Source organism: Thamnophis sirtalis, unplaced genomic scaffold, assembly GCF_051295495.1.
Source record: "Thamnophis sirtalis isolate CommonGarterSnake01/CBP01778 unplaced genomic scaffold, rThaSir2_p1.2 scaffold_11, whole genome shotgun sequence".
Lineage (NCBI taxonomy): Eukaryota > Metazoa > Chordata > Lepidosauria > Squamata > Natricidae > Thamnophis > Thamnophis sirtalis.
Window position 1 is genome coordinate 21015512 of NW_028261391.1, and position 144179 is coordinate 21159690.

A 144179-nucleotide genomic window follows, 5' to 3' on the forward strand; every position below is an offset into this window, starting at 1 on the left:
AGTTTCTATTTCTACCCAACAGCATGTTCCCATACGGTAAATTTACTCAGAATTATAATTATAACAGTAAAAACTAATACAAACAGAAAAGTATTTTTTAAAAAGCAGAAAGTGAAAAAAGAAAGAAAAAGGAAAAAGATATAAAGCCCCCCACCTTCATTACAATTATTAACAATTTTAGTCAAATATTTTGCATCATTCTGTAATTGTCGGATTTGAGTACTCTTCCTTAATTGTAATCTTCAATTCACTAGTATTCTCTAATGTCCAATTTTTAAAGTCTCATTATTTTTTTATTTAAAAAAAATCCAAAGAGCATTTTATTATGGGAAAGATTCCTTATCATTAATTCCAAAATCTTATTTCAACTTTATCTAGAGCTTTTATCTCTTTGTAACTTTTGCTATTTATTCCAAACAAACATTTTTTCAAGTTTTTAAGCTTTTACTTAAAACTTCTTTCCCTAAGAATTGAAGGTGAGTTATCTGATGCAATAAAAGTTGTCAATCCAAAGATTCTTAATAGCAGAAAAACAGTTAACAAGCAGTTTCCAAACAGATAAGCAAAGCAAATACCCAACTTTTCAAAAGCACTTAGTGCAGTTTGATCAAGATATTCCCTCATCTCCTAGATCACTAATCTACCAAAGATCACTGTTTTATGGTCTCCTTGCAAGGAGCAACTTTCTGGGGCACTTGTTGGTCATCCCATATTCTGCCCTTGTCTCTTCATTTTGCCATGCTCATCAGTTTTGATTTTCACTGAGCCATCTTCAATCCACACTGGAAAGCTGTCTATTAGGTATGACAAATAGATATAAACTCTCTTATATAACCCTGACTTGAAATTATTATTTCAAAAACTATATTGTGGCAGGAAAAATGGTTATTAAAACAAAGCTCAACACTAATATGTAGCTTTAATTTGATACAGGAGAAAACGTTAATAATCTCACAATTACAAAATTTACTTACTACTTTGAGGAAAAATGAAACATAATGCGAAGATAATTTATTAACATGTTTTTGGAATATTACTATCTCAAAAGTCTCATTTTCTTTCCCTTCAATGGTTTAAGGGTAAAATCCATTTTAGAGCTTGCCCATTGTAAAAAACAATGATTCATTCCATTTAGGCATTCTCTTTTGCATTTTGATAGCTTCAAACAGTAAACTTTTTAAAGTTCAAAGGTGTGTGTGTGTCTGGGTGTGTATGTAGTTTTTCATCACAAGAGTCGCAAAGAATATAAATTAGTAAATACATTTGTCATTTTTCTGCCTAAGTAGCAGAAAATTCATTATACACTTGCAAATATTTTATATTACCTTTCTTCAATATGCCTTATTAAACCAAAGCACAGTGTAACTAATTTCAAAGCATTTCATACAAAGAGAAACTTTGAATCAGAGATGGCCAATATCTGGTTCTCAGATGTTTCTGTATTCCAGCTCCCATCATCCTGCACCATTGGCCATCTGACATGGGATAATAGAAATTAGTTTTTAACATTTTAAAAACTATATATTATTCACTTCTACTGTAGATCATAACACTAAAGCAGTGGTTCTCAAACCTGTGGGTCAGGACCCCTTTGGGGGTCGAACGACCCTTTCACATATTTTCGATGGTCTTAGGAACTGAGATACCAATTTTATGGTTGGGGGTCACCACAACATGAGGAACTGTATTAAAGGGTCATGGCATTGGAAAGGTTGAGAACCACTGCCCTAAAGTATGTCAAGGTAGTTTAGAAGTATTCATTATATTTGCTTATAAATGCCAGGACCCATGAAGTTAAAAGGTTACACATTTTCTAATATTGCAATAGATAGTAAGTCCCCATCACTACCATTATACTATGTCATAGCTTCAAAGTCCTGCACTTTCAAAGTCTGTACAGACAATTTTGTACACACACAGGGAACAAAACCTTGCTATTATTTTCTGATTAATAGGATAAACACCAATACATTCAGGACAACCTGTATCTCACAAAGACTTGACATTACAAAATTAAAATTAAATACTTTTTAACCCACAGTGTGGTGCTGACCTCATCGTGGCAATCTATATAAAATTTAAAGTGAGTTTTCTACAATGTAAGTGTAGCATTCTTCTACTGTTCAGACAGAAATTTATCCAGAGGTTTTTTTTTTATTGTCTTCTGCTATTTGATCTGTTCTTTTCCAATAGAAAGCTTCTGGCTTATTTTGTCTCCCATACTTTTTAACACCTTGATCCAAATTCCTCTAAGTGGGTTTTTATGCATAACTCAAGTTGTGAGCTTCAAATCATTATAGTTCAAGGCATTCATTATTAACTCAGATACTTCGTTGCTTTCTATAATACAGGAGCTATCAGAAAAGTCTAAGATTACAGTTGGAACTGAGAAAAGGATGGGAAAACAAGAAAGATTTCCACTATATATTTTGTAGTTAGGTTCAGCTAACATCCTGAGTATATGCTGTTGCTAGAACACTTTAAACTAAACTTACACGGGATAGATCCATGGAAAGTTTTCACATTTTGTCCTGATTTATTCTACCTGCTGATAAATCACAAAAATTATTCAGGTTAATAATCTGTTTTTAATCATGCATGCTGTCCAGAAATGGTGTGAAATTGAGCAGCCTTCCAAATTTAACAAATAAATAAGTCCCAAAAAATAGATCAGTTATGTTTTCCAAGTTTTTGATTTCATTATAAATATCCTTTCTACACAAGACAGAACATTCTATGCGTAAAACAGAAAGTAGATTGACAAGTATTGGCAATCTGTGGGAGAATTGCACTGGAGTTAAAAGTTTGCAGATTCTTACAATGACAACCCTGACAGAGAGGAAGAAGTTGTAAGTTAACATGAAAAATATGAACCTTGTCCCCCAATAGAGTGTCCCTCATTGTATTATAAAAACAGAGAGTCATAAAGCAACATGTGAAAGAAGGAGCAGAATAAATGAACAACAATTTTGTTGAGTTATGCTGTGATAAAATCTGCCTTGCAGTTTTTCAGAAGTTTTCTTCCCATAGGAAGAAAGTTTTCTGTTTTTATTATAGTCTCAGTGTACTTAAAAATTTCCTTTGAAGTTCTGTTGGTGGTATTGAATTTATCCTATTGTTGGAAGTGGTAGTCAGTGTTACTGCTGGTGATCTTTTTTGTTCCAGATGTTTTCATCCTCTGCAGTCTGCTTAGCTACCCATAATTTTCAGTCTTAAATAAGTTCTCTTATTTTCTTCTTGGTACTTGATGGAAAAGAAGAATTGTGGAAGTTGAAAATATATGCAGCGGTAACTGGACAAAAATGAACAGGATCCCATATACATAATTTGCAAATCTTGCAACTAAACCAATGTAAAGGTATTAAGATTTACTTTGAAACCAACATTAAAAAAAATTCTATGTTGACAAATTGATTGAACACTAATAAAAATAAATAGATTTTTTTTATGCGCAGCATTCCATCAGGAACAGTTTGCACATTAAGATTTCCTATATCCCTTAACAGGAGAATTGATTGGATTGGATTGGATTGGATTGGATGGGATGGGATGGGATGGGATGGGATGGGATGGGATGGGATGGGATGGGATGGGATAGATAGATAGATAGATAGATAGATAGATAGATAGATAGATAGATAGATAGATAGATAGATAGATAGATAGATATCCTTTGCCTCACCCTTCAAATGATGTGAAAATCGGTCTAAAACTGATCTTGGTCACATTTCTCTATCTTCATATTTCATAATTTCTTCCATTCAGATCTTGGAAATCTGAAAACCTGTTGTCTTTTATTTATATGTCTACTTTTCTTATTATATGTTTTTTTTAAGAATGTGTCTTTCCCAGTTGCACAATTTTCAATCAGCACAGAAATTTTGAGCTGGGAATGATGGACACTTAGCAGCTTTTGTTCATTGCTGCCCATCTGTGCTACAATTTTTTTGCCTGCAAACTGATGAACGTAAACCATCAGTGAATCTAGATATCCTCAAAATTGAAACTTGGCAGATGGAAATAAAATATACCTTAGAGAAGTAGAGAATGAGAACTACTAGTTCTTTAGCAAAGATGGTGTAGCAGCTGCATAATTCAAACTACAAACTGAGTCACAAGGGACTGTATTCTCCAAGGCTTAATCAGAAGATTTCACAGGCATGGCAATGGAGCATTACTACATGGGCTACCATTTTGGTCATAGTAAAAAAAAAGTTGACAATTGTGTTCTATTACTTTGAGAGATGTGATTATATATTACGGATACGCTTCAAAGTGCTAGTCGTAACTTATAAAGCCCTTCATGGTATTGGACCTGGGTACTTGAGAGACCGCCTGCTGCCAATTACCTCCCATAGACCCGTTAGATCGCACAGGGTCGGCCTCCTCCGGGTTCCGTCTACCAGCCAATGCCATCTGGCTACCACCCAGGGGAGGGCCTTCTCTGTGGCAGCTCCGGCCCTTTGGAATGAACTCCCTGCGGATATTCGGACCCTCACCTCTCTCCAGGCCTTCCAGAAAGCCGTCAAAACCTGGCTGTGCCGGAAGGCCTGGGGTTGATGAGTTCCCCTCCCCTCTCGACTTGTATGGCTGTATGACTCTTGTGTATTTTAATTACGTGTATTGTGTTTGTATCCCCTTTTCCCCTTTTGAGTTGTTCGCCGCCCTGAGTCCCTCCCAGAGAAGGGCGGCATACAAATAAACTAAATCTTAATCTTAATCTTATATTTGAAGCTAGACTGTGGATTAAGGATAACTAGCTCTCTATGTTGAAACATAAACTGCCAAAGTTGCATATCCCCTTTGCTAGAATATCAACTGATCTTCAGTGAGTATGCCTTCCTCACACACTGTCATTGCCATCATCATCATAACTATAAGAGTTAGACCAGGGCAGAGATGGTATGCTGCCAGTTTGCACCAGTTCGGGTAACCGGTAGTGGCAGCGGTGTGAGGCTCCACCCATCTACACTGACATCATCAAGAACCTCCTGTGCATGCTCCCGCTACCGAACCAGTAGTGAAGAAAATAGAATACCATCTCTGGAACAGGGGTTGCCAACTCTGGGTCCACAGCCCAATGCTGGGCCATGGCCATTGGGAGCCAGGCCGGGCAAGTGACAGGCAAGCGCATGTGTACAAAGTTGCATTTGTGCAAGTTGGCACGTGCCTGCAAAACCCTCCTCTCTCCCACCACTGCCGTTACTGTCACCACTGCCAGTCCTCAGAGCCAGCAAGGTTGTGGACCCCTGGGTTAAGAGCATATATTTCTATATATTGAAGAAGAATGTGCTATTGTTAAGCAGTTGGAAGGTGCATAAATTAATTGCATGAAAAACTGAATAAAAACCACACTGAATTTCAGTTCAAAAGCCAGAAATGACTTTTTTTAACTCACCATTTCAATTTAATTATATCTAAATTGTATTGTCACTAAATTAAAGCTGAAGGAATCAGGTGTTTTTTTTAATTAAAAAATTAAAACTTTGAGAATAAGTACTATTTACCTTTTAGGAGAACTAAAGAATAGAAATGAGCTGGAATTCTCTCTCTCTCTCTCTCTCTTCCTCTCTCCATTTGTTATCTAGTTCTAATTAAAAACATTTGTCAGTCAATATATTTAGTTTGGTTTCTTCCTCCAATAATCATCCTAGAATGATAATATAGTATTATTACTAAAAGTATCTGTCTCCAAGTTTAGCACACTGCAAACAAGCTGCTGTTCTTTAGCTCATGGACACCTTGCCAGAACAGAAAGTACCCAGGACTCTTTTTAATAGATATTTAGAGCAGCAAATCTTCCCTGATTATATGCTACAAGTCACATTACAAGACAATGTGATTGCATAATTATCGTTTGTCTTTCTTTTCTGATGGAAAGGTCTGGTTTTGGCAGAAAGGTTTAGTAATGACAAGCCAAATAGAAGAAATTTATGAATTCCTTATAATTACACTCTGTCACCACTCTAAGCAGTTCAAACTGGCATATTCACGATAGTTCCTTATTTATCCTCACAACCTTTACCTTTTAGGTAGGTTAAGTTGAGAGAAAGCATCCTCCCCCACCCCAGACAAACACATACACACATCCTACCTTTTGAAGAAAGCTTGTTAGCTTAGCCACTGCAAAACAAACTTAGTGTAACATGTAAGTTTCCTGCATTGAGAGTAATGTACTGAAGAAATAATTTGATTCCAGATTTGACTATATCAAGTAGCCAAGCTTGATTAGAACATGATAATATTTAAAGGACTGTTCATAACTAAAGGGAACAGTGTACATACAGGGCAGTGGTGGGTTCCGGATCCCGTTCCAATTGGTATGGTTGGACGCGTAAGTGCCAAACGCTTAACAGACAGGTAAGGAGCTCGGGCGGGTGGGTGGGCCCTCCGGAGCACCGTACCAGAATTGTATCCGGTGCTCCGGGCAGGCTCCGGTACGCATGTACCGGGGCATACCGCCTGCAACCCACCACTGATCCAGGATGTCAAACTCAAGGCCCAGGGGCTCTATCTGGCCCACGGGGTGCTTAGATCTGGCCCATGGGGCTACCCTGGAAACAGCGAAGCACCGTCCTGAAGTGCTTCTGCCAGGAAAAATGGAGTGGCCCTCCTGAGCTCCGTTTTCTCTAGCATAGGGTTGCAGGAAACCATCGCAGCCTAAATTGAAGCTCGGGAGCCTGTTTTTGCTGGCAGAGCGCTTGAGCCACCAAAGGCACCCCCGACATGAGTGATGTTGAGTTGTCCCCACCCAACCCAGCATACCCATCCCAGCCATGCCAATCCCAGTCACGCCCACCCCAGCCTCCAAGATCAAACACAACCCTGATGCGGCACTCAATGAAATCGAGTTTGACTCTACTGGTGTACATGGACTGATGCTATATACATAATGCTTTTTCAAAAGAAGAATTCATTCGCATTTCCGGTGAGTTTTTTAATTCCCAAGTTAAAACTGAAGATATCCATGTAAACTTTGCTAAGGTACAGTAGTAGTTCATCAAAACTGTGCATATGTATGTAGTCCTCTACTTGAGCCCACCATTGAGCCCCACATTTATGTTGCTAAGCAATAGTTAAAAGAATTTTGCCCCATTTTATGACTTTTCTGACCACAGTTGTTAAATGAATCACTGACATACCTAAGTTAGTTAACATGGTTGTTAAGTGAATCTGGCATCCCCGCTGACTTTGTCAGAAGGTCACAAAAGGTGATCACATGACCCTGGGATACTGCAACCATCATGAATATAGGTCACCACCAAGCATCTGAATGTTGATCATGTGACCACGGGAATACTGCAACAGTTGTAAGAGTGAACCAAAAAACAAGACCCTATTCAGGGAAATACAAAGGAAAGACCAACACTGGCAGGGCAAGCTACTATATATAAACAGGTAGCAAACACTACACTCACTAGCACAGATAATGTTACCTAGTTTGGTAATCAAATGTCTGCAAACAAACAACCAAGCTCAGAGGCCCCCCAAGAATTCCCCAGTTTAACCCTGAGTTAGATACATTCTCTTCTATTGGTGCTGTTTGTTACCTCTGACAGACAAAGCCAAAATTGCCAAGGAAGCACAAAGCTTTACAGGTAGATGGAAGGCAGGGGAGGAACCCTACAACACGCTAGGTGGAGACCTGTAGATCAGGGGTCTCCAACCTTGACAACTTTAAAACTTGTGGACTCCCAGAGTACCTCAGCCAGCTGAGAGTATAAATCATTGATATCTTTCAGGTTCCTTCTTCATTCAATGTCTGCACAGGAAGTTGTATTGCGCTCTACAATGCCAAATACCATTTTCCAGCCATATCATTTGAACTGCACTGCGATGAATGTTCTGCTTTAAGGACAAATTCTTCACAAGAGTAAGCAGACCACCTCTTTGCCACAGAAAGCAAGCCATGCAACGTGAGGCCATTGTGTGAGAATTTTCAAAATCATTCCTGTGCACATATAGTAATGAAAACTACTTATTTTCCACCACATTTTGACAACATGATGTTGGCAAGGGGCCACACAATTGATCCTGAGGATGCCTGTAGCCCAAAGATTAGAAGTCTCCATTTGGGCTACATCTTGATCACTAAGAGGTTGTCTCACTCAGACCTGTTTTCTGCCATTTGGGGAACCTTGATTTGTATGTTTCTTCTCATATATTCAAATATTGTAGCTTCAGTGGTTCAGAGGTAGTATTCAGCAGGTTCTGACCAGTTCTGGAGAACCAGTAGTGGAAATTTTGATTAGTTCTGAGAACTGGTAAATACCATCTCTCACTGGCATTGCCCCCATCTCTGCCTCCCAAGTCCCAGCTGTTCAGGAGGAATGTTATGCGTTATGAGTTATGAAAGTTTATTTATATGCCGCCCTTTTCCCTGGGGGGACTCAGGGCGGCTTACAACTCAAGGGGGGGGACAAACATTTAACACATGAGAACAATACATAATTAAAAAAACACAACATTCATACCATTCGGGTGGGTTACAGTCTTTAGCCCCAGGCCTGACGGGATAGCCAGATTCTGAGGGCTGTGCGGAAGGTCTGGAGGGTGGTGAGGGTACGAATCTCCACAGGGAGATCGTTCCATAGAGTCAGAGCTGCCACCGAGAAGGCTCTCCTCCGCATAGTTGCCAGTCGGCATTGACCAGCAGATGGAACTCGGAGGAGGCCTAATCTATGTGATCTAATTGGTCGCGTGGAGGTAATTGGCAGTAGGCGGTCTCTCAAGTACCCAGATCCACTACCATGAAGGGCTTTATGGGTGACAAGTAGCACCTTGAAGCATACCCGGAGATCGACAGGTAGCCAGTGCAGCTCACGGAGGATAGGTGTTATGTGGGTGAACCGAGGTGCACCCACAATCGCTCGCGCGGCCGCATTCTGGACTAGCTGAAGTCGCCGGATACTCTTCAAGGGCAGCCCCATGTAGAGCACATTGCAGTACTCCAGCCTAGAGGTCACAAGGGCACGAGTGACTGTTGTGAGGGCCTCCCGGTTCAGGTAGGGGCGCAACTGGTGCACCAAGTGAACCTGGGCAAATGCCCCCCTGGTCACAGCTGACAAATGGTGGTCAAAAGTCAGCTGTGGGTCCCGGAGGACTCCCAAGTTGCGGACCCTGTCTGAGGGGTGTAGTGTTTGACCCCCCAGCCTGAGAGATGGAACACTTGCCAAATTAGGAAATCGGGATTTTGCAGGAACCTTCTCCTAGAGTGGGCAGGGAATGGAGATTTTACAGTATCCTTCCCCTGCCATTCCCACCAAGCCACGCCCACCAAGCCATGCCACGTCCACCAATCTATGCCCACAGTACCGGTAGTAAAAAAAAATTGAATCCCACCACTGCAGTGGTTGATGCATTAGGTTTTAGACTTTTACCGCTAATATAGAAAAGAATCCATTTTTAGTATCATTTAAGTTCATCTTAATAAAATTGTGTCTTACTAAGGCAAGAAATTCTAAATTTATGTTACAACCCTACAAGCCAACAATTTAAGTAAAGCAGGTTTCCTACTGAATTGCTTAAATCAAATACCTCTTGTAAAGTCTAAATGTAATTGAAGACTTCACTTTTCTCTTTAAACATAATTCTCTCCACCCCCCAAAAAAAATGCTAATAAGGCCTTTAAAAGTGATATGTTTCAAATTACATTGGATCTTATAACCAAAGTTTCTAGAAATGTTAATGCATTTCTCATCAAATTATACTAAATAAAATTCCACCAAGAAAAATAAATGTTTCCTAGAAAATTCCGAATGTGTCTTGATTGATAATACTTCATGCATCCTCAAAATAAATAGGGAACTTTGGATGAGATAGTCTTGGTAACTTTTCTTTAAAAAAATAATAATCTGCAGGCAGATCTTTCACCATAACTTACCTTTTAAAAAGACTGCAGACATATTGATCTTTCAAAAATAATTAAGACACTTCCTGCAAGTTTCTTGAAATTATAGCAAGTTTTAGAAGATGTCACATTAATTACTTTTATGACTTCAGTTTTTTAAAAACAACAGATTGAAAGAACATACAGATCTTGAGTATTAAATAATTCAGAACATTTGCACTGCCTACTATGTTTGACAGGAGGAAAAACTACACTAAATTATTTGAATTCACAAACAAATCATTCATTAACTTCCCATGCGATTAAATATTTATTCCCCTTTCTTGCTACTGTGAAGTCCAAACTCCAAATGAATAATCTCCCTATAGGCTTTTTTTTTTACAAAAAAAGTAAAAGAGTCCCAAGAAGTTGCTAATCTGAGCAAAATAATGACTCTTAATGATTCTACTGTTTGTTAAAATGCATGCATCCCCTTAAGACCCTGCAATAGTTAGACATTTGCTTATATGGCAATTTAAGAAAAAGCATTATTGGCAACTTAGTTAAGGGAATCCCTTATATAGTTGCCAGGATGTCTAATTAGCTACCTATCAGGTTCTTGGTTCATGAATATCCTATGGGCAGAAAGGCAGAAAACAAAAAAAATAAAAATAAAAACTGGCGAGATTAGATTAGAGTAATAGAGAAATAGATGATAAATGATTGATAGATGATATGAGAGAGAGAGAGAGAGAGAGAGAGAGAGAGAGAGAGAGAGAGAGAGAGAGAGAGAGAGAGAGAGAGAGAGAGAGAGAGAGAGAGAGAGAGAGAGAGAGAGAGAGAGAGTGAGTGAGTCATTTAGTGCATTTATGTTATGGTCTTTTTAAAGGTTTTAAAAAAATAAACAAAATTGCTCTTTTTATTGTAATACCATTTTATAATTACTTTCAAAGCACACTATTTTAAAAAATGTTTCTGTTAAAAAAACATAGCAATTATCCAATCCAAATCTCATTTCAATATGGACTTCATATGTGGACAGGATTAAGCAGTGATTCTATTTCAAATGCTCTTTTTTCCATAAGCTTCAGGTTGTATATATAAAGGAGATGGGGTAGTCTGGCAGATGCTTTTGATGTTTGATAACCATGGCCTGATTTATACAAAATATTGTCAATAGAAGAATTGATGCAATCATAAACTGAAGGGATGATAATGAATCTCCTTGAAAGATTTGTCTCTTAACATTAACCTCTCCCAGTCCATCATCATTGACCAGCAACTGTATCTTCCATTGCACTGACTCCTGGTCTTTCTAGACACTTGATTATCCAGTCATGGACACGGAGTCAAATGTCTTCTTGTAATTAATCCAAGCTACATTCAGTAAATTGGACTTCATTCTCTTATATTTTTTGGAAAACAACTTGTCCATTAGGAGATTATTTTCTTTGTTCCTCTGATATTTATGATGGTAAGAGTTTGCTTTTAGCTAGATGCTGGTGGAGTGCTTCAGCTATCACACCAGTGAGCAATTTGAAAATTGTTGGAAAGCAGGCAATTAGCCTATAGTTGCCTGCTACTGCCTCTTTTGTTGAAAGACTTGCTGTAGAACAGTCATAAATTTCAATCAAAACCATGCAGTATCTTCCCCTGGTCATCACCTTCTGAAGGAAGTTAAAACCCACCCATCTCCTAGAAAAATGAAATATCCTGGAAAATATTGAAAAGGCAGAATATTATATTTCCCTGGAGAAGAAATGGAGAAACATGTTTTTAGGCAGGAAACAGACTCACTCTTAATTTCCCCCACCTTTGTCAATGGGCCATTAAAAAGCCTGAGCTAGTCCACTCTACATGACAAAGGTAGGATTAATTTTCCACAGAAACTCACCACAAGGCACCTGGGAAAATTACATCAGCCAGCAGGGCAACCAAACTTGGACTCAAAGCACAGCCTAAAGAGTTGCCCCTGCATGGTCCCTTGGCAGTCTGACAAGCAATCGGAATACAAGATCCAGCTCAAAGCCCAGAGAGAGCATAAAATCAGGGACTTTCAGCATCTCTTTTTCTTCTTCACCCAACATCTTGAAGCATGTGATCACCTTTTTCCCCAGGACTTCAAACCATGTGGTCCTGTCCACCATTAAAACCATCTTTCCAAGCAGCCTCCATGTTTCCAGTGTCTTTTTCCCCACTTGGAACTGAACCCAGAAGGACATTTCTTTCCATACTTCCTTGCCATTTTCTCCTCCACTTTCTGCTATTATTACAGGTTGTACTGTGTCAGCTTCTTCTTTGCTTCTTCACCTCCTAATGATCTGTTGGTTTTTATTTTTATTTTTGGTTATGGCTTCCTTGATCTTCTTTCCATCTTGATGACATTTCTTGATCAAATATTCTTTGGTCTTCATCTTCTTCGGCTTCTTTTGTTTCTTCTCTTCTGACTTGCCTGCATCTGATCTTAGCATATATATTTATTTTATCTTCCATTTGACTGATGCATGACTGGCTTTTTTTTCTTTGTTGATTTCGAATGCAAGATCTTAAGAGTTATAACTGCAGCTATGCTATATAATACTTGGTTTGTTTTTTGCAGGATATTTCATATTATAGTATTTTAATACTTGTGCTAACTTTTTTTTGCAATGAAGTTCCAATGAAGACAACCTAATTCAGTTGTTTCTGTGCTGTTCTAAATGCTCAAATACTCTTTTTTTCAGTTGCTATGTTATCCATATAGAGGATATTCTTTCTGAAGAGAAGTTAAAGAAAAGTGCTGCTGGTTTGAATGAAAATGGTTCAATAGTGATGCTGGACCTGTCTACTACTGACTCCCCCTGGTTTGTCTCTACTGTCTGAGCTAATTATGACAAAGCTTTGATTTCTTTGTCCTTGCAGGTCTTTCAATTCGACTTCTGTGGATATTTTATTTTGTATTGTAAATTAGTGCTGATCTACTAACCTTTGTGATTTCTGATTTGGATGAATGTTGTTCTTTCTAGATCTGATGCATTCTTCTTAGGTACAGGTGAAACTCGAAAAATTAGAATATCGTGCAAAAGTTCATTTATTTCAGTAATGCTACTTAAAAGGTGAAACTAATATATGAGATAGACTCATTACATGCAAAGCAAGAGAGTTCAAGCCATGATTTGTCATAATCGTGATGATTATGGCTTACAGCTCATGAAAACCCCAAATCCAAAATCTCAGAAAATTAGAATATTACATGCAATCAATAAAACAAGGATTGTACATAGAACAATATCGGACCTCTGAAAAGTATAAGCATGCATATGTACTCAGTACTTCGTTTGGGCAATTATTTTTGCAGCAATTACTGCCTCAATGCGGCGTGGCATGGAAGCTATCAGCCTGTGGCACTGCTGAGGCGTTATGGAAGAACAGGATGCTTCAGTAACGGCCTTCAGCTCTTCTGCATTGTTCGGTCTCATGTCTCTCATCTTTCTCTTGGCAATGCCCCATAGATTCTCTATGGGGTTCAGGTCAGGCGAGTTTGCTAGCCAATCAAGCACAGTAATCCCACAGTCATTGAACCAGGTTTTGGTGCTTTTGGCAGTGTGGGCAGGTGCGAACTCCTGCTGGAAAATGAAGTCAGCATCCCCATAAAGCTCATCTGCAGAAGGAAGCCTGAAGTGCTCCAAAATCTCCTGGTAGATGGCTTCATTGACCCTGGACTTAATGAAGCACAGTGGACCAACACCAGCAGATGACATGGCTCCCTAAATCAACACAGACTGTGGAAACTTCGCACTGGACTTCAAGCATCTTGCAATGTGTGTCTCTCCATTCTTCCTCCATACTCTGGGTCCTTGGTTTCCAAATGAGATGCAAAAGTTGCTCTCATCAGAAAAGAGGACTTTGGACCACCGAGCAACAGACCAGGTCTGTTTTTCTTTAGCCCAGGTAAGACGCTTCTGACGTTGTTTGTTGTTCAGGAGCGACTTCACAAGAGGAATATGACATTTGAAGCCCATGTCCAGGATCCGTCTGTGTGTAGTGGCTCTTGAGGCACTGACTCCAGCCTCAGTCCACTCCTTGTCAAAGTCCCCAACACTTTTGAATGGCCTTTTCCTGGCAATCCTCTCCAGGCTGCAGTCATCCCTGCTGCTTGTTCACCTTTTTCTTGTCCACACTTTCCCTTTCCACATAACTTTCTATTAATGCGCTTTGATACAGCACTTTGGGAACATCCAACTTCTTTTGCAATTACCTTTGGAGGCTTTCCCTCCTTATGGAGAGTGTCAATGATGGTTTTCTGCACAACTGTCAGGTCAGAAGTCTTTCCCATGATTGTGATTCCTACTGAACCAGACTGAGAGACCATTTAAGGGCTCAGGAACACTTTGTAGGTGTTATGGCTTAATTAGCTGATTAGAGTGGGACACTTTGAGCCTAGAATATTGCCCCTTTCACAATATTCTAGTTTTCTGAGATTGTGGATTTGGGGTTTTCATGAGCTGTAAGCCTTAATTATCACAATTATGACAAATCACAGCTTGAACTATCTTGCTTTGCATGTAATGAGTCTTTCTCATATATTAGTTTCACCTCTTACGTTGCATTACTGAAATAAATGAACTTTTGCATGATATTATAATTTTTCGAGTTTCACCTGTATTCTCTTCTCCTTGGACTTGATTTCTAATGAAAACAAAATAATAATGATCTGTTATAATGATCTTTGCATATTTGTGATGGGTAAAAACTTTTTCCGCAGTTGCTTACCCTGGTTGCTCAGCCAGTATTCCTGAGTCCTGTACTTGATTTTTCACCAGCTGTCCAGGAACACCAGTGCTTTGTGTGGTCCTTGTATCAGTGGTGCAAATGTTGCCCAAAGGTGTTTGGCCCATCTTTTGAAAGATCTGATTTACAGAAGCATAGCTCCACAAATCCTGCAGTGATTTTTATGAAATTGGCATGCTTCATTTCCCCCCTCAGCTTAATCTAAAAACAAAACAATGAACAGCTATTTGACTTCTGGTCAAAGATGGCACTTTACTCAGACAAGTAACAGCATTCATTAGCATCCCCTATGGTTTTTGTCCTGATAACTGTTTGTTTACTATGCTAATTGCTACTATTGGAGCTAGGAGCAGGTGACTGAGTGTGTGTTGATTATCAGAGAGACCTTGTTCATTATCTGACTGGCTGATGTCCAAAAAAGTTCTGCCATCTTCTCTTCTCATTAAGGTGACAGTTTAAGTAGTTACTGAGAAAGATGTGATGGTTATTCTCCTCGTGATGGGAAAAGATATAAACGCTATCAAACAAACAATTAATACAACAGTTTCCAGATTACCTGTGGCTGAAAATGTATTCTCTAGAATAAGCTGTGAGAAATCAGAAGACACATTTATTGCTGAATTACTAAAAGAATTAAAAGGCTTCCATCATGCTAATTTTTGTGTTATGAATTTCTAGATGAAGCCAAGACCATCCAGATCACCGTATGGAAGCTTTAATTGAGAAAATATTGCCTTTGATTGAGAACTGAACATTGAAAGGGATCATTACAGCTTCTCTTTCATGCAGTTGAAAAATACAATTAATTTGTCATGAAGTTTCCTAGATAAACTGTAAGGAATAAATGATACAAAAAGCCGAAATCATTGATGTAAAGAACTGGGCAGAGAAAAAGCTTTATACTATGGTTTTCCATGCTAAGGAAATTCATCTCAGAAATATGTTTAATAAAGTTAAAAGTGTTGCATATAAGAATATTCAATACTTCAAATTTTTAGCCATATTATACTCAGAAATCATACCATAATCATGCTGAATCTGAAAAAAAAAAATTAAACCTTGTGTCAAAGGAAGAAGATTGTTTTTCTTATCTTTTGGTATGAGTTGCACTCAGTCTGTTTTATTTCTTTATCTCTGGGTCTTAATTACACAATAGCTTGTTTTATCTGTATGTGCTCAGCTATCCGGAAAGATAATCTTTTTTTTCTGGACAACAGCTGCTTGTAGCCCCTGGGAAACCAACTAGAAATGTAGCCGCTTTTTAAAAATACCTTTCCAAATTTCCACATCTTTTTCCAAATTGATCACAGTAATGGCCACTTGTATATGGCTACCAGTTAGGGCAGGGGTGTCAAACACAAGGGCCACAGGCTGTATCCAGCCCGTGATGAGGTAGATCCTGCCCGTGGGGCTGTCCTCAAAAATGCAAGGGGCTAACCCATGTTGTTTTGGCCCAGTCTATCCAATACAAAGAGGAAACATCAGACCAGCGTGGCTTCAGCCCGGTCTACCCAATGTAAAGAGGAAATATGCCAGCAGTTTGGGGAGTGGCGTCAAGCTCGCCATGACCACCCAGTAGGCCACACCCACCCAGTCAGCCACACCCACCCAGTCAGTGACGGCTGGCCAGCTCCCCCCAAAGTCAACCATAGCCCTGATGCGGCTGTCAATGAAATTGAATTTGACATCCTTGAATTAGGGGATTCTCCTATTTTTAAATCCTTCCAGCCCATACCTGAAAAGCTATCACTAATTGCTTATCCATCATAGGGGATCATATAAAGGTTGAATGAATAGTAATATATCCAATGTTTCATGTTGTCAACAGATAGCAGGATCGACATACTGGAAGTTCTAACATGTTTTTTAGCATCTATCCTTGCACTTCACTTGATGGGAAGTTTTGTTCCTATTATTTGTTCCTTTACTGTTCAAGGATTCAATTTAACCCTGAATGCCAGTTATTTATGTTAATTACTCTGTTGACACAAGCACTAGGCATCACTGGATCACCAAAATATATAGGTGATAAACTAGAAAGAGAGAACCTGTGTTTTAAAAAAATAAGTAGATGCCCTATTACAAGAACCAACAATTTCATAACAAGAACCAGATGGTAAACTGATTAAAGACAATCAGCAGATAACTCAAAGAGAAATTGGTATCAACCATGTCATGTCCCAGGAAAGGTTAATTTATGTCACCATTCTTCAACATCAGGAGGCCTTTGCAATATGGGTTTTTCACATGCTGACAACAGAGATGAAAACTTCAGGAGTTGAAAATTGCCAGCAGTTGTTGCCTGGTAAGAAATTTCTACACAGCACTGTGACAGCTGACAAAACATGGACTCATCATTATAACCGAGAAACAAAGCATCAATCCATAGAATATCATTATAAAAGCTTCACCTAAAGGAGAAAAAAACAACCCTCCAGGCTTTGGCAGGGGAGATCACAGCTACCCCAAACCTGGCATTACTATTGTCTCACTACATTGCAATGCTCAAAATTTTGAAACATTAAGCAGAGTTTAAAACATAAGAAGCGGATTTTGCTACTATATGACAATGACAGGCCTCCAAGCCATCCAAGATAAAATTGTAAAGCTGGCTCTCACTTTTTACCCTATCTAAATATAAACCATGCAATTTCTCTAGTACATTTCCCAAACTCATCAAATACCTTAATAGGCATCTGACTCAAATGAAGAAAAGACTTTAGGGAGCCCATTACAAAGATAGAGTGTAAATGTTTTTTGTGACAGCTTTAAGAAACGTCTCCATTACTAGAAGTTACTCCATTAGTAACTTACTCCATTGGTAACAGAAATATACAGGAAGTGGTAGTGTTTATGTGGAAAAATAAATGCAAGTAACAAACCAACAGGGACTATTTTTGTGATTCATTAATTAAAACATCCCTTTTCGAATTAAAGTTAAGGCGGTATTTTCCTTTCAGTTCTCTTATATAGAAATGTCAGCACAAATTTTGTACACGTTTTGCTGGCATGATAATCAGCTTTGAAGTAAAAGCTCTTTGCACTTTGCCAATGTTGGCTCCTTCAACTCTGCTATTGCTATAATAGTGCTTGAATAACAATGATTATTTGGTTTATTTGCTCCAGATGATATTACTAATTGTGAATTTCCACAAAAAATAGAAATCTTGGAAAAATCAGCTGTGTTTTCTTAAGCAGTAACCTCTTTTACAGGTTACAGAAAACTGGACAAAAATGAAATTGATATTAAAATCTCTGAAATAACATTTCTGAACACCTGCCCAAAAAAGCAATAAAGGTTCACTTTAAGCAGTTGAAACTGGTTACCTGTGATATTAAAATTTCATTAAATTTACTTTCATTTGGACTTCTCAGAAACAGTTGGATAAGAGTTGGATACAATCCAAAAGTTGCATATGCAGCTCAACAGTTAAAACATCAATTCATATGGTTTAGTTTTGTTCTCTTAATAACAGCTAGGGATAAAAAAGGCAGGATTATTTAATATTAGGTGAGGATCCTAGCTAGCCAAAACATTGACAGTGTAGTTTTACTGATGATATTAAACCAAAAGCTTCCAACATTTTATCCCTTAAATTTACCAGAAGGAAAAAGGAACATTTTAACAACATTGGTTATTTCTTTTATTTCTTGTTTTCATTCATATTTTTAGACTGCATTATCTCCCAAATTATCATTCTTCTTCTATAAGCTCCCCCAAATTAATCTTAGAAATACATGCTTCCTTTTTTCCTTAATACTTTTTAGGAAAGGATTAATTAATATTGCAAGGCCCTGTTTATTCTTTGCCTAATATACAGTAGATCTCCCCTATATATTGATCATCTCTGTTGTAACGGGCTGCTACCAGCTTTGTATTCAAATCACAGGCAGACACAAAACTTTATACTCTTGGAAGCATCATTGGATCTAAAGCTTACTTTCATATACAAAATTCCATATGCATGCAATAGTAATTTGTATCAGGAGCACTGGAGTAATTCTCCCCCTAAAATAGCATCTGGCCTAAAACAGGGGGCACTGCAGTGATGGGTTTCAAAAATTTTTAGAACCTCTTCTGTAGGTGTGGCCTGCTTTGTGGGAGTGGCTTGCCAGCCATGTGACCAAGTGGGAGTGGTTTGGCAGTCATGTGACTGGGTGGGCGTGGCCAACTTGTAAAATGTGGTGAAACTCACTTAACAACGCACTTGCTTAGCAACCAAAATCTTAGCTCAGAATCTCTGGCATTTGAAGCAGGCAAGTCTTAAAGCTGTCAAGTTACAAGACTCTTGCACCCCTAGCCCTTTAGAAAAAAAACCCAGGGGTGTTCAAACTTGACAGCTTTAAGACTTGTGGACTTCCCAGAATTCCTCCTGTCACTCTTCATCTTGATGATGTGCGGACGGATGGGGGGAGGGAGCTGGAACCAGTTCTAAACAGCACTGTAGATTTGTGGAACCTTTTCTATAGAAGAGGTTAGAACTGGCAGGAACACACCCCTGGGGCACTGCCAATTGCATAAAATGCTACTTCAGTGTTTTGTGCCAGGGATCTCTAGCAAAGGGTAGGAGAATTGAATACAATGCCTCTCACAATGATAGATGTCTTACTTTTTTGGTATTGCATTCTTTGCCAAGTACTGTAATGGCAATGCTGAACTGTGTTCCGCTGTATGTAACCCTTTCCATGATCAATGGAGAGACACTATTGTTGTCACTATTAAGCCTAATAATATAAGGGTGAGTAGGAGGGCTCAAATATATTGTGTGAAGGTCCTGACTATTCAGTCTAAAACAACAGAATAGTTCAATATCTATAATTTGAATTTGAATTTGACATTCAATTCCTGAATTTCTACTTTTAAGAATATCAGGTAACAAATGTGTGAAAGATTCAAGCAGATATTACATGCTATTAAGTAGATTCTGGATATGTCTTAGTGTAAATATGAGCCTACTGTTCAGATTCTCTTTTCTAGAGTTACCAGCCCTCTGTTTTGCTAATTGCCCATGTAGAGAGATTTCAATTTCCTCTGTACTGTCATACCTGACACAAAAAAGTAGCAGAATCACAGCATGTTCCATTCTTAAAAGAGGCATTTGAGCATTGCTAAAATCTATTGCTTAGTATTGATGAGTGTAGAGCAGGGGTGTCAAACTCCTGATGTGATGAGATGACGACACATTGTCAAACTGGCCAAAGAGCTGTTGATTCTGTTCTACAGAGGAATTATTGAGTCTGTCATCAGCACCTCTATAACTGTCTGGTTTGGCTCTGCCAAACAAGGCAGACACGACTTCAATGGATAATTAGAACTGCAAAAAAAAAATGCTTTTTCCATCGAAGACTTGTATACTGCACAAGTCAAAAAGAGGGCTTTGAAAATATCTACAGACCCCTCACGTCCTGGACATAAATTGTTTCAAAACAACCCTATAGGGCACTGCACACCAGAACAACTAGACACAAGGATAGTTTTCTTTCTGAATGCAAATTATTTACTAAGACTGTATTACTATTCTTCTTCTTTTTCTTCCCAGTACCTGTCTCTTTCCTAGTACCTATCTCTTTCCACTTATGACTGTAACCATGTTGCTTTATGTTTACATTTTATATTGTTTTATTTGTTTCCTAGTATAATTTTATTGCTTATTAGTAACCTATGACTATCACTAAGTGTTGTGTCTTATGATTCTTGATAAATGTATTCTATTTTATTTTTCTTTCTGTACACTGAGAGCATATGCACCAAAGACAAATTCCTTGTGTGTCCAATCACACTTAGCCAATAAAGAATTCTATCTATCCACATGATGTATCGCAACTTTTTCCCCCTTCCCTAAACTGGGGGGTGGGGGTGGCCAGTGCATGAGTCAAGCCGAGGTGGCGCAGTGGTTAGAGTGCAGCACTGCAGGCTACTTCAGCTGACTGCAGTTCTGCAGTTCGGCTGTTCAAATCTCACCGGCTCAAGGTTGACTCAGCCTTCCATCCTTCCGAGGTGGGTAAAATGAGGACCCGGATTGTTGTTGGGGGCAATATGCTGACTCTGTAAACCGCTTAGAGAGGGCTGAAAGCCCTATGAAGCGGTATATAAGTCTAACTGCTATTGCTATTGCTATTGCTATGACTCATCTGGCCCATGAGTCATGAGTTTGACACCACTAGTGTAGAGCATCTCTAAAAAAAGGGGGCAATTTTTTTTCTATTGGAAAAGTCCAATCAGGTTGTAGTTTTACTGTAACACAAAACAAACAGCTCAATCAACATGAGCATCTTCTACAAGAAAAACATGTTTAAGAGTTAGATCATTAATCATGGGGGTGGGATGTTTCTGTTCTTTGTTTTGTTTCTGAGTAGCTGAGTAAAGGAACAGATGGTTTGACAAAATAAAAACTACGTGTTTTGGAATTTAGTTCGCCTACTTTACCATAATACTTACTTCTGATAAATGCCTTTTTTCCAGCCTGTATCTGACTACCGGATCACTTAGTTCACTTCTAGTCTGAATATAAAGTTTTAATAGTGCAATGTGATCAATTTGCAGGAACATCTGGTTTTACAGGAAATACCAAAGAGAATTTCATGAAGACAACCATTAGTTAGCCAATTTAGATTATTTTATTTCTTCTCTGAGAAAGGAAACATCAAGAAGTGCTCAGAAGTCATTATTTCCAGATGCAAATTTTAAGCAATGATGGTGTCATTGAGTTGTTAAATTGATTAGATAAGAAACCAGCAACTAATACAACATCATGCACACATTATTTATGAAAAAGGCTGGATCATGCAGCATCCCCAAATTTACAGCTCTGTAGTGAAAGCTTTCAGGAAGTACATATTTCTGTATCCATTTTTTAAGTATTTCACTGCAAAATTTTAAGAACTCCAAGGCATCCAGAATAATTGCTATTGCTTTTTAAAAATACAAAAAAATTGCTATATTTTGCTTTGAAAAATATGAATATTATCTAGTCTTAGGATAATGCAAAGCTAGTAGAATTTCCTCTTCATTTAATTGGGATGAGTAGCATCTACAGTGAGGATTAAAATAGGCTATGCTTCAAACCCCACCTCTTTATATGTTCATGGAACATTGATGCCCATACATAAGGTGAAAGACTTTGGCACTATGACATGTCCACCATTTTGCTTGTTTTTAATCACCTTAACTCAATGGATATCCCTGATCCATGGGTGGGATTCTACCAGTTCAAACCGGTTCAGACAAACCGGTAACTCTGACTATCAGCTGGGAGCGAACCTGTTTGCTCTGATTTTCAGCTGGGCCTGCCTGCTCGCCCACCCCTGCCCTATACTCACCTATATTCCCTTTTTTGAAGCCCAGCTGATAGGCATGGTAGTCTGCTCTGCAACACCTCGGCTGTTTTCCTTCCCAGCAGTAATACAGAAGCTGATTTCTCTGTAAACTGCGCACATGTGCAAACTGAAGCGCATGCTCATCGAACCAGTTGTTAAACCGGTAGGATCCCACTCCTGCCCTCAAACTTTTTTAACTACTTCCTCCATTTTCACATTATCTTCACAGTACAGGAATTGACATCCAACAATTTAGAAAGTTATGTTGTGTCACTCATTGATTACCGGTAATCCTTCACTAGCTTTATTTGTTCTCCATTCCTAAAGCAAAGATAGGATTTATGTTTTATGGCATAATAGGTAGGTTGGAATTATATATGCCCCTTCAAAAGAAGAATCAAAACAATTTTTTTCCTATCATTGTCATCCAATTTCATTAAAGAATTTTGCTTTGAAATTTATTTCAGTTAAATCTTGGGGAAACATCATAAGAAAATGCCTCCCCTTAAGGCATTGTTTTAGATCAGAAAGTGTTGAGAGCCCTACAGGCTCAAAAGCGAGAGATGAGTAGTAAGAGAAAACAGAATCAGCAGTTGACTGACTCCTTCTGCCACTACTAGCAACAAGCCCAGCTCAAAAATAATACAAAGAGATTTTTAAAACCCATAAAAGCTTGAAAAATAAAAGTTTTATTTTGCAGAGGAAGAAATTGTTTCAGAAATTGTGAAGTATATTTCAGCACAACATTAATGCAAAGTATTTGAGAAAATATTAACACAGCAGAACAAAATCTGCAGTATGTCTTATTTTTCAACACTTTTAGTGGAAGATTATCCACATCAATATATGATTGGACTTCTCTGAATATTTAGGAATATATAAAGTTTTAGATTGTAATTACCTGTCGGCAACTATGGTCCCAAAGTTATCCACTGATTCCTGTGGATCCGGAATCTATCACGACAAAAAAAAAAAAAATCACATCTAATAAATTCAAATCTGCTTGTTATATAGAGAGACATTAATCCCTTTTGGCTGAAGATAATAAGCCAAGCTTCAAAGCCTATGAAAAGTGTTGGCAATTCAATAATTGAAAAAGTGAATCACACATTTTGCATTTCCCATCACTCTTTTGTCATTTTAAAAACAAACAGATATAAAGTCTTTTTAAGAGGTCCTTCTTGAAAAGATAAAGCTCCAACTAAGATAATGAATCCCTTCAGTGCAAATGACTTTATCCCTTATGGTGTTGTAGGAAATCCATTAGTGATATTTTATTCCACCATGATCTTTTGAAGAATTTTCCAGGAGGCCTTTATGAGAAAATATAGCTGAATTGCAAAGTGACGTTTCTTCTATAAATATTTGCTTTCTTGTTCTAAAGCTTTTGTATTTAAAGAGTGAATGAAATAGTAGTTAACCCATAACGTCTCAGGTTTGCCACCTGCAATAAAATAAATAAATAAACCACCACCATAATCTTGGCAATAATCTTGTGAAAAGTTATTGTTTTAGCTCTTCTTTCAATTCCTATGAACAAAAGTTATACAAATCACAACTTAATACATATTGAGAGAAAGTGATTTGACCAATTTAATTCCAAAACTAGATCTTCATGTGTAGGTATTTTATGCATCATTCAGAAGCCCTCATGGTTACTGAACTCAAGTAGTAAAATAGCGATTTGCAGAAAAATACATTATTTTAAGGTTAATGCATCTTATTAGGTCAAACAAACTGAATTAAAATAATTCAGAAGTTGAAGTTGAAAATGTCAGTCTACTCTCTTCTAGTGACATTATACTCCTCTAGCCCTCAAGTAGACCCAGTTTTTGGCCAAAAGTTAATCAAGTTTAAACTCTGACACCACCAGTTAAAGAATCTTAAGCTTAATGACTTTTGAGATTTTAATGCAGGTACTGTAATATACATCAGAAGCAGCAACAGAAACCAAATAGATCAGCAATGAGACTCATAATATGAACTACATATTATTACTAGCAGTAAGAGATAGTAATAGTATTTGTATTAAAAATAATGAAACAGAAATTAGAATATGAAACTGCCACTTGTTTTTTTCCCCTAACCCTATTCTCAACTCCTCACAAATCTACCATTTGCCCCCAGAATAAACTTTCCATTACTCCCAAAAGAAACATTTATTCTCTTCCTAAATCCAGGTTAACCACCAATTTGCATCTTGTAGAAAAGCATCAAGCCTTTAAATTAGGAGGAAGTGGGATAAATGCAAACAGACAAATAAAGAAAGTAATGTAAATGCACACAATAAATTATAATGCAATACAGGTTGTAAATACGAACCCAGCAATCTAGGAAAGTCCTATATGATTAGACTAAGGACCCATCTAATTTAGTTTCTGTTGGCATAGAATGATCAGCTAGATGTATTCTGAAAATTCAGAAATGGAGCAAGAGATTGAGATCATTCTCTCACTATTGTTCTATAGGCACTGATATTTAGGACCCCTGATTCTGTAGCTAGCATGCAGAGATGAGATGAAAGCCACATATAGTACTTACCTAGTCTAGTTTGCTTTTAATTTGTGTTATATCCTTTTAAAGCCATTTCATTGCAATGGAATTTAATTCTATCCTGATTAAAACAACAGGACCTCTTTGTACTTGACTTCATTTGAGTTCCTTAGCAAGAAATATAACAGTACTTCTCATAATGGAATTATGTAAAAGCATTGCTTTTGCAATTGTGAAAAAGGTCTGAATATAACCCCTAATCATAACTGAAAGTTTTCTCCAACTTCTTTACACAACAATCCCCTGAGCAAAAATATAGCCTGCTTAGGCTGGTCATACTCAGAATCTCCAGGGAAGAATTATAATCGTTCTAGCCCATTCCATTGCCTTCTCCAGTCATTTGCTGCAGGCTACAATGCAGGGGTGACTTCTTCAAAGATTTTAGTCCGTGCAGGGAAGCAGCCAAACATAAAAATGTAACCAAGGAATCAAGATTCCAGAAAACAATGAAGGACTATTTTTGTACCTTAAAAAAAGAGAAAGAAAATGTTATCATGAACACTATATTGAAATGTACAACACATCTATCCACAGTTTTCCCAAAAGGGCAAGTCTTATGCCTTGCTAGAATTTACCTACCTATAAGGTACCAGAGATGGGTTGTTCTCAGTTTGGCCCGGATCAGGTGAACTGGTAGTAGTGGCAGTGGGAGGTTATACCCACCCGCCCGGATGCTTCTGCTCATGTGCAGAAGTGTCGTGCATGTGCACAAGCACGAGCGAACTGATAGTAAAAAAATTGGAAACCCACCACTGACCTGGACCATAAAGAACATACATCCCATGGTGTTTAATATATAAATGCTAAATATTTTGTTAATATTTGTGCTGACATTCTAGAAATTCTAGAAAATCATTGAGCCCGATGCTCTAGGCCCAAGCTCAAAATACTCCTCTCATGTTTCTCTACATGTTCTGCAAGAAATAAAATAAAACTGAAATGCCATACATATGCACTTTTTATGAATAAAAATGCAAACAAATTAACTTAACTGTATTTAATTTGAATTAAATTATTGCGAATTTTTCTGAAAGAACATTCCTCTGAATTGAGCAAGTAAGATTTTGAGAATCAAAAGCTTTCCTTTTTGGGCCATCTTAATTCATCAATCTTCAGATTGTTCTGCATATACACTCACAAAAATGGCTGCAAAAGATTCCGCCATCTCTACAACATGGAGTCCATTCTCCACTAGCTGTCCTGTCTAAGCTGCAGTTCCTTAACCAAGTTTAATTATGAGGTAAACAGAGATGAAGATTATAGTTTTCAGTTCAGCAATAAAGCCAGATGAAGAAACATCAAAGCCAGACTGATAATCAGTCCTTGTATACTGATAATCAGCCTTTGTAAACAATAAATCAACACATCAGTTTTAAACTGCTCTATAATGTCATCCTGCTCCAACGTACATTGTTTAATTGTTGGATGCCTATACAGATAGTGAGTCATAGGAAAGCCCACAATTGGCCCAAGTTTCTTCTGGACATGACTATGGTTTGCTAAAGTTGCTAAAGATCCTCATTTATTTGCCCTTTTTTTTAATTCAGAGAATGATCCCTAAAGAATTAGACTATTGCAATATTGTGTTAAAATTATATATAAAACAAAGACAGATGGGAGGAGTTTATTATTCTTAATGATGTTATGCATAACATCACTAAACCAGATATTCAGAATTTCCGCTCTTATTAACAAGAAAGTAAGTTTCATTTTTATGTATGCAGCAACATTATATCAGCAGTGATTTAAGTGTACACACTTGTATGGGGAATCAAGCTGTCTGAGCTTTGGAGAAGCTGATTAATTATATTGTTGTTGATTAATTCCATGGCTTTAGAGCACAGCCCCTTGATGTTTCTGGATTGTTTCTGTCTCTACTTATGTAAAGGTTCTTGCATTTCCTTTTGAAATATATGATTCACGTGGTCTTAGCAACTACCCGAATGTGTTTTTTCTCCTTGTGTTAGTAGGAGACTTCTCAAATACTCAGTGATGCAGTTTAGTAAGATATGTGACTTTGGAAGTATACATGGTTTCTACAATAATACAATAGCAGAGTTGGAAGGGACCTTGGAGATCTTCTAGTCCAACCCCCTGCCTAGGCAGGAAACCCTATACCGTTTCAGACAAATGGCTATCTAACATCTTCTTAAAGACTTCCAGTGTTGGGGCATTCATAACTTCTGGAGGCAAGCTGTTACACTGATTAATTGTTCTGTAAGGAAATTTCTCCTCAGTTCTAAGCTGCTTCTCTCCTTGATTAGTTTCCACCCATTGCTTCTTGTTCTACCCTCAGGTGCCTTGGAGAATAGTTTGACTCCCTCTTCTATGTGGCAACCCCTGAGATATTGGAAGACTGCTATCATGTTTCTCCTAGTCCTTCTTTCTCTTAAACTAGACATATCCAGTTCCTGCAACCGTTCTTCATATATTTTAGTCTCCAGTCCCCTAATCATCTTTGTTGCTCTTCTCTGCACTCTTTTCAGAGTCTCCACATCTTTTTTACATCGTAGCGACCAGAACTGAATGCAGTATTCCAAGTGTGGCCTTACCAAGGCATTATAAAGTGGTATTAACACTTCATGTGATCTTAATTCTGTTTATGTAGCCTAGAACTGTGTTGGCTTTTTTGGCAGCTGCTGCATGGTTGTCCACTAGGACTCCAAGATTCCTCTCACAGTTACTACTATTGAGCAAGGTACCACCTATACTGTACCTCTGCATTTCATTTTTCTTGCCTAAATATAGAACCTTACTCTTTTCACCATTGAATTTCATTTTATTAGATAGTGCCCAATGTTCAAGTTTCTCAAGATCCTTCTGTATCTTAAGCCTGTCTTCTGGAGTGTTGGCAATTCCTGCCAGCTTGGTGTCATCTGCAAATTTGATGAGTTCTCCATTTATTCCCTTATTCAAATCATTGATGAAGATGTTGAACAGTACCGGGCCTAAAACAGAGCTTTGGGGTACTCCACTGCATACTTCCCTCCATGTAGATGCAGTTCCATTGAGGACTACATGTTGAATGTGGTTGGTCAGCTAGTTACGAATCCATCTGATGGTGATGCTGTCCAACCCACATTCTTCTATTTTATCTAGTAGTAGGTTATGTACCTTATCAAATGCATTACTGAAGTCCATGTAAACTATATCAACAGCATTCCTCTGGTCCACTAATTTTGTCACTTTGTCAAAGAATGCAATAAGATCAGTCTGCCATAATCTGTTTTTGATAAACTCATGTTGGCTTTTGGCTATTAGTTTGTATACTTCTAGGTGTTCACTAATTCGTTGCTTGATTATCTTTTTCAGAATCTTTCCTGGTATTGAGGTCAGGCTGATAGGTCTATTGTTTCCTGGATCTATTCTTTTTCCTTTTTTGAAGATGGGAACCACATCAGCTCTGGCAGTTCCCGAGTGCTCCAGGATCTCTGAAAGATATAGTTCAGTGATTCTGAGATCTCATCTGCCAGTTCCTTCAGAACCCTGGGGTGTAATCCATTTGGTCCTGGTTAATTGAGGGTAGACAGGTGCTCACTTACCATTTTCTTCCCTATTTCAATTTGTGTTCCTAATCTGATTTTTGTGGTGCTGTTTTTGATAGGTTGAACTGTTTTATCTCTTTGTGTAAAGACAGATGCAAAAAATGAGTTAAATAGTTCTGCTTTCTCCCTGTTTGTCACCTTCTTGCCACTTTCTCCCAGCAATGGACCAATTGTTTCCTTAACCTTTTTCTTATTTTTAACATGTTGGAGGAAGCTTTTTTGTTTTTTTTTTACTTTTGTGGCAAGCCTTTCTTTATTGAGCCTTAGCTTTCCTTACTTCAACTTTACAGGCTCAGGCTATTTGCTGATATTTCGCCTTACCTGAAATGTAAGGTGAGAATTATAGAAGAAAAATGCATGTAGACAAATCTCCAGCAGTTCCAATATTTGGTTCATCTTATTTTATTCAGAGTATGGCTCCTATGGTCTTTTCATATTTTCACAATTAAGTTTAAATCTCAAATATTCAGATCAGGTGTTCTGTGAATGCTTCAATTTTGACCAGAATTATTTTGAATCAGCATCAGCATCATTTTTAGCCACTGTCTGTCCACTACAGGATGAAGGTCTCTTCCTCATATTTCCAATCAATATGGTTAGAAATGTATGTCATATATGAACATACCAAATTACCAATACCAAAACTAATTTTGAGTGTGCTGCATATTTCTCCTGACCTAAGCCAAGTTTAAAGCTAGCTAGGTTGTTCTGGCCTATTCTACCCTATAAAACTTATTCAAACAAGCTACCACTTGGAGAAGTAAACCAGTTCATAATTGGATGGAGAGTTGGATGGAGAATTCATCAGATCCTCAAAAATAAAGGTAAGAAGTTTTAAAAACAAATGCTATGCTTATGGTTGGAAGCAACAAATGATTTGCAAGGACAGAAAAGTATGGACAGATTTTTTAAAAATTATGATGGCATAAATTAATATTAACAATGCTTTTTTCTCTTGTCTTATCCTCTTGCTTTCTTTGGCTTACTATTTATAACTCCTTGCATTACCCAATGTAACACTGCAAACTTTAAAAGAGTATGACATGTATATGTGCACATATGTAGTTTTATTTAGCAGATTTAATCAATTAAAATGGGTGCCTGAGTCCAATAGTAGATAGCAGAAGCATCAAAGCCAAGTAGATTCTGAAAACACACACAGCTTAGCTGAAATAATGGCCCTGATCAGAAACAACACCAAATATTATCCCTGTCTCTGGTGAATAGCTTCAATGCATTGATTAACGGGACAGTATAAAAGTACTATATTGCAGTTAGCGGGAGAATACTAGTTGCCAGCTGAACAAGTAAAATTGGCATACATACATGACTATTATTGTTTTGGCTTTAATGAGCATATTAATTTTTCCCAAGGAAGAGAAGCTCCTCGGATTTAATTGCATTGTTGTGCTACCAACCTTCCTAATATCTTTTCTTATCCAAAAATATTTGCTTGGACATTTAATATCTAAAACTTTGCATACTGGAGATTTAATGAGGTTGTATCACTAACATTCAACACTGAAGACAGTATTTAAAAAGCTGGACAATTATGTTAAAAAATATCTTTTAACTACTCTATAGAGACTGATTGTAACAGCTTTATTTTAATGAGAGCCATCCATCTACCCGATACTATGAGACAATACCATCTAGAGCAAAACAAAGATCTTGTTTAAAAAAACAAGATTGTTTTCTATTTTTATGAAATACACTTTTTTTTACAACCCATAGTCCCTTAATTCGAGGTGGAGTCGGGGCTAGATTGATTGAGTATTTATTGGCCGGCTGCCCTTTCTGATGCCTACATGGAGTTCACAGCATATATTTTTTCTTTCCACCCTAAAAGATAAATATCTGCTGCTACCTGGGGTTGAATTCTCAAGCTTCTGAGTGGGAAGTGAGTGTCTTCACCACTAGGCCACCATGCTATTCCATTTTTGTGAAAATACACTGAATTGTCATAAATCGGAAGGTAAGACAAGATTAAGCAAAGCAAATTAAAATTTACTTACTAGTAATTTTTAACTCTCATGGTCTACAACAAAGGATTGCAGAGAATAAAAGGTGACACTAAATTCCTTTTTGGAATTGACTAGTCCAATAACTTCTCTCTTTGATTTATCTATTTAGGGACATTCTCATTATAAAAATAAGGCTATATTCCTATACCTTCTTGCCTATGTGTATATTATATTTAATGTAAAAAGACTTAAATAATTTGCTTCATTGTTTATTTGTTCCATTTGTATCCTGACCTTCATAAAAAATATTACAAAGTAGATAGCAAGAATATTAAATGAACAGAAACATCATCATCATCATCATCATCATCATCATCATCATCATCATCATCATCATCATCAATACAATCTGTAAAAACAACATATTAAAATAAACCAAGAGATGTAACCACATTTACATTAATAATTATTAGAAAACCAAGGATGGATAAAATCATTATAAGTTTCATGGGCTCCCCCACGGCTGTTAGAATATTGTTTTTAATATCCTAGCAGCTACATTTTTCTCCCAGCTATAGTTTCCAGAATGTTGCCAGGATAAATAAGGCACATTAGGACACAGTGACGTGCGGTAAGCTTCATGGCCGGTGAGGCAAGTGCAAAAGCCCCGCCGAAGCCCCACCACCGCATCCGCCATAGAGCGGGACGCGGCAGCAGTGCTTTAAAGTGGCGGCAGGGCCCTGGCACTGGGACTTTAAAGCCCTGCCACCGGGGCCCTGCCGCCACTTTAAAGCCCTGCTGCCGCATCCACTGTAGAGCGGGATGCAGCGGCAAGGCTTTAAAGTCCCGGTGACGCGCCGGGGCCCTGCCACCACTCTAAAGCCCTGCCGCCGCGTCCCGTTCTATGGCAGATGCAGCGGCAGGGCTTTTGAGTGGCGGCAGGGCCCCGGTGGCAGGGCTTTAAAGTCCCAGTGCCAGGGCCCTGCCGCCACTTTAAAGCACTGCTGCCGCGTCCCGCTCTATGGCGGATGCGGTGGTGGGGCTTCGGCGGGGACTCCTGCCAATTACCTCCCTGCGTCCCATCAGATCGCACAGAGTAGGCCTCCTCCGAATTCCATCCGCCAGCCAGTGCCGACTGGCGACTACGCGGAGGAGAGCCTTCTCAGTTGCAGCTCCGACATTATGGAACAACCTCCCCGTGGAGATCCGTACCCTCACCACAGTCCAGGCCTTCCGCACAGCCCTCAAGAACTGGCTATCCCGTCAGGCCTGGGGATAGGATTACACTAACCCCGCCCGAATGTTGAGTGAATGTTGTGTTTTTACGATTAATTTTCTTTTTATCACGATTCTTTTCTTTTTAAGTCTTGTCTCGCACTCCCTTCCCTTATTGTTGTAAGCCGCCCTGAGTCCCCTCAGGGAAAAGGGCGGCATATAAATTTCCAATAAAATGAAAAAAAAAAAAAAAAAATGAGAGCCCCAGCGCATCACCGGGACTTTAAAGCCCTGCCACCGGGGCATGAGCGGCCATGATTCCCCCCTCCCCAGCCAGCCAGCCCACCCAGCCAATTCCTCCCTGGTGCAGTGAGCTCCAGCGTGCTGGACAAAGATGCGAGAGGCCTGGCAAAAGAAAGCAAGTGCCAGCCTGCCACCGCTGTGTCCAACAGGCCAGGCGTCTCGTGATTATGGTGGAAATAAATGTGAGACGCCTGGCCTGTTGGACACAGCAACGAGAACGTCCCTGCCACTGCCGCGCTCCACCACCTTGCCCCCCGCCTCCTCCGGCCCCACCACTGTGAAGAAAGAAACACACACATGCACACACACACACACAAATTCCTCACAATAAAAAATTACAAATTAAATTACAATAATTTTGACTCTCCCCCCCCCTCTTCATCCGATCCACATACCTTTTCCAGCTGTAGGTTTCAACTCTCCTCTTGTCTGCCTGCCATGATGAAAATGTAAAAAATTAAATAAAAAAGCAACTTACATAGGTGTTCTGACCCCAACTTCTCCGTCCAGGAATGAAAGCCAAAAGCCACGTAACTAAAAAGGTTTCTTTTAATCAGTCCAAGCTCTTGTTGGCTGCAAGCCCCAAAAAACAAAGATAATAGCTCCGGCAGAAAGTCTTATAACTCACACCAAAATGCAAACCCGGCTTCTCTTATCTCAAACCACTTATCCAAGTTGGCTTCTCTCGGTTTGTGAATGCGAACAAGAACAGTCAGTAGAACGGGAATGGAACGTTGACTTCTGCAACCAGGGCGTGGCACCAGCAGTCTCTTTATACTCAGGAGAGGATCCCAATGAGCAACAGCTGCTCGCAATCATCTCCTGTAAGTACTCAGTTGTTCTTTCCGTCGAGTAACCCTTCAACGGGGTGCATCCTACAACCACTCCCAAGTGTTTCCCTGAACACTCCCTCTGATCCAATGCTCTGCCGCCACCTGGTGGTCAATGGCTCCTTCCTGGCCACAACACTTAGGTTAGGCATGATTTGCTGCTCCCAGATCAGGAGGCGGGAGAATCACGTGCCTCCTTTGTATAAGGAATTTTTTTGCCTTTTAACCCTTGCTTAACTCTGAGCAAGGGTTAAAAGGCGAAAAATTCCTAATGTAAAGGAGGCCCATAGTTCTCTCGCCTCCTCCTGCACTTAGCACTAAGCAGACTCAGAGTCACTGTGTCTCTGGAGTCTGGCAGCAACTACCTTAGCCTTTTAAATTATTTTAAATTTTCTTTTCTTTTCCTCTTGACACTGATGAGGCCCCGCCTCCCCTGCCTTTCCTGACTACACGTCCCTGTTAGGACAGCATGTGACAGAGGCCAAGCTAGCTTTATCTTAGGAATGGACACATTTAATAAGCTAGATAAAGCAGTGTAAAATAATTCTGACCACCACTCCATAACTCAGGAGGTCAAAACAGGATCCTTGAGTACATTCACATACATCTGCCTTAAAACACTAGTTCCACATGCCAAAGTACTTTTTTTTAAAAAAATCATAGTTTTGAGGTTTTATCAGAATGATGAAACGTTCATCTCAACATCAACGTTGTCGCTTGTGATTGTATTCATTTACACAGGAAAAAATTGGGAAAAGGTATAGGAGAAGCCAGAGTGGCGCAGTGGTCATAGTGCAGTACTGCAGGCTATTTCTGCCAATCACTGGCTGCCTACAATTTGGCAGTTCAAATCTCACCAGCATCAAGGTTGACTCAGTCTTCCATCCTTCCAAGGTGGGTAAAATGAAGACCCAAATTGTTTGAGGCAATATGCTGACTCTGAGGGCTTAGAGAGGGCTGTAAAAGCATTGTAAAGTGGTATGTAAGTCTGAGTGCTATTGCTATAATGACGATAATAAGATTCAGATAGCATTGTTGCAAATCAGTACTTTGTAATAGAGTATGTCTACCCTCCCAGGGTAGCCATTTTGTGAAGTTATTTGGCAATAGCCCCATACCTTAAGATTCCAAAAGTGCACATCTGGCCCAAACAAGGGGTTTCATTCTAATTGGGCAAAATAACTCTTCCTTTTAATTTAAAATAGCTTCATTTGTCTCAATTTTGTTTCTAGCCTCAACTGAATGTGCTGGTTTTAACTGAGGAAGATCTATAAACGTGCCACAAAAGTGTAATATAAATTTTCTAATATATGAATATCATAATGGATGACTTATTTCTTGGTGCCTAATTAATTTTGGCAACATACAGTTCAACTTTATGTGCCAAATTATTTACCCGGGATTTTAATATGCAGTAATTTGTAGTTTGCTGTTGTTTTTATGACTTTCTGCTGTTCTTTTATTTAGTTCTTCTTTATTGTGGCAAAGTTAATAACATTCATTTTAATATTATGTTTATAGCACTTATTTGTAATATTACCAAGTAATGGAGAGAAAGATGGGTATACATTTCTTTTTAATAAATAAATCAACATTATAATCCAGATGGCTTTTATTATTCAGACATCTGAATGTTTAACTATCACTTTCAAATACTAAACTATTGTAGTTTTCTGCCAATTTTTTTTCAGATTGTGAAAACTTCTGTTGCTATTGGTTTTATTAATCATGGGAGCAGAGTGGAATTCTAATTTCTATGATGGGAAGTGCTCCATTAGGAGTTTCTAGCAATACTTTTTTATATCTACACAGAACATGCAATTTATTATAGCTACCCATTGTTTGCATAATCCAAAAGGATACTATGGTCAATGGTATGAAAAGCTGTTGAGAGATCTAACAAGAAAAGTATGGCATATTTCCTCCATCCAAATCCTAACACAGGTCACAGAACAGCAACCAATGCTGTCTCCATTCTCAAACCAGAAAAGATTTGACAGAAAATGCTTCAGATTATTCTTCTTTAGATTAGAATTTAGAATAACTTTACTGTCACTTTAAATGTACATTAATCAGCATATATTAAAATGAAATTTCATTGCATACATTGTCCACTTAAACAAATAGGAGAGCATCTTCAAATCAATTTAGAAATTACTTCAACTGGTCACTATCTTAAATTGTATCGTTGTTTTTGAACATTGCACAGTAACCAAACAAATAATTGTCCCTCAGCTATAACATGTTCATCTCATCTACTAATGAGTTGATTTTAAATTTCATGCTATAACTGCACGAATAAAGTATTTTGGATGAGTAATGCCTTGTTGCTGAAAAGTATCTGAAGTATGAAATATTTTTCAACGGATTGCTACTAAATGGATTAATGCAAGTGATATTTTAGTACTGAAAGAATGATAATGTATCTGTGACAAATGTGACAAAGTCTTCTGAGGTGAAATGGATTCACAGGTCAGCAGAATTTGCCTGAAAGAAAAAAAAACTGACACAAAGTGCAAAATATATTCATACTTGAAGCTGCTTCTTCTGTACAACTTGCCATTTTAAAAGAAGAAAATCCACCTGGCTGGAGAGGCTCAAGAGTTATTACTACAAATACAATTTCATGCCATAGGGAACTTTATCACGTACTTAATAATATCCTAATGCTCAGCAGTTTCTGGTCACCAGTAACCCTGAGGCATATTGTTCTAGGGCAACGTATGTCCATTGTAAGTCCTGAAGCACCGTGAGGAAAATAAATCACAATTCTCAAGATTTCAGATGTTATTGGCCTAAAAGAGAAATGCTCATTTTTAATGAATTCTACAGAATTCTCCCTCAGGTAAATATACTTATTATCCTATTGGTATTATCCTAATTGATGTGTGGCTAATCAGAAAAATGTACATAACCCTTTCAGGATTTTAATTATACAGTGAGGAAAGTTGATTGATAGAGAGGCTGGAGTTCCAGTCTCTCAGTGGCAATGGGTTTAAGAACAAAGGTTCCCATGAAATCGTTTAGAAAAAAAAGTTTTAAACGTTTGTTTTTATGTGTCCCTTGTTTTATAAGTGGACTTTACGCAAATTCCAAAGATTTAATTGTTCATAAATTCATGAATTTCCTGAACATAGGTTTCCTGACATTGGCAACCGTTTTCCCATTGCTTAGCCTGGACTCTTTGTTCAGAATCCATTAAAAAAACTTGATGTTTTTTAAAACTACTTAATGTAAATAGTCTTAAAATATTTTGATTGCTTCTACAATAGAAAATTAGTCCCAAGGTGCGTAAAAAGAAGAAGATGCTTCCTTTCTCATCCAAGAAGCCTCATCAGTCGTCACTGGATAGTGGGGAGATGGGAGTATATGTCTGATGGGATTGTGAGGGGATGGAAGGATTCTATTTCTTTATAGTCATCTGGTCATTAGCACTCTCTCTGAGAGCCATTGAGGCCATTTGGGCATTTATCTGCACCCTCAGGGCAACCTGAATCAGAGTGCAAATGGTTGTGGGATTTGTTGGAACTGCTGAAAGGGCTGCGTTGTAGACAGGAGATAGGTGGTGCTTCATCCCCCTCTGTTGAGTGAGAGCTGCTCAATGAGAACATAAATGGACTCTTTTACCCCTCTTTCAAACCAATGATCCTCTCTATCTTCTTCCTCAAGTCCGGTTGCCATTTTTTAAAAAAAAAACATCTTCGAGTCAACTATGTCTTGGATGACTGAGAATCTCCATACACAAAAGAAAATTAGTGTTCTGTTTTGCATGATTTTAGATATGTGTGTGTGTATGTGTGTGTGTGTGTGTGTAATCTGGACAAATAACTAGGTAGACAGACAGATAGCTGCATCAAAAAAACTGATATTCCAAAACTTTGCTTTAGATCAGTCCAAAAGTTTATTTATCTCAGTATTCCATGACCAGCTATAAAACACTAAGAACTCAAATTAGGAATGAATACAGCAATTCCCATATATTTTGTCCCTGACAATTATTATTCAGAATCATACTGGCTGTCCTTTTCCAACTTTTTTCCAACATGTAGTATCTTTTAAGATATCAGCAACAGGAATATATAAAGCTAAAAGCAAATACTGCCTTGAGTCAAGTTCAGCATTCATGTAGTTTTCTTAACAACAGCATAGAAGTGGTTTGACATTGTCTTCTAGGCTTCTGGGAGTGTTTCTTTCTAATCATTATTTTCCAACCTAGACTAAAATGCCAGGATCTTAGTGATCTTCTGTGGGAAGTTATCATCCAGCCCTCTCCCAGAAAAATGAAATATTCTAGGAAATATTGAAAAGGCAGAATATTTCTCTGGATGTGAAAAGAAACATGTTTTAAAAGACAGAATAGTTGCCTGTAGCTTTCTGCCCATCCCCAGTTAATGGGCCATTAAGACTAGCCAGGCTAGCCCACTTTACATAATAAAGACTTCACCAGCAGCTACAGAAAGGCATGATAATATACTCAACTGACCACAAGGCATCTGAGAACTCATCACAGCCTAGAGAGTAGCCCCCTGCATGGCATCATGGGAGTCTGACAACCAATCAGAATACATTTCTTACACAGGAACAGGAAACAGAGAGGTGGGACTAAACAGGGTATAAAAAGCCTAGCAAGCCCCTCCCTCAGTCCTTCTCTTCTTCTCCATCAACATTGAAGCATGTGATCACCTTTTCTGTTCAGTGCTCAAGCCATGTAGCCCTGTCCAACAATAAACCATCTTTCCAAGCAGCCTCCATGTCTCCAATGTCTTCTTCCCCACTTGGAGCTGAACCCGAAAGGACATTTCTTTCAACACTTCTATGTAATGATAATCATATCCAATCCAGCTTTTTCAGGATCAGCCAAGATTAATATTTGACGTTGTGATAAATATGCTGGGACTAAAGTATTCTTATTTCTTTTACCAATAAATTAATTAAAAAGAAGAAAGGAACCACATGTATTATCATTAACATGTCCATTACACAGACAAATCATTTGAAATAAATTCAGAGTTTGTGTTCTTATGTTTGAAGCACTCTAAATACAAAAGTAGTGGGAAGCTTCCTGCTTCTACTTAATTGCCTTCAGGATTTTATTTCTGTTTAAAAATGATGTGATAGACAAAGACAGAGCAACCATTCTGAAGACATTAAATAATGAAATGAAGATTTGTTGGCAGGAGGTTTAGAAAACAAATGAATTAGGATGCAGTGAAATCACTACAAATCATTTCAAGATCTGTGACCACTGTGACAAAATACAAAAAAGACTGGTCATAAAGCAGCTCTTTTTGTCAGTGAACATTTCATAATTGACATGTCAAGAAAACTCTCCTTGATTCGAATCAAATTTTAAAGCAAATTAGGATCTTATTTTCACTCTCTTTGTTCCTCTCACACCCAGGTTAAGAAATTGACTTTGAAGAAGTAAAAGATTCCTTATTTTGAGTGTCTTGATAACAGCCCCCTCTTTTTTTTCTGATCTCATAGTTCTGCAGGCAGCAGGACTGAGCCATCCAACATGTCAGTTACCAAGGCCTGATAGGCAGAATGAAGTTTTTTTTTCTTTCAAGATGATCCTTGAAAGTTTATGCAATTTGAGGCTACAGAAGAATAGACTGACTCACTGATAAAGTAGTATAAAACATATCAGCCTACTCTTGATATTAGCCTTGGCTTTTCTCGGCAGTGAGAAATGTTGAGTGCCACTCGAGTTTTCATTTTACAGCCAATGTTCCCTCTAATTTTTTTTCAGTGTGAGCAGAAAAGTATAGTGTTTGAGCGGCACATTTTCATGCCTGAGCACCTGAATTTTTTTCACAGACGTCACCTAATACAACAACGAAATCAGTATTATTTGAAACTCAAAGTTATATTTATTCAGGGTACCCACTTAATTAAAAGTGTTATATAATATCAGTATCACTTAACAACGCTCCTGCTTAGCAACCAAAATGTTGGCTCAGAAAGTCTGGCATTTGAAGCACACAAGTCTTAAAGCTGTTGTTACAAGATCCTTGCACCCCTAACCCTTTAGGACAAAAAAACCAGGGGTCTTCAAACCTGACAGCTTTAAGACTTGTGGACTTCAACTCCCAGAATTCCTCCTCCAGTCATGTTGCGGCGACATCATCTGCGTGGATCTGCTCAATTTTCAGGTTTTTTCACAGGGGGCAAGGCTACTGCTGAAGATGCCGAAGAGCCCCCGCTGCCACTAGAATAACTGCTGCCGCCTCCTCCTCCTCCTCCAACAGCACCACCACATTTGCTGTCCAACGCTACAGCTGAGGTGAAGCTGCCAAAGCTCCTGCTGGCGCCCCCGCCCATGGCAGTGGCGGTGGTGCCTCCCCCTCCACTTGGAGCACCTCAGCTGGGCTCTGGGTTACCCCTGCCACCGCCTCCACCTCCGCCGTGCTTTTGAGAAGCCATGAGGCCTTTTTTTCCTGCTCCCACCCCCTCCACCGCCTTCCTACTAGCTCCCGCGGCCTCATGGCTCCTCAAAAGCATGGCGGAGGAGGAAGGGGGAGGGATAACATGGGGGCCAGCTCAGGTGCTCCGCGTGGAGGGAGAGGCACCACTGCCATGGGCGCGGGTGCCGGCAGGAGCTTTGGCGCCTTCACCTCAGCTGCAGCGTCGGGTGGCAAATCCGGCAGTGCTGTTGGAGGAGGAGGAGGAGGCAGCAGATATTCTGGTGGTGGCAGAGGCTTTGGGGGTTCATTTCAGCCACAGTGCCAGGCACAAGTAGCTAGGATTGGCCACAAAGGACCTCCCTGGGCTTGCTTTGCTGAACACGGGGCGACTGATGATAATTTGAGCAGCCGCGGCCGGTGCAAACTACCGTCAGTCGCTCCGTGCTCATCAAAACAAGTCTGGGGAGGTCCTTTGCAGGCGGCCAGTTCTAGTCGCCTGCAAAGGACTTCCCCGCATTTGCTTTGATGAACACGGGGCGACTGATGGTAATGAGCGGCGCAGCCGGCGCCTAGGAGAACCTAGGAGACCGGCTGTGCCATGTAAGCTCCTGCCGCCATTCCCGCGCCCATCCTAACCCTAGATTTTCTGACGCCCCCTTAGATTCCAGAGCCTGTGACAGAAATCACTGCACGGCAGTTAGAAACTGCTGCGCCGTGTTTTCTTGCCATGTGCGCGGCCACGTAGCCGCGCACCTTAGAGGGAACAGTGTTTACAGCTTCAGAGTTGATGGATTTTTTAAAATATTTTTGTTTGTATAAAAATAAACCAAAATCACTAGGAATACCTAGACATTCCTAACATAGCAACTGCCTTCATCAGTAGCTTGTATGTCTTCACAGTGCATTTCATCCTATATCAGCTAACATTTCTGTTTCTTTCAATTGGAAAATTACATCTCCTTTTTTCCTGTCCAAAACCTTGTTCTTTTCTGGTAGCTCATCCTCTCTATGAGGTGTCCCACAAAGTGGCCAAGAGAGATCAAGAGTGGAGTGGTATATATAACTCTAGTGCTATTGCTATTCCTAAATGTATGAATAAGGAAAATGAATTTCTTAGTGGAAATTTGAATGTTTCAAAAAGAACTTCCAATAGATTTATCTCCCTAAATAAACAGCTTGTACTTAGCCAACTGACAGCCTGACAAAGAAGAATATATGCCTTCCTGCTGTAAGAAATAAACATAAACATAAGGAATAGACTTTAGATGTGACATGCAATGTTTGTGATCAGTTAATAACCTTGCATATATTTTTACCAAGCACAAGCTTGTTACAATCTCTGGTGGAAGTCATAGCACTGCAGCAATAAATGGCTATACTTCAGTTGATATTTTATCTCATCAAGAAAATGAAGCATTATAACAGAATAACGGAACAATCAAGTAAAGGAACAAACTTGGAACATAAAAGTAACAGAATCGTGATATATACAATATGTTCGGTAGCACTTGTACTCAGGGACAATGTTGAAGCCTTCACAAAAGAAGCAGGCTCTGAGTCTTCAGAGAAAGAAGAAGAAATATTGTGAAACTAGAGGAAGAATCCCTGAAGAACAGAGGAGATATAACTGTGACCTGCAAGGAGGCAAAAAAGAAGACACACTATTCAGTTGCTGATTCACTACTATACTGAAGGAACCTATCAACTAGTGAATTGTGCTGGCTGCCAGGATCAAAGAACAACAATGTGACAAAACAACTTTCAGAGCTTATGAAATTCACTGATCATTATCTCTTTCTGCCAATATATCTTTTGGAGTGCAAAGAATTGCTATAAATATCAAAGTTTTATGACAATGTTCAAGTACCGAGGACCTCAGGTGGTGTTTTTATTCATCCTTCCAGTTCAGGAAAAGAAAAGTATAGGATACAGAGAGAGAGACACACACACACACACACACAAACACACACAGAGACATACACACACAAACAGAGAGAGAGAGAGAGATACAGACAGACAGACAGACAGACAGATAGACAGACAGACAGACAAAAGGGGGGAGAGGGATGGATGGGAAAGATGGATGGATGGGAAAGATTTGGTTTCTGGGGCCATAGTTTAAGTTCCCTAGATCAAAGTTTCTTAAATCCTTTTGCTCTCAGATTTTCTTCTCACTTTTAAAAATTATGGATGATCTCTAAAAGAGCTTTTCTTTATATGGGTTATATTTGTCGATATTTACTATATTAAAAAACTAAAGTTGATGTATTCATAGAACATTTATTGAATCATGAAAAAAGAATAATATTAAGCCCACTAGATACTAACTTTAACATAAATAAAATATTTTTTTCATAGAAAACCCCTATAAGATTACTGCAAAATCCCCATTCCCTCCCAATCAGCTGGGACTCGGGAGGCAGAGAATATAAGGGGGTGGGGCCAGTTAGAGGTGGTATTTACCAGTTCTCCAAACTACTCAAAAGGTTCCCCAAAAGGTTCCCCAGAACTGGTCAGTATTTGCTGAATACCACCTCTGGTTTTGAAGGTATTGTCACAATGTCACAGCCTATCAGTTGTTTCAAGTAAAGCTGACGTTTGCAATTGACTTATGGTGACTTTATCGATGCTAATGTTGTTCCAAGGGGCTCCAGTTGTTTTGGATTACACTCAAGGTACTGTTACATCCATCCATCCATCCATCCATCCATTCATTTTGCTGGTTAATATGTTTTGAGAGAACCCTTTGTTAAATTATTGCGCACATTGGAGTAGATAATCCAACACTCTTTTTTTTCCTGTTTCTCCAGGCATAGTCAGGGGAAAAAATCCCAGAGTTAATATCACAGGGATAACATTTCCCTGTACAAAGTGATAGGCCTGACAGAATTGTACTGTCAATTTCCTCAGCTATAAGGCAGAATAGGAAAAATGTCTCTTTTTTTCATTGTTCTAACTATAGTGAAAATACTGGGATTAGACCACCTAATGAAGAATTTAGGTTCCATGGATTTCTTTCAACAGAATTTGATAGGCATATTTAACATTTAAGGCTGAACAATCTTCCCAGTGTTTTGTGTGTTCATATCTGTTTGCTGCAGTTGGACTACAACTGTGTAACTTCAACCCAGTTCTAAGCATAACTGTGGCTAGCAAATTCAATTCTAATGCCACTTAACAGGTAAAGCCTTTAAAATGATTTTAATTATCTGTTATCTTACAAGCAATATTAAAAAGGAACAAGACTTATATACAATTATCTCTAAGCACTCATATTTTTGCTATCCGTGCTCAAGAGGATTATCAAGTTATTTCTTTTTATATTGTCAGTTATCTAAATAAAATAACCAGGACCAAATTCTCTGAACTTTTAGTATCAATAAAGTGTAATGAAATTCTTGGATATTTTTTTCTTTTAGTCTTAAATTCAAAAACCACTGTGTTTATCTCTGATTGTAATTTAACTTTAGTTAAATTGTATTATTTAGAACTGAATTTGTGATATCAAGATAATAAGAAACTTATTCAGTCTGATTTAAAAGCTTAGCTTGATGATGTTGCTTCATGGAGTTGCTTTCACTATTTCCAGTGGTGGGATTCAAAATTTTTTACTACTGGTTCTGTGGGCATGGCTTGGTGGGCGTTGCAGGGGAAAGATACTGTAAAATCTCCATTCCCTCCCCTATCCAGGGGAAAGTTACTGCAAAATTCCCATTTCCTCTTGATTAGCTGGGAATTGGGAGGCAAAGAATAGATGGGGATGGGACCAGTCAGAGGTGGTATTTACTGGTTCTCCAAACTACTCAAAATTTTTGCTACTGGTTCTCCAGAACTGGTCAGAACCTGCTGAAAGCCACCTCTGACTATTTCCAAGAGACATTTCTGAAAGACATTAGTGTCTGTAGTTTGCATGTATTTGTATTTGTATGTCATAAACAAGAAACCTTTATTTCTTTCTAAACTAAAGAAGAAAAGACCTAGAAGATTGTCACTCATTATCTTAATATATGCATACAGGAGAAGCTATTATTTAGAGAGACAATGGGAACCCTTCACTGGATACATTCAAGTGAAAGGAGGGTATTTATCTGATAAGCTGCTTCAATTTAATTTGGATTCCCGCAGTAAGCAGGAATTGGCCTGCGTGACCTAAGTGTCTCCTAAGTCTGCAGACACGCTGATTGGGTGATTTTTTTGATTGAGTAGTGATTTTTCAAATTATAATTGAATCACTGCCTGATATATGTTTTGTGAGCTCCTACTTCTGAAGACCTCCTGCTCAGAGGTGAGATTAACTTACCTTTCCTACCAGTTCGCAAATGTGAGCATTGCGTGAGTGCCAGAGGTGGTATTCAGTAGGTTCTGACCAGTTCTGGAGAACCAGTAGCGGAACTTTTGAGTAGTTCGGAGAACTGTAAATACCACCTCTGACTGTCCCTGCCCCATATATTCTCTGCCTCCTGAGTCCCAGCTCATTAGGAGGGAATGGGGATTTTGCAGTAATCTTCCCCTGGAGTGGGGAGTGGGGAGGGAATGGAGATTTTACAGTATCCTTTCCCTGTCATGCCCACCAAGCCATGCCCACCAACCCTGTCACGCCCACCAAGCCACACCCACAGAACCAGTAGTAAAAAAAATTGAATTCCACCACTGGTGCGTGAGTGCTTTCTTCGCTCGCGTGCACCTCATCTGTGCATGTGCACTACCTTTTGCGCACGCACACGGTTCATGCATTATGTCAAGGTGGATCGGCAGAGCCTCCTGCACCCACCGTTACTGGTTCACCCAAACCGGAGTGAACTGGCTGAATACTACCTCTACTCCTGCTACTTTTAATAAAAATGAGAGACAAATTGTCACATAATGGAAGCCCGAGGAAAACACATTCAAATTTTCCTAGAGAGGTAGATATAGTTAAAGAGCAAAAGATGAAAAAGGGTCACTTTTTTTTCAGTTAAATATATCTAACATACTTAAATCTTTAACATGCTCAGAAAGGTTTACCCTGGGGGCCATTTCAGCAATAGTTCATTGGTGGCATTAAATCTTTCTTCTGATTAATTTCTCAATGCATTCCATTAGGATTTTGAGCGAACTATTAATAATAAAACTAAAAGACTCTTAACCAATTGATAGCTTTATGGTTATAGTTATTATCAATCATTAAGTTTTCTTTTCCTTTATTTTTTGTAGTAAAGCACCTAATTTTTCTTCACAAATGATTCACACCTAGTTCATTATATTTTCTGGTCAATTGCTTCCACATTTGAGGCAAAACTTACAAACAATTTCATGTGCAAATAATTAGGTACTCATTTGTTTTGAATGCTAAAATGTGCTTATGGAAATATTGTGAATCCTGAACAATGCTATTAATTTAACACCAATAGAAGAGAATATTTGTATCAGATTTAAACTGTGGAGACTTTAGTGTTTTCTGATTTCCTTGCAGATTTTCCATGACCAAATTAACTAACCAGGTACTTAATAACCCCACTAGCACTGATAATGTTACCTTGTATGGTAATGAAAAGTCTGCAAGAAAACCATCAAACTCAGAGTACCAAGGATACAACATTAATTTACTCTATCTGTATATATTGTTCATTATAGTAAATGGTCACTTCAAAATTCCATCCTTAACTTAGATAGCTTAGTTATTTTTTTCAACTTATTTTTTCAAGTTATTTTTAGAGAATTTTCAACTTGAGATAAACATTTTAAAAAAATCCCACCCAATGTACTGTACATAACATTCAGCCTGAACCTCACAAAAGGAAGAGACCTTCACTTGATAATTTTTAAAATATAGTACAAATTGCACTAATAAGGTCTTCAGTTGGAAGCCTTATTTTACAGTGGGCCTCAAGCCTGTTACATATTCAAATATATTCGACTGTGGGAAAGTGGGAGGAGGGATGGTATGGAGCATGGAAGATATGTAGCCATAATAATATTCTTTCTCAGAGAATGTCGTTTTGTCCCTGTACCTAGACTGACATGGATGGAAGGAATCTTCCTTCGTGACTGATAGATATTTACTCTACCTACAATGGTTTCCACCAAGGTCCTCTGTTCCGGTGGGAACAGAGGTTTAATCCTATTGGTTGAAGGGTCTGACAGCTCCCTATAAAAGGGCTGCTGTCAGACTCAACCTTCGCTGGATTGTTCTCACTTGTTGTATTCAATAAAGAGCTATTGTTACCGTTAAGCCTGTGTGTGCCTATCTATTACCCAATCTAACACTGCTGATGAGGATGGGATTGGAAGGCAACTAGGCAAACCGAAAAGAGCGTAGCAATCCAGCAAGTACATCCAGCCCGGAGCTCAGCGCAGCTTTGAGCAGCCATTTTTGAGCGGCAAACTCAAATCGCCCTCTGAACACAAAATGGCCATGCATGCCCCACCAACTCCGTATGACCCAGTCACCGAGCACTGGGAGTCATACATGCTACGATTTGACTGCTTCCTCGAGGCAAACAACCTCATGGGCCTTTCTGAAGGCTGCAAGAAGAACATGTTCCTTGGATACTATGGCTGGGAAGTGTTGGAGATGGCGAAAGACCTGTCAGAGCCGACACTGCTTTAATCAGTGGCCTGGTCCATGCTGCAGCAGATGCTTAGGACCCACTATGTGCCCAAGCCGTCCAAGCACCTTTGCCGGCATGAGTGTAACATCAGAAACCAGAGAGAGGGAAGTCAATTAACAAGTACATTGTGGCGCTCCTCAAAGTCGCAGCATACTGCGTATTCCGAGACCTGGACGAGCTGATTCTGAACCACATAATTTGCGGCATAGAGGGCATTAACCTACAGAGGAGGTTACTCACTAAATCTAACCTCACTCTGCAGATCGCCTTGGACGAAGCCAGGGCATCTGAATCATCCGTCAAATCTACTGAGACTCTGCAGCACCAAACTGCTCCACCAGACACACAAAAGAGCACACACGTGCATCGCAAGGCTGCAGATCCTGAGAGTTCTGAAGGCAAGGAAGATGACAGCTGCTGCATGCGCAGTAGCTGCGCCCAGCTGGTGTGCAAATTTAAACCATGTCTCCCACCTTGTGCTAGCTGCGGAGAAGATCATGGTCGATCAGCTTGCCATTTCCGCAATGCAACCTGCCAGCGCTGCGAGCGAAAGGGGCACATCGCCAAGGTGTGCCAGACGGAATTCCCTGCTACCACATGGCAGCCTAGAAGCACACCAACCAGTCATCCCCTATTTCAACGACATCTTGGCATTGGCTGCAAACAAGGCGCAACTTTTAAAAGGAGTACGAACAGTTTTGGCTCGAATTAGAGACAAAGGCCTCCATCTCAAAAAAGAGAAATGCCAAATTAACATGCCAAGGGTTGAATTCCTAGGGTACCTAATCGACGGCTCTGGGATTCACCCGACCTCACAAAAAATCAAAGCAATTCAGGACGCCCCCACACCTCGCAATCAAACTGAGCTGCAGACATTCCTCAGCCTTCTTAATTTCTACAGTGTCTTTCTTAAACAGAAAGCCACCATTGCTGAGCTCTTACACTGTCTCCTGGCTAAGAATGCGAAGTGGCCCTGGGGCAGAACTGAGGCTGCTGCATTTGCTGCGGTAAAACGTCTCCTGTCGGCGGGCTCCTTTCTAATACAATACAGCAAGACCCTGTTGTTGGTGCTGACCTGTGACACTTCCCCGTTCAGCATTGCCGCCATCCTCAGCCACTGCATGTCCAACAGAACCAAAGCCTCTATTGCCGCAGAGCGAAATTACAGCCAGCTGGACCGTGAGGCATGCAGTGGCTGCAGTGGCTGGAGTAAAGAGGTTCCATGGGTATCTATATGGCCGGGACTTTGAACTGGTTACTGACTACAAACCATTGTTGGGCTTACTGGCTGGGGACCGACCTACCCCAGTGTCGTTATCACCTCACATGACCAGATGGACCATCTTCCTAGATGCCTACTCCTACCGCCTCATCCACCGACCTGGCTCCACTTTGGGGCATGCTGATGCTTTAAGCCACTGCCCGTTGCCAGAACTTCTCGCTGACCCTACCCCTGAGACGCCAGTCTTCCTCATTGACTGCCTTGAGACTGTGTCTGTCTCATCCAGTGATGTTGCCTGTCACTCTGCAAAGGACTCCACCATCAAACAAATTTTGAACTGGGTATGGGGGGGGTGGCCCAAGGGGCCTGTTGGGGCTGATTTTAAAAAGTATTTTGCAAAATGCAATGAGTTATCGGTTGTTAACGGTTGTTAACGGTTGTTTACTGTGGGCGGACCAGGTAGTTGTTCCACCCAAACTGCGCACTGCAGTATTAGAAGCTTTACACGTAGGGCATCCTGGAATTGTCAGGATGAAGTCTTTGGCTAGGAGTTACATGTGGTGGCCTAACATGGACAGGGAGATCGAAGAGTGGGTGGCTACCTGTACACTGTGCCAGGAGTCCAGACCCATCCCCTCTTCCAGCTTGCTCATAGGGTCCTTTTTAGTCCTCCGAAGGCTTTAGGGAAGCCTCTTGAAGGTCCCTGAAGGCTCTGGAGGTCTTAAACTGATCCTACAAGCAAACCGGACATCTGTTCCCGAACTTTTGGTTTGCCCATAGGGCTGGGGTTTTTTTGCGCTCCGGAGGCTTCATGGAAGCTCCTAAAGCCTTTGGAGGGCCTCCGGGGGGCGAAATAGGCTCTTTTCACCCTCCACAGGCTCCTATAAAGCCTCTGGAGCCTGGGGAAGGTGAAAAATAGCTTTAAAAAAGGCTGAACTCAGCTGGCCAGCGTGCATGAGTCTCACGTGCCCTGACAAATGGCTGTGTGTGCCACTTGTGGCACTCGTACCATAGGTTCGCCATCCCGGCAATAGGGGGTTACAATTTTTTTATTGGATCAAGTAATCTTATAGGGTCCATTGGAAGGTGTACTCCAAAGGCAGAAGATGACTATGGGAAAAGCTAAATTTAATTTAATTTGAAATACACTTAAACCAAATCTACAAAATTTAGCTAATGTCTTATTTTTCAAGTATTGTTTTTGTCCCTCTGACATATTAAAAAATAAAGTACAAGAGCAACTTTGCAGTGATTTTGGAAGGTGCACACCGAAGGGAGCACATATATTTTCATTATCTGCCATATATATACGTCTTCTTCCTGTCAAGAAAAAATAGGCCAGAAAGCATCATTATTTGCCACAAATTCAAATCTCTCCTTGCTTTGAGGAGAAAATGATATCAGAGCTGGACAAGGCAAACACATCAAGTTTCCTTAAAAGCTTCAACACTGGACTGCAGAAGTGAGTAACAAAGACAGATTTGAAGTCTATAGAACAGGAGTTGCTGTCAACCTAAAAGGCTTTCACTTTAGAATATGAATCCATATTGAAATCTGGCTTGTAGTTTCTGTAAAGTTCAATCTAAACTGAAAGCTTTCAGTTTGCTGTGGTTTAACTTATGTACATACTGAAGTATCCACATATAAATCTGCCACAAAAATAAAAGGGTCCCTTTCTATGGTGAAGATTCTCAGAATGCATCAATAACCAACAAAGTAAGTCAGAGCTAAAATTAAGACTTACTTTTTGACATCTTCATGGAAGCGAGAATTGGAGATTAAAGCTAAAAACCATAGACAAGTTTGTGTTTATTCTTATTCTACTGCAATTATTGTACTTGCGGGTTTGTTTTTCACCAATTATTTATGGCCAAAAACCTGCATAGCACATAAGAATGAAGAGTTCACATCGACCTTCCCCCACCAAGCACATTGCCAATATTTGAAGGAAAAAGGGCAGTTGTGGGATTCAAATAATTTAACAAACAATTGTCTGCCCTAATGATTTCTTCCAACAACAAGTACACCAAACTGCTCAGAAAGTTAACAACCAGTTCTCCCGAAGTGGTGCGAACTGGCTGAATCCCACCACTGGTTAAGGGAAACTTGCAGAATTTGGTTGTGCCAACTATATATTCTGGGAATTGCAATTTCAGCGCATCTGAAGCAGGAAGATTTTTAGACAATTGCCAATTTGCTTATTGTATTATGAAATTTAGCTTGATCTTAATTGTCCTATGCCAAATTTGGGGTTTTACTTAGGGGCTAGATGAATCAAAAGTTGGAGTTCAGATTGCTGGGAGAAATATCAACAACCTCAGATATGCAAATGATACCACTCTAATGGCAGAAAGTGAAGAGGAACTAAAGAACCTTTTGATGCAGGTGAAGAAGGAGAATGCAAAAGTTGGCTTGAAACTCAACATTAAGAAAACTAAGATCATGGCATCTGGCCCTCTCAATTCCTGGCAAATAGATGGGGAAGAAATGGCGGTAGTGACAGATTTTATTTTCCTGGGATCCAAGATCACCGCAGATGGGGACTGCAGCCAGGAAATGCTGGGGAGGAAAGCTATGACAAATCTAGACAGCATACTAAAAAGCAGAGGCATCACCCTGCCAACAAAAGTGCATATAGCCAAGGCTATGTTTTTCCCAGTTGCAATGTATGGTTGTGAAGTTTGGACCATAAGAAAGACTGGTAGCCAAAGAATTGAGCCCTTTGAACTCTGGTACTGGAGAAGACTCCTGTGAGTCCCTTGGACTGCAAGTCGATCAAACTGGTTAGTCCTAGAGGAGATAATCCTGACTGCTCTTTAGAAGGCCAGATCCTGAAAAGGCAACTCAAATACTTTGGCCACCTAATGAGAAGGAAGGACTCACTGGAGAAGAGCCTCATGCTGGGAAAGATTGAGGGCAAAAGAAAAAGGGAACAACAGAGAATGTGGTGGCTGGCTGGAGTCACTGAAGCAGTCAGTGTGAACTTAAATGAACTCATAGGATGGTAGAGGACAGGAAGGCCTGGAGGAACGTTGGGGTCCGATAGGTCGGACACGACTTCGCAACTAACGACAACAACGTAGCAGATAGAAAGGAGAGATAGGTTTGTGTTTGTATATTATTAACTTGCAAAAAAAAACAAAAAACACAAAACCACTGTAGTTCCGGGTCTGCATAAGTCTGTTCATAAGTCAAGTAGATTTTTTTCCCCTGTTATTTGTACAGGACTTTGGTTTACATCAATAAACACTCTTGCACTACACAGCAATGTCCCACTGGGAGGAAAAGCCACTTCCCTAAAGTCTATGATAAAGCCGAAAGAAAGGACAGGCCTACTTCAGAGCTTTTTTCAAAAAGCTTCATCTGATAAGAATTAAGGTAAATATGCCTTTGTGCAGTTGTACAAACATGGTTTAGCATTCAGATCAGCAGTTTTTGCATCAGTTGTTTTTTCAAGTGGGTTGAAGTGGTTTTTTTTATTGTTTTATTTATTTATTTTAAAGAGAGGCACTTCTTCATTGTTTCAGGTTGTTAACCACAATGTCTTCTAAAATGAAGCATGTTTACTATCATTTGGGAATGGAGGAGAGAGAGTCATCTCATCCTTTATGAATTTGGCAATGAAGAATTTAAAAGATACTAGTGTGGGATTGTTATCCTGCACATGCCTAAGCTGTCAGGCCTCATTACTTCCAAGACAAAAATTACAGAAGACTGTATTAAATGCTTGACAGAAGCATACACTGCACCAACCTCTAACTGCAGTTATGGGATGACACCCTCAGCCCATTTACTGCATTGCATAGGACTTCTTCCTCTTCTTGCATATTGCAGTACAAAGGATTTGGTAAAAAGTAAATGTTTTGTTGATATCACGATATCATGCTAGAGAAATACAATATATGCCACATCAATTGTTAGGTAAAGGTAAAGATTTCCCTCACATATGTTTGCTAGTCGTTCCCGATTCTAGGAGCGGTGCTCATCTCCATTTCAAAGCTGAAGAGCTAGCAGTGTCCGAAGATGTCTCCATGGTCATGTGGCTGGCATGACTAAACACTGAAGGCACACGGAACGCTGTTACCTTCCCACCAAAGTGGTTCCTATTTTTCAACTTGCATTTTTACATGCTTTCAAGCTGCTAGGTTGGCAGAAGCTGGGACAAGTAACAAGAGTTCGCTCTGTTACATGGTGCTAGGGATTCGAACCACCGAACTGCCGATCTTTCCGATGGCAAGCTCAGCATCTTAGCCACTGAGCCACTGCATCCCTACATCAATTGTTAATTCCATAAATATATAAGATTTCCTCTTTCTGAAAGAAGGGAAAGCATTTAACATTTTTAGCAATGTATGATGCCTTCATCAACCAATATTTCATAGGTGATAAGCCTGTGGGTATTTAGATGTTGCTGTTGAATGTCCACTTAACACTGGCTGTTTAATTGGATTTACTGGGGGTTGTACTGCACAGGTTCTGTGAAATCACAGGTTTATTATCTTATTTGCTTTCCTGCTAAAGGGCAAAGATATGATATGTATGCTTCATTAGAAACATGATCATGTCCAAAATGTTGCATGGTTCTCCTCTTTGGCAAGAGCACCATCTCCAATGTTACATGGTTCTCCGTAACCATAGAGCTACTTTAGCAATCAAATTTATATATTGAGTTCACACAACAAACCATACTTTAAATGTATATTAATAAAAAATGAAGTGTTCATATAAACAATGAACAATGCCCAAACATATGAACTATGTTATAGCTTAACATGATGGCTTCATCAATGCAATATGCTAAGACAGTGACTGAGTTTCTACTTCATTCTGAGCCACAAAATATCTAATTCCATTTTTATTTGGTCTACAAGTTGTGATTCCTAAGTAATTGGGCAATTTGGGGCTAACCACTCCCTGCTCACTCTCAGTATACAAATATTCTCTTTCATTGGTACTCTCAGCTCACCTAGATTAAAATGCTCTAGAGCTGCAGCATGACTACTTTCTGAAGAACCTTGCCCCCAAAGGAAAGGTTGGACACAGGATGAAAACTTATCACTAAGGTGGAATCTAGCAACAATTTCTTAAGGACAGGGTGAACCATAACCACCTTAAATAGCTGAGGCACTACCGCCTCATTCCAGAACCATTAGCAGGGGGTGGGGGGGGACGCGACATGGATTTAACATACAGGTGGCTAAGCTTACATTCTCTATGATCCTAGAGAATGTAAGCTTGGCTACCTGTATGTTAAATGGAATATGATTGTCTATTTATAAATAGACTGGTTCTTGATTAGATGTGTCAGTTTGCAGTTTTACACAGCAAGGTAGATGAGAGCTTTTTCCATGGTTTAAGCACCTTTTTTTCCACAAGCAATTCTTTAAACAAGCATTTTCTGATGAAGTACCTTGATTTTTCTAATTTCTTTCATTCCTCCCAGTTTTTTTATTATTATTTCCCTTGAAAAACATATATGCGAACGTATTGATCATATTCATTATGATTTTCATTCAAGCATAGTGAAAAACATTGGGGAGTGCTTAATGCTTAATGAAATAATAATTTTTTTCTGACAGAAAGCTGCAGTTCTAATGTCTAATCAGAGACATTATTGGAAGCTAAGATGGAATTTTAAATTATTTACTCTGAATGGTTTTATTGACAGGGAGACTGTGGTTCAGTAGTGAAAAACACATTTTGTATACAAACAGTCATTCAATTTAGTTGCTAGCATTTCCAAGACAAAAGCATCACACAATAAGGATAGGAAAGGCACCCCCTACCCACATCCTAAAGATTCAGGCACAATCAAGGGACACCAAAAATCCCTGGTCTAGATACATTTTAAAAAATGATTTTCTATAAATCATCGCCTTAAGATATTTGTTGGCTAACTCAAAAATTTTGAAGGTAGATAGATACAGATACAGATTAACAGAGTTGGAAGGTACCTTGTAGGTCATCTAGTCAACAGATGGTAGTCCAGTCTCTTTTTGAAAGCCCCCAGTGATGAAGCTCTGAAGGGAAGCTGTTCCATTGCTCTCACTGTCAGAAAATTCCTTCTTATTTCTAGGTTGAATCTCTCCTTGGCCAATTTCCATCCATTATTCCTTGTTTGGCCTTCAGGTGCTTTGGAAAATAGCTTGACCCCTTCCTCTCTGTGTCAGTCCCTCAAGTATTGGCACACTGCTATCATGTCTCCTCTGGTCCTTCTCTTCAGTAGACTAGCCATGTCCAGTTCCTCTTCCCAGTTCCATATGTGATATGGGATATTACAATACAATAATAAATAATTTAATTTTGCAACTGGATCATGTCCATCGACTCGCCTGAATCTACCCAGTCAGAGTCCAAGCCTGTCCGGATCTGAGCAATTTTATCCTGCAGATACTGAACAAATCCTCAGTCCTACCCTGCAAGGGGTCTTTCCCAGTTCCTTGTTTGAGTAAGTAGCAGGTCACCCTAAACAGGGTGGCTGGACAGTTATCTGCGGACACGCTAAGAGCGGGAAAATGTTGCCATTTTGCCGCTTTTATCGCCACTAAGTAGGATTTAATATGAATTCTTACTAGCGTTCAAGCAGATTTGGACCGGCTGGCCCTCCAACCACTCTCTAGGCATCTTTTCCGGTGTTTCATCTCCCGCAGCTCCTCGGTAAACCAGGGAGCTACCCGGGACTGACACCGGGTCAGAGGCGGCAAAGGCACAACATGATGTGGCCGCCCTATCCCAGGCTTCCACTAGGGCTTCAGTCAAGCTATGAGCAAGGGATTCAGAAAAAGTCCCAAGCTTCATCAGGAATCTTTCAGGGTCCATCCCCATTCCAGCATGGGGCGGAACCATCTAGTCAGTTCCGCCTCCCTGCAGCAAGGGGTAACAGTATTGAAGTCAAGCCTGATGAGGAAATGATCAGACCATGACAAGGATTTGATAGAAATATCCCCTAAATCTAGATCATTCATCCACTGCCAGGAGACAAAAATCAGGTTGAGCGTGTGTCCCCTGTTATGGGTGGAGCCTGAATTAACTGAGTTAAGTCCATAGCTGTCATGGAAGCCATGAACTCCTGAGCTGATTCGGATGTCTCGCCAACGTAAGGCAGATTGAAATCCCCCAGGATCGTAAGCCTGGGGAAATCAACCGCCAATCCGGCTAACACATCCAGCAGCTCCATCAGGGCCGATGAAATGTAGCAGGGAGATAGGTATGTAACAAAAAGGCCCACCTGAACTCCAAGGCCCCATTTCACAAAAAGGGATTCAGACCCACCTATCTCAGGCACAGTGACCTCCTGAGGTCCGAGACTTTCCCTAACTGGTGGAATGCCCGGAAGCCTGGTGGGCATAATTCACTAAGGGGGACACCCCCCCTCATGACCCAGCCAGGTCCGCTCTACCCTCTTGTATGAGATCATAAATGAGGGGAGCCTTATGTACCACGGACCTGGCGTTAAGCGACACCAGCCAGAGGCCAGGATCCTGTAATCCCAAGCACCCGGGGTTGCGAGAAGGGCGATGAGGGTCGGAACACGCGATCGCTCTTAAACAGCGAACCCGCATCCCCCGAACATAATTTGGCCCTCGGCCCCCATTATATCTGCCTCTCCCACAAACAGTAATATTGTTTTTATTTATTATTCAACTCCTATAAATGTTTTAAGTGTCTTTAGAATAGCTCAAAATCCCTACATGAGCCATGCAGATGTCACTTGTAAAACAGTTGTGCTATTGTTTACTTATGTATTTGATTTGCAACTTATCGTTCCTAATAAAAAGTTCAAGGAAACATATCTGAATGTCCCAACAGCATTTTATTTTCATGAGATTTCTTTGAATTAAGTTAAATCAAAAGAAGGAAACATAACTTGAAGCCACCTAATTTTTTAAAAACCTTATAACAGTTTTATAGTAATTTGTCTCAAAATTGTTCTTCAACGTGAGACTGAAAGGTATTTTAAACTAAATAAAAATTTTTAAACTGATCTAGGCTCCACCTATCATTTTCACAGTATAAGAGCAGTTCAAGATGTAGTGTGCTTTTCAATACCCACTTTGAACTATTCTACTATGTTCTACATCACGGTGTCTTTAAAAACTCCACAAAAATATTGCTGTAAAACATAGAGCTATATGCTGATGAGAACCCATTTGTCAAGTTAGATAATATCAATGCAACATCAATGTTATTGGCTGTCTGCTTTTTTCCAGACTTAATTTGAAGATCTGTTATTGGAAGTAACTAAGATTAGTTTATAATCTGCAATAATTAAAAATAAGTGGCATAAATATGCACCAAGAGCCAAATGCTGCTATCAAATTTAATGTAATAGAAAAATTATTTTAAAAACATGAAGAGTAAGGATATATAATTAACTTACTTTTAATTCAATATAAATTTAAATAAATCAATAATCTTTGTTCTGCCCCATCATCATCTTTGTCTTGTTCACTTAGGTTTGCACCCAGTGTCCATTTAAATCTTCCTGGCCCTCTGCCATCATGCAATCACAATTCAGCAGTGAAATAGTATCTTGTTTTGGTGAAATATAGGACTTTTTAGAAGAAATTAAGAACAAAGAATTGCTTTCGCTTACCATGCTCACCCTTAACACCCCCCCCCCAAACACACAAACACACAAGCCAAATAAAAAAAGTTTGAAAGAGCAGCTAATGAAGAGTATTGGACAGTTATGCCTTTTCCAGTTCTCCTGTTCATAGTCCTATCATTCCAAAAACTATAAACAACTTCTTTGAAATTCAGCCACATTCCTTCCAATGACATTACATCAATAGAAGTCAGAAGGTCCAAGGGGCTGAGTTGTAGCCTTGTACTAGATAACTGTCACACTCCAGTTATGATTATCATAATTAATAGCAATTGTACCTTTATTTAATGTTTCATTCTAATTCCACCAGAACAACAAGATGAACTGTGTATAAGTTTCCCATTATTACAATTACTGGGATGCTGTGGCTCAGTGATTAAGACACTGAGCTTGTTGATCAGAAAGGTCAGCAGTTTGGCGGTTCAAATCCCTAGCCCCACTTAACAGAGTGAGTTCCCGTTACTTGTCCCAGCTTCTGCCAACCTAGCAGTTTGAAAGCATGTAAAAATGCAAGTAGAAAAATAGCAACCGCCTTTGGTGGGAAGGTAACAGTGTTCCTTCAGTGTTTAGTCATGCCAGCCACATGACCACGGAGATGTCTTTGGACAGTGCTGGCTCTTCGGCTTTGAAACAGAGATGAGCATCCCTTATATGTTGGAAGGGAACCTTTACCTTTATTACAACACTATGATGATAATCTGCCTCATGACCTTAATCAGCTATCCCTTTGCTATTAATGAAAAGAATTCCAGATTTTAATTAATAAACCACACTATGTAAAAAGAAAAGCAAGTCTTACTTTGAAAATGTGTCCGTTTACCCAGCCTTTTATCATTACATTTGTCTTGTAGTATTAAGCAGAACTGGTCTGTTAGTGAACAACCAAGCTCAGAGAGCACCAAGGACTCCACAGTTCAACCCTGAGCTACAAGCATTCTCTTCTATTACAACAAGTCTCAGTTCCAGGAAAAGGTCATATTTTTAGCATATCTATTTTGTCAGGCAGTTTCTAGCTATTGGGCTCCACAGTAACCTTAACAGTGAAAGGACCTTTTTCTTTCACATTTGAAAACATTTCTTGGTAATGTAAAGTTCAAGAATGACTATGGCACATGAAAGAAAACATATTTTAAAATCAAGCTATTCTTCAAGAAAACATTACCAGCAGCATTTCATTGAATGTCATCATCCAACACAATACCTGCTACCATGTAATTGTAATAACATGCAAAGGATTTGTTGAACCAAAGAGTACATTTTGTTTCTCCTATGGCAATAAGGTTAGAGTGAAGAAATTCCGTATTTTGCTTTGTATTATTGTGTGAGCCAGCCACGTGTCATCTTAGAGATGGGGAGATGGGGGCCTCAAATAAATAGAAATAAAAATGCTGTTGGTATGGAAAGAAATGTCTTAAATTACAGGTCTCCAGTAATCCCAACAGCATTTTTACTGGAGCACAGCCACATGTAGGTTGTTGAGATTTGTATATATCCATTTCTATTGTGCTGTCTACTTTAGGATAGAAGAAGTTTGGTCCATTGGGTTCCTTTGAGATTTTTTTTAAAATACCTTTTAAATATTCATATCCAATAAGCACAACTATTCTCTCTTTCTAAATTGCCTTTTTCTTACACAACTTTCAAAATAATATCTTCTTCCTTCAAATTCATTTTTCACAAAATGGTTCCGTGGTGGCACAGTAGTTAGAATGCAGTAATGCAAGCTCTGTATTCCACTGCCAGGAGTTCAATCCTGACCAGCTCAAGGTTGACTCAGTTTTCCATCCTTTGAAAAGTCGGTAAAATTAGAACTCAGAGTGTTGGGGACAATATGCTGTCTCTGTAAATCACTAAGAGATTGTTGTAAAATACTATGAAGCAGTATATAAGTCTAAGTGCTATTTCTGTTGCTGCTGTTTTTTTTATTTTCTATGAAAAACTTGATTGATAGATTGATTATGTGCCTTCAGGTTGGTGTTGACACCCAGTGACCACATGCATAGATTTTAATCTACAATGAAATCTTAACCTGATATTTTAAGATTTTCAATAGTGTACTCATTGCTACTGTAACTGAGTCTATCCACCTTGCTGGATAGGATGGATGAATATTCTGTTTTCTTTTCCCATTCCCAATATTCCCAGTATTAAGCTCTTGCATAATGTGTTCAAAGTAGGATAATTGGAGCTTGGTCCTTTGTTCCTTAAATGGGAACTCTGGGTTGATTTATTGTTGTATAATAATAATAATCTCAGGAGTCTTCTCCAATACCATAGTTCAAAAGCATCAATAATCTTCCTATCTTTTTCCTTCAAAGTCCAACATTTGTGGGTGGGTGGGTGGGTTGTTTATTAAATGTCACATGGAATACCATGACTTGTACAGTTTTGTTCTAGGTTAGTACAGGAGTGGTTTACCCTTGCCTTCTTCCACACAGCATTAATTGTCACTAAAGTGCCTCCACATCTTTTTATGTCACTACTGCAGATAAAGTCCATCATATTAATAAATAATTTAGAACTTAAACTTTTAAATTAAACTTAATTCTCTTTATCAGTTTCCTGACACCAACACGGATAAGAAGCAACAGATTTGTTCCAAGAGAGGGTGTAGGGACTTGGTTAGAGCAAAAGGCAAGAAATTAAATACAATTTGTGATTATGATAAATACTGTGCGGGGGGGGGGAATACTAGTAATAGAAGGTAGCTGTTATTATTGTCTATTGTTAGTAAATAGTAAACTATTTTAGTAAACCAGTAAACGGCCAGTAAATGCTCAGTTCTATTCAGTCTCCCTGACAGTGCACCCGACAGAAGGGATTACAGGGTAATATAAAGAAAAATATATCAGCAGCTAGAAGACCTTCCCAATTTGGGTGACCCTGCTGGGAATACATACTCTTGGCATTCACTCCCAATATTTGTTCTCATGCCAACCTGGCATCAACTTCAACATTTGAAGTTAACTATCTTATTTTATCATCTTCTCCATCTCATTCTTTTCCCACTATCCCAATAGTCACCCGATCGGGAAAATGGACAACATATAAATTAAATAAATAAGTAAAACTCTCTTTCCTAAACCTTCTAGGATGGACAAGAGCATTCATGTTAAGGGAACATTCAAATGTCAAACAATTTTTAGTCACGGGAAACTGCTTCTAATTTACTTTTGTCCCTAAATTTATTTTAGAAAAATATAGTTAAATATTTCAAAGAATGTCCATAACCATTTGTATAAAATTACATAGCTACTCTCTATAAATTGTAGAATGGATCAGTCTTTCTAACATTAGACTCTATGGAAACCAGCACTTAATCTTTCCCTACTGAAGAGAAAGGGATTCCCTTAATCTCTCATCCTAGAAGTAGTGACCTCACCTCATATATGGCAGCTTCATATACCGGTGATTGTTAAGCAAGCATTTGTTTCTTTACAAAGACCTACGAATTTTTAATATTCTGAGAATACGAGAAGTGAAACTGTAGAAAATAATTATTGCTCTTTCCTGATGTACAATTCCCAACATAATTTCTTTTTTACATAAAAAATAACCTATATGAAAAATAAACGTATTAATTTTTATTATATACCAGTCAATGAAGAAAAGAAACATTCTTATTCCAATCTGCTATTTGTACACATGATTTTAAATTTTTCTTGCTATGATGAAGAAATTAAGTTCTGCAAAATTATTCTGAAAGCACAGCTCTCACTCTTTCATGATTAAAGGTTTTCAAAATCCCCTATTATTTTATCTATGGGTAAAGACTTTGTTCATGGGGTATTTTCCTATTTGCTTCCTAATATATTCGCCAAGGCATTTACTTACACCGTAATATTCAGAAGTATCATATGGCACAAACCACACTAGAAAACATTGAAAAAATTTAAATTCAATGTATGATCTCACTTTTTCATTTAAAAAAAATACTTGCAAGAGTTATTGTATCCCATTTTTCTAGTACACAGTTTTGTAAAAATAATAATAATAATAATCCATGATATCCTGTGTAAGGAAGTAAAATATATGTGTCTGGGTGACTTTTTTCTTCTTCTTCAATGATTAATTTGGCAAACTTTTTGTAAAACAAAAAAAGAAGAAATAGAAATAGGAAAAAAACGTACATAAATGGGAAGTGTTGCTGATCTAAAATTTTCAATTGGTTGTTGTCAAGTGAACACCACCAGCAAAATATAGCACTGAATTTTGTTTAGCAGTGTTATAGATGTTGACTATTTCTTTCTTTTTACAGCTTTACTGGTGAAGCAAAATGACATATTCGGTGCTCATAGTAAAATTGCCTCAAGTTTTATGGCTTTGACGTGTATGTATTTCAGGGAAAACAACTAGAATGACCTTGCAAAAAAAATCTAATGACAGCTAGTCTGTTTACCCAATAATAAAACTCAGCTCGTTTTCTAAAAATCAACAAGAAAACACTGCCCGCCAGCAAAAAATAAATCCTTAAGATTGCGAGCGTAAGAAAGAAAAACAATGCTTGATCACACAAAAGATCTTTTTTATTTCAGCATTCTTTTCTTGACAATAGCCAAACAGACATCTTCACAAATTGAGCTTCTACTATTAGCTACATAAATCTGATTAAGATGGGAGGGTGTCAACATTAGCTAACCATATTAATCATAGTGGTTTTTCTGACTACGGATGACCAATTATTTTTCTACAGTATCAACCTTTTTCCTTGTCTGAATATAGATCCATTTGGTTATTTACACAGCAAACCATCATATACCAAAGTAATGATATGCATTATTTCACCATGGAAATATTTCCATTACCAATTTGCATCTCAGAATTTGCACGATGATATTATGCATATTTCATCTTTCCATCCCACCTCCAGAACCCAAATATGTTAAATTGCCATAAACTGTTCTCTTTATAATTAGGAGGTTCTTCCCTATTATAGGACATTGTAACACCTCTCAAATCACTGAATAAATGTTATAACACTATAACATCAAATTGGAAAACGGGCTGGGTCTGCTTTTGAAAAGCAAAATGGGAGAGCATAGAAATTCATTAAGAACAATGTCACTAAAATGATAAAAGATATGTAGTGATATTACATTGCAAGCCCTGTCTTCAATATGAGCACTATGGCATCACAAATATTGAGACAAATATCAAGACACAAATATCAAGAAACATTTCATCGCATGGAAGCCCATATGCAGAACAAATAACAAAATCTTCATTTAGAAAAATGTTCTTCACCCCTCACAAATTGATCCTTTCCAAAGAGAATATTTGAGATCAGAGCTGAACTATGGGGTCCTTGATGATCTCTGAACTTTTTTGCAGATGTTTCGTTACCAAAATAGATAATATCATCAATGCTAGTAGGGAGTGGGGTTTGCTCTATTTTTATATGCTAATAACTTATCCTGTCAGTGGGAGTGGTCTTGGGGTTACTTGATTGATTTATAGATTTTTATAGATTTTAGATTTTATTAATATTTGTAGGCCGCCCTTTTCCCTGAGGGGACTCAGGGCGGCTCACATAAAATCAGGGAGGGGGAATACAAACATTGACATAGAGACATATAATAAAATAGCAAGCAACATACATTCATCATTCGGGAGGGGCGCCTATCCTTGTCCCCAGGCCTGACGGGCTAGCCAGTTCTTAAGGGCTGTGCGGAAGGCCTGGACGGTGGAGAGAGTACGAATCTCCACGGGGAGCTCGTTCCAAAGGGTCGGGGCTACTACTGAGAAGGCCCTCCTCCTTGTAGTTGCCAGCCGGCACTGGCTGGCCGATGGAATACGGAGGAGGCCTAATCTATGAGATCTTATTGGTCGCAGGGAGGTAATTGGCAGAAGTGATTGGGCTGTAATTTGTTGCTAGCTTGTTTTGCAATTCTTTGATTGGTATATTGTTTGCTTCTTGACTGATGACCTAATGTCAATCTTGATCTAATGTTAATCTTGATTGTTGGTCTAATGTTAATCTAGGCATCTGGGTGTTAATTGCTGGTGAGGAGGTGCTTTGCTCTTTTTGTTCCTTTTTGGCTTTTAGTGTCTCTCTTTTAAATGGCATGTAGATGTTGTTTATGTCTATGTACCTGTTCATGGCTAATTTGTCTGAATGCCAGATTTCCAGGCATTCTCCAGAATTTTTGGACTTGGCTTGGTCCACAATGCTCACAGTTTCCCAATTTTCTGTATTCATATTCCTTCATTCCTTAGCCTTTATCTACTTTTTTACATGGAAAATCAGTACAATGGACAATTTACTATATGCAATGCTCATTACAATGTTTTAATGTGATTTGAGGAACCTGAGGATGCCTTATTCCCTAGGCACCATACATTTTGGACCATAACCCATCCACTGCAAGTAAGTGTAACATCACTCTCCAGCTACTACCACCTACACAATGATGATATCAGGAGTAGGAAAATTAGTACCCTTGACATATATAGTTTCACATACACACACACACACACACACACACACACACACACACAAGAGCCGAGGTGGTGCAGTGGTTAAATGCAGCACTGCAGGCTACTTCAGCTGACTGCAGTTCTGCAGTTCGGCTGTTCAAATCTCACCGGCTCAGGGTTGACTCAGCCTTCCATCCTTCCGAGGTGGATAAAATGAGGACCCGGATTGTTGTTGGGGGCAATATGCTGACTCTGTAAACCGCTTAGAGAGGGCTGAAAGCCCTATGAAGCGGTATATAAGTCTAACTGAATAAATGACTTTGGTTTTTTTTAGATTACTATATTTTTAATAAATTAACCTGAAAGGTGATATGCTAAGCAAAATACCAACCTCTAAAAACTTCTTTGTTTGCACAAATTACTTAAATCATAGATCACAAAAGCCAAACAGGCATTTTTCAGAAATTAAAAATTGTCGGTAGAGGAGTGAGCTCATGTGGTTAAAAGTTTAGTCCTGACCAGTTGTTAGCAAACTATCTACAACCATTCTTCCTGTAACAAACAAGGGGAAAAGAAAATCAGGTGTATCACTTGTCTCTAACTAGGTGCCTTCCAGATAGACTAGGGTTTCAACTCCACAAATTCCCAACATGTTTTGATCAATTGGTCAGGGCCATAATGATGAATTGAAAATGTTGATGTTTAATATCAGATAGGGCTAAGATTAACTAATATGGACTCATGTAAAGGAAAATCCTATGTGGCCCCAATGAAATTAGCAACTAGAAAAATCCTATAAATGTAAAAAAAAAAAAGTAAATTGAAATCTGAACATTTAATGTAAATTGAACATTAAAAAAGATAGGAATGGGGAATGAATTGGTCAGGGCGATAATGGTGAATTGAAAATGTTGATGTTTAATATCAGATAGGGCTAAGATTAACTAATATGGACTCATGTAAAGGAAAATCCTATGTGGCCCCAATGAAATTAGCAACTAGAAAAATCCTATAAATATAAAAAAAAAAGTAAATTGAAATCTGAACATTTAATGTAAATTGAACATTAAAAAAGATAGGAATGGGGAATGAAATCTGGAATTTATTTTCTTTTATATCAATGTTTCTCAATCTTGGCAATTTGAAGATGAGTGGACTTCACCTCCCAGATTCTGGAATTTGAAGTCCACACATCTTCAAGTTGTCTGGGTTAAGAAACACTGTTTTATATTATATCTATATTGTTTTCACCAACTCATGAACTTTCCAAATGTGGTATATAACATAAGAGATTATCCCAAAGGTGTTTCTCCAAAAGGCAACTGGACTTTCCTTGAAGTGTTTTGCTTCTTACCCATTCTTCAGTTCTTTAGCACCTTTGGGATAACCCTGATCTGGATGACTGAGAATCTCCATACATATAAAGAGTTTACAATTCAGTATTATCATTAAGCTGCTTCTGTTTCTTTTTCTCTAGCCTTCCTTTCTCTAGCCTTGCTTGCCTTCACCCACATTTAATATGAGAGGCTGCTGCATAATGAGTAATTGTATCAATACTGTCATAGCAAAGTTCTAGAAATTATATTATAGATCACTGCCATTATACAAGCACTCAGCACTGACTGCTGGCAGTGTGAATGAATGAGACTGAAGGCAACAAGTTCAAAGAAATAAAACAGTACTAAAAACAGTGTGGGAGAAAAAGGGGGAATAAATGCTTTTATTCCAAGCCACATGATTATCGGCAGGTTTCACTTTATTAATTTGCTCAGCTATGTTGAGTATGAGAATTTAGAAATCATAGAATATTCAACGTGCTCATAAATAATGTGTAAATATCACTTGTATGTTTATGCAAAGAATATTTTCTGGAGTTTTAAAAATGCCTGCAAGTAACAGAATGTATGGGTAAAAATAATTTCTGTTATGTTTTTATAGCAATATAAAAACCATTGGTAGCATTTTCATTAAGTAGATAGAGCTTTTTAGCTATTACTAAAGAAGGTAGTCACTTACCTCCCCTTAACAGAGCAATTTTGCTTTATTTCATGCTGAGAAACTTTTTTTTCATATACTGTAAGGTACCCTTCTGAACTCAAATTTATCATCCACCTCTCTTGATAGTAGCTTTTTGCCTAAGGGCTATAATAAACCAGCTTACCATTTCAAGCTATGTTATCTTCTCGATTGAATAAAACCAACTCATTGCTCCACACTCATCTATTTGCACCGTTTATTATTCACAGTGTGCAGTTGTTGAATAGAAATGAATTCCCCTTTATCCTATTTTGTTTCTGTAGAGTACAACATTTTAACATTCCTTCAGCTGTGTCTTATTTGATTCTGTGAAGTAATTCTGTGATTGTTTCAGGTCATAATTAGAAGTATCAGAATGTAACTGTTTATATATATAGTGTATACACACACACACACACACTAACATATACATAGAGAGAGAAAGTCAGGTAGTATGTGTGTGTGTATACACACATACATACACACACACATACATACATACATACACACACATATGTACATACATACTATCTGAACATATATAGGCTTTCAACTTTCTCCAGCTTATTGATGATTGTACATTATAAACAACAACCCCATCCACCACATTGTTTCCTTCCTATGTAGAATAGAAGAGAATCCCCTAGCACAGGGATGTCAAATGCATCATCACATTGTCATAACATGATGCATTGTGACTTTTTCCCCCTTTGCTAAACTGGGCATGGGTGTGCCATGCCAACTAGCCTGGAGCCCTAATAGAGGCATGGCACATTAGAGGAGGGTGATGGAATAGAGAACAGCCCACCTCCTCCTTGTTAGTAATTTAGTCCCTCCCTTTCCATTCTGCTCAGTTTTAATTTAATTGATTTTTTTTAAAAAAATTAGATCTTTATTTATTGTTTTAATTGTTTTATACAGTATTTTATTCCATGTCTGTAAGCTGCCTGCAATCACCTTTGGTGAAATGGGAAGGAAGGAAGGAAGGAAGGAAGGAAGGAAGGAAGGAAGGAAGGAAGGAAGGAAGGAAGGAAGGAAGGAAGGAAGGAAGGAAAATGTAAATCATATGCATTCGGTTCTAATCTTTTTCCTCTGCACCACCTTTGCTTGACTTTAGTCTCATTTTCTCTTGATGTTTGATATTGGATAAATAAATTTCAAGTTTTGTTTTGTTAAATAAACTGAATGGCTTGTATGCTTGGTCTGATCTGCATGTCAATTGACTGGGAGTACGTTGGGTGCAAAGTACCCTGAAAATTAACTACTACAATAATTTTCTGTTGTGTTGCTGTTTCAAGTTCCATCATTTATTATCAACATTGGAAGAGGATTATGTTGCTTCATTCTCTACAGCAGAGGACAAAGCTAATCATCAAAATCACTTCGAGGACCAATGTTGCAAGAGACACCTCTGCTAGTGCCTCTCTGAAATCACAATGCTTTCTTTATTTAAAGATTATTGCCATTAAATATCCATTTGAAATAATGAAAAAAAAACCCAGCTTCCAGCAATATATTTATTTACAAGGAAGTCGCATGGCCTTAAACAGGTCTTAGAAGCATTGTTAGAAAATAAATCTATAGTAGGTGACCATAGCTTCATGCTTTCTTTGGCAGTATATTCTCAGAAAAAAAGACAAGCTGAGTTGATAAGAATAGAATTTCATGAGCTGGGGCCACAGGCAATAAGGCTTAGTTGACAACCAATTTGTTCTCCCTGTCAAGCTTTTAAGTATGATCCCAAAATATCGACATATTTCTAGGGGTAGAAACAGTTTGTCAGATAATCTGAAATTACACTGTTTGGGGCCATTAGAGATCAATGCCCGCCTTTTGTATTAGACCCAATCAAGCCCTAGGTTTCAGGATGAATTAGTGGCTGGAAAATCCCAATTTAATTTGATGGATCTACATGAACAGGAAAGCAAGAGTTATGTAAACAAGCATCTGTTATCACTGGATGCATGAGGGCTAGAAATAAGAAGAAATCCATATTTTAAATAGCAATCATCTTTCCTATTTCAGTCAGAAATTTTCAGCTAACCTCTACAGCTATTTTTTCTTGGAAAAGATACTGTCCCTGCCTAAGTTTAGCATTGTTTGTAGGAGACAAATAGCTAACAGTAGTGTCCAATAATCCAGGTGACCTGCTCTCACCAAAAACTTGCCAACTGATTTTTGAAACAGATGAAGTTTCCAAACTATGCTCAAAAGCATATTCACATAAAACCAAAGTGTCCACCTTTGTACTCATCCTTTTTTGTGTTTGTTGTTGCTCTTCATGTTTTGTTTCATTAGAAGTAAGATCCATCATCTAGAGCAGCGATGGCAAACCTTTTTTGGCTCGTGTGCCATAGGTGGGGGGAGAGCAGGGGGGTCATGTGCGGGCATGCCGCACCCATAATGCAATGTGCGACACACAAACCCAGTGCGCATGTGTGCACTACAGGTGCTCCCATTTTTTGCATGCTTTTTTCGCCCTCCACAGGCTCCAGAGGCTTTATTGGAGGGGAGGGCAAAAACAGCCTCCCCTGCACCTCCAGAGATCCTCCAGAGGCTTCAGAGACCTTCAGGAGGCTTCCCTGAAGCCTTCGGATTGCTCAAAATGACCCTCCAATCAAACCGGAAGTCCATTCCCGGACTTCCAGTTTGCCCATAGGGGCATTTTTTTGCACTTTGGAGGGCTCAGGGAAGCTCATGAAGCCTCCCGAGGGCCTCGGGGGGGGGGCAGGAGGGCTCTTTTCAGGCGGTTCGCAGCGGTCCCCACGAACCGGTTGGTCGGCGAACCCGGAAGTAAGTAACTTCCGGGAACGCCGAAGGATCCACCCGCCCGCCCGCCCGCGTTTCTTACCCAGTTTTGACGAGTTCTGCAGTTCCACGCATGCACAGAACGCATACAGCGCCTGCGCGATCATCCAGGAGCAGCTGGAGCATCGCACAGTTGCTAGTATGCATGCGTGCACTGCGTGCGTGCACAAGGATGCCGCCGGCCCCGTTGCAACCGAACCGGTTGGAACGGGGCGAGAAACCCACCCCCGCTATAAAGCCTCTGGAGCCTGGGGAGGGAGAAAAATGGCTTTAAAAAAGGGTGAACTCAGCCGGCCAGCGCGCGCATGAGCGCTGGCCAGCTGACAGGGCAGCGCCTTTGGTGCCCTGACAATTGGCTCCATGTTCCACCTGTGGCATGCGCGCCATAGGTTCACCATCCCGGATCTAGAGTCAATCATAAAAGGTTTGGAATTTTAATAACCCTTATTCCAGAAATTGTAAATTTCTGGTATCAGATCTGAATGGAGCTTGCAATCCTTTTGAAATAAAGTGCACTTTTATCACACACCAAATGTATAATCCAAAATTAATTTTCTTCACTTTAACAGTAGTGTCATTGCTTATGTGTAACAATTAGGAATCAAAAATCTTGTAGTTCTATTGCCAGTAACCTAGAATTTTGCCAATAAAACTAATTCTACTTTAAATCTAACTGGAAGTCTCTAATACATGAGAGAATGAAACATTCATAGTCCTCAATTTATGACCAGTCACTTAACAATCATTTTAAATTATCATTAACCGTCCAAAAGTTACTTATAACTCAATTTAATGTTATGATGGCCCAATCACCCAGCTGTCATGTGATCACATTTTGGCAACCAGTTCACCTTTATGGCCTTGTCACCTCGAGGCTGGATTATTTTAATGCGTTCTACGTGGGGCTACCCTTGAAAAGCGTTCGGAGACTGCAGTTCATTCAGAATGCAGCTGTGCGGGTGATAGTGGGTGTACCGAGGTACACCTATCCTCCGTGAGCTGCACTGGCTACCTATTGGTTTCCGGACTCAATTCAAGGTGTTGATTATCACCTTTAAAGCCCTACATGGCTTAGGGCCAGGATACCTTCGAGACCGCCTGCTGACACATACCTCCCAGCAACCAGTAAGATCCCATAGATTGGGCCTCCTTCGGGTGCCGTCAGCCAAGCAATGTCGGCTGGCGGGCCCTCAGAGGAGAGCCTTCTCGGTGGCTGCTCCGACTCTTTGGAACCAGCTCCCCCCAGAAATCCGGACCATACCCACTCTGATGGCCTTCAGGAAAGCCGTAAAAACTTGGCTATTTTGGCAGGCCTGGGGCTGTTGACCTCACTGTTGAGGTCCAGCCCCGACTAGAATGAATTTATGAGGGATGACTGTTGTTTTAAATTGTATTGTTTTTATGTTTTTTATATTTTTGTTTGTAAGCCGCCCGGAGTCCTGGGATTTGGGATTGGGCGGCATATAAAAGCTTTAAATAAATTTTTAAAAAGCTTTAAATATTACATTTTTTTGCCAAACATATCTAAAACCACTTGCAAACCACAATTTAGGTCACGGTATCTCTATCTGCAAAACTGTCTGAAATTTACCATTCAATTTTCAGGGATGAGTACATAGAGAAAGAAGGTAAGCTAAAATAATTCTTCTAGTTATTGGTGGTAGGTCTCTTCCAAATCTCAAGATTGCTTCTTCTACTAAATTCATTAAAATGTCCTATCATCTTTTCTCTACTTTCTAAAATTGAAACTCTTAAATGGATCTTTCAGCTTTGACCCAATATCTGTTACGCTGCAACACAGAATGAAAAATAAACCAAGATTCAAAGATTTTATGCTTTTAACACAGTAAGTTACTTGTTTGCAAGTATCTGCTCTCAGTTGTAGAAAGAATTTTCACTGAAAAACTTTGCATACACTACATAAAGGATGATAGTATAAATCAGAATTGGTTCTTGTATCTTCATTTGTACATTGCAGGCATAAAACATTGTCTTAGAATATTAAATAGGCCCTTATATGCAAATATCTGACCTAGCAAGAGACCTCTGCAGCATAGATGCAGATGCTCTCAATGGTCATAGTGCTCTAAGTCTCACTGAAGTCCAGAAGCCTATTTGCATCCAGACATATGAGATATGACAACATGACTGTCTAATGATAAAGTTTCCTTTCACTTCTGTTGGCAAACTGACCTAAAATCATCGATAAATAGCCAAGTATATGAAAAAATCTCTATCTTCTGTAGTCCATAAGATAATTTACAAAAATTGTAAACTTTTTGTCAAAAATATAAATATCTTTAGTCCTCAAAAAGCTTTTGTGAAATTGGACAAGCCACAGTCCAGCCAACAATAAACAAAGAGAATAGCATTTATTGTCACTGACATATATAGAAGAGAGAGAAGGAGGTGGAGAGAGAGAGGGAGTGGGGGAGTGAGAGAGAGATGGTGAGAAAGAATGATAGATAGAAGATAGATATATAGATATATAGATATAGATAGATGATAGATAGATAGATAGATAGATAGATAGATAGATAGATAGATAGATAGATAGATAGATAGATAGATAGATGATAGATGATAGATGATAGATGATAGATGATAGGTAGGTAGGTAGGTAGGTAGGTAGGTAGGTAGGTAGGTAGGTAGGTAGGTAGGTAGGTAGATAGATAGATAGATAGATAGATAGATAGATAGATAGATGATAGATAGATAGATAGATAGATAGATAGATAGATAGATAGATAGATAGATAGATAGATAGATAGATAGATAGATAAGACAGACAGATACACAGAGACAATGCTAAACTGAAGGCTAACAATGCATTTTCATTTGAAAAGCTTTTATCTTTTTAAGGTGCCTTTTCTTCAAAATGCATTAAAATAGAAGCCTTTCAATGATTCAAAGAAAAGAAAGCTAAGAACATTTTATTTATTCCATTCAAGGAAAGCTTTAATCTTTTCTTAGCACTACAGCTCCAATTCAGATTGAAGACCTTACATGTGCACCTGGAACCAATTTTTAGTTTAAGAAATGATTCCTTTTTGGTGGACATGTTGAAGTCAAAGTTAAGCATCTGTTGTGAAAGATTCCCCTATTGAGTCTGTGGTTTGGACTCAATAGCCCAGATTACTGTTTCCAGTTTAGGTTTTTGGTGATTGTATGAATACTTGGTCCATTAAAAAATACAAGCCATCTCTGGCAATTTGGATTGCAAGAAGACAAATGATAAAAGATCCTTTTCTACTAATCCGGTGCATGTTACTTTAGAGTAGGGGGGGAAGGCCAAGTAACAAGCTGTCCCTAAATTTGTATTTATTTGGTCCTGAGATTCTTGAAAGAATTACATCAATTTTTATCACCCTTGGCAACTTAAAGAAGTGTGGTGTTCAATTCCCAGAATTTCTCAGGAAAACCTGCTTTTCTGGGAGTTGAAGTCCATACTTCTTAAAGTTGCAAAATTGAGAAATACCGGATTAAACTATTATACCCCAGCACCATCTGTTAAAAATCAAAACTGTTTCTATTCACACAGCTTTGACTTTTCATCAATATTCCTTCCTAGTTTGGGAAATGTTACATAAATGATTAAAAATGATGCTAGGCACATAGACTAATATAAAAGCCATCCCTCTGGCATGGAAGATCTCCACACAGAGGCAAATAGTATCTTGTGCATTATTTGATAGTTACTGGAAAAGATAAGCTCCTTTTGGTGTTTGTTTCTAGAATTGGTTGCTTCTCTGTCAATTCTTTCAGCAAAAGTATTAAGTGGACAATTGCTTCAAAAATACCAAGCTCCATCCATGATAATTTATTTTCTCCTTTGGAACCACTTCTAAAATAAATTCTCTTCTTTCAGACTAAGTAAGTCTTATTGGTGGAGGAGAGAGGAAGAAATTTCTCTCTCTCTGAATTTCTCCTTATTTACTGCTGATGTGAAGTGACAAACCGACTTGGTCTTCTGTCAAGTGTATCACTCTGAGCAACCTAACCTACAGAGAACTAAGCTGGTTTAATATGGAGGATGATCTTCCATTCTGTGTTTTAGTCATCTGGAATATGAGAAAGTATTGACAAGGTAGAATGACTGAATAAAACTGCAGTTTAATAATTAATAACAGACTTACTTTTGGGATGTCTATCTTTTTTGTAGTGAAAACGGCACTGTTTACACACAACAGAGAAATCCCCAAATATATAAAGCTAAGCGTTGTGGTGGCAGAATGGAGTACTGCAGGCTACTTCTGCTGACTACAGGATGTCAAGACTTGCATGCGAATTGGATTAAAGTGAGGGAGAGGTGCGCATAGTCAGCCTTGCTCACTCTTCCCAGCTTTCATCTTGCTACAGTGGCAGGACAGGAGTCGAGACAAGACAAGAGAGACAGGTTGATTCTGTAAACTGCTTAGAGAGGTCTGTACAGCATTTTGAAACACTATATAAGTCTAAGTGCTATTGCTATTTTTAATTACTAATTTAGGGGAGGGATAAAAAATGAGAAAAGCATTGAGAATTGGGCATATTGCTTGAACATGTATCCTGGCAAGGGAAGAGTACATAGTTGTTTGTTGAATATATAACTAAACCTGCCTTCAGCTGTTCCCGTTTTGTGGCAGTTTTCTTGTGCATATAGATTTATTTATTTAGCTAGTATCTGGCAATGTTACCTTAACCAGGAAACTGCAGTGCTATTATAAAGTAGTAATTTAGTTGGTGATGATTCTGTTCACACTCACGCGCTGTTCAGAGTGCAATACAGGAGGCAAACTAGCTCCACACTCATAAGACTTAACAGCATTCTGCTGTGTCATCTGGGACTTTTCCCATCACCAATGTCACCTTGCATTCAGGCATTGCATTGAGGCAGGTCCAGCACCAGTTGGATTCATTTTACTGTTCAAAGCACTGTTTTTCTGACCAAAGTGGTACCTATTTATCTATTTGCTTTGGAATTGGTAGAACTGGCATAAACTGAGGCAAGGGATGAGAGTTCGCTCCATCACACAGTACTAAGACTCAAATCACAGGAATGCAGACCTTCTCCAGTACCATTAAGTCACTCTGCCCCTGTACCTTCATTGTGGATATAAATGCTACAGACAGGGGAACTGAGGCTGAGAAAAGCAACCAAATGATTTTGTCATGGCAGAGGTGAATTTGGTACTGATGACATTGAAGCTTATTGCCTTAACTTCAAAGGCACTAAGATTGGAAATCAAAATTCTTACCACGACTATCATTGTTTCTGCCAGGTCCAGCCTCAGAGTGACTCCAAGTTCTTGTCAGCCAGCAATGAAGCTATCACTACAGTCTCCCGGGATTCTCAGGAGAACATCTGCCTCTTTCAAAAGACACATTGACAGATTACCACAGGAGTGATGGGAACTTCTCCACATCTAGTAATTAACCTGAAAGGATCATTTACCCATGGCATTATGCCATGTCAAGAAAAAGATGTTGTGCCAAATAGCATCAAAGCTTCTTTTTAAAAAATTAAAAATCAGAAGCATTTTGCTTTGTACCTTATTCAGCAATAGTTCCTTTACATCTGTGAAGTTTATAGGAGCCAATGTTGTTTGAAGAATCTAAAATGTCAGATTAAAGCTGAAGGGAAAGAAGAAGAAAGAGTCTCACTTTTTTTAACAACACAATCCCATAATAAATCTAACGTACAAATGATGCTTTTTGTACGTATATTTATCTCAGTACAGATACATACATGTGATAATTGGATATCATATCACAGGGTATGCCAAATAGGCATCGGTCTTTGTAGTTGCATTATGGTTTGACTTTTTGAAAGAGGACTATAAATATGAATTGTAAAGCAACCGCCACACTGCAAAATGCCTGAAAACCAGAAAATGAAGGTTCTTAGGAGGTATGGTGGCATATAGCTAATAGCAATTAGAGATTGAAAAGAATTCTGTTATGTGAAATTTAAGGATTTTGTTCTAAGACATCAATGACATATTCGCGGTGATACAAAAGCTAATTAAGCCAGAGTCCAGCTAGGACTCAATTTTCTCCAGACACAAACTAGATGACCTCGGACATTTGAAAAGGTAGCTAATTTATTTTTTTCCTACTTTTTTCTGTTTTGAATATTAGAAGATTCTTTCTAGCAATAGCACTTAGACTTATATACCACTTTAAGTGCTTTACAGGCCTCTCTAAGCAGTTTTACAGAGTCAGCATATTGCCCCCAACAATCTGAGTCCTCATTTTACCCACCTCGAAGGATCAAAGGCTGAGTCAACCTTGAGCCTGGTAGGATTTGAACTGCCAAATTGCAGGCAGCCAGCAGTCAGCAGAAGTAGCCTGCAGTATTGCACTCTAACCATTGTGCCACCAAGGCTCTAGTGATTGACTACATCACTAACAATACAATAATATCTGTCTTATACAATATGGCTCACATTATACAGTAAGAACATTACAGAAAGTATTTGAAAAGAAGTCTCCACTGTTTAAAGAGCTATGTCCTAGGGCAAGAACATTTATCAGATTAAAAAATGGATAATTAAACTGAATGAATGTATGTGTGTCTGCTTGTCCACAATGGCACATCGTATTCTAGCCCAATCACAGATATAGAACTATGTATTACATGATGGCCAAAGAGGGTGCTTAAAGATGTACTCTTTACATGACACTATCTAAATTTGTATTGTACGCCTATTGCTGTTATTTAATAAATACCAACCATTCATGTTCCTCTGAACTTGATTAATGCTGAAAAGAGATAAAGACTCCTTCAAGTTACCTTCAATTCCTGAAAACTATGTGCAATGTTTCAGAGTTTGTTGCAGAAAAATCAAATCCAGAAAGCACACACAAATAACTGATTCAGCTGGATTCATTAACTTCTTTATATACATAATAAAAAAATGAATAACTGTACAATACCAATAGTATATTCTTTCAAAGTGGTAGAAATTACAAGCAGAATACAAGCAGGAGAGAACAGTTAGCTTCATTTCAGAGTTCAGAGCAGACAGAGATCAGTCTTGTTTCAGTTTCAATTGTCAGCACAGACTCAGTTCTGTTTCAGCTCCCATTGGCTGATTTAGTTGCTATGCCTATTTTTTGGCTGACCTTGTTATCATGTCTCTCCCAGTCATAAATATTCTAACAAATGACCCTGCACTTTTTTTAGCAACAGTATGGAACTGAATTGCTATTGCCTGTTTCAAGAGTAATTTTTTACTTCCCTGTCTAGCTCACATCCTTGCATTAACTGGCAAAAGATTCCCAATCCAAGATGATCTTCTAGTCTGAATATATACCATATATACCATATCTACTTTTGAATTGAAATTCCAAGCAACGATTTTCTGCATGACTTATACAGTCACCTATATATGAGTCCTGAGCAATCAACAATATATATTATTACCTTATATTTGATCATAGCTAGAAGTCTTTAAAAAAGGGTACATTTGATGTATTTGGGTATCAGATTCAAACATCTTGTCATAAATTGCCTTTGGGAGAGAGGTGCTATTTAATAAGACAAAAAAACCCTAAAATAAGCTTTAAAATGGATTAGTAAAAAATAATGTTGCTACAATTTTAAAAGCTTTTTAAAAGCTTTCCAAGATTGTCAGCATGTCATGACTGATTCACTGTCTTGTTGCTTTTAATGACTATTAGAATCCATTACATTAATGACCTTCAGTTAATGAAAAAATAAAATTTGATGAGATATAATATTATTCACCTTGGATGAAAGCCAAGCTTTATCTCCTAGCCAAGCTGTTCTCCTTTCTTACTCGGGATCCCCTCCAGATCACCTTCCTTTATTTAAGGGAACATATGAATCACCTTGGAGGTCAGAGTGACAGAGAAGAGATGCTGCCTAGGAAATGGCCAGATAAAAGAGGGAGGAGCCAGCAACTGAGTAATGGACAGAGAAATAAACTTAGAAAGGATCTGATGTAACTCATTGGATGGTAAAAAAGAGATGGCGGAGATTTGTATTTTCAGACTTGCAAGATTCTGTTACTATAGCCTTGCAGTAAAGTAGATTTACTACAAGTCCCTTGGACTGCAAGGCGATCAAACCTAGAGTCAGTCCTAGAGGAGATCAACCCCGACTGTTCTTTAGAAGACAAGATCCTGAAAATGAAACTCAAATACTTTGGCCATCCTCATTCTCCCAAAAAATCCCAAAAGCCTCTCTTTTGCAGTTCACTATATATCTAGTTTGTCCCCAAATTATTTTTGTCTATATGATTATGCTATTGGCTTCATAAACTTCAATAATGTAAAACTGTGATAAGATTTTTGGGACATTTTTGTATCATGATGTACAATATAAGTATTGATACTTTAGCTAGTAATGCAAAGATTCTCTTTAAAAAGAGATTGTCCCAAAATAAGATTATTAATCTAAAATCTTTTAATCTGGATCATTTCACTTTTAATTCTCTGTATGGCAGCTTCAATTTCTCTTATTTCTTCTGCTTTCATTTCTATTATCTAACAAATGTTCTAAACTCATCTTCTTTTAACATCCCCATAATCCCTTGTGGCAGAGGTGGGATTCAGCCAGTTCGCACCTATTTGGGAGAACCGGTTGGTAACTTTATAACCAGTTCAGAGAACCGGTTTTTGGAAGAAATCTTTATCTTTTTTCCATTTTACAGTGCTAATCCTGTAAGAAAGGCAGGAAGGAAACATTCTGGTGTTGTTTCTAGCCTAATCTTTATTGCCCTGCTTACAGAAACTGCTTCTCCAGTTAACCCTTATTACCATTGTAACAACTAAGGCGAAGTTCCCCATCGACCTGAGTGACATTGACTTGGCCATGCCCTCATGATCACATGACCCACCTACCCAGCTAGTCATTAGGGCAGAGAACTGGTTGGTAAATTATTTGAATCCCACCACTGTCTTGTGGGGTGGAGTTTGAGCAACTGAATGGAGTTAGAAGAGAGATTACTGACCGGATACCCTTCCTGATGCCTAGGTGGAGTTTTGGTCAGCAGATATATTCTCGTTGTGCCCAGAGAGACAAATATCTGCCTCTACCTAGAAGAGAACTCACAGCTTCCTGATTGTAAGGTGAGAGCTCTGCCTCTAGGCCAATGATGGATAACCTTTTTGCCATCGCGGGCCAAAAGCAGGGGGAATGTGGTGGGTTGTGCACACATGCGCCCACACCTATAATTCTATGCGCCTGCTCCCGTGTATGTGTGTATGACCCACACGCTCCCCCCATTTTTTGACACATGATGGCATGGTATCATCCCTAGGCTCCAGAGCCTTTCTAAGAACCTGGGGAGGGTTAAAACGGCCTTTGCCCCCCTGGAGGCTCTTGGGAGGCCAAAAACAGCCCATTTGCCAACTTCCAGTTGGTCTGGATGGCCCATTTTTCACTCTCCAGAGCCTTTTTTAGGAGCCTGGGGAGGGCAAAAACAGTCACCCTCCCCCCCCCCCCCCGGAGGCTGAAAACAGCCTGTCTCTTGACTTTTGGTGGGCCTAGAAGGCCCAAAAATCAGCTGGCCTGAGTGAGCATGCACATTAGAGCTGAGCTCACATGCCCACCTATATAGCGCCACGTGCCACCTGTGGCATGCGTGCCATAGGTTCGCCACCACATATGTAGACCACTGCACCATTCCTAACAAACTTTTTAATATATATATATATATATGTATATGTATATATATATATGTATGTATATATATATACATACATACATACACACACACAAACACACACATACATACATACATACACACATACATACATACATACCACTGCACCATTCCTAACAAACCTTTTAACTGAATATATATATATATATATATATATATATATATATATATATATATAGAGAGAGAGAGAGAGAGAGAGAGAGAGAGAGAGAGAGAGAGAGAGAGAGAGAGAGAGAGAGAGAGAGAGAGAGAGGGAGGGAGAGAGGGAGGGAGAGAGCATTATTATTAACTTTTGATATTTATTCAATAGTTATATGTTATCTTTCCAAATGTATTAAAAGCACATGGTTTAAAATGTGTTTATAATATAGTTTATAAGCAATCACAGTAAAACTTTTTCTTGGAAAGACAACAAATACATTCTTCAGTACATACGATTAAGGAAAACCATTTCCCCATAATATTTATCTTCTACGCAGTTGTTAAAATACTACTGTCCAATGCAGCTAGAAATTATGGGCATTTAAAGAGTAAACTCCATTGTTCTTTGTAATTTTATTTCATGTACTCAGAAATTTAAACCTTCTTTGACCCCACCAAAATCTTTTCTTTTTTCATCACTAAAACATCTTTTGCTTAGTTAACCCATAACGCTTAGACTAAGTCATAATGGGGTTTGTTTCATCTGGCTTAACCTGTCATGCAAAACCAACTTTTAAGCATTATGGTTTAGTGTGATGTATAAATCCAACTATTGTGTTTTCAGTGACAAAACAGTACATGGAACAAATCAAGGTTTGCATGATACATGAATCAACCTCAGTATGCAGTATGCAGTAGAATTGCCTTTGTCGATGAGGGATAGTGCAACTTCAGATGTAATTGTCTCTGTCAATGATAACAAGGTTCTCCAATTCTATTTTATGTGCTCGAGTAGCACAGAAAGAGAAAGGTAGACAGAAATAAAATAGTAATACTTTAGCATCTGAATGAGGTGCTTCACAAAATGTATTAGCATGCGCAAAGAAGCTCTCTTTCATGCATTAAGCATACTTCAAAAAGTCTGCATGGCTACTTTGCAGATTATCCCGAGTTAAGTACATGTCAGTGTGCATGCACAGATAACATTTTTGGATGTAATCACCACATAAGCATGCATACTTGTTCACAGAAAACTGAAGAAAGTCACCACAGATATACTGTAACAGTTTCATTGCTTCAAGAACAACTCTTTTCCATGCAGTAATGCTCTTCATAAAGGCATTCTTTGTAATGCTTTGTCCAGGTCAAAAATCTAATCCAGCAACTGGACATTTCAATAGAAAGTTGATTAGTGCTATTATTATATTTCAGCTTTGAAGCTAAAAGGTGGCGTTCCAAATTGCTAAATTGTTTCTTTACATATCTATATTCCTCACAAATTAATGCTGGACCATCTGATACAATCATAACAAATTTCATTGCCACTGCTAAATCACTGGTGGACTTAAGCCAATCATTTTTGTTATCCATGTTTATTTGTTTGTTTTCCATTAAGATTATTATTTGTCTTTTTTTGCAGAAAGAAATACAAAAGAAGAAAACTCCAAGAGGGGATTAAAAAAATTACAATATTGAACTCCGTGTTTTTAAAAATAGTAGGAAAGTGGGAAAATATTAATATATGTCTCATGTTACTCAAACAACAAACACATTTTTAAAACTACATTTAAATTTTCTAACATTACAAAATATTAGATCTATGCCATAAAATACCAAAAAAGTTGAAATCTGTTTCCATCCTTTGTCATCCATTCTTTAGGGATTCCTGTAACCTCCAAATAGATTTTTTGACAAATCACTTTTAATTTCAAATATACTGAAGCAAATTTAATGTATTTTAGGACTTGCAACCATTGATGTTTCATTATTGGGTGTTAGGTTTTCTTTTAATACATGATCTATAAATGTAATATTGACTTTAAAAATATTCCTTTTAATCTGACAGGATCATTGTTTTGCTAGAAAAATAGGTCTTACAGAATGCTCATATGTAAATGCATACTAAATGAAAATAGGTAATACTCTGATAATGGCTGTTACACCCAGATAATTCTGCATAGGATTATAGTCATGCTATTTTTAATAAGTAGAGCACTGTGCTACATACTGTAGCTACTTGGAAAAACTTGAATGGATGCTCATTTTCCCAAAAAGCTGCTACATTTCAAAACAATTTCAATGCACCACCTTGTCAGGTTGAACAATTAATATCCTTTCTGTTGAGATTGCATACCTTTCAACTTTCTATTTTTTACAATACTTGTGACTTTAGGCCTTTATCCCCCCACTGTTGAAAGTCTGCTGACATGAAAGCCTGCACAATTATTTTTGCCTCTGAAAAGCCCAGCTAAGATTTGAAAAATGTTGAGGGAGCAGTTACGATAGTCTTAGACTCTGGCAATTATCCACAGCAAAACTAATCTCTGTTATTCACATGCACTCTTTTTTTTTTAAAGGTATCGTAAACATCTTATCTCTTTAATGGTGAAACAGCAAGGCAAAAGGAAGGAAAATGAGATTCTAAATTTAAAGCTCGATTCTATTGCTATAGCAACTCAAGTATCAGCAGATATTATACAGCATGTACTGTCTTTCTGCAATCCGGAAAAAAAGCATCTTTTGGGAAATATTTAATTGTAGGATGTGATTAGACTGAAATTAAGATTTAAGATGTGTGCTTTACATTGCATTTTCTGCTGGCTGCACTAGAATTGTTTAAATGCTTTGACTTTTTTGATTGCCAATTTCAACAGAAACTTTGTTATACACGCTGCATCATAAAGAACATAAAACAGAGTGCCTTATTGCCTCACAACAGTGGCCAGTGATGATAAATCAGCATAGTGACAAAGATAATATGATTGGACAGCTATTTCTTTTGTTGAAGGAAAACCAATTGAAGCCCTCAGGCTATTTTCACATTTATAGCATAGCCACATATGAATACAGTAATGTGCTGGCTTTTCCTATGAGTAACAAAATATAGATTTCTGTCAATAGCAAGATAAAATAATCTATGGGTTATTATGTTAAAGACAAAAACAAAGAGTTATGCTGATCAAAGAAAACAGAAAAGACATTCAGGCAATACTTTTATTAGATCAAATCTAAATATGAGCAAAGAGGATGCAAACTTTTCTGGTTTTTCCAAAAATCATAAAAAAAAGCTTAGAGAAAGCAGAGTATGTGGCAAATGAAATAAAATCTAACATTAGATCAGTTGTCTTACTGATAAGTTCAAATGTATTCTGAAAGTGGAAATCATAGAATGCAACAGTTGGTGAAAACACAAAACTGATTGGCCCTGATTTCCTACCATAGGTGAACTACATTGGAATTCCCCAACCTTTCTGGATTGGCTGAGGTGGGGGGGGGATGGTTCTGTGCACTTGCAAATTGTTGTAGCCTCGTAAGTCCTCGGACTTACGAATGACAGCTCGGCAGCAGCCAGGCGCGTCTTAGCCAATCAGACGCGCCTGCCGGTTGCCGGGCTGTCATAGGCGAGGCTATTGGTTGAACCTTTTGACAGCCGAGTATAAAAGGCTGTCAGACGAAGGAGACCTGCCGGTCTACTCACAGTTGATGTTCTATTCGTTCTTGTTTGAATAAACGGTTCAAGGTTACCTCAGACGCCTCCTCGTAATTTTCTACCTCCGATTTAACACAAATGAAGCAAGTGTGCCCATAGCTGCCTGTTCCTTGTACAAGTGGGGATGTACATGTGTGTTTGCCCGCTACTTCTGAGGTCTGGTTGTGAAGGGCTCAGGGTCCAGTAGCGGGCCGCAACCTGGGAGTTGGGGAGCCCTGCACTACATAATTTCTCAGCCTGACAGAGAAGGAAAAAAATAGTTAAATTGTCTTACTGATAAGTTCAAATGTATTCTGAAGGTGGAAATGACACAATGCAGTAGTTGGTGAAAACACAAGATAATTTTTTTTAAAGTTTCAATATTAGCAGACCTGCTGACATTGTATACTTGGACTTTTGAAAGCTTTTGACAACATTCCTCATCAAAGACCCTGGGTATAATCTAGGTAGGCAGGTCCTCCTGTGTGTCACAATGAAGGTTTTGCTAGGCTTTGACGTCTGGTTGAACAACAGAAACAAAAAATAAGAATATATTGGTAATTTTTAAAGTGGAGAGAGCTAAAATCCTGTAATGAAATGTTCTAGGCCCACAAAGTTGAAAGTATTCCACTTTCTCATAAATGAACTTATAGACTGCCATCTTCAGTTACATAGGAAAAATGCAGATGATGCAAATTAATTTAAGGTGATGAAGTTTCAAATAACTTTGAAGTATTCAAAAGGGATCTCTGGTGAATCAACAACTAAATGAATAAATGCAATTCAATGTCAATAATGCACATTATCATTAGGAATCCATATTTCACTTATACCAGAAAGGGTGCTGAAATGACATTGATCAACTATGAGGTTTGGTATAGACAATCAAATTAAATCATCTGCACATCTATTTCATGCTGGGGCAGTCATTAGAAAAGGAAAAGACAACAAATCAGATTACTTTTCATACTTTGGGTTAACTCATGTTAAAAAGCAACTCTTGGGACTGTTTAGCTTAGAGAAAAAAATGCTGAACAGAGACATGATCATTATAAATTATGCCTAGTAAATAAATCATGGAGAAGGCATTTCCATTTCTCTCAACATCAGAATTAAAAATGAAACTGTCTGGTAGAATACATCTTTCCATTTGTATAGATATATTTCTTGATCTTTTTTTCACTATCACCCACATGTTAGGTAAAGGTTCCTCTCACACATATATGCTAGTTGTTCCTGACTTTAGGGGGCAATGCTTTGTCTGTTTCAAAGCCAAAAACCCAGCACTGTTCTCTCCATGGACATTTGGCCAGCATGACTAAATGCCAAAGATGCATGGAAAGCTTTTATCTTCCCTCCAGAGGTAGTCCCTATTTTTCCACTTGCATTTTTACATGCTTTTGAATTGCTAGGTTGGCTGAAGCTGGGACGCGGCACTAGGGATTTGAACCGCTGAACTGCCAAACTTTCTGATCGACTAGCTCAGCGTCTTAGCCACTGAGCCACCCCACATGTTATGGAATCCCATTTGAAAATGCTTCTGAACAAGAGACATGTATGAGATTGAAGCTTAAAATAAGGGAAAGAGGCACAATCATATCAAAATTGACAAGAATGAAGACATGCATCATGAAGCTACATTTCCACACATCTTGTAAGTCACATTAGGGAGCAATCAAACCAATCAATTAGTTGTTATTTATTCCTTCATTCTGGTCATAAATCAGATGCATGGCAGGTACAGTTCATTTCTGTTGCTTATTATAATAGTCATCTTTAAGAAATGACATCACAAGGCAGAAGGCACTCATCAAAATGCTTCAAGCACTCATAATTACAAAGAGCTCTGGTTTGCAACATAAGGAAAGATGGATGATGGAAGAGCAGCTTAACAGAAGATTAATGAGAGGACATATTGAAACAGAAACCTGCCAAAGGCATTTGTGAAAACTGAACATTCATACAGTATATTTCACAGCCAGAAATATCAGAAGCTTTTCCCAATTTGACCTTCTGAAATTTTAGAAATTCAAATAGGGCACAGAATTGACTCTCATCCATTATCCTTCCTTGAGTCTGAGCATCAGCTGGAAAGCAAGATGGATGGTGGGAAAGGAAATTGGTGGCTCATCTGGGAGAGGCAGATTTTGCTCCTTAAAAAATGTGTTGAAGTTACGTTTGGCAATTGGGATTTTCCTTATTGTCACAAAGTAGCCTATAGTAATGATAAACGAGAACTATGCTATTGTACCAAATTCTTTCTATTTCAATCTAATAAATTTTACTGGTTCAGTTATTTAAAAAATAGGATAGGGGAAATTTATCTTGTCTTACATTTTGTTTGTTGCTTGCTTGCTTTGTTCTGACCAGTAATAGCAATAGCCCTTTGACATATGTGCACTTCATAGTGCTTTACTGGCCTACCTAAGCAGTTTACAAAGTCAGCATATTGACCCCAACAACCTGAATCCTCATTTTACTGACCTTGGAAGGATGAAAATCTGAATCAATCTTCAGCAGTCAGGATCGAACTACTGGCAGTCAGCACAGTTAGCTTGCAATACTGCATTCTAAACTCTGAGCCATCACAGCTCTTAATGTGGCTAAATAAACAAATATTAAAATATTAAATAATGTGTGCCAAGCCATATGGAACATTTTCTAATTCCATTCAAGCTATTTCAATTTAAAGTCTTGTGGTTTCAATCTCTTGCCACTGTATCACATTTCAGATGGATATCAGCTAGATTGCATGGAAATGCAGGATCAAAACATTATTTAAAATTTATATTTTAAATAAAGAATGAACAATCTGAAGACAGATACCTATGTTGCTGACCTTTACCCCTAAAGGAAATAGTGTAATAGGTACATATACATGTGCTTATATATTCATGTATGTGTGTATTTAAAGATGATTCCCATTGCTTTGCTGATCAATTGTGCATATAGGTAGATTCAACAGAAATTGTAAAAAGATTTCAAATATATTATTCAGCTTCCTACCACAACAAACTGGCTTTTTCCTTCTGCCTATCTTCTGAGAGTTTCCATCTTTGAAGGGATAAATCAATGAAGTCTTGTGGATTCATCTCTGTGTAGGAAGAGACACAGAAAAAACTCAGTGATTTTTTGTCCCAAGGTTCAACCCAACTTTTTCTACTAATACTAAAACAAAACATCTTTTTTCTACATGTTAGTACTGGATCAGCAAGACCAATGAAGAGATGACTATAAGGGGTTTGGTGAAGAAAAGTGGATGAAGATGTATAAATCTATTAATGCTACTATTACTAGTATTTATTAAATTTATATGCCACTCATCTTGTAGTTCAACATGGGTCTAAGCAGCTTATAATTTAGTAAACATATGAACATAAAACAATTATAAATATAAGGTAAAGGTAAATGTCCCCTCACACATATGTGCTAGTCGTTCCCGATTTTAGGGAGTGGTACTCATCTCCATTTCAAAGCCAAAGAGCCAGAACTGTCCAAATACGTCTCTGTGGTCATGTGGCCGGCATGACTAAATGCTGAAGGCACATGGAACACTGTTACCTTCCCACCAAAGTTGGCTCCTATTTTTCTACTTGCATTTTTACATGCTTCGAACTGCTAGGTTGGCAGAATAGCAATAGCAATAGCAATAGCAGTTAGACTTATATACCGCTTCATAGGGCTTTCAGCCCTCTCTAAGCGGTTAACAGAGTCAGCATATTGCCCCCAACAATCCGGGTCCTCATTTTACCCACCTCTGAAGGATGGAAGGCTGAGTCAACCCTGAGCCGGTGAGATGTGAACAGCTGAACTGCCGAACTAGCAGTCAGCTGAACTAGCCTGCAGTATTGCATTCTAACCACTGCGCCACCTCGGCTCTCAGCTGGGACAAGTAATGGGAGCTCACCCCATTACGCGGTGCTAGGGATTCGAACCACCGAACTGCCAACCTTTCTGATCGACAAGCTCAGTGTCTTAGACACTGAGCCACCACGTCTCATAATTATGAATATAAAAAGAGATTAAAATTACAAAAGATTACAACAAACTAAAAAAAATCCCAAAGAGTTGAAATGATGGTGACTTCTCTCTTACTCCACTAGCCACTTCCACCCAACAGCTTATCTTTCAGAACCCCATTACAACCAGCATAGCCAGGTTTTAAGGCATTTTCTGAAGGCCAGAAGAGAGAGAAGGATCTCACCTCTGGTGCAAGATGTTCCAAAGGGGATCATGGCAGAAAAGGCTCTTCTTTTGGACTCCACCAGCCACAATTCCTCAACTGATGGGGTCCACATTAAGCCTCTTCTGCTGGGCTAATCCCACTAGGGAAAGACAGTTCCAGAGGTGGGTTCCCACCAGTTCAGATCGGTTCAGCTGAACTGGTAGTAACTTGGCAGCCTGGGTCGCTGTAACCCCAAACTAGTTCTCCTACAGGCCCACCATCTTGTTTTTTCAGTTCTGCACACACGCACATGCGTATAACAATTTTCAGTGCAAAAATTTATTTATTTATTAAAGTTTTGCGCATATGCAGACCTTTTTATTTGCAAATGCACGCACACACATAATACAGGGGCACAATTTTTGAGGCACTGAACTGGCAGTAATGCCAGCAGCAACCCTGAGATATCCTGGATCTATGCCATAGAGGGCTTTAAGGGTAATGAGCAACATCTTGAATTGGACACAGAAGCAGATCTGCAACCACTGCCAGGGTAGAAAGAAGGCCAGGGTAGAAAGAAGAGAAGAGCAAACAATTTTTTCTCTAAAAATCTAATTTATTAGGAATTGAGGCTTCTAGGAATGAATCATACATCAGTATTGTCTCTCTTATCCTGACAACAGTTCCTATCATTTCAACTTATTGGTTACTGTGATGAGAATTGCCCTTTGAGAGAATTCAAGGGAATCAGTTCAATGCAACCTGATGTGGAAACTCTCATACATGATCAGCCAGCAAATTTTAGCCTTTTGGAAATATGAGCCTTGAACTCATTTTTATTCTTTGTTATGGATTTTAAGGATTCTCATTTTATTCAGCCACAGGCATCTCATCCATTAATTATATGACAAATTATACATTGGAGTAGGATATAAATGCAGTAATCTGAACCCTTCAGAAAACCCTATTTTATTATTGCTGAAATGTTGAGTATCTAAACATAATATAATCACAAAATACTCCCCAAAATGTAAACAAAGCTAATTTCTTTCTAACCAATTCAATGTGTGTTTGGCATGATTTACTTCACTGAAAATGCATATTCATCTTGGCAATAGCACTGAAAACTAATTATAGCTGGCATAGTCAGCCAAAATAACACTGCACTAATAGTTCTAGCAACCCCATTTCCATGGCTATGTCACATTTCAAGATCTGTAATTTTGATGATTATCTTGCTTTCTGTTCCCCATAACTTAATGTACCAAAGTCACATAGATACAATTTTAGACGTATATTCTCTTGAAGCTCACTTTTAGATTAGCTTCAGGCTTTCATTCCCTCTCTTTAGTTCTTGTTAACCAATGAAAATATTTTTTTAAAATAGTTGCAACACATACATTCACCAATGCATTCTGAAAAGTGAATATAATATTAATAAAACTGCATACCCAGGGCTAAAATTTTGAGGAGATAATTTCTAATATCTTTCTCCTTCCTTGTTTTTTTGTGGGGGGGCAAGGAAGAGAAGTTGTAGAGAAGGGGTTTGGTATTGGTAGCATTGTTGTCTGTTTAAACTAGAGAAGTTTTTAAAAAACTCCTTTATACTATCAAGATATTACCTAATCACTGAATCTTTTTATTCTTTCCCTGCCCCCCTCCTTTCCAATCTTAGTTATATTTTCCTGTTTTTATTCATATTTTTGTGGATGTTGGTTCTCCTACAGTTCCTTTTGGCCATTTCTACCATACTTATTATATTTATTTGGTAGATTCTGAATAGCCAATGACACTCTTATACACCTGCTAATTCATTCATTCAGATAGCTGTTCTGACCCCCTCCTCTGTCCAGTAACAAATGCCAAGACAAGCTTAACTGGAATGTACTTTAATAGCAAGACACCAAGACCTCGGTGGCTGAAAGTCAAGCAGAACAAACAGATAAGGACCTTGGCAGCAACTCAGACAAACTCAGGCAGCAATAAACATAAATAAGGCTTGGCAGCAATCCAGCCTGCCAAGCTCACAGTAATGTCCTCTAACATTCAATCCTGCGTTGACTTCTGCAAAGAGGAGCGTGTGCACCAGTAGCTTTTTATAGTCTGGAGAGGAGCCTAATGACCACCAGCTGAGTACAATCACCTCCTGTAATTGCGTAATTGTTCCTGATGCCTAGTAGCTCTTCGATGGCGTGCATCCAGGAACAACTCACTACTGGCCTCCGGCTCACTCTCCCACTGGTCCAAGGCTCAGGTGCCTACTGGTGGCCAACCAACCTCTCTGCGCCCTGCTCGGTGTCAGAACCCTGCCCAGGGTCATCCACATCCTCCAGAGCCGACTCAGAGGGCCCCTCGCTGTCAGAGTCTCGTGGCAGCTCCAACAGCACCTACTGGGCCACAACATATAGTTATGTGCCAGCAGCTTCCATTTTTTAGCTATAGGCAATTTACAAAATCTGTTAAGTTCAACACATTATTTTTATGGAGTTCAGAATTCATTACCATCAATGCAAATAAGTATCCTTTACCAAAAAAAGTGACAATGTTTTGAGAATGTAATGTTTTCTTTTCTGGTGAAGAAATCACAAGGTTCAACATGCTTTCTTATAAAAGTTCCTGCAAATTTAAAAGGGAGGGAGGGAGGGAGAGAGAGAGAGAGAGAGGGAGAGAGAGAGAGATTTTCTTCCTAATGAAGAGTGCAAAATATTCTTATGGAGAGTTTTCAACCACGGAAATTGTCAGCTGTAACCTAAATGATATATTCCGGTAACAAATTTGCCATCTTGGCTGCTGTTTATGAAAACTGGTCCAAAACTAGCATTTGGAACTGTCTGTATGATAATGGACAGTGTATTCAAATGAGAAAGTTCCAACATTCAAAATAACTACCTGCATTCTTACCATTGCTTAGAATTTTATTGTTGTACACTTTAAAAAGTTCTCATTAAGACCAGCGATGATGATGATGATGATGATGATGATGATGATGACGACGACTATGACGACGACAATGAAGATAGAGACATATAGAGAGATACATTTATAAAAATGTAATTTTTATAAAAACTTTTAAACAAGAAGATAAAAGCTAACATATGTTACTAGTAATAAAAAAGAAAAGAGAAAAAGAAATAAGTTGAAGAAAATGCAAGAAATGCAAGAAAATAAAAAAGTTTTTAAAAGAAAATATAAGGAAGTGGTTTCCAAAATTCTTCACAACAGTTATAAGTACAAATACCAAATGCAAAGACCAAAGAAATTACTGATGATATTGGGTTATGCAAATTAACCATTAAATGTTTGGGAAGTCAATGTTATGTGGCCTATTTGATGGATAGAAATGTGTTTAGAGATGACAGGCAATCTGAACAGTCCTATTAAATCTCATTTCCTCCCTGAAGAGGTTTTGCTTTTGCAGAATGAAGCTATCTTTAATATCCTGATCAAACATCAGAAATTGGCTGGCATCTTCTGACATTCCAGTGATAATGTACCGTAATTTTGCTGAAGTAATTGTTCTGATTCCATTGTAGAGAAACCCTTTGCCATTTTTACTGAAAAAGAGAGAGAGAGAGACATTATTTAAGAGATGGAATATGACTAGTAATGGCCTCAGAAAATTACAGTACAGAATCATTTACCACTTTCTAAACTATCAAAAGTTTTCATCTTGGAAAGTCCCATCAAAAGTTGGGCTCTGCCATGCAAGATGGGCTGTGACATTGACATTTCAAGACAGCAAGGATAAATGGATTCATTTTGTGCCTCATTTTCATTTCATTATGTATTTACAATGAACATGCCCCAAATGCATGGGTTTGTGGTGCTAGTTAGTTTTTGTTAGAAACCCAGAAAAAAATATGTTTATTCTACCACACTCTTTCCACCCACATCCCCTCAAAGAATAGATGTTCTGACAGAAAGCACACATGGTGGATTTTGAAATGATTTTAGCTGGATTTTAATTGATTGTGGAAGAAGTCTAGGGGAATGCATATCTGTTAAGTTTGGGCAAGAATGGAGTCAAGACCAGAGTGAATTCAGCAAAGCTCTTTTATTGCGTGACCCGACAAATGCGCGAACGTCAAAAGCGTGCCGACAAAACCGCGGCGCTAAAACCGCGATGTCAAAAGCACACCGACAACAGCGCACCGACAAAAGCATGCCAACAGAAGCGTGATTTAAGTTAAGGTAAGGTTTAGGGTTAGGTTTAGGTTTAGGTTTAGGTTTAGGGTTAGGGTTAGGGTTAGGGTTAGGGTTAGGGTTAGGGTTAGGGTTAGGGTTAGGGTTAGGGTTAGGGTTAGGGTTAGGGTTAGGGTTAGGGTTTGGTTTAGGGTTTGGTTTAGGGTTAGGGTTACAGCGCGCTTCTGTCGGCGCGCTGTTGTCGGCGCGCTTCAGCGCTCATTCGTCGGCGCGGTTTTGTCACTGCGGTTTTGTCACCGCGGTTTTGTCAGGCGCGCTTTTGTCGTTTGCGCATTTGTGGTGGAAGCCTTTTATTGTTCATAAGAACAACAGCAACAGCCTGGCTGACAGCGTTCCTTTTATAAGAAGCTGTCAGTCGGTCAACCAATCAGATTAAAGTGTTTTCCCCGCTTCAATAGCGGACCTGAGTGAGAACTTCAGCAACTAGTTTCACCTACTCATTTCAAGAATATCAGTCCTTTTTCATAGATGGAAAACCTGTAGCATTCTAGGTTTCAGCTACATGGAGAAGGAGCCTATGACATGCATGGATTCTCTCCTGAGTTTATATTCACTTAATGGGATTGGAGTTATCAGCACAAGGCAGGCTAAGGAGGTACTTGCCCTTGTAAAAGAATTACAAAAATGGCTTTAAGAATTTACCTAACTTCTTAGTGGAGCAGATGAACTTAAATATGACAACAGATATCAAAATGTAATTATGATGCTTCTTTCAAAACAGAATTCATGTTAACAACTTTATCAATTCTTTGTAGAATTTTCCTATTTAAAGCAACTATTCTTCTAAAATTTCTATTCATAGAATTCCAATTCCTTTTCCTATTATTTGGTTTCGTACAAGGCAAAGAATTCTCTATTTATTTATAATAAAAAAGAAATAGAATCAAGCAAACTTAATGGAAGCCTAGCTATACTAACCTGAAATATTATTTTAATACGAATAAGCTGAAACAATGAACTGTAGTATATTCAGAATTTCAAAATATGTACATTCAGTAGTTACTGGGAACATTGCAGTGGTGGGATTCAGCCAGTTCGCACCTATTCGGGAGAACCGGTTGGTAACTTTCTAAGTAGTTCAGAGAACCGATTGTTGGAAGAAATCTCCTTTTGTTTTTTTTCCACTTTACAGGGCTAATCCTGTAAGGAAGGCAGGAAGGAAACATTCTGGTGTTGTTTCTAGCCTAATCTTTATTGCCCTGCTTACAGAAACTGCCTCTCCAGTTAACCCTTATTACATTGTAACAGCTAAGGCGAAACGTCCATCGACCTGAGTGACCTTGAGTTGGCCACGCCCATCCAGTCACATGACCCCGCCTACCCAGCTGGTCATTAGGGCAGAGAACCGTTTGTTAAATTATTTGAATCCCACCACTGGAACATTGGCACTGGACTACTAATTTATTAGAGCATACCAGAAACTAAGAGAATCTCAAATTTAAAATTTACAACTTAGAGCTATAAAAAAGATCTAGGAACATTCCTCTCTTCACATTCTTTGTTTTAAATTCATGATTAAAGACACATGATTCAAGGAATGAGTTCACAGAAGGCCTTATAGTATTAGAGACTTCATTAGTTATGAGAAACCTATTTATACTGGAGATATCTTGGGGAAAAAATTCTCATCAATGTCAACCTAGTTTGAAATAAAACAAGCGCAGTTATTTTTGTCATGAGGCTTTGTGTTCTCAGAAAATGATCAGACATCCTGCACACAAAAGAACTTCTTATGAACAAAGGAGAAAAAAACATTACAACAAACTTTTTAGTGGAGTCCTTGGTCCTTGATTGAAAGACTCCACAGTTCATCCCTGTATAACATATATTCTCTTCTTTTGAAATTTTTAGTATCGTTTTCAACCATGCAAGGCTAATATATAATATTCTATTAAGGCACTTAAACAGATATTTTCACCCTCACTGTCTTCCATTATTTGCATTGGCATGCATTTCTATCTCCCCTTCCCATCTTAGAATTAAGCAAGGAGCATTAATTACATTTGGTTGATAATCAGATGAGCAGAATGTTCTCTGACTTGATGTGCTTATAAACCATAATCTTTATGGTTATTTCTTTCCCTTAAGATTGAATCTCACAACATACTGATACTACATTCCTTTTCTTTTCTTTTTTTAGAGGTGATCAAAATGCCATTGCATAATGCTTCAGGAGTCTTCTCCCAAAGACATTTCTTCAATAGGATTAAAAACAACTGGAAGCAAGTGTTTAAAGAACCAAGTTTAAAAATAAAAAAAAAACCTCTAGGAACAGGATTTGTTATTTGGATTGAATGTGCCAGTTTGGAAGTCTGCAAAATTCACTTATATTTTACAAGTAATCAAGAACTACTTGTGAAATGGTACTATAACCATTTGAAACTGCATTATCTTAAGTGAGGTATGTCTAAGGTGACCAGACATCCCGCATCTGGTGGGACAGGCCACCTTCCCATAATTTTTCCTGCGTCCCGGGCCGTTCTCAAAAAACCCCGCTTTATTTTGGCACTCGCAGCTCGCTCGCTCCCACACCCATCAGCTGCTAGCTTGCTCGCTCGTTCCGTTCTACACTAAAAATCTAAGCCAGCCCAGCCTGCAGCTCACTGATTGGCCTGGACTCCAGCCAATCAGTGAGCTGGCTGGGATGGAAAACTTTAAGCACGTGCCGCATGCTTAAAATTTTCCATCCCAGCCAGCTCACTGATTGGCTGGAGTCCACTTAGCTTAGCACGCCGCGCAAGTCTCCATTTCATTTCGTCTTCGCCGTATGCTTGCTGCTTAACTGCTGAGTAACGGTGGAAATTGGGATGCTTCGCTGCTTCGGGTGGGCGGCGGTGGCCTTTAGCAAGGGAAGGCCTTCCCTTGCAAAGGCCTTCCCTAGGGAGGCCACGGTCTGGCTTTCCCCCCCTGCCCTGCCTCCTCCACTAGCCTTTGTCCCTCCACAGTAGGGCGGCTGGGGGGAGGAGACGGCCCTCTTCTCCTTCTACCCCTTTGCGGAGTTTCCCTGTGTCTCCCAGGTCGCACCCATTCCCTCTCAAAAGCATTCAGCTCCCTGTGTGTGAGAAAGGCGCCCGCTCACCAGCCTGCCCACCCTTGGGCTCCGGGGGCAGCACCTTCCCAGTGCTGCCGCTGCCGCACTGGTTCCTTCGCGCCCTGCGGAGTTTCCCTCTGTCTCCCAGGTCGCGCCCGTCCTGTGTGCGAGAAACTCCACAGGGCGCGAAGGAACTAGCGCAGCAGTGGCGACGCTGGGAAGGTGCTGCCCCCGGAGCCCAAGGGTGGGTGGGCTGGCAAGAGGGTGCCTTTCCCTGTGTCTCCCAGGTCACGCCCGTCCTGTGTGCGAGAAAGGTGCCCGCTCGCCAGCCCGCCCACTCTTGGCCCCTGGGGGCAGCACCTTCCCAGCGCCGCCGCTGGGCGATGGCCAGCAGTGGCCAAAGCGGGTGGAGGGAGAGCGAGCGCAGGTTTTGGCGAGGCGGCCACGGGAAGGACCAAGGGAGAAGGAGAGGACGGGGCTGCTTGGGAACGGAGAGGACCTGGGCGCGGAGGGAAAGAGCAGCACGCGCCACACCCAGCCCCTCCGCGTCTCTTCCCTGCAGTGGCGCGCCAGGCTGGTTGGGCAGCCTCGCCGGGTCTGGAGCGCTGCTGGCCATCGGTCAGCCGCCACCACCGCCCCCTTCCTCCTTCCCTCCCTCTCGGACTCCTTTTCCCACCCCCGCCGCCTCGGCTTGGAAGGGCCGGGAGAGCGAGAGAGAGAGAGAATGGGGGAATCTCTCGGGGCTTGCCGGAGCACTGCTCCTTTCCCAGAGCGAGGGCAGCACAGGGAAGACGATCTGCCAGAGGAACCTTCCAAAGGCCCTTATTTCGCGCTATTCCACGCCCGGCACCGAGACAAAGCACCCGAGGAGAGAGAAGGAAAGAAGGGGGGAGAGAAAAGGGGCCCTTTTCCCACATCCCTATGCAGCGGGGAAAGAGAGGTCGCTCCCGGTGAAGCATCGCCCCCGCGCTCGCTGCCTCTGCCGCAGCCACACCGAGGCCGAGATGGGATTCGGGGTTTTGACAGATGCCCGTTTCCCCCCGCGCGGCTCCCTCCGAAGGGGAGGGGAAGAGGCGCCGTGGGTGGGGGAGGGGAGGGGTGGAAAATGGGGGACGCTGCGGAGGTCAAGGAGATGAAGAAGACCTTCATTGTGCCAGCCATCAAACCCTTCAATCACTACGATTTCACCGCCGCTTCCTCCTCTTCTTCTTCCCTGTCTGCAGTTCCGATTGCAGTTGCAAGGAGTGGGAAGGAGAGGAAGGAAGGATGGAGGGGGGAAGGAAAAGAAGAAGGGAGGGGGAGAAGATGGAAGGAGAAAAGAGTGATGGAAGGAAAGAATGGAAGGAGAAGGAAGAAGATGGAAGAAGAAATGAAGAAAAAGAAGAAGGGAGGGAAAAAAGAGGGAATGAGGTAGGAAGAAAAGGGGTAGAGAGGGAAGAGAGGGAAAGAGCAGAAAGACAAAGAGGATGAAGTTGATAGGCAAGAGGAAGGAGGAAGGAAGGAAGGAAGAAAAAGGGAGGGAGAGAGGAACGAAGAAAAGATGGAACTAGAAAGGAAAGAAGGGAGGGAGGGAGGAAAGGGGAAGACAGGGAAAGAGCAGAAAGACAGAGAAAATGAAGGTAGATAGGCAGAAGGAAGGAAGAAGGAAGAAATAGGAAGGAGGGGAGGTGAAAGGATGGAAGGAGGAAGGAACAGAAGCAAAGAGGAAGAGAAATGGAAAGAGCAGAAAGACAGAGAAGGTAGATAGGCAAAAGAAATGAAGCTGAAAGAATGGAAGGAGGAAGGAAGAGAAAAGGAGGAAAGGAGTGAGTGAGGAAAGAAGAGAGGATGGAAGGAGAAAGGAAGGAAGAGAGCGAAAGAGCAGAAGACGGATAAGGTAAAGGTAGATAAGCAAGAGGAATGAAGGAAGAAGTGAGGTGTCTCGAGGAGGGGGAAAACATTTAGTGACCAAAGTTACAATGGCATTGAAAAAAGTGACTGATGACCATTTTTCACACTTAGCGACCGTTGCAGCATCCTCATGGTCACGTGATCAAAATTTTGTTTGGCAACAGATTCGTATTTATGCTGGTTTCAGTGTCCTGGAGTGACCTTTTGACAAAATATAAAATTTTTAATCAAACCCTCCCCCCCCCCCGTCAATGGTGTCCCTCTTTACCAATCAGAAAATCTGGTCACCTTAGGTATGTCCAGATTGTATAGACAGATTTTAATTTAAAAAAGGTAATTAATCACTATTCCTGCTGGATATGTTCATTTCAGTGGTGGGTTACGACCAGTACGCCCCGGTACAGGCATACCGGTGCCTGCCGGAGCATACCGGTGCCTACGGGGTACGGTTCCAGTACGGTGCTCCAGAGGGCCCACCTGCCATCCTTACCTGTATTCGAGCTCTTTGGGGCTTCTGCACAAGCACATGGAGCATACTGCACCTGCGCGACATTCCGCCAATCAGCTGGAGCATTGCGGAAGCATCACGGAGAGTCGCAGGAGGTAAGGATGCATGCGTGCATGCTGCACGCGTTCATGTGGAGGACACCAGGCCCTGTTGCACTGTACCGGTTGCAACAGGATCTGGAACCACCACTGGTTCATTTAAGGGTTGATTGAATGTTTTTAAGAAAATCAGGAACCTAATATTTAATCATTATCATTAATATTAATGTTAATGTGGTTTTATTGTCCATTTCACAAGTCTTATCAAATGATGCAACATTAAGAACTCTGTTTTGATCTGCTAATTTATTATCCCAGAACTTTAAAAAACTTAAAAAAAATCTTTCTTTAAAACAACAATAATACAATTAGCTGAAAAATGAACAACCATACATTACTTTGGATTCAGCACCAAAAAAAAGTGCTTCGAAGGTCCAGATGAGAACATGGAACCATTGTGCATCCCTTTAAAGCCACCACATCCTTTCCCACAGCTACAACTGGTAGTTTCCCAAAAAAAGTTATGTTTAATGTGATCTTCAGAAAAGAAAAACTGCTTGAAAGATTTGAAGACATGGAACATTGGTGGGAAGGTAACAGCATCCGTGTGCCTTTGGTGTTTAGTCACGCTGACCATATGACCACTGAGACGTCTTTGGACAGCACTGGCTCTTCTGTTTAGAAACAGAGATGAGCACCACCCCCTAGAGCCGAAAACGACTAGCATGCATGTGCGGGGGAGAACCTTTACCTTTATACAGTATTCAGTTCTCAGATGTAAGTAGAAACATGTAATGAAGTGCTGTCTCCTAGAAAAGATAAATATCTCCAGAAGTAGAGTACCTTGTGCAATTTAAAATTTTATGGAAAGAATCCTTATGTAAGATCCAATCTGGGTCAGTCCTCGGGACCAGGGACCAAAAAACAACAGTAGGAAGAAAAAGTATTAGTAATAGGGCTACCAGGTTTAGAATTCTTAGTCTCTTATCTCAGTTATACTCTGTCAGACCAGGACAATATTATTCTGGAATTGAAGATTTAAGATTTAAGTTTCCAAGAGCTGCTTTTTCACACAACATAGTTTAATTAGCTGACAGAATATTGTGAGTATAAGCATTGGCTGAATGGTGGATAAGCCATTAATGGCACTAATTTAATTTACTAAAATAGATTCAGGCTGCTGTGAAACCAACAGTATTTATGCCTTGTGCCCTTTAGCTGCTCCTGTCTTGCTTGGATGAAACTTTTACACTATGGATAGTACATTATATTTAAAAAAAACTTTTCACAACAATTTTCTTTTGGGGGAAATATGTCCAACTCTTCATAATTCTTTCTATCATGCAGTTCTAATTATCTGGGTGGGTTAAACAGGGAATGCAATAATTACAATAATAATTAAGAGGAAAGAAAATGTAAATTATATTAAAGCTGTTGTTTTGATTTTTGTAGGATCTTAAAAATTATCAAATTCTTAAAATCTAAACTTTGTGGCAGAATATTTTCACAAAATATATAGCCTCATAGATGCCAAACAAGTCTTCTTGAAACTGGGGTAATACTCTGTTATAGTATGGTATGTCTAAGTTGGAAAAGATGCATCCAAGAATTGCTATAAAGCAATTCTTGGATGCATCTTTTATAGCTTTAGTTATAAAACTAAGGAAAATAGTGATACTAGGATCTATGGAGATTCTCAATCATCAAGTCATTGTTGTCCCAAATGTGCCTTTTAAAGATGCAACTGGACTTTCTGGTTTTTCTTTGAAGACATTTCGGATGTCTTCGGATGAGAAGCAAAACGTCTTCAAAGAAAGCCCAAAAATTCTACTTACCTCTTGAAAAATTACCTTTGGAGTAGTACTACAAGTATCGCCTGCAAGAATATCCAGTAGATTCAAGAAGATCTAAAGATATAAGTTGAAATGTTTTCAGATAATTAAAGAGATCCAAGAATTAAGTCAAAGAACAGCTGTTTACCATGAAGTTAGGGTAACAAGCAGTTATACAGAAGTACAGTCCAAGAAATCTTTCCTAGAACATTTTAGCAAGAGAACAAACTTTCAAAGATGGGCAAGCAGTCCTCTTAGAGTATCAGAAGAATAATTTGGGGCCGGGGTTGCACAAAAATGAATAAAAATGAGATCCATACAGCTGTGAGGAAAGAAGAAATATTTATTCCTCAATAAGTTAAGTTTACTTTTAGGGGTACTTTTAGGCTGCAGAGAAATGGGGTACAGCTGAACATTTTATAGGGGGAGCTTGTCCGGGGTGTCACATGCTGATTCTAGAGTGACACTTGAGGTGTGTGTGTGTGTGTGTGTGTGGTGTGTAGATAGGTAGGTAGATTTATTCTTGTGAACATGCAGTTCCTCTGTGCAACATAACTTAACTCTGTGTTTGCAGGCTTTATCCTTTTGATAAATGGATTAGGTCTGGGTAATTTATTTTGGGGATTGAGGAAGTTTGCTAATTTGATTATCTTGGAGATACTGATTCTCATATCCTTGTGGATTCTCTAATATTTTAAGGGAAGATGGAAACAGCATAAAGAACAAAATATATTAGGATATCAAACTTCTCACAATAGTAAAGTTGGACAGAGGAGTTTTTAGACAAATGGTTAAAACTTTTCTAGAAACTGAAGCTAATCTCACAGGTCACTTGTATGTTGACATTTGAAAACAGCTTGAAACATTTCAGTAAAGCACATGCAGCAGAATTGTCAGCAGCCATTCCTCCATGGCCTACATTTTTGACTGAACAACCGGAAACGCCATAGAAGAAGTCCCCAAGAAATGCAAACTCCCCTGATTTCTTGCATTGATGTGGTAAAGTAGTTTTATCTTTGATTTCACAAGCAAGGGACTTCAAAACTTTTTTTTAAAGCTGAGTATATTTTGAGGTAGCTTTGATTATCTGACAATGATTCCTGAGGATGTCTTCTATTCTGTCCCTTTAAAGTCTTCTTTCAGAGTATATCATCTTTCATTCAGCTCTATGATCTCTTTAATGCAAATGCACCTTCTTAAGTAGAAAGTTTTAAGTCAGTGAAGTTGCCTCCTTCCATTTCTCCCTCCTGTATTTTCCTAATGTGATTTATTTCCTTGCCGAATTATGAATCACACTGCCTTAAAACCAGCTCATTAGTCAGTCTAAAAGGTGACCCTGGCCTACTTGAATATAATAAGGGAAAATTAATGGAAAGCTTCCAGCTCTCAGCAAAGATAAGAGATATAAAAATATTCCCAATGATTATTATTGTTTAAAAATATGGAGAAGACAGAGAGTACTGTTTCAAGGATGTATGGAAAGTGGGATACAGATGGGAAAAACATTTGTCTTATGTTTTTGCCTCTAAAGCAAAATAAAATAATTGCTGATCATCTTCTTTTGGAAGTCTTTCAAAACTTTCTGTAAGATACCTCTGTGTGATAGGATTTTGTTGTTGTTTTGTATTATTATTATTGGCAACTTTTATTACATTTCATTTTCTTCTTTGAATGAAAAAAAAATGAGCTGAGTGCAGGAAAGAAGTATGTGGTGACATAATGCAGCCTTATAGTTAAGGCTGGTCATAAGCTATGGATGTGATATTTCTCTAAGAGTAAGGGGAATGTAATGGGAAACATAGCAGAACTATTACATCATCACAGCTATAGACAAGGATAGAATCGTTTATCAAAATGCCACTGGTAAATAGCACCTTGCTTTAATCGGAGTAGCACATCTGGCCTACAAATTTCCACATGGCTATTAATTGGGTGCAATCTGCTGATGTTTTCTATATCACTCTGTTTTACAAAATAGTTATTCAGCTCCAAGATTGTGGCTCTAGTTTTATTTTTATTTATGTATTTATTTATTTATTTATTTATTTATTTATTTATTTATTTATTTATTTATTTATTTATTTATTTCATCAAGCATGAATTATATAACAGATATATGTATAAACCTGACTATGAATACATGAAACAGATACAAATACAAGGGAATATTAGGACATAGATGGTAGGTACTCTGGTGCATTTATGCATGCCCCTTAAAGACCTCTTAGGAATGGGGTAACAGTAGACAGTCTAAGGTTAAAGTTTTGGGGGTTTGGGGGAGAAACCACATTATCAGGTACCGCATTCCAGGCATTGACAATTCTGTTACTGAAGTCATATTTTCTGCAATCAGGTTTGAAGTGATTTACCATAAGTTTGTATCTACTGTGAGCTTATGTTTTGCTGCAGTTGAAACTGAAGTATTCATTGACAGGTATGACATAATTTTATGTGCTATGCTTAGGTCAGACGGTGAAGTTCTAAGTTGTCTAAGCCCAAATTTTCAAGTGTGGTGTCATAAGATATTCTGTTGCAAGAAGAGGAATGAACAACTCTTCTCGTGAAATATCTCTGGACTTGTTTGATTGCATTGATGTCTGATATGCAGTGTGGGTTCCAGACAGATGAGCTGTATTCAAGAATTGGTCTAGCAAAAGTTTTGTATGCCCTAGTTTGCAGTTCAATATTACCAGGGAAGAAGCTTCACAAAATTAGGTTAACAACTCTTAATGCCTTGTTGGCAATGCTGTTACAATGAGCTCTGGCACTTTAATAGTTTGAGATGAGTACTCTGAGGTCCTTGACAGAGTGGGGGTTTCATTAATAATGAGGTAAAAATACTGTTGCTGCAGAAAAAGGAAATATTATTTATGCATCAAAGAAGGGACTTATCTTATATGAAAGCAAATCTTTAGCTAGAACAATTAATCAGTGGAACACGTTGCCTCAACACTAGAAGTCTTTAAGAAGATGTTGGATAGCTATTTATCTGAAATGGTATAGGGTTTCCTGCCTAGGAAGGAGGTTGGACTAGAAGACCTCCAAGGTCCCTTCAACTCTGCTATTGTATTGTATTGTATTGTATATAGTTTTTCTAGAATACTATAGTCAATAATGACTAGGTAATTTTGATCTGAGTTTTTTCAGTCCTATGTTGGGATGCTGGGACTAAATCTAAGATTCTCTACATGCAAAGTACGTCTCTGCAACTTGAGCCATGGTGCCTTTTTATAGTTGCTTCTACCCTTGGATCATCAGTTCTTCATGCATATTGCCATGATCAGCTTGATCATTGTATTGTGGATTCTCCCATTTTATTCTTCCTAGCTGTCAGCTGTCTCCTGGAGAAGACACAATTCTGAAAGAGCAGAGACTGAAGCATTGGTTGGAGACAATGAGACATGCAACAAACATAGGCTTGTAGACCTCCATCTAATTATTAGTGAAAATAGGATCATCAAAGTCAATGTTACTAAAACTTTGTTATGTGACTCAGAGATGTTTTTTTAAAACAATGGCAGGCTTTTAAGGGATGTTATTCACCTGTTTGGCCCTGAAGTGCTTGTTTAAAAAGAGAGAAAAAGAAACAAAATGTAACAAGAGGGAGAGTATAATGTAATTCTCATGACCTAGGTTAACCTGTTCAATCACTGAAATGAGGTCACCATGCCTTTTATTTACTTTGGAAGAAAGAAAATGAACAATCATACTCATAATAACACCGATTCCCCAACCAATAAAGTTCTGAACTGACACAGTCCTCTTCTGACACACACACACACACACACACACACTCTCACGGTGGCTATTGGTATTTTCCCAGGAAAAAAGTTGGGGCTTGAAAAGTGAATAATGGCATTGGGCCCTCCGCTATGAAGTAATTCATACCTTTTCCAGTTTTCCGAGGGAGAATTCTCAATCAAGAAAGATCTCCTTTAGTTTGTAACTTTGATTCTTTGTCTGTCTTTACTTGACCTCTTCCTCTTTCAGGGTTAATCATATAAGTCTCTTCATTTCATTTCAGTGGAGTCTTTTCATTTCACACTTTCTTGGTCCTGGGTTAATATCCCATAAAAGTGTCTGTCATCATTTTGTGTGTTTTGAGCTCATGCTTTGAATTCATGCTTTGTCGAAGTCCCTAAATTTAATTTAATTTCATTTATGTCATGAATGTTGGATGTTGGGTTTTGTTTATCACTCCAAAGGTGCATGTAATGTACATTTTTAAAAAAACATTTTTATTTTGGCCAATAAGCAATAATAAATATACTGAATAATACTATCAATCCAGAAGGATTTGCATTGCTATGCTTGCTTTTCCTCATTTGTCATTTAATTCCATAGGTATTTATTATTGAATAATATAAAACTGTCTGAATTACAGTATAATTTGGTGCAATGGCTATAAAAAAGGTTCAAGAGCCTAGGCTCTGTTGTGCAGATTACAGATCTTTTTTGAATCATCATTTTTACCAAAGGTCTCAGTTTCACAGTATCAATTGCAATTCTATCTGAATAGAGTGAACCACATTAACTTTTATTGAACTTTTACTTTAAAAGCCATCATAGATCTCACAATGCACAAAAATGAACCCTTAAGATCGTGTGGATGATTTTATACGCACTTTAAACAACACAAACTGTTTTTATTATTTTGGCTTTTGATTTTGTTGTTTTTCTTTCTTTAATTGATTTATATGGCTGCCTAGTTTGCAAATTATGTCTCTGGGCATCTAATTTAGAATTAAAATTAAAAGCATAAACCAACAAGAGAAAAACAACAGAAAGGAATACTTAATATACTTGAGAACAGTTCACAATTATGGAATCTCCCACTGTTACACAGATTCTCATCCTCTTTCCAACCATTCTTCTGATTCATCCCTCTTTAGTCTAGATGATGATATTCCTTATTATGGTTGTTCACACAGTCAGCCAGATGTTAAGCCTGGATTTAGTATTTTTATTGAGTCCTCATCAAGGTCTTAAAGGCGTCATTCAGGATTCAAAATATTCTGAGCAAAGCTGCCTTTTGACTGATGGGGATTTTGTCAATGTTCAAGTGGTGCTCCGTTTGTTTCGAGATTGCATCCAAGGCACCTATTACTATTTGTACTATCTTTGCTTTCTTTTTCCACAATTGTTCTATTTCTATTTGCAGGTCTTTGTATTTTATTATCTTCTCCAGTTCTTTCACTTATATTCTGCCTTCTCCAGGTACTACCCCATCCATTATCCAGATTTTTTTGTCTTTCTTATCAATAATTATTAAGTCTGAGGTGTTATATAATAGGTTCCAGTCAGTCTGAATTATAAAGTTCCAGAGCACATGCCCATTTTCAACTACTTTCTCTATTTTATGGTGCTACCATTTGTTGCTTGCTGGCAAACAATGTTCAATTCAGATCTTCCAACGCACCATTTGTTATGGTTTGTTGCACAGTCAGCCAAATGTTCAAACTGGATTTGGAATTTTCTGTTCATCTATCAAGTCCTTCCCTTCTCTGCCTACAGGCAGATGTCAATGGTTGATGATGTTACAGATATTATCATAAGATGTAAGCCAGTAGTGAATCCTGTCGCAACCAGTATGCTGCGATAGGGCTGGGCATCCTCGGAGGGCACGTGTGCTGTGCATGCATGCACATGCCAGTGCCCAGTGACACTCAGCTGCTCGACGGAGGTCACACAGGCACCGCAAGCTGTGCATACATGTGCAATTGGCCAGTTTGCCTCAAAAAGCGGTAAGGAACACAGGCAGGCGGATAGGCCAAACAGCCCACCATTTTGGTATGGTAGCCACTGCTCCCAGCTACCACCAGTATGCCCATACCGGACCGTACTGACCGGAACCCACCACTGATGTAAGCTGTTCCAGGTAAAGCTGCCTTTTGAAATTGGCTTATGGCGGTTTCCTTTCTGCTCAGGTGAGATAAGATTGTTTTTAACTAGATGCTGTTGGGCTGCATCAGCTACAACATCAGTTAGCAATTTGAAAGTTTTTGGTAAGCAGGTAATTGGTCCGTAGTTGCCTAGTGTACTCCTTTCACTGTATATTTCATTATCAGGCAGGTTTTGCCAGATATTAGCCACTCTTCCATTTCACTTCCATTCAGTATGTTGTTTAACTGCTTGGCAACAAGTGGATGTGCACCAGTCAGATATTTCAACCAAAAACCATGCAGTTCTTTTTCCTCTGATGCCAACCAATTCTTGAGCTACCTTTCTTTTTTCACCCCCATTTCTGTTGTTATCATAATTCTAGCTTGCTTGCATATGATCACAGCTTACTGATCTTATTTTCCAGGCTGACCTTTCATTTTGATGGTGCATTGTTTGACCTTTTTTGACCTTTGATTTTGCATCCCAGATATTCAGTTATAACTGCAGCTGTGCTGTACATTAGTTGGTTGGCTTCTTGCAGTGAACAGGTTCTTGTACAGATATTACAGCATTGGCATCTTTTAATGCTTGTGCTAGCTGTTTCTTTTTACTTAGAGGATTTTTGCTTTCTGAGGCAAAGGTGAAGGTACTTGGTTTCCAAATGAAAACAATTCTACATCTGTGCCGGCTTCTTCCACTGCCAACTCCCTATAGTTTGCATCTTCAGTCTGTGTTGTTTCTGGATAGGCTTTGATTTCTTTGCCCTGGGTAGCCCTTTGCAGTTTTTCCAGTTCTGTTCTGTAAATGCATTACTTTATATTATTATTAATCAATATTTATTTGCTAGCTTCTGTTCTGTTTTTTCTGATTCTGGGTGTTATTTTTTACAGCACTGGTGCATTCATTTCAAATATCGTTGTAGGGCTTGATCTGTTATAACAGATCATTATTTCTTTATTTTTGATCTCTGGATATTTGTGACAGATAACCATTTTTTCTTCAAGTAGTTCTGCAGCTGCTAACCATGATTGGTCAGCTAACACACCTGAATCCTGTAGCACATAGTTAATCTGATACAGGAACTCCAAAACCTAGTGCAGTCCTTGTTGATCTAGTGACAACTGAGCCAGTATGAGTTATCTTATATTTGAGGAAAAAATTCTCTATTCCGACATTTCTTTTACACCTCTCAGCAACAGTTTGGGTGTATTTCAAAACTTTCCCTTGCTTGTTAGTATGTTATTTATGCACTGTGAAAGATTAGTTAATTACAATGAGACATTGATGTAAACAAGACAAAGAAGTGAAAGATTCATTCTTCAATATTTATGCAAATATGATGAATTGAAAACTTGTGTGATGATTTAGAAAGGCTTTTTTATTTAATTCCCCCAAGTCTGCAATGTCTTTTTTATTTCTGCATATAAGGATAAGGAAAAAAATGAATTCTTAACTCTGTTCTTCTGATAATTTCTTCCAGAAAAAGACTGCACTGATATACAAAGTAGGCTCAGTCCTTACATAACTTTTAATATTGCACTTGGTAAACATTTGATATTTCTTTGCATTGATTTACACTATGGAACCTTCATATAAAATGACAACTAAGAAAACAGGAATGTGAATATAGTAACTAGAAAGCTACTCTGGACAATTTGTCAAAACTGATAAATGTAATGTCTATATCTAACTAAGTGGCTTATAGTTTTGTGTCCCTGAATCAATTAAGAATTAATTTGACTTTTTACAACCTCACTTATCACCATTTTTCATTCCTGCAAAGCTAACAAATGATAGCTTTTTGGAGCTGACACTTTATGATTACTTATAAGCAGCCACAATTTTAGACAAATGTAAGGAGAGATTAATTTACCCAGTTCTCAAGCCACAAAAGGATTCAGGAGCCTGAAACAAAACAACAAGGAATCTAAATCAAGATGTATTATAATACTGGAGAAAATCTGTTCAGCAAATTTATTCGCTAGTGACTGGACTGCAGAATAAACTAAATGAACATGCAGAAAATAGATTTTCATTAGACTTGCAACCTGAATAGTAATAATAATAATAATAATAATAATAATAATAATAATAATAATAATAATAACAACTACTACTACTACTACTACTACTACTACTACTACTACTACTACTGCTATACTACTACAACTCCGCCGTTGCCGGTCCCAAGCCCGGATGAGAAAGGAGGAGGGTTGGGGTCAGGTTGGCATCTGGTCCCGTAAAAAAAACCCCGCCAACCCATACAATATGGTGAAAAAAACAAATAAGAATTCCATACCGCATCGGTCGTCACACGGGTTAACAAGGGCCGCGGCGGATGTTGGGGTCCCTGGACATCCGTCGACAAGTGGGCTACAAGTGGACCAGCCAACAAAACGACAAAAATATAGTGCAGATGAAAACCTTGCCATAATGGCCTGTTACTACAACTCAGAGCCAGAAAAAAGAGGCTATTTAAAGCGAATGTATGAATTATGCATTTTTATCAAAATCAAAGACATCAAAATGAACTTTGGGCTTGAAAAATGTGCTATATCATCCATGCGATGAGGAAAAATGGAAAAAACAGAACGAATGGAACTGGGAAATGGAAATATAGTGAAAGCATTAGCAAAGGATGATGTTTACAATTACCTAGGCATATTGGAAGCAGATAACATCTTGAATGGAAAAGTCAAAGAGTCAACGCAAAATGAATACATCAGGAGGGTCCGCAAAATATTAAAATCAAAGCTGAATGCTGGAAACATAATTAAAGCCATTAATACATGGGCAGTTCCAGTGATATGCTACTCAGTTGGAATCATCAACTGGACTCTGGCTGAACTGGAAAACCTGGACAGGAAAACATGCAAATATTTGAATATGTACCACACTTTACATCCATGAGGTGACATTGACAGGTTGTACCTGCCAAGAAAAATAGTGGGCAGGGGGCTATTGCTAATCCATCAAACTGTAGAAGAAAAAGGAAGTTTGAATAATTATGTGAACCAAAGTACAGAAAAAATGCTGCAGGCAGTGAAAACGGAAAACAGCATAAAAACAACAGAAACAAAGGCAGAATATAAGGAAAAACAGCTGGATGATAGATTAAATAGATGGAAAACCAAAGCTTTACATGGACAGCACTTGAAAAACATTGAAGAAAAATGTGATGACAAGTTGACGTGGACATGGCTTAAGATGGGAACTATCAAGAAAGAAACAGAAGGTTTAATACTGACTGCTGAAGATCAAGCACTACAAACTAATGCCATGAAAGCAAAGGTACAAAAATCCACTGACAACCCAAACTTCCGACTTTGCAATAACAAAGTCAAAACTGTTTCACATTTAATATGTGAATGCAGCAAAATCGCACAAACTGATACAAAGCTTGACATGACCAAGTTGCTAAATTAATCCACTGGTCATGTAAAAAATATGATTTACCTGTATCCAGAAAGTCATGAGAACATAAAGTGGAAAATGTTATCAAAAATGAGAAGGTGAAGAAGATCTTGTGGGACTTTCGAATACAAATGGATTGTCATTTGGAGCACAACACGCCAGATATCACAGTTGTAGAGGGCCGAAGAGTACAGTTTGTTGATATCGCTGTTCCTGAAGATGTCAGAGTTGAAGAAAAAGAACTAGAAAAAATAATGAAAAATCGCGACCTGGCCATTGAAACTACACGGCAATGGATGAAGCATGTAACAGTGATACCCATTGTCATCAGGGCACTTGGCACCATGTCCAAGAATTTTACAAGATACATCAACAAATTGCAGCTTCCTGCAATAACACCAGCGGAACTGCAAAAAACTGTGCTACTCGGAACATTTTACATTTTAAGAAGGTATTTGGTTGATATCTAGGATGCTGGCAGCAAATCGTATCAATGGTATCATTAGCACCAGTCACTGATATTTGTAATGCATTTTTTCAATGTTCAGTTGATCAAGTGTCATGTTTAATGAATTAAGTATATAATATAACAATAATGGTCTACCAAAGAATGTCCTGGGCAATCTAATGATCTCCAGCTATTTTGGACTTTAGCTCTGGTAATTTTTCATTTTTGGTCAATCTGTCAAGGAGTTACAACAGCTTTGGTCCCAAAGATTTAGATCACATCAGGCTACTTACTCTGATTATACAAATACTAAAGTAATTTGTCTATACCCCATGAATGAAAATCATTTGCTTCCAGAATTCTGGAGTGGCATTTTCAGCATTTATACTGAATACCTGAATTAGCTTCATGACTCAGAAATACATTTGTAATTTCCAGGATTTGCTTCCCTCTTGTTTAAGTTGGTTGATTAAGTTAATTAAGTTGATTAACCTGGAACCAAGGAGATGTTTTCTGACAGTGAGAACAATTAACCAATGGAACGGTTTTCCTTCCAGAGATATAGGTGCATTGGAGGTTTTCAAAAAAGGATTGGATAACCATTTGTCTGGGTTGATATAAGACAGTGATGGTGAACTTTTTCGGCACCAAGTGCCCAAACCGGAATGTGTGTGCATGTATGTACATGTGCATGTGCTGGAATGCCAGAAACCCAAAGACCAGCTGGCATACGCACACTGGCCAGCTGCTCTTTGGGTTTCCAGCTTGCAGATGCATGGCAGCCATCTGGTCTTAACATGTGCCACAGCATCAGAAACCCCAAAACCAACTGGCTGGCACACGCATGCCTGTTTTTTGTTTTGTTTTTTACATTTTTGGCCATTTTGGGTGCATTTTCCAGCTGTTGGGGGGGGGCATTTCGGGGGCTGTTTTCAGGGTGTTTCTTAGGCCATGTTCAGGCCATTTTGGGAGCTGTTTTTGGCCTGAAAAAACATCCTGAAAACAGCATGAAAACACAGGCTATTTTGGGGGCATTTTCAGGTCATTTTCTGGGCCATTTTCTGGCATTCCAGTGCCCATGAAGAGCAACTGGCGATGGCGCAAGTGCCCACAGAGAGGACTCTGTGTGCTACCTCTGGCACACATGTCATAGGTTCACCATTACAGATATAAGGTCTCCTGCCATGGACAGAGAGTTGGACTGGAATAGAATACATCCAAAGTCCCTTCCAGTCCTATGATTCTATGATTTCATGAAGTGCATTCTTTCTGATTAATTCAATTAGGTTATAGGTCATAAAGCACACTGGAGTTGCCATGTTCCTAAATCTGGGTCTAGTCTGACATTGCAAAGCAAACTGGATTTTTTGAATCCAGGAGTGTGAGCCATGTCATATAAAATAGCACTGCTATTTTATATGACATGGCTCCATTGTATTAATATGAACTCTGTAATATTAACATTGGACACATTTTAATTCTTAATTGCTCACAGGTGGGGTTTGTTTTTTGTTTTTTTGAGGTTTGCTTTAAGGAAAAGATGAAGAGTGAAATTTATGACCACACATCTTTTAAAATAGGTCAATAGAAAATACCACTACCATTTTCAGCATTCCTTTTATCACCCCCACCCCCACCCCTTATTTTGCATTATGCATTTTGCATTTAGGAATAAGCTAATGTGCCTCAGAAAGAAAGTTAGTTTTGCAATCATTAATCCTGGTGATAAATTATATCTTGGGACTCAATATCATAAAGACTTCAACCGACCTATTAGATCACATAGATTAGGCCTCCTCTGAGTTCCATCTGCCAGTCAGTGTCGACTGGCAACTACACGGAGGAGAGCCTTCTCGGTAGTAGCTCCGACCCTTTGGAATGATCTCCCCGTGGAGATTCGTACCCTCACCACCCTCCAGACCTTCCGCACAGCCCTTAAAATCTGGCTATCCCGTCAGGCCTGGGGTTAAAGAATGTAACTCACCCCCCACCCGAATGGTATGAATGTTGTGTTCTATTTTTAATTATGTATTGCTCTTATGTGTTATTGTTTGTATCCCCCTCCCCATGAGTTGTAAGCCGCCCTGAGTCCCCCCAGGGAAAAGGGTGGCCTATAAATAAATTTTCAAATACTCAAAAAAAAACTGACTCCTTTTCTAGATTTCTGCATAGGTTGAGATATGCTGACTAGATTTCCCACTGCTCCAAATTTCCTAGTGCACTTCTGTGCTCAGAAAGTACATAAATTGCACACTAAACACAATATTCAAAATAAAACAATTTAGAAATGCATACATTTATTTTTTAGCATTTGAATTCCTATTTTCATCTTAATTAGCCCAAGGAAATCTATGTGATTTAGATATTCTAATATTGATCAGGATCATTTTAAATAAAATGTGATTCCCTGGTAGAAATTTTAGTCTGTTGCAAGAGTCTTCTGACACTTTATATCTAATAAGAGTCTATTTTATAATACTGTATTGCAGATATAACTCCCAACAGTTTACAGGGAAACAATGAAAGATTAAAGCCAATGAAACAACTAAAATTAAATTAAATAACCACCCACTGGTACCCCATCACAATGGTGACAATTACAATTATGTGTTGAAGGCTCTGTGGGATAAACTGCATTATTTCTTTCATCCCAATAGGGAAAACATTCCCTCAAAAAGAGCCCGAATTTTAGTGGCACATACACAGCAGAGATCCACATTTATTGAACTTGAAATTCATTTATGTATATTTACAGACACCATTAATGTAATTTCATATCCTCAGGTAAAAAATATATGACCTTAAAATAGTTCATAGTTATTAAATAAAGTGGCTGCTCTTTGCACTTTTAAAGGTCTGGAGGAACTTTCTTTTTAAAATTAACGTTTTCTTTTTACACCACTGGCTACCATTACCAACTAAGCATCCCGTTTCTGTGAATCATTACCTAGTTGAGGTATTGTTTTTTATCACGGAAATGTCTTCAAAGAAATATTCCAGGGAAAGGATTTTAAACCATAAATGTCAAAAGACAAATTAAAAATGGGAAAAATTCAAAAGTAGAACAGAAATAAGATCATTAAATAGGAACGTTCTCAAACTGTAGCAATAATCTATGAGGGAATCACATACCATCATGATATTTTAAAAAAACTGATCAGGACTTGTAGCAAAACAAGAACTCTATCAAAACTCACTCCAGAAATTTGCAGCAGGAAGTTGTGGTACCACAAAGTTTGAGAACTTGTATGATATATAATTAAATAGAATGAAATTATTAAAAGGATGTGGTATTTTTTATTCCTCGTCCACCCCTAACCCCCATAAAATTATTAAATACTGGCCGATAACCCGGCATTTTCTCGGTATTTATTTATAGGGGGGAAAATGTCTGGACCAAATGTAATTTATAATGTTGGATTTCCCCCTTACCAGAAGAAGCCCCTTTGTGGAGTACTGGGAAGGCGTTACCATGTCAACTCCACTGCGCTGTACAGTAGAAGCCATTATGGCAGTACAGCTCAACAGGCTGTATCTTAACAGAACACACATCCCAAGGGGTGTTAGGGGTATCTTACCCCCCGCAATATTTTTCTCCCGACAGTAAGTCATCTGTCTACCAAGTTTGGTTGAAATTGCTGGAAAAGTTCCAGAGTTATGCTGGAACACACACACACACACACACACACACATATACACACACACACACACACAACTGTTTTTATATGTATATAGATTTTTTCAATCAGCAAGGTTCACATACACTCATTTGTCATTTTAGAGTGTTGTGGGGCCACTAAATATGATCATTCCTGGGTTAGTGAAAAGGGTGTGGAACACTTACAAACATGTTAAGCCAAATAGTTCTTTCCTACAAAAGCAAGTGTTCCTATAAGCATTGTTCCAGGTAATTGCTGTTCCTTAACACTACCATGGAATCCAGCTAAAGGTCCTAGTCTGTCATGTTTCCTATTGTTTAAACTGCAGGAGTTTCAAATTTGCATCTTCTAGATTCATTTTGTATGGCCTGTACACCAGACTGGTACTATCGCAACTAAAACTCATTAAGGGCAGAGGGCACAGCATCAGCAGATCTTTTTGTTCTACCCTCCTTCACATTGGCAACTATGCTTCCTTCCAGGCATTCCTTGTGACATTGTCTACTAATGTTCTCCTTTCCCACTATTCTGTCATGCCCAAATACATAGTTTATGTAGAATTCAAGAAGGACTTTACTTTGCATTCACTCACCTTACCATTTCAACTTCAGCTGTAACAGGTAAAGGAGAGCTGCCAGAAGTGATGGACAGCAGGCAAATGATAACATCTCCTTTCCCCCAAACCTTTCCTCCCTTCTAGCAGCTTTCCTCCATTTGCTCCAGCTAGAGAAGCATCTAGAGACATCTCAGAAACTTGTGCATAACCACAAGTGGTGGGTTTCAAATAATTTAACAACCAGTTCTCTTCCCTAATGACCAGCTGGGTAGGCAGGGCTCAGTGGTCATGTGACTGGGTGGGTGTAGCCAACTCAACATCACTCACGCCAATGGGCGCTTCACTTTAGCTGTTACAATGTAATAAGGGTTAACCAGAGAGGCAATTTCTGTAAGCAGGGCAATAAAGATTAGGCTAGAAACAACACCAGAATGTTTCCTTCCTGTCTTCTTTACAGGATTAGCCCTGTAAAGTAGAGAAAAACATTTTTTCCCAACAACCGGTTCTCCAGACTGCTTAGAAAGTTAACAACCAGTTCTCCCTAATAGGTGCAAACTGGCTGAATCCCACCACAGCATAACCAAATGGAGAGTACAACTTTCACATCTACTGCATCAGTTTACAGAGCAAGCTAGTTGATGCTCTTTCATGCAGACTGTAATATTTTGTTCCATATGACCTGCTTCTGATTTCTATCCTGTGGCCAGAAAAAATTGTGTGTCCACAGAAGCAGAATGTTATGCTTGGCTATGCTACGTGACTTTGAGCATATCCTTTTATTTAAGTTTCTTCTTTCTCTTGGCAACCGAGAGAATTGCACCACCATGGCTAGTTATATATTCTTGATTCATTTAATGAAGAGGTTTTACAAGTCTGATATGTCAGGGGCAACTGGACACTTTGGAGTATTTAAGACTATTTACCTTCTTTTAAAGGCCCGAACAGATGTCAAGAGCTATGTAACTTCTTGTTACACCTGCTGCAATTCTAATGCTTCAGTTATTATCTAGTCAGTCGGCTGTATCCTCATTTCCTCATTCCTCCATCTCAAAGGGAGCCTCGGATATATAGTCTTGAATTTGATCACTGGCCTACCATTCCCCAAGGCCATAGATGCTATACTGATTGTCACTTATCTTTCTTGAAAATGGCTCAACTGTTACTCCCTAAGTGCCTCCGTTTCACTCCAGAGAGTGTTCATTTGGTTATCTTTTTTTTCTAGAACTAAGAATTATGCAAAGTTCTTCATAGAGGTGACCAACTCATAGCTTGCTCTTCAAAGGTTCTTTTTAAACATTTCAGCATTGAACTCTGTTCCTCCTCAATATGTCAGGGGAGTCTTATAGTGAAACAGAGTTAATATATGCTACATCAGGGCAGTCCAGTGGTGGGTTACCAGTTTTTTTACTACCGGTTCGGGCATGCTTTCGCACGTGCATGCTTCTGCACATGCCTCCCACCACCACTACTATGAGTTTGCCTGATTCAGGCCGAACCAGCAGCAATCCACCTCTGGGACAGTCCCTTTCTTATTATATAAATTGCCATCCAAATAACTGTCTTTATGAGTTCATATATAACAATTCAGTTCATGCATCTAATCAATATGTAATCATTTCAGGCATTGTGTGGATATCATCATGACTGTGGGCAGACTCAATGCCACCCTTCAAAACACTGAGGTATCATACTTTCCACAGAAATCACGACAGTTTCTAAAGTAACATTTAAATTCCTACAGATGTACTGTCTGTAAATGTACTGCTATAAAGTACATTCCTTTAAATGTACTTCTACTTTTATTGCTAGCCTAGCAGTGCCGGATTTAGATGAAAAGAGGCCCTAGGCTATTCCACTTATGAGGCCCTTTCACCTCCCATTTTTAAGTTTGTAAATTACATGAGAGACAATAAAATACATCATTACTGTGGTATATCAATATATATCAATATATATAGCTGGCCTCCTGACGGAGGGCGACTCTGCTCTGCGGCAAAGGCAGCGAGGCCAGCCACCTCCCCTGCTGCGCTCAGCTGCCGGCTCAGCCCCCTCGCCCTCACCTGCCTGGCCACTGGTGGGCTCCGCGTCGACGGGGCGGCTACTGGGAGCGGCCGCGCCTCTTGCCCGACCGCCGGTGCCGGGAACGTGGGTGGGCTCCCCAACTGCCGCGGCGCTGGAACGATCTTAACCAATACATTTTTATGTTTGTTTATTAGTCATATGCGTAGAATTTCTCCTTATTTTCGGTTCAATGTTTTAGTGTTCACTGTTTTTAGAATAGTGTAATTTTAATTTTGCTAACAATTTGAATGTAGGCCTCTCTTGATCTTGAGGCCCTAGGCTGAAGCCTAGTTAGCCTATAGGAAAATCCGGCCCTGTTGCTAGGAAGATTCTCCAACTTCTAACACTTTGCTCCTTACCAAGTTCGTCTTCTCCAAAAACCCTACCAAGAACTTGGATGTTGAATGTATTGGACCTTGTATCAGCACAGATCAACACCAGGCTCAAGCCAGGATAAAATATCAAAAAGAATTTTATTGAGTTATGGAGAAAGGACTATATACCAATGGCCATTCCTTCTTTCAGTCAGAACCCACAAAATAGCAATGGAATCATCTTATTTGGCAACTGTCTCAGTAAAAGAAAAAATCCATTCAGAATAGAATAGAATAAGAGAGTTGGAAGGGACCTTGCAGGTCTTCTATTCCAACCCTGTGCTTAGGCAGGAAACCCTACACCACAACAGACAAATGGTTATCCGACATCTTCTTAAAACTTCCAGTGTTGGAGCATTCACAACTTCTGGAGGCAAGTTGTTCCACTGATTAATTGTTCTGTCAGGAAATTTCTCCTTAGTTCTAAGTTGCTTCTCTCCTTCATTAGTTTCTACCCATTGCTTCTTGTCCTATCCCCGGGTACTTTGGAGAATAGCTTGATTTCCTCTTCTTTGTGGCATCCCCTGAGATATTGGAACACTGCTATCATGTCTTCCCTAGTCCTTCTTTACATTAAACTAGACATATCCAGTTCCTACAACTGTTCTTCATATGTTTTAGCCTCCAGTTCCCTAATCATCTCAGGAATGATCTGTGAAAAATTGTCTCAGTCTCAGGGAGCTGTATAATTCATACCTATTAAATAATGATGGTTTTCAATGTCTCAGCACTTTGGTTGAATCAGGGTTCAAATATGGCAACCAAACAACATCAGAGGCTCTGTTGTGTCTGTTGGTTGCTGGATCTAGCTCATACAGTGTGCAAAGTCCAATCATTGCCTAATTCAAATGGTCAGTTTGTGTCATCATGCGCTTCTTGTGCTGCTTCACAACTTGGTTGTGACACTATTATCAATGCGATCATTGGTTTTCATTTCATTTTCATTTTAATCAGAGTAATGTGCCACTTCCAAAGTATTACTTCGCGGAAACAGTAATGGAAACTTGAAACCAACTTCCAGCAGAGAAGTTACGTTCTGCAGGCAGCTGGCCCACAACCATAGAGCATGCGCCCAGAGCAACCACTGCTGAAAGACTCGGATTGGAAGCCACGGAAAAAGCCAGGCTGGGATGGCGGCATGGGCAGAGGTGCTCTGGCTTCGTAATGAGAGCTGGGCCATGCATTGGGAGGTGGGTGAGCAAGAGCGGAACAGCCACTCATGAAACTCCCCTCTCCAGCCATGCAGAGCGCCATTCACTGGCATTTGGAAGGTGCCAAGCCACGGGAGCCGGGCGGTGCCAAACAGCTGCTCATGCTGCTTGGCGATACCCCTAGGTCAGTGAATGGTGCTGTGCCTGGCTGTAAAGGGGGTTTGCCAGGTGGCTGCTCATGAGCATGGTCGCTTCATGGCTGTTGCTTTGCACTGCTGCGACAGCGCAACACAGCCATTCGCCCATGAGGCTGTGCCCGGCTCTTTGGGAGCCAACTCGCAAGAGAGCAGCCACCCAGCAACCTCCCTGTTCAGCTGGGCACAGCCCTGCTCACCAACCTAGCGGTATCCTGAAGGCACCAAGCAATGCAATCACCTTTGCCTCCCCCCAGATTCCCGTGGCTTGGCACCTTCAGGATACTGCTAGGTTGGTGAGTGGTGCTCTGCCTGGCCGGAGGTGGGGGGTTGTCCAGGGGGCTTTTATGCTGGGGGGCTTTTATGCTGGGGGGCTTTTATGCTGGGGGGCTTATAATTTTGCGCACCAGAAAAATGTGGCATAGCTGTATTATGAGGACATGTCGTATTTTCAGGGAAACATGGTACACTTTAGCCATCTCCTTCAAAGAGCTCAGCACACCATGGTTTGTGAATATTTTTCCAATCACATAGCCTTCCTTTCTTACTTTCATGAGAATAACAATATTTTGCCATTTTATAGCCTGAGGAAGTCAGGTACATGTCACAGATAACATTGGATCATTTAGAGTGTATAACAATGAAACAACTGGGAATGTGTGTGTGTATATATATATAAAATTCTGTGTCATGTTTCAAACAATGCAATACATTTATCCCTGGAGGGCTTACTGTGTTCTTTTCTTTAAAAAAAAACCTTCACCTTTCCCCCTTCCTCCGCATACGCTAAAAGTACCACATCCAGAGCCATTATTTTCTATTTCGCTAAGGATCTTTCATAGGCAGATTTCATTCCTTTTTTACATGAGCAAAAGCCAAGAGCAAACATCATTTTAGCAGTGCAATATTCTGTTCTGTCTCAGTGATCTTTTTTGCAAGCAACACATTATCTGTCAAACGTCGCACAGATTATTCACAGCACCTCTACTTACTTCATAAAATCAAAACATTAAGCATATTTCTTGTTCATTATCTTCTAGATGAATGAATAAACAAATAAACAAATAAATTAGCAAGTTTCACACCCTTGGCCCAAAAGACGAGTGAATTAGGAAAGAAAATGCCTCATTAGGGAGTTCTCCTCGCACAGTCACACAGCAGGAAAAAAAATTGTCATACGTCCATAGTTGCCCGTCACATAAATAATGAATATACAATTCTTCAGAGTGCCCTGTCTATTGTAAAATATGATCTTAGCTAACAGGCTGTTTGGAATAACTGACACCAAGCTCTATAATATATGAATTCATAACTTTTATCAAAGACTAATAGATTATGGGGAAATCTATATGAATGTTGAGGCTCCTGAAATCTCTCATAAGGGAAAAGCCTATCCCAAATATGCATCCTTTTAGTTTTTCATTTTTTGGAAAAACAAGGCAACCAAACCAGTGATGTCTTAACGCATGGTCCTGATGGGCACTTGCCCATGCTCCCCACAAGGATAAGGACCCCATAATAATCTGTGTATGTTAACCCTTCAATGCACCTTGTATCATATGAATACAGCAACTGTATGCCTTACTGAATATTATTGTGTTTTTCAAGCCTCGTGTATTGTCCAAATGTTTATCATGTTGATTAGTTGTTGCTGCATAGCATGGTTTTTTTTGAAAATTTTTATTTTATTTTAATTGAACAAAAACACACAAAAAAGAATCATCCTTCATTACATCTTGTAGAAAGCGTGTCGATTGGTTACAGATAACTTTCGTGCATTTCTTCCATAGTCATTATTTATAATTTACATTAGATTATACACTTTAAATCAAAAATCTTTGTATATCTTACTATTAATGTACCACAATTCTCATTTGACTACAATTACTTGAACATGCTTTTACCTCAAATCATTCATACTTAAAGATACAACCACATAATGGCATTCATTAGCTATTTCAAAAAATCCTCCAATAACATTGCACCTTTATAACATCTTTTAAATAAAAGACAATTAATAAAGTTTCTAAACCTCCCCTCCCCCTTTTTTTCCAACTCACTGTTTAGAATTTATATCCAAGTTACTTTTGCCAATACCATGGCATGTATATATTGTTAAACAATGACCATTAACATTTTGTTGTTATTATTATAATTGGCTAAAAATCATTTAGCATTTATGTCCCCTCTTCTCTTGTCAAATCCCCACCCAAAAAAAGAAAAACCTTACATCTTTATAACAAGATCCAAATAAAAATTATAGGTCTTTTTCCCAAGTCACAATTTGTGATTTATATCCAAATTTCTTTTGCTAGATTACCATACATGTATATATCATTAAGCTGTATCCATTATCGTTTCCTTATTATTATTATAGTTAATTAATTGTTAACAAATAAACATTTGGTAACAATCTAAAATTCCTACTTATTAATCACCAAAATCAACTGATTTTTTATTATCAACTTTCATTTCCAACCTGTATCTTTCCGGTAACAAAACAGTTTTACCTCTCTTGTCAATTGTAGTGTCAGTCTTATTTTTATCTCCTTTATAACATTTTTATAGACTTCTCTCCGCACTTTGTTGCTTGAAGGATCTCTCAGATAATCTCGTTGCCCACCAGTTGCTACTAAAATTAGCTTGTGTTTGGTTGTCAATCTTGCTTCTGAAAAAATTTCTCTTCTTATGTCTATCATCCATAGTATTTTTTTTTTGTTCTGTGTCCTGGAATCTGGGGTAGAGATCCAATTTGTCAAATTCCCTTTTCCATATTCCCTTCTTTCCACTTTCACCCACATTTGCTCCATTAATAAATTCATCTATTGTCTTATCTTTATCTTCTATATCTTCATTCTCCCCTTTAATTTTTGGGGTTCCAACCCCATCATCTTTTGCTGTGAGGAAGACTAGTCTTTCCAACTTCTCAATTCTCCCATATCCTTCCAAAAGATTTTGAATTCCAGCCAAGATATTTTGGAATTTTAAGGTTTCCTCATCTGAGTATTGATCCATGTTTCCAAAACAGAAGAAAGAAAGAAAGAAAGAAAGAAAGAAAGAAAGAAAGAAAGAAAGAAAGAAAGAAAGAAAGAAGAAAAAAACTAATAGCGACTGCCACTCTAGGCTTCCAGGCCTCTTTTATTTTTTATTTTAGATTGACTTGAACACAAGTTATTTTATGATCTTCAAAGGAGAAGGGTTCTGTTTCCCCACCCCCTTTCTTTCCCATGACAAAATAATTCTCAGAGACACCTATGAAAACAATTTGTGCCCTTGGTTCTTTATCAGTTTCTGTAAACAAGTTGCAAGCCCTTCAGCTACAAAGTTAGTGAAGTCAAATAAGGAAAGAAAAGAGATACGTTGTTTTAAAAAACCCAGCCTCTGATCTCCAAGTGGCAGTGTTAATTTTTCACCTTCTAATATTTATGTCTGGCTTTTAGGAAACAAAGTTCTTTAGATTTCTTTTAGTGAGATTTAATAACAAGTAATAGGAAGAATTGTTAAAATAAGAAGGAAGGTTTAATCCAGAAGTCAAAAAATAAAGCAACAAAAAGCAAAAGAAAAAAAATCAATCCGTTCACTTTAAGAGGAGAGATGAAAAATGTTGTAAGCACTTTAATCCACCAAAAATAGTTACAAAGAAAAAAACTTTCCACAGCGATCCAATTAGGGTTATTTTCGCTGCTCAGTTCTTTTGCTTAAGGATCTAATTTGGCTTTAAAGAAACATTTCTTTGGACAATCTTTAGCAAAATAGAAAAAATACCTCACCAGATGGACTCACTTTCTCTTTTCACTTCCTTCCTTCTGGTGTGTCCCGATTTTATCAGCCTGGGGGCTGCTGGTTTACCTGTGGCTTGAAGCACTTCCCTTGGGTCTATCAGGGATTTTGCGATGCCCCTGAGACCAGCAAGGCTTTCTCTTCCTGATCACCATCTCTACAGGATGGTTTAGGTCTCAATGGACCGTCCAGTGGCAAAAGTGTCAAGGGCGATCTTGGAGTATCGAGACTGCACGTTGTGATATCGCGACGTGGCTCATCCTTCTCCCCTGCACAGCATGTTTTTAATGTTTCAACACCAATTTTGTTGAAAGTGCCAGTAAGTATTTTATTGACCTTTTACATTTTTATTCCTATGAGTAGTTGTTATAAGGGCCCCAGTACACTGCTTTGCCTGGGATCCATAATGCTGTTAAAACAGTCCTGAACCAAACCAAACAATGCAGTGGAGGACATAGGGTGTACTTTGGTTTTGAATCACTGAAATATTCTGTCTTAAAGTGCTTTCCAAACAAACTCCATGTATTCAAAGGGATGTAAGAGCATGGATAGTTAATTGCAGAGCCTTGCTAAGGAAAATGATCTTCTAACGATATTGGATCAATGATGCTTTTGAACCTTGGTGTTGGAGAAGACTCCAAAGCACACATTGGCCAGCCAAAAAACAAATATATCCTAGAACAAATCAATTACTTGCAGTCCAAGGGACACACAGGGCTCTTCTCCAACACCATAGTTCAATGGCCTCAATTCTTTGGTGCTCAACCTTCCTTATGGTCCAACTTTCACTTTTAGAGGGGTTACTAACCCCCCAAAAATGATTTTTAGAGGGGATTTTGGTGTTGTTTATTTTTCAGACGTGTATGGTTCTTTTATATTGTATTTGGATGCACAAGTTATCTATTAAAGATTAATCTAATAAAGCAAGCAAACAAGCAAGTAAACATAACTAATACGTGATTATTATTGCCTGGTTGGAATAAATAAAGAAGTACAAAAGTACTTTACAGATCAATAAACAAGATAATTTCATTTTTTGACTGAAAGTTCTTTTTCCATTTTCTATTATGCATCCTATTATGTTTTCATTATATGAGAATATATTTTGTACTCTTTATAGAATAGCTTGAGGCTTTCAGTTAAATAAGAATAACTTAATTTATTAACAATTACTAAAATATATAAAAGGCTTAATTCTTTAGTCTATTGTTTCCAAATAGAATTTATCCCTCAATTAAAACCACTTGTTTTTTTTTCTTGGATCTTCCTTGCCATATAAGAAATTTTCTCTCCACTGGTTATGATCTTATTGCATTACACCCGGAGTCTTACCACACATGAGTTTATGAACGTTATATTTTTGTAGTTCTGCATACTGTAAGAATCCTTTTTTCACGTTCTGTGAACAATATTGCATCCATTGAATTGTTGGACACAATAACTGTAATTTTTTATGTTGTTTGACAGATTTTGATATTGTGTAAACCCAATAGTAGTTTCCTTAAACTACCTATTGGAATCAAATGGAATAATAAGAATCTTTATACAGACTGACACCCTATCAATCCACAAGTCTTTTGAAGAGATAATAGAATATGGAAGAATAGTAGAATAAGAAGAGCTGGAAGGGACCAAACCCCTGCACAGGGAAAATACCTATACCATTTCAGACAAATGTCTGTCCAATCTCTTCTTTAAAATTTCCTAGTGTTGGAGCATATTGGCATATCTGTAGGCTATGAATATGTTTGACCCAAAGTTTGAGGATTTTTTCTCTTATATATTTCCCTTATATATGAAACCATTTGTTCATAACTTTTTTCATAACTTTCCTTTTCCTTCTTCTGTTTTTCTTGCCACATCGTCATCCGCATATTCAAAATGAAGTGATAGTGCGGGATTCCTGTATAAATAGAACTACAGATAACAGACCCACACTCCAAAGAAAAAAATTAATCATTTCTTTGAAATAATTCACAAAGTGGCAGTTATCATTCTTATCCAGAGACTACAGTTTGAGCCAAAACATTTCACATGCAATAAGGAAAAGATAGCATAGAAATCAATGCATACATGGCAAGCTTATAACTGACATGCACAAATAGAGTGGGTGATTTGCATTTTTGCAAATAATAGATATTCAGCATTTCATTACTGTCAAGATGCTGCTTTAGAAAAGACAGAAGCACAACACTCAGAAATTATTATTATTATTATACAATTGTATCACAGCGGCCAGTTGTTTCGCCGGATTTGGCATTGGTTACTAGTCGGGCTCCACCCAGGGGCCTAGGATATCGTGACGTATTTTCGTAATATGCATGCAGATCCAAGCAGTGCGGCTTTTTGCATTTGACTGATGGTGATTTTGTCCATTTTTAACTGTTTTAAATGTAATTCCAGTGTTTTTGGAATAGCACCCAGTGTGCTAATTACCACTGGAATTACCACTGCTGGTTTGTGCCATAGTCGTTGAATTTCAATTTTTAAGTCCTGGTATTTTGCGATTTTTTCATGTTCCTTCTCGGCGACCATGCTATCACCTGGTATTGCGATGTCTATGATTGTGACCTTATTTTTCTCAACAATTGTGATGTCTGGTGTATTATGTGCCAGTATTTTGTCTGTTTGTGTATGGAAATCCCACAAGATCTTGACCATCTGATTTTCGGTGACTTTTTCAGGCTGATGTTCCCACCAGTTTGTTGCTGTTTTAATATTATAATTTTTGCACAAATTCCAATGGATCATTTGTGCTACTGAATTGTGCCGCAATTTATAATCAGTCTGCGCGATTTTTTTACAGCAGCTGAGTATGTGATCAACAGTTTCATCAGCTTCTTTGCAAAGTCTGCATTTGGCATCATCAGAGGATTTTTCAATTTTGGCCTTAATGGCATTTGTGCGGATAGCTTGTTCTTGCGCAGCCAGGATTAGTGACTCTATTTGTTTCTTTAATGTACCTGTTGTTAACCATAACCAAGTTTGTTCACTGTCCACTTTATCTTTTATTTTTTCCAGAAATTGGCCATGCAGTGCTTTGTTCTGCCAACTCTCCATTCTTGATTTTATCACATCTTTTCTGTATTCTTGTTTCGTCTGTTGGGCCTTCAGTAGATTTTTGTTCCTTACTTCGATTAATAGATGTTCTTGACTTTCTTTTAAATAATCAGCAAGTGCATGTTTTTCTTCTTCAACTGTTTGCTTCACTTGTAATAATCCTCTGCCCCCTGATGTTCGGGGCAGGTATAATCTATCAGTATCACCACATGGATGTAAACTGTAGTGCATTGTCATTAGTTTCCTGGTTTTTCGGTCCAAAATGTCCAAATCAGCTTGTGTCCAGTTAACTATACCAGCTGTGTATCTTATAACTGGTGTTGCTCAGGTAGTTATGGCCTTGATTGTATTTCCACCATTCAATTTAGATTTCAAAATTTTCCCAACTCTGTTGGTGTACTCTCGCCTGACAATAGTTTTTACTTCTCCATGCTTGATATTATCCAACTGCAGAATGCAGAATGTATTTGTAGGCTTCATTTTCATTGCATTTAATTAGTTGGCCATTGGGCATTTCAATTCCCTTGTCGTTTTGTTGGCTGGTCCACTTGTAGCCCACTTGTCGACGGATGTCCAGGGACCCCAACATCCGCCGCGGCCCTTGTTAACCCGCACGACGACCGATGCGGTATAAAATTTTTATTCGTTTCATTCACCATATTGTATGGGTTGGCGGGTTTTTTTTATGGGGCCAGTTGCCAACCTGACCCCAACCCTTAATTTGGCATTTTGATTGCCTATTGAGTCCTTCCCAAGGACCTGAGAAAGGCAGCTGTTGCTTATTGATGGTATTAAAAGTACCAGTGCAGGATGTAAGTGTTGTGTCCTGATGTGGGAATAACACAGGAGCCATGGATAGCCAGTAAGATGTTTATTAGCACCAGATGACAAGCGATTCAAAGATTTCCCTTCAACTGTCAGTGTATTTATACTCGAGCCCGAAGCAACTGTCAAGCCCAACTGTCACGAGGCCAGCCAATCAGATGCTGTGCCTTGACCAACCAATTAGAACGCAACACAGGTTGTTGCTGGGTTATAACAGTAAGCTGTTCCAATTAAAGCTGCCTTTTGCAACTGATGGTGATAACAATGGTGTTCAACTGGTGGTCCATATGTTTTGAGATGGTACTGAATTACTATAATTATTATTTCTCCCAAACCAATCTGATAATGAACAAAAAGATAAAATACAATAGAAGTTCAGCATGAAGCTATAAGAAAACACTATCAAAATTAAAATATATACCAGACAGTGCAGGAGAAGGAATCAAACTGCAATAAGAAGGCTCCACACTGCCACACAGGGATACAGATTCACATGTAGGACCACAACAAGGATTTCCCAGGTCATATGAATGTTCAAATCAGACGGTTGTAGGAGGTAGGCTTTTCGATTTTTTGAGGGTTATAAAAACTGCCAAACTTTTCAACAATTCATAGTTCATAGTCAATGTAGTTCTTTCAGGAATCTGGCCACTTGGTCCCAGATAATTCTGATGACCACATATCATTTAGAAGTTATATTCTGGCTCCTAACGTATCTAATTTTTGTTATTTTTTATATTTGTTGCTTTAATGTTTTGTGTTTGCATTTTATTATGTTGTGAATCACCTGACATTGAGATGGGCAGCATATAAATTTTATAAATAAATTTTTGGGCAGTGCAGATGTTTTCCATTTTCACAGAATTTTCAAATCTTACTTTGTGATTAAAATTTGCAGTAAGCTTAACAGTGAAATCTGTATTGCCCCATGAATCAGATTTACTACCATGAACTGAAGATGTAACTCAGTTGAGGTTGCATAAACAAAGGAATAGAATCAAGTGAAGTGTTAATACCACTTTATAATGACTTGGTACAGCCACATGTGGAATACTGCATTCAGTTTTGGTCACCACGATATAGAAAAAATGTGGAGACTCTGGAAGGAGTGCAGAGAACAGCAACAAAGACGATTAGGGGACTGGAGACTAAAACATATGAAGAACAGTTGCAGGAACTGGGTATGTCTAGTTTAATGAAAAGAAGGACTAGGGGAGACATGATAGCAGTGTTCTAATATCTCAGGGGTTGCCACAAAGAAGAGGAAGTCAGACTATTTTCCAAGGCACCTGAGGGTAGAAGAAGAAGCAGTGGGTGGAACCTAATCAAGGAGAGAAGCAACTAAGAGCTGAGGAGAAATTCCCTGACAGCAAGAACAATTAATCAGTGGAACAACTTGCCTCCAGAAGTTGTGAATGCCTCAACACTGGAAGTCTTTAAGAAGATGTTGGATAGTCATTTGTCTGAAACGGTATAGGGTTTCCTGCCTAGGCAAGGGGTTGGACTAGAAGACCTCCAAGGTCCCTTCCAATTCTGCTATTGTGTTGTATTGTTGGAAAAATAATTCAGAGCTCAAGATGTATTCTTGCTCTTAGACCAATAAGACTATTGCTTATTTATTAAAAATATGCTTACTGTTCTGAAACATTTCCTGTTCCAGAAATTATTCCTAGGAGATGTTTATTGCATTCTTAAGATTTAATTGATTTTTCTTTTAAACATCACTAAACTTTATATTCTACAAAATATACAGAGTGGTATATGATAATGGGTTCAGGCTATTTTATATCTCTTACTTGAGGTATAAAATGTCCTTTTTATCCTTTTTATAGAAGAATCACAAAGTTTCAGAATATCAAAAAAATAATAACTCCTTGTTTGAAAAAACAAGTTTGATACAGAGTTTAATTCAATTTGGAAATCATTTATGCATTATGTTTGTCCAAATAAAAGGTTTTAAAACATTAGATATTGTTTGACCTGTTGCCATACATATAAACCTTCTTAGACAGAAAATTGTATTAATTAATAACAGGTACTCCTGTTTGATAATTCTTATTATGTAGTCAGCCTTACTAATTAAGAATATTCAGTTTTTAATAATATAATTAAAATATAAATTATATAATAATATAAATATAAGACTAGTTTCGTAGACTTTCATAGACAATATTAATCTAATGTTATTGCCAAAAAAATCAGTTTTTGTAGCAATAGCATGTAGCTATTCTACCTCATAGCACTCCCTGATGGTTTACAATATATTTGCATTCTGCCCCAACAATCTGGATCCTCATTTTACTGACCTCAGAAAGATGGAAGGCTGTGTCAACCTTCAGGATCAAACTCCAGACTATGGGCCTCCAGACTGCATTTAATTACTGTGTCAGGATTCCAAATAATACCTCCAACAAAAGAAAACTCCAAGGCTTGATTTTCTTGAAAGTTCCATTTTATTAGAAATGTCATATTGGCACATCTAGGAAAACTCTAATCTGAAAGTTTCCAGGTTTTCCACACTCAAGTGAAAACTTCAAGTCCCTGTCCAGCCCCCATCCCAACTGGAGATGCTTCCCAGCCTCACCACTCCAGGAGCCGGGCAAGATGTCCTTGACTGTCTGAGAAAGGAATGTTATTTAGAATATATATCTCCCATAGTCCATATAATCCCCCTCCCACTTTCCCACAGTAGAAAACGTGGCAGGCCTGAAGGCCCAATGTAAAAGATGTCTTCCAGGCCTGCATCTCAAGGCCTCTTTTTATGGCTTATAAATTTTATATAATCTTTTTATTTCCCTTCTTGGTTTTTCCTTCTTCTTTATGCTTTCAAATAATTATTAAATTTTAAAAAAAGATATGACCAGTGGCCTTTCTAAACATAGCTAACTCTTTTTAACTTTTTAACTCTTTTTATCATGAGCCGAGGTGGCGCAGTGGTTAAATGCAGCACTGCAGGCTACTTCAGCTGACTGCAGTTCTGCAGTTCGGCTGTTCAAATCTCACCGGCTCAGGGTTGACTCAGCCTTCCATCCTTCCGAGGTGAGTAAAATGAGGACCTGGATTGTTGTTGGGGGCAATATGCTGACTCTGTAAACCGCTTAGAGAGGGCTGAAAGCCCTATGAAGCGGTATATAAGTCTAACTGCTATTGCTATTGCTATTAAATATAAAGCAACAAAGCTCTTTCCTTCTAAAGCACTTTTATACCTCAGAACATGTCATTCCTCCATAAATCCCAGTGCACTTAGGAAGAAATATACCTGCTTTGCTTGACACAAATTTTGTGAATAAATGTCTTTTATTTTGTTTCCAATTCAACTCATGTCAGCTGTAGGCTTAGAAGGAGGAGCTGCACTCGAGAATTAGCATAAAGTGTTCTTGAAGCATTGCAAAACGTGAAGGAGGAAAGTCGTAATCTTCCAAAGACACAGTTTTTGCCCAAGCCTGACAAGGTTTTTCAATGTTTTCAATAGTGGTTGATTTATTTGCATTGCTGTGTGACACAGTGCATCAAGCATCTTCCCCATAAAATCACAGTTGACAGAATATTTTTTACATCCTTCAAACTGTTCATTCTAAAAGATTTTCTCCAGTGAAAGTGTTCAGAAATTCCCAGTATTAAACAAAGTAATACTTCCTTCCTGATTCTATACCTTCATGGAAAGACACCTGTCTCTAGAAATTCAGATTATTGATTTTGGCACAAATTATTGATGTATCGATGACAATTATCACCAAACATTTCAAGATTTTAACCTCAGATCAGCTTCCTATGAATTATTCTCAGAACTTAAAACAGCCCTGAATGTGCTAGTTGGGATAAATAATCAAGTCTCTGGTTATTTTTTGTATTCTATATACAAGGGTATAGAAATCTTTCTTATTTGTATGTTAGGAATTGTGTGGGGGGAAATGCCATAAAGCAAAGCCTAAAATACAAATATATAATAAACTGAAAATATGTAACATATTATATTCTGAATATTATTTTCTTCTTTAAATTTGAGGTTTCATATTCCCTTCTCCCCTTCCCCAATTCACAAGGCTAAAAATAAAACTGTAAGTCTTCTCAGTTTTTTTCTATTTGATTGGCAACAAAGATACTGTACAGACAATATACCAGACAGGACTATATCATGAATAAACTTGATTTAGGAGGTCATCTACAAAAATTAAAGCAATCTATTAGGCTTACAGAAGGAAGGAAGGAAGGAAGGAAGGAAGGAAGGAAGGAAGGAAGGAAGGAAGGAAGGAAGGAAGGAACGAAGGAACGAAGGAACGAAGGAACGAAGGAACGAAGGAACGAAGGAACGAAGGAACGAAGGAACGAAGGAACGAAGGAATGAAGGAACGAAGGAACGAAGGAACGAAGGAAGGAACGAAGGAAGGAAAGAGGGAGGGAGGGAGGGAGGATGCCTTTAAGTCAGTCATCACTTCTGGCAACAGTCCTGACAAATTCTTGCATTTTTCTTTCATGTGTTTTGTCATTCCCTTTTCCTTAAACTGATAGAGTAACTTGGCCCATGCCCCAAGGTCAACCAGTGGTTTTGTGCCAAAGGGAGGACTGGAACTCACAGTCTCTGTTTCCAGTCTAGTACTTTTAATCAAGAGGCCAATTTGAGTAAGAAAAATTCACTACTAAGAAAATTATTGAATTTTGTATTTATGAAACTGTTACAGAGAAGAGGTTTCACATGACAATTACTCCTGAGACAAAAAAAAAAAAAAGACGAAAAATTATTGGATATGAATTGCCCATCTTTAGATTGGAAACAACAAATTTCAACAAGTGACAGCATAACTTTCTGGAATCACCTACTTAAATTTCTGGGGGGAAACAAAGAACCTGACTGATTTCAAAATGTAAATTAATTTATTTGTAAACAGTTTCTGCTTTTGTTGCTTGACTTTTGTTATTTTGGTACTTGTACATAACACTTCTTCCTAGCATATTTTGCAAGTGCAGGGTCCGCTTTTTGGATCATTGAATGCCACTTTGCCCAGTAAGCTGTGTATCCAGAGCACAGGCCCGTGGCTTGCATATCTTTGTTGAGGGTGTCTTGCCATCTCTCGTTTGGATGCCCACATGTCACTAGTCATTGACTTCTAGTTGGTGGGCAGTCTTAGCTACAGTGGAAGGTGTTGCTCTATGGACATGTCCATGCCAGCAGAGTCAGCCTTTTCTCATCTTCTCTATAATTGGTGCCACACCAAAATGTTGTCGAATGGTGTCATTCATGATGTGGTCAAAAAGAGAGATGCCCAATATCCAATGGAGCATTCACATTTCCATGTCATGGAGATAGCTTTTGGTTCCTGTTGTTGCTGGCCAGTATTCAGGGTCATACAGTGCAATAGGGCGGATGGTTGTCTTGTAAATAACACTATCTACATATAAATAACACTTGTACATAACATTATGAGATGCTATTTTCTCCTGCCGCAAAGTATCTCCGTCCTCCATTTTTGGCACTTAAGAACTTGTCACAGTTGCAAACTAATATTGGGGGATAAGAGTTCTGGAATTCTGATAGAGCTACACCTATTTTACACTTTTTAAAAAGGATTTTCACCTTATTTACCAGCATATTGAGGACATATTTTTGCATTAGTCAGACCTGTTCTTCATATAAAGATGACATATTAATGGGATATTATTTTTCATCTTAGCCAGATGCTTTTCATCTGACTCAAAAATGGATCTGACTGAAAATATGTTAAAATTAATCCAGATTTGCAGCCAGTGTCTTCCTGCCTTGTAAGCTTATATCCATGGGAGAGCTGTGCTATAAGAATGTAATAAAGAAATAATGCCAAGTTGATCTTCATCCACAAGATCATGTTCCTCTTGAAAGCACTTTAAAGACAAGATTTTAGTCCAGTGCTCTTCTCTTTTCAAAAAGGAAGAGAAATGCTAGTTGTCATATGAAATTAAAGGAAGAATCCATGCTAGTGTCTTATAAATTTAACATCAGCCATTACATACATTTTTCCAAGTACCAGCGAGCATTAAACTAGAAAGAGTCACAGAAATTTATTTATCTCCAAATAAATATCATATTTTGAAGATTCTCCAGAATTTCTCATCTAAATTTCCTGAATTCAAGGATGTTGTCCTATTTCAAGTCACCAACTCAACAAAAATAAATTTCTCAAAATAAGATATTACATTTTATCCAGAAACATAACCAAGATATTTTAAATATCTTCAACCCTAAAAAACCATAACCCTAACACTAACCCTAACACTAACCATTACCCCTAACCCCTAATACTAACCCCTAACACTAAAAAAAGCATTTGTCCCATGTCCCTGTTCACATTTGAAGGTGGTACCCCAATGCAAATTACTGCCATTTTTTTTTTTGAGAAATACGTTTTGTTGAACTCATTAGGACATTTCTGAATAAACATATAAAGGCTAGCACAGCCTGAAACACATTCTTTATGACAACACTTTTGATCTCTATCAAAATTGGATATCAATCTGTGAATAAAAGAAACCTCAATATAGACATTTTGCATTGCATTATCTTTGTGTTTAAAGGGATCATTGCAAGTTCCAGTCCTGCTGTGCATATAAACTTGCAACTTGGCTATTAGCATGTCAGAACAATAAACATAAAATTTTTCTTTCTTGACGTAGTTGCTTTTTTACAAGCCAGGAGAGGATTTTGATATAGAAAACTATTGATCCTGCTCTTTTCACAGCTCTAAAGTTTAGTTAACCATGCTGTATAATTTTGCTGAACATACAGAGTGCTCTGAGGTTTGGGTAATTCATTAAGTTCTTTTAATTGGGCCTGAAGGAAAACGAAATGTGGTTTTTGTAACAAAGGGCATAAGAAAGACACCCCCCCAAGCTAAAGTCAGGGAGACATATATGTCCAAATCAGTCCAAAGAAGAAGAACATTCATCATCAGGGGTCCATCTTAATGACAAATTCATAATGCAGACTTTCTGCTGTAAGAAAACAGAATGTGAAAAAAGATAGGCACCCATATTAACTATGTAAATCATCAGTCTGATTTATCTCTATCCCAGGTTTAGTAAGTGGAACTCTATTTCCCCTCATTATTAAATGCGTAAGGTTTTGTTTGTTTGTTAAATATACAGTATAAGATAGTGGTTTGCAGACCTTATTAGAAACTAGGGATAGAACGCCACAACTTCAAAGCAAGTTAAGAGATGAAGTAATTACGGGTGAAAAAACAATCTTGGAAGTTCTTGTCAATATAGGCAGTAGCCAGAGACTGACAAAACCAAGGAAACTCAAACGTTGGAGACCAATCAGAACTGGGAAGATTTGCTTTGTCTTAGTTGAATGTTTAAAACCGAGGGGAGAATTCTATTGGTCTTTCACCTTAGAAGACTTTTATTAACCCAATCTGGATGGAAGGATGGAGGTTTAGAAGGAAATAACCATCTAGGAAAATGTAAAACTAGATAGGAATTGGTATTTATCAATAATGGTTCTTTGTAGATTCATACCTACTTTGTTCTCCTACATTGTGTATTCCAGCTTGAAAAATTAGCTGTAAGTCAAGCCTGTAGGATATCTGGGATTTATTTGTCTTCTTTTTCAATAGTGTTCAGTCCTCAGCTCCTTAACCAACATAATAAGTAGCTTGCATCTTCTTCTGAAATCAGTAATCTTCTTCTGACAGCAAATTTAATTTACCGTATATTCCTGGTACTTTGCTAGCTACAGATGAGCAAAAAGCTGACAGTGGGGGGAAGGACCACTCATCTATCCTGTAAAAAAGATACAGAGAGGAACCTCTATAAGCAACCAAGTTTATCCATCACTCCAGCTTATAGAAGGTTGCAACTATAGAGATTGTGAGCGAAGAGGGAGAAGAGACTGAGGAATCAGTAGTTAGGATGCAGTACTGCAGGCTACATCACTATTCACTCCAGGAATTTGATCCTGACCGGCTCAAGGTTGACTCATCCTTCCATCCTTCCAAGCTTGGGAAAATGAGGACCCAGAGTGTTGGGGGCAATATGCTGACTCTTTAAACCAATTAGAAAGGGCTGTAAAGCACTGTGAAGTGGTATATAAATCTAAGTGCTATTGCTAAATGGGCCAACCCACTACAAACCTGGGCAGAAGAGGTGGTATTCAGCAGGTTTTGACCACTTCTGGAGAACTGGTAGCAGAAATTTTGAGTAGTTCAGAGAACCGGTAAATACCATCTGAGTGGCCCTGCCCCCATCTATTCTGTGCCTCCCAAGTCCTAGCTGATCAGGAGGAAATGGGAATTTTGCAGTAACCTTCCCCTGGAGTGGGGAGGGAATGGAGATTTTACAGTATCCTTCCCCTGCCATGCCCCCCCAAGTCACGTCCACAGAACTAGTAATAAAAAATTTTGAATCCCACCACTGTTGGGCAGATGTGTGGAAGTACTGTATAAACTCCATGCCAACATAGTTCTCTTAATAAATTGTAACTTTGAGAAATGCTTTGCCAGGACGGATTTAATTTTGGATGCTATTTGGAACCCTGACACCATCATGATTTCATTCTATGGATGCACTGCCTGTTCTTTCATACTTATATTTCCCTTTGCACAAAAAATGAAATATACAATTTTAATTTAACAGGCTTGCATTTACAGAAATCACTAGAGAGAATGACTACCAGGGCTAATTTATTCCAACGCTTTCAAAAATTTTCTTTAACAGATTCTGCATTAGTTACTGTCCTATAACTGTGATTTTTTTTCCTGTCAAGGTTTTCTTGTCTCTCCCTCGACTACTTCAGTTCCTTACTTCTGAGGCATTGTATCTCATTAGCAAATATGACACTTAGCCCAATTTATCCAAGACTACCATCCTAACAAGAGACTCTGTTTTAGTGAAAATGCATTTTTTTCCAAGGACATCTTTATTAGGATGATACTTTATACTGCAAGTATTTTCTATTGTGGTTTGAAAAGCAGCAGAAATATTTTTCTATTATGAAAATTGACATTATTTTGGCCTGTTTTCAAAATGGGCATCAACATACCTTTGTGCATGTATATGCTGATATGATTAATATATAGTAAGTTACATTGCAGTGAAATTTGCAAAGACATACAAAAAGGTACTCAGCAGCTGTTTAAAAAATTAAACAATTTTGTATTGTGGGACTAAGGATACAAGAGACACTTCAGGAGATACAGAATGGGGGTGAGGGTTCAAGAACCTGAGATATATGCTAATTATTCTCCACCAAAATAATCATCCTGTGAGAAAGGTTTAGTTCCTAGCTTTGTAGGTAGTGTGGGCTTTTTTCAGATCGGTTATACGCAGTGGTGAAATTTATTTATTTTTACTATTAGTTCTGTGGGTGTGGGCTGGTGGGCATGGCAGGGGAAGGATATTACAAAATCTCCACTCCCCCCCCCCACTCTGGGGCCAGCCAGAGATGGTATTTGCTGGTTCTCCAAGCTACTCAAAATTTCCGCTACCAGTTCTCCAGAACCTGTCAGAACCTGCTGAATTTCACCCCTGGTTATATGTCAATATCCTACCGTGCTTTTTGTCTCCTGAATGCAGTTCTGAAATTTTGCCAGGCCTTCACTTGGCCAAGCTGGATGCATTACATTCTTCTATTCTGGGGCATTAAAAAACATCCCTGTAGGCCAACACATATGTCCCATTTAGAATAGTGTAGTAGATTCCATGATAAATATGCTCTTTTGCTATCTCTGACAAAGGGACCAGTATTTGTTTATTAATCATTTGCTTGTTTATAAAATGTATTGGCCACCTATTTTACTACAGGAAAATTCTATGTGGTTTACAATCATAAAAGGTAAAAACTGTGCACACTAAAAGTATAAGTGGTACATGTGGAATAAATGTCTTCTCTTATATTAAACTTTTATTAAACTTTTATGTATAGATTGACCAGTACCCAGATATATCTTTCCAGGTTGCTGAATTCTGTGTGTACATATATACATGCATGCATACATGCATGCATGCATGCATACATACATACATACATACATCATAATAAAGGTTTTGCATGATGATGATGTTGATTTTATAGCTTGTCTATTATCTGACATTTCAAGGAATATGTAGTCTTTTCTCTTTTTTTTACTCAAAACAACTATTCAGTAAAATAAGTTTGGCTGAGAAAATATGACCAACACTAAGTCTTCCAATAAGCAATGTAAACAGAAGGAAAGATTTCTTTCCAAATCCAGATCTGACACCCTAAACATTATACCACCAACTATTATATGTCTCTCTAAAATCAAGTTCTGAATGGAAGTGCAACATCTTTTTACCCTCCTTGTTTATTCTCAAATAGTGATTCGGCCCTTGTAGAATTAAGTCATATATTCTACTTCAGACTTGTTTAGAGGTCCTTGCTGTCCTGTTCCTGTTTAGTGACTGTTTAAAGTTATGACAATGGTAAAAAAAAGTAATTTTACAACCATCATAGTGTCCCGGCTTCCATATGATTGAACTTCAGGCGTTTTACAACCAGCAGAAGTTTTTCACCATCACAGTATCCTATGATCATAAATGGTCATGATCATCATTTGAACACTTGAATGTAGACAACCAGAACCACAAGTGGAGTCAATGGAGAAGACTGCAATCAAATTGTGAGTTGTGGTCATGTGATGTTTCTCTTAACAACTGCATTACTTAGGAAAGGAATTGCCACTCTCAATTGTATTTACTAAGCAAAGACTACCTATCCATTGCAAATATCTACATTGCATGATCAATAAGTCTACATAGGAACAAAAGCTGACACAAATATTCTTTTGTCAAAGCAGAAATGAAGCCAGTTGCATTTTCAATGCTACTAATATTAATATATAAAAATACGTTGACAGTGAGCTGCCCATCCCTAGATTAATTCTAATGAAGACTAACCAATTATTTATATTGCAGTATTTTTGTTTGGGTTCCAGGAGCAAAATGGGAGTTAGGCTCACTGACCTACATAAACTTTTCCACATATACTGAATAAGTGTATTTATGAAAGGGATTGTATCATGAGGCTAATAATTATTGCTTTGAAAAGTTTACTGGTGTTTTTTTTTCCAAATAGGAGGTAGGATTTCTTTTGTTCAAAGAAGCAGGTGCCTGAACAGGTGTTCACCATAGTATTCTAAAATAATTGGGTGGAGGGAAGTATGTAGGAAGAAATCCCATTCAACATGAATCTCCTGTTGGAGATTTGAATTCAGCAACAGCCTTTTTGAGAGGATATGCTCCTGCACATAGGCAGAATCTGAACGAATACTGAATGATTAATTAAGTAGAGGAACATCCTATTAAAATATCTATAATACATTGTCTTGGCTGCAGAGTACAGTATGGGCTTAGCCCAGCAATTAGGGAATGCTAACAGATATTCATTATATCAGAAAGAAAAGTTAGATATATTCAGAAGCTTATTTATTGATTTTTTATTTTACTGATCTTAAAAAGTTGCTCCAAACAGTGCTGAGGGACATATATTCCAATCTCCATAAACCAATTTAAAACAATATCAGGAAAAGGGGTAAAATAATATTACAGAATCTAGTTATAGCACTGGGAACATTCAACAACATAACCAAAATAATAAAAAAAAACATTCTACTTTCAAATCTATCAAAATCACAGCATTCCAACCCTGGAGACCTGAAGGAATAATTAAATATAAATGGCCTACCTAAAGACCAGGATTTTTGTTTGGGGACACAGTGGCTCAGTGGCTAAGATGCTGAGCTTGTCGATCAGAAGGTCAGCAGTTCAGCAGTTCAAATCCCTAGCACTGTAATGGAGAGCGCTCATTACTTGTCCCAGCTTCTGCCAACCTAGCATTTCGAAAGCATGTAAGCATGTAAAAATGCAAGTAGAAAAAGACACCACCTTTGGTGGGAAGGTAACAGCATTCTGTGTGCCTTCAGCATTTAGTCATGCCAGCCACATGACCACGAAGACATCTTCGGACAGTGCTGGCTCTTTGGTTTTGTAACAGAGATGAACACCGCCCACTTGAGTCAGGAAAAATTAGCATATATAGGTGAGGGAACCTTTACCTTTACCTTAAAGACCAGGAGAAAAGGAGCCATTTGGCTAGCTGGAGATGCAGTGTCAAGAAAAGGAACAGCAACTGAGAAGCTTTTTATGGTTCATAAGGATGGCACTCCTGAAGTTTAGGAAGATGGAGTGAGCCCACCAAACAAGAGCAATCCTCAGCATGGCAGTTATCCAAGTCTTGCAGATACATAAATATGCAAAAATCTCACTTCTATCTTAACCACATCTTAGAAAAGGACAAGAAAGAGTGTCTGGAGATTCTCAATCATCCACGTCATTATTGTCCCAAAGATGTTTTTTCCAAAAGGCAATTAGCCTTTTCTGGATTTTTTCCTTTGGGAAACATTTCACTTCCCATTCAAGAAGCTTCTGAGAAGTAAAATGTTTTCAAGGGATAAAACTCCAAGAAAGTCCCTTTTGGAACTCTGGAAAAGCACCTTTGGAACACTAAAAAGAGAAAGCAAGAGAGAGGAAATTCCATTTGTTTCTTAAGTTCAGAGACTAATGGAATTAATTATAGGCCAAGTGAAAGACAGACACAAAGATAATATGTGAAGACCCTTCGTCTAATCTATGTTTTGCCATTTGTTCTACTGTCAAATTGGCTCACAGATGCAAAAGGAAGAGTTCTTCCTAAGTATTGGGACAGTTAAGTCAGGCAAAAAGCATTGCTAATATTTTTATTCAAGATTATCACATTTGCACCTTGAGGGAAATTTCAATACCAGTTCTTCTCCTGTAAAATCCTTGTAGAGCTGACATAGAGCTCCACAGCGGGAAATAACAGCTTAGAATACAATTTTGAACTGGTAGAGAAAGGTTAAGCATTCATCTTTTCCTCTCTTCTCTTCCACTATAATTCCTCCACCGGAAATTACAACTTCCAAAGGCTGCTTTGTGTTAACACATGATCAAACTCTATAGTTACATACATTTGCAGTGTATTAACCCTCATCATGCTAGTGCTGAAATTTAATTCAGCACATCCCAGTTTTTCCCAGTACGTGCCATACCTTACAGGATGTGACAGAAAAATGTCCAAATGTCACAGCTCATCATGAAATTTAGCGTTTAAGATTTAGGGAGCTTGCATTATGTTGAATAGTACCTGGAGATATTGGCTCGGTGTTTGTGTAATATTTTGTTCTGGAAATAACTAAGGAAGCTAGAGGAGCAATATGCTGTAATTGTCTTCTGCCACCATATCCATCTAGAGGTTACAGGTCAAAGAAGTTTGCCTTAGAAAATGGAGAAAGTTTCAATTTTCAAGCATTTTGATTTCATGTTCACTTCCTCTCTGTTAACCCGCTCTTTTTTAAGTTGGCTGACATTTGAAATTCAGTGATTAAGTATGGTAAAATCATAACCCTAGAGATGAATATAATTCTTAGGCCAGAAGTGTGGTCTTCAGCTAAAGGTCATTTTAAACATGGCCAATGATATTTTAAACTACTGCTGAGTGAAAATGTCTATGTGATCAGATTTCCCATTAACTTAGACCTGGACATTTTATGGCCCATTGCCACATCCAGCCCTTCAGCTATCTCTGTCCAGCCCATGGCAGGGCAGGGCGGCTCTCCAAAACAGAACTGGTTTCTCATGTGGCCCCTTAGGAAAATGCATTGCCCACCCTACTTTCACTTCATTCAGACAACCAGGAAGTGAATGCATTCCCAAACTCAGTTCCCTGTAGAGATTTTCATATAAATTCCAATTCCAGATTTTCTACACCATACCTGTTCTTAGGCTTTCTCCATATTAGCAAAAATTATATATTATATATTATACTATATATATATATATTATATATATATAATATATAATATAATTATATATTATACTATATTGCATGATCCCAGGCCTTCTCATCTGAGCCAAGGTGGCGCAGTGGTTAAATGCAGCACTGCAGGCTACTGCTAGATCAGCAGGTCAGCGGTTCAAATCTCACCGGCTCAGGGTTGACTCAGCCTTCCATCCTTCCGAGGTGGGTAAAATGAGGAGCCAGATTGTTGGGGGCAATATGCTGACTCTCTGTAAACCGCTTAGAGAGGGCTGAAAGGCCTATGAAGCGGTATATAAGTCTACTGCTACTGCTATTTACAAACCATAGTTATACCCAAGTCTTATAGCTAAGTCCATGTTATATTTTGCAGAAACAATTATAGCTTATTCAATGAACTGTGGTGAAAAGCTAATTTGGTTCACTGTAGTTTCTAATCCTATTCACTGGTGGTTTCAATACTATCACCACTACCACCTTCAAATGGAAACACATGGAAGAAAAAGATGCTATGGTTTCTTAATCTGACATTAAGGATGCATGGTGTGCTAAAGGTTATGTTGAAATATTCCATAGCAAAATCATAAGCCCACTGAGACAAGCAGGGCTGTATTTACAGTCTAGAGCAGGAGTGTCAAAGTCACAACCTGCGAACTGGATGTGTCACATGCTCGTCCCACCTCCGCCTGGTTTAGCGAAGGGGGGGGAAGTACCAATACGTCGCGTGACAATGTAAGTTTGACACCCCTGGTCTAGAGCAATTCTGAAAGAAGACAGAAAACAATTCTATGATAACAGATGTCGTAAGCTAACATTTCTCAATTTAAGGTGTTTTAAGGTATGTGGACTTCAACTCTCAGAATTCCTGGGTCAGTTGAAATAGTTGAAATTGAAGAGTTGAAGTCCACATATCTTAAAGTCACCAAGGATGGAAAATACTGCCCTACACTATAATTCAAAGGTGAGCAGTTCACATTCCTTCATCCTGTCCATGAGAAAGGAAAGCCAGTGAAAAATGGGATTAATAGAAGCAAAAAGGGCAAAGATTCTTTTCAAAGTTCTTGGTTTGGAAAGTAAGAAGAAACTTGAATTTGCATATCTGTTCTTCTATTCCTTAAGTCTAAAATGCCCTGTGCTAAGGACTCACAATAGTATGTTAGCTCTTCTCACAGCATGGAATCACCACAAAACAGCAGCTGTAATTGACTGACAGAAAATAATCTTCCTTTTTTAACAGAGTTTAAAAAAACCAAATAATGGGATAAAGATTCCACCTGCAGGAAACATAACTGAGGAGCATACATAACATACTGCAAAACTATAGCCATGGGTACTTTATATAAAGCTTTCAAATAGCCATATTCTATCATGCTATGGACTAAGCAGCTGACCACTGGATAATATTTTCACAAATAGAAAATATAATCCGAACAAAATAAACAAATAACAAACAATGGGTATGGGGATTGCTTCTAATATGCAAAACCTAATGACATAAGTTGCCCTGAAGGTGCAATCAAGTTTGCAATGCAAAAACATTCTTAAATATATGTATGGGAAGTAGCAATCATATTAACTATGCTTAAGAAATTTAAGTAAACTTTCAAAGTAGTAATCTTCTGGATCCATCTCCTTTCTTAACAGTTTCCCCCCATATTCTAGCATTTCAGAATAGTGTATCATGACTCAAGCCTATTGAAGAGAAGAATTAAGGGTGGGGCACTATTATTCAGAAGAGGGGATTGATTTGTTCTCCAAAACAGGGAGCAGGAGAAGAAGAAATGAGTGGAAGCTGGTTGGAGAAATACGATCTAGAAGTTAGCAAACATTTCTGACAGTGAGAACTAATAATCAATGGTATCGCTTGCCTCCCCCAGTTGTAGGTTCTCTATCACTGGAGGTTTTCAAAAATAAACCAAACAACCATTTGAACAGGATGCTATAAGCTCTCTTGCCTTGAGCAGGGGATTGGACTAGAAGATCTCTGAGGTCCCTTTCCAACCCCATAATTCTAGGTTCTATGTCCGTGATGGCAACCCTATGGCATGCATGCCAGAGGTGGCACACAGAGCCCTCTCTGTGGGCACACGTGCTGTCACCAGCTGCTCTTCTGGTTTCCAGCATGCGCATGCGCACCATCCACCTAGTCTTCAGGTTTCTGGCATCTGATGCACACGCGCACATTCCAGATATCTTACGCCGCAATACTTGGCAAGAATGTAGGAATGAACTAATTGTCTCCTGCAAACACCCCTCCCCTTTTGTTCCTCTTTTACTCCCTATGGGAGGGGCCATTCACCATCCATCTGTGGCCTTACTCCCAAGTCGATCCTTGTTGCTTAGCTGTTCCCTTCATCTGGCAACTCTGTGCATGGGCACATTGGGAACAGGCTCCAGCTGTTCATCTATCTCACTGATATCTGACTACGAGGGCAGCTGATAACTGTCAGACGGCCCTGGCCCCATCTCTGTCTCCGATGCAGAGCCCTAGTCAGAGCCTTCCCCAGACTCCAGGACTGGCCCATGTTCCTCCCCAACCTCTTCACTGTCTGAATCTGCTGCCAGCTCTGCTGGCAGCTGGCAAGCCATAACATGTGGTTACCCAAACCTCTTTCCCCTCCCATATTTATCTTGGGATTGTGAAGTGTCTTAGTCTGGGCTTCTCTCTGTATTGAGAAGCTCTGTATTGCCAAAATTGTCCCCTGCTGCTCTTCCAGGTCCACATTCCATCACAGTAACATAAAACAAGTTATGCACCAACTGGGTTTGGTCTCTCTTGAGAAAACCTGCTGAGTCCTCCTTAGATAAAAATGGCACCATCCAATTTTACTAAATGGGAGGTAGAACCTTGCATCAGTCCCTGAAAAGCTTAATTTAAATTTTTAGAAAGCACCTCATGGTTGTGAACAGAAACTGATTTACTACTGATTTCCCTCTTTTTAACTTACCATAATTGAAATAACAGACCCTTCTATCACTCTCCCCCCATTCTACAACTGAGTTTGAATTAACATCAGACAATCGGGCTGAACATCTACCCCGTCTCCATCCTGTTCAGATTAGTTAAGTTGCCTCTTGAATAACACTTCACTTCACCTGCAATATTCACATGCTTCGATCGAGTTGTTTCCTGGCTCTTCCACTGTCCTGCTCTTTCAGCTGAGATGCTTATTGGATTTTGTCCTGTTTATTGTTTCTACAATGGCTCACATTGTTTATTATATTTCTTTCTCTGATTCTTGCTGCCTTATTTTCTAGCTTCCCTCAACTTATTTCTTTTCTGGTTCATTTCTTCTGACTTTCATTTCCCTTCTTCTCAAACTCTTCTCATCCTTCCTAGTACCTATCTCTTTCCACTTATGACTATAGTCATATTGCTTGTATCTTTACAAATTATATTGTTTTATTTGTTCCCTGGTATGCTTTGGTTGCTTTTTAGTAACCTATGACTATCACTAAGTATTGTATCTTATGATTCTTGATGAATGTATTCTATTTTATTTTTCTTTATGTACACTGAGAGCATTTGCATCAAAGACAAATTCCTTGTGTGTCCATTCACACTTGGCCAATAAAGAATTGTGTTCTGTTCTGTTCTATTCTAAACCACTACCCTCTGATTCATCTCATTATTTTGTTCACACTTTCTCTCTTGCTTCCTCTTTTCTTACCATTTGTGTCCTCCTTTTTTCCTTTCCCTCTTGTCTCATTTTACCTTCTTTTCTTTTCTTCACATGTTATCGCATCTCAACCTTCTTTTCATCCAGTATCATCCAGTATCCAAGAACAAATTATTTTGACATTTTTAAAAAAAGATAATTGTGCCACTGTTATGCCCCTTACTGGCCTTAAAACATTGGCCAATTTCCCTTTTATGACATCCAAAATCTGTTTCAAAGTGCTTTGGTTTATTTGAATGATTGCTAAACGGTAGGATCATCCCTTGTAATACTTTCAGTATTGATTGCCTGTCAAGTAAGGATATGGTACTAAATAAAGCCCATTTCTTTCCTTCTCCATCCAATAAAGGCCAGGAAAAGGGAGCAGAAAAAAAGAAAAACACTTTACAGCTCTTCTGTAACTGAAGAATATGAGTTACACTGAAGGATCTCTGGTCCTTTCTGCCTCTAGATCTTGCTCTTAACTCCTTGTGTTTTATATACGGTATATAATAAGCTCCAAGTCAAGGCAAAGGACGTTTCAGTGTTAGGAATGGAATCCCCATTTTTACAGTGATCTTTAGAAATGTCTAAGCATCTAATTTTTTCATTTTATTTTGTTACCTTTCAGTATGCTGTAGACCAACATTGCCCTCTGCTGGCAATTTCTTATCATTTCATATTGCATAAGAAAAAATAAATGCAACTAAAATGTCCTACTTAATTCCTGCTTCCATTCCTCTAAATGTATATATATACATTTTGGGGGGAAATCAGGTACCAGCTGCTGCTAATAGTATGCCATCATTCCTTTTCATTTCAATAGAGGTAGGCAGGCAGGCAGGCAGGCAGGCAGGCAGGCAGGCTGGTAGATAGATGTGTGTGTGTGTGAGAGAGGGGGGGATTGGTAAACAGATAGACAGATAGACAGATAGATAGACAGACAGACAGACAGATGATAGATAGATAGATAGATAGATAGATAGATAGAGAGAGAGAGAGAGAGAGAGAGAGAGAGAGAGAGAGAGAGAGAGAGAGAGAGAGAGAGAGAGAGAGATAGGAGATAGATGAGAAAGAAGGAGGGAGAGAGAGGGAGAGAGAATAAAAATGATAAAATAGAGATAGATAAGAGTCGGACAGACAGACTGACAGAAAGACAAACAATCTTTATTCTTTAAATACCAGGTAGAACAGGGAATCTGTTAGGTGCCAAGGAATTACCACTTCATTTGGAAAGTATGACTGGTCAAACTTTAATCTGGACTCAAATCCATTTTTTTTATTGGTCAGACCATTATTAATTCAGCAATAATATACCATTCCACCATTCCTACAAGAACAGATCTAATGTATAGGTAAGGCCCATTGAGGAAGTAGTGGTAAAACTGTTTTGACATAGCTCTGTCAGTAATCTCTGTCAGAGATTACTAAGCGGATTAATGAGTAGCTTGGATTCCAAAAATTTCAATTCCTTCTAATTCTATTGTCATGACTTTAAATTCAATCCTCAAAATAGAGAATGCTACTTCAGGTTTTCTCTTGGCAACTTTCCTTAAATGAAGCTTAAAGAAACTGATCATAGTAGAGTGCAAGTAATACAGTAGTTGTTAGAGAAGAAAAACTCCCCCAGAGAAGTCTTATAGACAGGTAATTGTCTTAGTCATAAGAAAATCTATTTTTAATAGCTAATGAAAGCTGATAGTCTTTTCATAAGTTTCAGTGGTCCCCAGTTATGGCAATGGTGTAATTTCACTGGATGGGTGAAATTGGCCCTTCCTTCTTCTTTTTTCCAAGGTTAGGGTTAGGGTTGAAGCCTGTTCAATGTTATATTTTACTTCTAATTTTGGGGGGCGGGGGAATCCCATTGCATCATTTTGTCAGCACAGTCTCAGAAAGGACTCTGGAAAAGCTACAAATGAAGGTCTCTGCTTTGCATGCCTTAAATTTCAGCAGAGGAGTTTGAGGTATCAAGCGATAAGAAGTATCTTCATACTGTTGGAAGAAATGTCCATCTGGGTTAGCTCCAAGTGGGGAAAATGATACTGGAAACATGGAGACTGCTTGGAAAGATGGTTTAATGGTGGACAGGACCACATGGCTTGAGCTCCTGAACAGAAAGTGGGGATCACATGGTTCGAGATGTTGGGTGAAGAAGAAAAGAGAGCGAGATGCTGAAAGTCCCTGGTTTTATGCCCTCTTTAGCTTTGATCTTGAGCTTGTATTCTGATTGGCTGTCAGACTCCCATGGGGCCATGCTGGAGCAACTCTCTAGGCTGTGTTATGAGTCCAGGTTTGGTTGAGCATTGCTTCTTCCCAGGTGACCTGTGGTGAGATGGGTAAAGGGCTAATACTATCATGTCTTAATCCTATCACCTGGAGCTGAAGGGTGGTCTTTGTTATGTAGAATAGACTGGCCCAGGCATTTTTAATGGCCCATTGACATAGGTGGGGGTTATTAAGAATGAGTCTGCTTCCTGCCTAAAAACATGTTTCTCCATTTCTGATCCGGGGAAATATCATATTCTGATTTTCAATATTTCCCAGGATATTTCATTTTTCTAGGAGAGTGGGAGGGTTAACTTCCTACAATACCTTCAACCCTCCATCAGGATTTCAAGAGTAGAGACAACTCTGAATCCAGTCCCAGAATGTGCAGCATATGACTTGCCATTTGACTTGGAACTATTTAGAAAGAGGAATTTAAATCTAGCATATTTCTGGCTCTGTTGGAGCTCACAGGAAAGGCTGGTATAACAGAAGCAGCAACAGAATCTCTGCCAAAATCACTTTCACTGCACGTTCTCAGAAGTTTTTTTTTTCCTTCTCAACTTCCATTTTCTGCTTTATTTCATGATGGAGTTTTGAACTTATTTTATTGATGTAGGTAAAAAAAAGAGGCTGCTGCTGTGTTGTTTTCTGCTACTCAACTTTCCATTATTCTAAAGCATGGGTGTTAAACTCAATTTCATTGAGGGCCGCATCAGGGTTGCATTTGACCGTGGAGAGGGGGGCCTGGCCAGAGTGGGCGTGGTCAACTCAACATCATTTGTGCCAGGGGTACCTATGGTGGCCAAGTGCTAAAGCAGGACTTCCCTCAGACCTTCCTTCCCTCTCATTATAATCTCCTTCCTCCCTCCCTCTCTCCCTCCCGTCCTTTTCTTTTCCTTCTTTTTCCTTCCCTCTTCATTCTCTCTTCTTTCTTCTTCCCCTCCCTCCTTATTTTTCCTTCCTTGTTCTCTTCCCATCTTTCTTTCTTTTTCTTTCCTCTTTCCCTTTCTCCTTTCCTGTCCCTTCCTGGCTGATCAATTGCAAAAGGGGAAACATTTCTCCTTTTGTTCTGTTTTGCTTTCAATTTGTTCATGAAAGGTTAAGGAGGATATTATCTCAACTTTTCTTTCTAAAGGATGCTTCTGGAATGCTGCATTATGAGCCGATATCAATTCAAACAGAGGAACTATAGACAGTGACAGTAACCTGCTAAGATATTGATTGCAATTCTACCAATCACAGCAGCAGAAGCAGAATTCCATTCCGGTTAAAGATATTCCTTTAAAATCCATCACCATGCTCTCCCTTCTCCTTTTAGGAAAGAAAAAAAGGAAATATTTAACTCCTTCCCTTCCAAATACCACTCAATGGTTTTTCACTTCCACTATCTATGGAATAGTTTAAAGACAGGAAACTGTTTTAGGTCACCTCTTGTAAAAGATAAAGAAGAACCTGAACAAATGGGAAACAAAATGAGCACACATCATGAAGCAGGTTCCTGTAAAAGCATTTTCAACTCTTAGGAGTGATTTTTCTATCCCTGCGGATAATAAGCAATAGGTACTAGGTATTATTGGATTGAAACTTGTTTGTAAACTTTGCTTTTCCAATCAAAATTACAATAACATGCTTCCATGATCCCTCCATCCTTCCCTCTGAGATTTAAATAAATAGGCCATGCCCGACTATTTCAATAGTGGCATCTTCATTTAAGGTGAAAATTAAATTGTTTAAAAAATAATCTACCAATTAAATATTTCCAAGCTGGTCCTGCCTGCGGCTGGGAGTTTGGCAGCCCTGATCTAGAATAGCCAGCAAGGTAGATCTGATTTGATATTCACAATGGGTTTGATATCGGCTCATAATGCAGCATTCCAGAAGCATCCTTTAGAAAGAAAAGTTGAGATAATATCCTCCTTAACCTTTCATGAACCAGTGACATTCAAATAGCAGCATTGTCTGGAAAATAATAATCTACTAAGCCACTGATTAAGGCTTCAATGACACAGGGGACTGAAAGAAATAGGTCAAGGTAGTTGTGATAATGATGACTCAAATAAGCAGGGGATCATGGTCCAAAATGAAGAACTTTCTTCGGAAAGGCGAAATGGGGAACCAGGTATCACACATCAGTTGCAGAAGAAGAGCAAGGTATGCCAAAAGAGAAGTCACCTTCTGTTTGGTGATTCAATCGTAAGGGATGTAAATTTAGGAAAGGATATGGAAGTTTTAAAAGCGGTCAGGTGTCTGCCAGGTGCTACTGCCAGCAGAGACAAGAGGCGTATTCTTAAGATAGTCAAGAATGCAAGTAAGGACTGTGACGTTGATGCTATTATACATCTATAATAGCTGCCAAAAAAGCCAACACAGTTCTAGGCTGCATAAATAGAGGGATAGAATCAAGGTCACATGAAGTGTTAATACCACTTTATAATGCCTTGGTAAGGCCACTCTTGGAATACTGCATTCAGTTTTGGTCACCACGATGTAGAAAAGATGTGGAGACTCTGGAAAGAGTGCAGAGAAGAGCAACAAAGATGATTAGGGGACTGGAGACTAAAACATCTGAGGAACCGTTGTAGGAACTGGGTATGTCCAGTTTAAGAGAAAGAAGGACTAGGGGAGACATCATAGCAGTGTTCCAATATCTCAGGGATTACCACAAAGAAGAGGGAGTCAGACTATTTTCCAAGGCACCTGAGGGTAGAAGAAGAAGCAGTGGGTGGAAACCAATCAAGAAGAGAAGCAGCTTAGAGCTGAGGAGAAATTCCCTGACAGTGAGAACAATTAATCAGTGGAACAGCTTGCCTCCAGAAGTTGTGAATGCCTCAACACTGGAAGTCTTTAAGAAGATGTTGGATAGTCATTTGTCTGAAACAATATAGGGTTTCCTGCCTAGGCAGGGGGTTGGACTAGAAGACCTCCAAGGTGCCTTCCAACTCTGCTATTGTATTGTATTGTATTGTATTGTATTGTATTGTATTGTATTGTATTGTATTGTATTGTATTGTATATCCCAAAAAGAATTTGCACTTAAACAAAACAAAAACAACCTTATATTGTGTTTAGAAGTTTTCTCTTTTTTTGAAAATAGCAAATTCTACCTCCTTCCCTTCTCCTTGCATATTCTCATTTATTTATTTCTGTGTTTATTTGTGTGACTTTAAACCATCTCTGTTGCAAAACGATAGTACAGCATGTTGTATATCAGAAGCTAGAATGATACCATAATACATTCACATGAAATCATCATATGCAATCCAAAACAATTCGACTACCCACCTTAATCTTGTGCCAGTGTTTTCCAGAAAAGAGCTGGGTTTTTTCATGGCTTTTTCTTAAAGCTTAAGTTCGACACAATAGAACAAAAACAACTATGCTTTTTTATGAGAATCAGAAGCAAGATAAATACATATTTTAAAGACATCGCTATCAAAACACTCTTGAAGTATTTTAAATAAAATGTAACTTGTAGCTTTCCTGCAATGTGTCAAAATGCAGTTATTTTAAAATGTGATAAAATAAGAATTTATTTACATTCATTAATTAACCAATTAAATTGCGGAATATCAATTCACCAATAAATCTTTATTTAGTGATGCATTTATCCATGATGGAATTTGCATTTTTCCTTGTTGAAAGGCAAAATCAACATACTCTTTCTAAAAATATGC